General features: G+C 45.8%; 2 protein-coding genes across 4 annotated transcripts; both read left to right on the top strand.

The window, feature by feature from the left end:
* Window positions 1-34370: 34370 nt before the first annotated feature.
* On the top strand, window positions 34371-59710 carry MTMR9 (myotubularin related protein 9). Its single transcript, XM_033145156.1, has 11 exons — window positions 34371-34437; window positions 35438-35802; window positions 42378-42486; window positions 44098-44223; window positions 44965-45138; window positions 46578-46795; window positions 51652-51813; window positions 53207-53348; window positions 55753-55973; window positions 57466-57617; window positions 59437-59710. Exons 2-11 carry the CDS (start codon window positions 35618-35620, stop codon window positions 59613-59615), a joined length of 1668 nt encoding a protein of 555 aa, XP_033001047.1. The 5' UTR covers window positions 34371-34437; window positions 35438-35617; the 3' UTR covers window positions 59616-59710.
* An 18717-nt stretch (window positions 59711-78427) lies between these two features.
* On the top strand, window positions 78428-99491 carry LOC117044412 (L-threonine 3-dehydrogenase, mitochondrial-like). Of its 3 annotated transcripts, none has more exons than XM_033145155.1 (9): window positions 78428-78476; window positions 89122-89317; window positions 89954-89996; window positions 90411-90481; window positions 93324-93473; window positions 93578-93750; window positions 95835-95925; window positions 97077-97346; window positions 98737-99491. In XM_033145155.1, exons 2-9 carry the CDS (start codon window positions 89134-89136, stop codon window positions 98883-98885), a joined length of 1131 nt encoding a protein of 376 aa, XP_033001046.1. In that variant the 5' UTR covers window positions 78428-78476; window positions 89122-89133; the 3' UTR covers window positions 98886-99491. The 3 variants fall into 3 exon arrangements, with proteins under 3 accessions (XP_033001046.1, XP_033001044.1, XP_033001045.1); XM_033145153.1 differs by having other exon boundaries at window positions 78465-78487; window positions 89125-89317; XM_033145154.1 differs by lacking the exon at window positions 78428-78476 and adding an exon at window positions 85789-85839 and having other exon boundaries at window positions 89125-89317.
* Window positions 99492-143879: the final 44388 nt, after the last annotated feature.

Genomic DNA, 143879 nt, shown 5'->3' with positions numbered 1-143879 from the left:
GCTCCTGCAGGAGGAAGAGAAAGCCAGTGCGGTATAGGGGTTAGGACGTTGGACTAAGCCCTGGGAGACCAGAGTGCAAACCCCTGGTCAGCCCTGAAACTCTCTGGGTGTTGTGGTGCTTAAATGAGGAAGGGGAGACCCTCAGCCTTGGGTGCTCAATGCAGCCCTACAAATCTCTCTGCCAGGCTCAAGCCACAGACCCCTTCCTAGGCCACACCTCCCACTGCCCTGCTCCACACACCCCTCTTGTGGTTTTCCCTGGCTGGAATGTGCTCTTGAGATGCAATGTTGCCTCTTGCTTGCCTCTGGCCAGAGGATGGAGAAATGTCTGCATGGGGTTGTGGACAGAGAAACCTCTGACCAAAAGCAGCCTGTTTGCTTTCTCCATGCTACACATGATTTTAGGCACCCCTTTCATGCCTCCTCTTAGCAGCCTTTTCTCTAGCTGGAGAACTCCTGCATGTTGTACCTTTCCCTCCTGGGGGAGTTGCTTCCGCCCTTGGTCATTTTGTTTGTCCTTTGCTGAACTTTTGCCTGGAACACAATATCCTTTTTGAGGGGAGGTGACCTGTTCTCCTTGCTGTGCTACCACTAAGCTGTGGCTTTTCCTTAGAAATGCCTCCCAGACCATAATGCTCTTTGAAGCCCAAATGGGGCTCCAATTTCGACCCAAGACCAACTGCTCTATGCCATCGCTTTCCCATGGGGCCCACATCACTCCCTTGAGCTCTGTCTTCACCATAAGGATGTAAGAAGAGGCTACTGGATCAGGCCAATGCCCCAACTTGTCTAGGATGCTTTTGTGTCAGTGGCTGACCAGATACATGTGGGAACCCCGCAAGGAGGATGCAAGCACAAGGGCCCTCTTCCCTACTGGAGTATTCAGAAGCATCTACTGCCTCCACCCATGGAGATGGAGCACAGCTAACATGGCCAGTAGCCACTGATAGCCCTCTCCTCCATGAATTTCTATAATCCTCTTTGAAGGTCATCTAGGCTGGTGGCTGGTACTGCCTTTCCTATAAAACCCATACCTCTCCCTTGAATTCAGGCCAAGGCAGAAGCCCCTTCAGTCTGTCTTATCAAACACAACCCATTCTTCCCACCCTGTAGAAGTTTGGTTCATACCTGCAACAGCCATGTCAGTGACAACCAACAGCACAATGGCCAAGGCAAGGTAGAGAGCTCTCATGGTGGAGTTCTGGTTGGGTTCTCTGGATGAACACAGAAGGACAGTGGATGAGCTGAGGACTCGGTGGTGCTTCCAGTCAGGGGCTCTGCTCTTTTATAGAGGGAATATCTGGTAGAGATGACATGTGGACATTAATGCAGCTTACGCAGCTTCTGCCCTTTTGGTGCATACTTTTCTTATCTTCCCTTGCCCAGAACAATGCATACTGATGCAGTATTTTCAATGGCCATTGTTCTTTGCGTTAATCCACTTTCTCCTTTTTTGTGATAGCCATGATCAGCTGACCCCCAACCTGCAAGCGTTCCAATGGGAGAACAGCCTTTACCAAAAGTGTCATGGTTATAGGCAACTATGCAAAAAAGCTGGGAAAGAAAATGTAGTTGAAATTGAAGAATTTCTGAAAAAAGAGAGTGTGCAAAATATCCCAAAAGAGAGAGAGAGAGAGAGAAAAGATTGACTGTATGAACCAACTGATGTAGAAGAGATCTGATCTGCAATAAAAGACTTAAAAATTGGGAAGGCACCAGGGCCGGATGGATTTACAGCAAAGTATTATAAAAAAAATTAGTCAAACCCTGATGGCACCATTGAAAGAACTTGTGAATAGTATCTTAATAAAAGGAGATATTCCTGGAACATGGAAAGAAGCATTTATTACATTGATTCCAAAACAATATGCAGATCTATTACAAGTTAAAAACTATAGGCAATTTCATTATTAAAAAATGACTATAAACTGTTTGTGAGTATTTTGGCAGATAGATTGAAAAGAGTATTAAAAGATATAATACATGAAGATCAAGTAGGCAGGCAGGATTTATACCAGGTAGACAAATCTCAAATAATATAAGGAACATAATAGATATTTTAGAATATTTAGAGTTTAAAATAGATAAAAAAGCAGCATTGCTGCTTTTGGATGCCGAAAAGGCATTTGACAATGTCTCCTGGGAGTTTATGAAAAGACACATGGAAAAAATTGGATTGAAAGATAATATGAGGAGGGCTATAGAGGCAATCTACAACCAGCAGAGAGCAAGGTTAATCATAAATGGGAGCGTAACGAATAGCTTCCAAATATCCAAAGGAACCAGGCAAGGGTGTCCTCTTTCACCCTTGTTGTTTGTAATGGTATTAGAGGTCCTGCTAAATAATATTAGAAAAGAAAGAAAATTAAAAGGAATTGTAGTGGGAAAGAATACCTATAAGGTGAGAGCATTCGCCGATGATTTAATAATTACGACACAAGAACCCAAAGAGAACATACCGATAGCATTAGATATAATCAAGGAATACGGAAAGGTGGCGGGGCTTAAAATAAATTATCAAAAAACTACCCTGATGACCAAAAATCTGAACAAAATTGAAAAAGAAGAACTACACAAATTAACAGGATTGGAAATCAAAAATAAGGCTAAGTATTTAGGAATAAATATAACACCTAAAAGTATCAATCTTTTTGATGATAATTATAAAAAAACATGGAGAGAAGTAAAGGCAAACATGGAGACATGGAACAAACTAAACCTTTCATTGTGGGGAAGAATATCGGTGGCTAAGATGAGTATCCTCCCAAAAATGCTATTTCTATTTCAAGCAATACCAATATTGGGGGGCATGAAAGTCTTTAAAGAATGGAAAAAGGATCTAGCCAAATTTATATGGAACGGGAAAAGACCTAGGATCAAGTTTGAATTACTGACTGACAGGAAAGAAAGGGGAGGGTTTGCCATGCCAAACTTGGAGTTATACCATGCAGCCGCAGCACTAAATTGGATAAGAGATTGGATAACTTTAAAAGATTATGAATTATTAGATCTAGAAGGTGTGGAAAACAGATATGGTTGGCACTCCTACCTACTATATGATAAGGTAAAAGTCCACAAGGGTTTTTTGAACCATTTAATTAGGAAATCACTGTATTTAACATGGATAAAATATAAGGGAATCCTAGAACCCAAAATCCCCCTGTGGACATCACCAATAGACGTGATAACAATTAAAAAGATAAATATGGAGGGAGGAAGGGCCACCTATCGAATGTTATTGGAAGAAAAAGAGAACGATCTGCATTTGAAAAAATATGAAGAAATTAAAGAACAATTAAATGATTGGCTACAGTATTTCCAAATTTATCAAAGATTTATAATAGACAAAAAAAGTGGTTTGGCAAAAGAAAAATCAAGATTCGAGAAAGAGGTAATCCAAAGCAAGGGGAAGTATATTTCAAATATTTACAACATACTGTTAGAATGGGATCTAAAAGAGGAAGAGGTAAAATCTGTTATGGTGAAGTGGGCCCAGGATTTCGGGTATAATATATTAATGGAGCAGTGGGAAAGGTTGTGGCGGGTAGATATAAAATTTACCGCCTGCTACAACTTAAGGGAGCACATATTGAAAATGATATATAGGTGGCACCTCACCCCGGAAAAAATAGTAAGGATGTACAGGAATGGATCCCCATTGTGTTGGAGGTGTGGAAATGAAATTGGGTCTTATAAGCATATGTGGTGGACGTGTCCAGAAGTAAACAACTACTGGAACCAGATCTATGAAGAATTGAAAAAGCTGATAAAAACCAACTTTAAAAAAAGACCAGAAACATTCCTATTGAGTATTCTACCAGATGAAATTAAAAAAGAGAAAAGAGTTCTATGTATGTATGGTACCACAGCAGCGAGAATGCTAGTGGCTAGAAACTGGAAAAGCAAGGTTATACCATCTATAGCCGATTGGCAAAACTTAATGATAGAATACTTACAGTTAGCCAAAACAACGGGCAAAATAAGAGGACAGATGATTCAGGAGGTTTGGAAGGAATGGAGGGTATTTAAAGAATATCTAACAGAGAGTGGTTTAACTGAAATCCTAAAAGCAGATCTAGATTGAACCTTAAAAATCAAGTGGAGAGTATGAAAAGACAGTAAGAATAGGAACAAGAATTACAACTGTATGTTTTGTTGATGAAGTTAATTAAGAAATACAAAAAGGATAATTGGAAGTTTTGAGACCGAGTGTTATGAAGTGTTGTAAGAATAATTGTGGATATCTGTAAGATGACTGAAAGTATGAATGTAATGTATGTATGTATGTATGTAATGTATGTAATGTATGTTTATTTTTTAGCTGTGATGATTTTAAACAATAAAGAGATTGAGTGTCGAAAAAAAAAAAAAAAAAAAAAAGAAGATCAAGTAGGCTTTTTTCCAGGTTGACAAATGTAAGATAACATAAGGAATATAATAGATATAATTGAATATTTGATGGCCAGGAATGAAAAGCAAGCAGCGTTAATATTTGTTGATGCAGAAAAGGCCTTTGACAATATTTCCTGGGAATTTATGATAAAGAATTTGGAATTAATGGAAATGGGACAATCTTTTATAAATGGGACAATCTTTTATAAAGCCATATAGTCAGATCAAAAAGTTAAATTGATTGTAAATAATGTATTAACTGAAAAAATTGAAATTCTGAAAGGTACCAGACAGGGTTGTCCATTATGCCCATTATTATTCATTACGGTCCTTGAATTCCTCCTAAGGAATGTGAGAAATGCGGGAAAAAATTAAGGGAATAAGGGTTGGTCGGAAAGAATATAAATTAAAAGCCTTTGTGGATTACCTGATTGTAACAGTGGAAGAACCATTAACTAGTGCCAGAGAAGCACTAGAAAGAATTGAACAATTTGGACAAGTAGCATATTCCAAATTAAATAAAAAGAAAACAAAAATGTTAGTTAAGAATATGAATCAGGATCTAACAGACAATTTGCAACAACAGAGCAGAGAAGAAGAAGAAGAAGAAGAAGAAGAAGAAGAAGAAGAAGAAGAAGAAGAAGAGGAGGAGGAGGAGGAGGAGGAGGAGGAGGAGGAGGAGGAGGAGGAGTTTGGATTTGATATCCCGCTTTTCACTACCCGAAGGAGTCTCAAAGCGGCTAACATTCTCCTTTCCCTTCCTCCCCCACAACAAACACTCTGTGAGGTGAATGGGGCTGAGAGACTTCAGAGAAGTGTGACTAGCCCAAGGTCACCCAGCAGCTGCATGTGGAGGAGTGGAGACACGAACCCGGTTCCCCAGATTACGAGTCTACCGCTCTTAACCACTACACCACACTGGCTCTCGAGGTGGATATAAAATGTGAAATATTTAGGAATTTGGTTAACATCCAAAAATATAAATCTATTTAAAGATAACTACACATCAGTGTGGAATAGTATAAAAAAGGACTTAGAGGTATGGGGAAGAATGAAACTATCCCTATGGGGTAGAATTTCGGTTATTAAAATGAACATGCTACCGAAGATGTTATTTTTATTTCAATCAATCCCAATACTCAATGGTGTAGGCATTTTTAGAGAATGGCAAAAAATAATTTCAAGATATATATGGCAAGGGAAGAAACCAAGAATCAAATTCAAATTACTTACAGATATAAAAGAGAGAGGTGGCTTCTCCCTGCCTGACTTGAAATTGTATTATGAAGCTTCTTGCCTTCGTTGGTTAAGGGATTGGATTTTGTTGGAAAACACAGATCTATTAGATCTGGAGGATCTGATAACAGATTCAGATGGCACACATATTTATGGTATGGGAAGATAAAAGTTCACAAAGGATTTGGGAACCACATATTTCAAAAGTCATTGTATGAGGTGAGGTGTGGGATAGATATAAGAACTTATTAGAATGTAAAACACCATGGTGGCTGTCACCATTAGAGGCAATAAGTATAAAAAGATAAATATGAGTAACAATTGGGTCACCTATGAACAATTGGTGATAGAGATGGATAACCAATGGAAATTAAGACTGTATGAGGAGGTTAAAGGTTTTGTGAATGATTGGTTGCATTATGATCAAATAAATGAAATGTTTAAAGAGGATAAAAAGAAAAATGGATTTGGATATACAAAATCGAGATTTGAATTAGAATGATTAAAAAACAAAGTTAAAATATTATCTAAAATGTATAAATTACTTTTGGAAGTGCATCTGAAAGACGAAGAAGTTAAATCAGTTATGATACACTGGGCTAAGGATATTGGTCACAATATACAATTAGCGGTTTGGGGAAAATTATGGAAAGAGGGAATAAATTTCACAGCTTGCAGTGCTTTAAAAGAAAATATACTGAAAATGATGTACAAATGAAATTAGCTAAAATGTATAAAACAAATAACAAATGTTGCAAATGTAAAGAAAAAGAAGGTACATTTTACCATATGTGGTGGGAATGTAAGAAAGTGAAGGACTTCTGGGAAATGATTTATAATGAGATTTGAAAATGTTGAAATATACATTTATTTAAAAAATCCAGAAGCCCTTTTACTTGGTATTGTAGGTATGGATGTACATAAGCAAGATAAAGATCTGTTTTTATATGCGAAACCTGCAGCAAGAATATTATTAGCCCAACAATGGAAGCAAGAGGAGATACCAACAAAAGAAGAGTGGCAGATGAAATTGATGGAGTATGCTGAGTTGGTGGAACAAACTGGGAAAATTCAGAACCAGCAAGACCAGACTTTCCTAAAAGACTGGAATAAATTTATGATGTATCTGAAAGACAATTGTAATCAATTGACATCGCTTGTAGGGTTACAAGAAGTTTTGTAACGATAACTTTATCAATTATTGTGAAATGAGACTTATAAGTTTTTGATTTATGATAAGGATTTGATGGTAATAATTATAACAAAAAATGCAAGATTAGAAAGGAAGTAGGAAAACCATCAGTCGAGGATGATGGAAGTCTCAGGGTGTGATAGCCCAATGTTTGTTTTGTTATGTATAAGTTGGATGTGGTGTTTTGTTTGGAAAATATGTAAAAACATATATATATATATATATATATATATATATATATATATATATATATATATATATATATATATATATATGAGAAAGGTGTCATGGGCTTTGAAGACGCTCAAACTCAGGACGAAAGGGAGAAAAATGCTAACAGAAAGGCACGCTTGGCAAACCCTCACCGTGATCAACTACCACCCGGAAGGACATGTGGATCCAGAATTGGCCTCCACAGTCACGTACAGACTCACTGTTAAAAGCGTGTACATGGAGGACAACCTTACTCTGCTATGAGTGATCGCCAATGAAGAAGAAGAAGACAGCTCCTTTGCCTCTTAGTACCCCCTAAGTAGTTCCCCCATCTCTCCAAGGGGCAGTACCACCAAACTTTGGGGACAACTGCTCTAAAGAATCAGTTGCCTTATTGCTCCCTTTTCATTTCCACCAGGTCCTTCAGACCCATTGCTGCTCCCCTACCCAAATGCCTTGCTCCATTGGGCTCCCTAATCTTGAGAAACCATCAACACCCAAATGGATGTTGATTTTGGCTGCCGTGACTATGACATAACAGCGAGTCATACATTTCACAGCAGATTATAAAGGCATAGAGTTCCTCCTTTGGAGTCCGGCAGGTTGGTGGTCAGCTGAGCATGGCTATCACAAAAAGAAGAAAGTGGATGAACCCAATGAACAATGACCATTGAAAATACTGCGTCAATGTGCATTGTACTGGGCAAGGGAAGATAAGAAAAGCATGCACCAAAAGGGCAGAAGCTGCGTAAGCTGCATTAATGTCCACATGTCATCTCTACCAGATATTCCCTCTATAAAAGAGCAGAGCCCCTGACTGGAAGCACCACCGAGTCCTCAGCTCATCCACTGTCCTTCTGTGTTCATCCAGAGAACCCAACCAGAACTCCACCATGAGAGCTCTCTACCTTGCCTTGGCCATTGTGCTGTTGGTTGTCACTGACATGGCTGTTGCAGGTATGAACCAAACTTCTACAGGGTGGGAAGAAGGGGCTGTGTTTGATAAGACAGACTGAAGGGGCTTCTGCCTTGGCCTGAATTCAAGGGAGAGGTATGGGTTTTATAGGAAAGGCAGTAATAGCCACCAGCCTAGATGACCTTCAAAGAGGATTATAGAAATTCATGGAGGAGAGGGCTATCAGTGGCTACTGACCATGTTAGCTGTGCTCCATCTCCATGGGTGGAGGCAGTAGATGCTTCTGAATACCCCAGGAAGGAAGAGGGCCCTTGTGCTTGCATCCTCCTTGCGGGATTCCCACATGTATCTGGTCAGCCACTGACACAAGAGCATCCTAGACAAGTTGGGGCATTGGCCTGATCCAGTAGCCTCTTCTTACATCCTTATGGTGAAGACAGAGCTCAAGGGGGTGATGTGGGCCCCATGGGAAAGCGATGGCATAGAGCAGTTGGTCTTGGGTCGAAACTGGAGCCCCATTTGGGCTTCAAAGAGCATTATGGTCTGGGAGGCATTTCTAAGGAGAAACCACAGCTTAGTGGTAGCACAGCAAGGAGAACAGGAGGTCACCTCCCCTCAAAAAGGATATTGTGTTCCAGGCAAAAGTTCAGCAAAGGACAAACAAAATGACCAAGGGCGGAAGCAACTCCCCCAGGAGGGGAAGGTACAACATTTAGGACTTCTCCAGCTAGAGAAAAGGCTGCTAAGAGGAGGCATGAAAGGGGTGCCTAAAATCATGTGTAGCATGGAGAAAGCGAACAGGCTGCTTTTGGCCAGAGGTTTCTGTCCACAACCCCATGCAGACATTTCTCCATCCTCTGGCCAGAGGCAAGCAAGAGGCAACATTGCATCTCAAGAGCACATTGCAGCCAGGGAAAACCACAAGAGGAGTGTGTGGAGCAGGGCAGTGGGAGGTGTGGCCTAGGAAGGGGTCTGTGGCTTGAGCCTGGCAGAGAGATTTGTAGGGCTGCTTTGAGCACCTAAGGCTGAGGGTCTCCCCTTCCTCATTTGAGCACCACAACACCCAGTGAGTTTCACGGCTGACCAGGGGTTTGCACTCTGGTCTCCCAGGGCTTAGTCCAACGTCCTAACCCCTATACCGCACTGGCTTTCTCTTCCTCCTGCAGGAGCCTGTAAGGGGCAGACCCCCTGCCACAAATATGGAGGCACCTGTGGCACACACTGCCTGAAGTCTGGGCACTACTACACCACTTGCGACTGCAATCCTGCTGTCTGCTGTGTGCCTCCCAGGAAAGGCTGATCAGGAGACAGGCCGCCTCATGAGGAGGAGCCGGAGACCCTGTCTTCACCACTCAGCTGTGTAGAGGGGCCCATCATGGATGCTTCTCCTCAATAAATTGACATGAATGTCGTTGGCGAGTTCTGTGTGCTTCTTTCATAGGGCAGGCAGGGAGGGTGAATTGAAGGGCTTTGGGGAAAACATATTCATTTCAGATGCTATAATAATAATAATAATAATAATAATAATAATAATAATAATAATTTATACTCCGCCCACCTGGCTGGGTTTCCCCAGCCACTCTGGGCGGCTTCCAACAGAATATTAAAATGCAACAATCTATTAAACATTGAAAGCTTCCCTAAAAGGGCTGCTTTTAGATTTCTTCTAAAAGTCTGGTAGTTGTTTTTCTCTTTGACATCTGGTGGGAGGGCGTTCCACAGGGCGGGTGCCACTACTGAGAAAGGACAAACAAAATGACCAAGGGCGGAAGCAACTCCCCCAGGAGGGAAAGGTACAACATGCAGGACTTCTCCAGCTAGAGAAAAGGCTGCTAAGAGGAGGCATGAAAGGGGTGCCTAAAATCATGTGTAGCATGGAGAAAGTATCTGGTATCTGAAGAAGTGTGCATGCACACGAAAGCTCATACCAGGAACAAACTCAGTTGGTCTCTAAGGTGCTACTAGAAAGAATTTTCGATTTTGTTTTGACTATGGCAGACCAACACGGCTACCCACCTGTAAATGGAGAAAGTGAACAGGCTGCTTTTGGTCAGAGGTTTCTCTGTCCACAACCCCATGTAGACATTTCTCCATCTTCTGGCCAGAGGCAAGCAAGAGGCAACACTGCATCTCAAGAGCACATTCCAGCCAGAGTAAAACCACAGGAGTTGTGGGGGGGGGCATGGCAGTGGGAGTTGTGGCCTTGGAAGGGGTCTGTGGCTTGAGTCAGACATAAGATCTGAAGGGTTACATTGAGAACCCAAGGCTGAGGTTCCCCACCTCCAACCTCTAACATAACTGTTTGTTGTGAAGCTGCTTCCAGAGAGAGACCATAGCTCAGTGGTGGAGCATGTGATTTGTCTTGCATGCAACAGGGCATTCCCTTTCTGCAGATCCTTGGGGGGAGCTCCATCCACGGGGAGGTGCTCTCGCTTTGCCTCAATATATATTATTTGTTCATTTATTCCATTTACTGTATATGCCACCTTTTCCCCATGTCATGTACGTGGTTCTCCCCCTCCTCATTTAAGCACCACAACACCCAGTGAGTTTCAGGGCTGACCAGGGGTTTGCACACTGGTCTCCCAGGGCTTAGTCCAATTTTCTAACCACTATACCGCACTGGCTTTCTCTTCCTCCTGCAGGAACCTGTGAGGGGAAGCGCTCCTGCAAGAACTATGGAGGAACCTGTGGCACGCACTGCCTGAAGACCAGGCACTAATACTCCACCTGTGACTGCTGTCCTGCCATCTGCTGTTTGCCTTACAAGATGTCAGGGTTGAGCTAGATGAGGAGGAGTGGTGGCAAGCCCCCCCTGGTGAGGCTGCACCCACGGAAGAACCTGGGGAAATGGAGGAGTTCGTACCTGGAGAAGACTGGTGGCGGCACTCCTCGGAAGAGGAAGAGTCAGATGGAGAGGGGGAAAGACCAGAACAGGAGGAGGAGGAAGTCGAGCCAGAATCAGGCCCTTGTGAGGAGAGAAACAGCCCTTCCCCTCCTCCCTTCTCAGCTGTAGAGCGTAGAGCTGAGAGACGCAGGGAACAATTAGAGGCAGCTGCAACTCGTAAGAGACGTGGTTGCAGGCCAACTACTTAAGAAAGGCTGGCTGCTCCCTTCACTAGCACCTGCAACTGGTATGCTGAGTGCGTGGTTGCTCTTGCTCGTTCTGTTCCTGATTCCTGGCTTGTTCCTGACTCCTGGCTTGTTCCTGACCCTTGGCTTGTTCCTGACTCCTGGCTTGTTCCTGACCCTCGGCTTGTTCCTGACCCTTGGCTTGTTCCTGGCTCCTGGCTTTTCCCTGACTGACTAGGCTGGTTTCTGACTTGGACTGTTCTGACTTCGGCTTCTCCTGAACCCATACTGATATCTGACTTCGGCTGGCTTCTGACCCGGACTGTTTGACCTTGGCTTATCTGACTGACTGCTGCACTTCAGCACGCTGATTTGTTGACGCCCTAACACAAGAAAGGCTGATCAGGAGGCAGGCCACCTCACGAGGAAGAGCCGGAGACCCTGTCTTCACCACTCAGCTGTGTAGAGGGGCCCATCATGGATGCTTCTCCTCAATAAATTGACATGAACGTCCTTGGCGAGTTCTGTGTGCTTCCTTCAGAGGGCAGGCAGGGAGGGAGAATTGTAGGGCTTTGGGGAAAACATATTCATTTCAGATACTTGGTGTTACCAGAGTTGTTTCCCAGTGTACAAATTCCTTTACAATTCCTACTGCAATTAGCCTCATGCAGCAGGACTGCCTGAACAGGGGCTCAGCCAGAATCTGTGATGATTTCTGCAAATGTTTTCACCTGCAAAGGGAAAAGGAAAGTAAACAGGGTTCTACTCTTGTGACATTGAGGCTGAAAGCAACATCTGTGTCCCTCCACATAGCACCTGTCCAGGTAGGCTATCCCAGCCTTCCTCCTCCAGCTCCTCCTTAGCTCATGAGACACTCCTACCATAATGTCATAGACCAGCTGAGTGCAGAGGTCTGGTGAGGGGCACCAGCTGGGGAACCCCAGCTAGTCACGATAACCTTATATTATCTGCAGGATCATAGGCCACCCCTGAATGCTGGTCACCAGGTCAGAACACCTGGAAAGGGCTTTTGTGTCAATCAAAACAGGTGATTCTGAGCCCCTGAACCCCCCACCCACCCACCCACCCCACAAAAAAGGCCAGGAATGTTTATCACTTCCATGAGCACAGACAAAAATGTATCCTGGAAACTGGCCCCCAACTCTTCCCCTGCCCAAAAACAGGAGGTGGAGTTGTGCTCCAGGCACTGGTAGAGGAACAGGGGTGGGATGGGGGAGTGCACTGTCCCCGGCACCCTTGGGGAGGGGGTACCATCATGGCCACCACCCCGGACACCCCGGTTTGTCATTGCTTTTCTCCCAAGAAGCAGGCGTCTTTTAATTTCGTGGCTGCTGTCACCATCTGTAGTGATCATGGAACCCAAGAAAGTAAAATCTCTCACTGCCTCCATTTCTTCCCCTTCTATTTGCCAGGAGGTGATGGGACCAGTGGCCAAGATCTTAGTTTTTTTGATGTTGAGTTTCAGACCATAATTAGCACTCTCCTCTATCACCCTCATTAAAGGGTTCTTTAATTCCTCCTCACTTTCTGCCATCAAGGTTGTGTCATCAGCATATCTGAGGTTGTTGATATTTTTTCCAGCAATCTTAATTCCGATTTGGGATTCATCCAGTCCAGCCTTTCGCATGATGAATTCTGCATATAAGTTAAATAAGTGGGAGACAATATACAGCTTTGTCGTACTCCTTTCCCAATTTTGAACCAATCAGTTATTCCAGTTCTAACTGTAGCTTCTTGTCCCACATAGAGATTTCTCAGGAGACAGATGAGGTGATCAGGCACTCCCATTTCTTTAAGAACTTGCCATAGTTTGCTGTGGTCGACACAGTCAAATGCTTTTGCGTAGTCAATGAAGCAGAAGTAGATATTTTTCTGTAACTCTCTAGCTTTCTCCATAATCCAGCTCATGTTCACAATTTGGTCTCTGGTTCCTCTGCCCTTTCGAAATGCAGCTTGCACTTCTGGGAGTTCTCGGTCCACATACTGCTTAAGCCTGCCTTGTAGAATTTTAAGCATAACCTTGCTAGCGTGTGAAATGAGTGCAATTGTGCGATAGTTGGAGCATTCTTTGGCACTGCCCTTCTTTGGGATTGGTATGTAGACTGATCTTCTCCAATCCTCTGGCCACTGCTGAGTTTTCCAAACTTGCTGGCATATTGAGTGTAGCACCTTAACAGCATCATCTTTTAAAATTTTAAATAGTTCAGCTGGAATATCATCATTTCCACTGGCCTTGTTGTTAGTAAGGCTTTCTAAGGCCCATTTGACTTCACTCTCCAGGATGTCTGGCTCGAGGTCAGCAACCACACTACCTATTTTATTAATTTTATTAATTATTTCAATCAAATTCCCGATAACCTTCAAATCTTGACACACACAACCCTCTCCAGCCTGCTCTTCTGTCACTGGTACTGGACTGCTCCCTGCCACTAAACCACATTACAGTGGACACTCTGGATACGAATGTAATTCGTTCCAGGAGTCCGTACGTACCCCGAAAAATCCACAAGTAGAGGTGCTGCTTCTGCGCACTCACGTGGCGAAACCCGGAAAAATACACTTCCAGGTTTGCCATGTTTGCAACCTGAAAGTTACGTTACCCGAAGGTAATGTAACCCGAGGGTCCACTGTACATTATTATTATTATTATTATTATTATTATTATTATTATTATTATTATTATTATTATTATTATTATTATTATTATTTGTACCCTGCCCATCTGGCTAGGTCCCCCAAGTCACTCTGGGCGTCTTCCAACAAATATTAAAATACATTAAAATGACACAGATTAAAACTTCCCTAAACAGGGCTGCCTTCAGGTATTTTCTGAATGTCAAGTAGTTGCTTATCTCTTTGACCTGATGGGAGGGCGTTCCACAGGACGGGTGCCACTACCGAGAAGGCCCTCTGCCTGGTTCCCTGTAGCTTTGCTTCTCGCAGTGAGGGAACCGCCAGAAGGCCCTCGGCATTGGATCTCAGTGTCCGGGCAGAACGATGGGGGGTGGAGACTCTCCTTCAGGTATACATCTTCAGTTTCCAACAGCTCCTCCTCCCAGTCTGATGCCTCTTCTCCCTCTGACCACTCATCGTCATTCCCACCACCGATCCCCTGGCTCTGAACCTTCTTCTCTTGGAGATTCCGAAGCTGGTTCCTCCCACTACTCCTCTGAATCCAGCCCGTCCATGACATTTGGTTGTATTAATCGGGAGGGGGAATAGTTTTTTGGACACCTCAGTGCCCTCAAAAACTCCACCTCCTCTCTTTTGTTTGCATTGGAAGGGGTTGGGGGCCTGTTTTGGGGAGACATTGCCTGCCTTTTTTGTCTGTGTCCTATTTGTTCATGGAGGTGATAAAGATTCTTTGTCTGTTTTTCCGTGGAGGAATGTTTAGGGGTCTCAGCTTCACCTTTCTCCTGTGAAATGGGCATTTTGCAGTGGCCATGACAGCTCCTTAAATTTCCAGATGTGCCCTGGGGCCCTAAATGTTTGATGCAAAAGCCTTCTCCTGCTATTGTTACCTGGCGACTGGCATTCAGGGGTGGCCTCTGAACCTAGAGGTAATCTACAATCATCATTACTAGTTGGGGTTCCCTAGCTGGTGCCCCTCACCAGACCTCTGCACTCAGCTGGTCCATGACATTATGGTAGGAGTGTCTCATGAGCTAGGGAGGAGCTAGAGGAGGAAGCCTGGGATAGGCTACCTGGACAGGTGCTATGCGGAGGGACACAGATGTAGCTTTCAGCCTCAATGTCACAAGAGTAGAACCCTTTTTACTTTCCTTTTTATTTTTGCAGGTGAAAACATTTGTAGAAATCATCACAGGCTTTGGCTTAGTTCCTGTGTGGACAGTCTAGCCACATGAGGCTAACAGCAGTAGGAATTGTAAAGGAATTTGTACACTGGGAAACAACTCTGGTAACACCAAGTATCTGAAATGAATATGTTTTTCCCCAAAGCCCTTCAATTCTCGCTCCCTGCCTGCCCTCTGAAAGAAGCACACAGAACTCGCCAAGGACATTCATGTCAATTTATTGAGGAGAAGCATCCATGATGGGCCCCTCTACACAGCTGAGTGGTGAAGACAGGGTCTCCGGCTCCTCCTCATGAGGCGGCCTGTCTCCTGATCAGCCTTTCCTGGGAGGCAAACAGCAGACAGCAGGATTGCAGTCGCAAGTGGAGTGGTAGTAACCAGACTTCAGGCAGTGTGTGCCACAGGTGCCTCCATATTTGTGGCAGGGGGTCTGCCCCTTACAGGCGCCTGCAGGAGGAAGAGAAAGCCAGTGCGGTATAGGGGTTAGGACGTTGGACTAAGCCCTGGGAGACCAGAGTGCAAACCCCTGGTCAGCCCCGAAACTCACTGGGTGTTGTGGTGCTCAAATGAGGAAGGGGAGACCCTCAGCCTTGGGTGCTCCATGCAGCCCTACAAATCTCTCTACCTGACTCAAGCCACAGACCCCTTCCTAGGCCACACCTCACACTGCCCCGCTCCACACACTCTTCTTGTGGTTTTCCCTGGCTGCAATGTGCTCTTGAGATGCAATGTTGCCTCTTGCTTGCCTCTGGCCAGAGGATGGAGAAATGTCTGCATGGGGTTGTGGACAGAGAAACCTCTGACTGAAAGCAGCCTGTTTGCTTTCTCCATGCTACACATGATTTTAGGTTCCCCTTTCATGTCTCCTCTTAGCAGCCTTTTCTCTAGCTGAAGAATGTTGTACCTTTCCCTCCAGGGGGAGTTGCTTCCACCCTTTGGTCAATTTGTTTGTCCTTTTCTGAACTTTTGCCTTCAACACATCGTCCTTTTTGAGGGGAGGTGACCTCCTGTTCTCCTTGCTGTGCTACCGCTAAGCTGTGGCTTCTCCTTAGAAATGCCTCCCAGACCATAATGCTCTTTGAAGCCCAAATGGGGCTCCAGTTTCGACCCAAGACCAACTGCTCTATGCCATCGCTTTCCCATGGGGCCCACATCACCCCCTTGAACTCCGTCTTCACCATAAGGACGTAAGAAGAGTCTTCTGGATCAGGCCAATGCCCCAACTTGTCCAGGATCCTCTTGTGTCAGTGGCTGACCAGATACATGTGGGAACCCCGCAAGGAGGATCCAAGCACAAGGGCCCTCTTCCCTCCTGGATTATTCAGAAGCATCTACTGCCTCCACCCATGGAGATGGAGCACAGCTAACATGGTCAGTAGCCACTGATAGCCCTCTCCTCCATGAATTTCTATAATCCTCTTTGAAGGTCATCTAGGCTGGTGGCTGTTACTGCCTTTCCTATAAAACCCATACCTCTCCCTTGAATTCAGGCCAAGGCAGAAGCCCCTTCAGTCTGTCTTATCAAACACAGCCCCTTCTCCGCACCCTGTAGAAGTTTGGTTCATACCTGCAACAGCCATGTCAGTGACAACCAACAGCACGATGGCCAAGGCAAGGTAGAGAGCTCTCATGGTGGAGTTCTGGTTGGGTTCTCTGGATGAACACAGAAGGACAGTGGATGAGCTGAGGACTCGGTGGTGCTTCCAGTCAGGGGCTCTGCTCTTTTATAGAGGGAATATCTGGTAGAGATGACATGTGGACATTAATGCAGCTTACGCAGCTTCTGCCCTTTGGGTGCATGCTTTTCTTATCTTACCTTGCCCAGTACAATGCACATTGACGCAGTATTTTCAATGGCCATTGTTCATTGGGTTCATCCACTTTCTTCTTTTTGTGATAGCCATGCTCAGCTGACCCCCAACCTGCCAGACTCCAATGGAGGAACTCTATGTCTTTATGATCTGCTGTGAAATGTATGACTCGCTGTTAAGTCATAGACAAGGCAGCCAAATTCAACAACCATTTGGGTGTTGATGGTATCTCAAGATTAGAGAGCCCAACGGAGCAAGGCATTTGGGTAGGGGAGCAGCAATGGGTCTGAAGGACCTGGTGGATATGAAAAGGGAGCTATAAGGCAACTGATTCTTTTTAATACTGGTCCACAAGGTTTGGTTGTATTGCCCCTTGGGGGATGGGGGGACTACTTAGCGGGTACTAAGAGGCAGCAGGGGTAGCTGGAACTGTAAATGATTACATGCCAAGGCTCTGTGACTTCCCTGCCCTTGATATAGTAAAATAAGCAGTCAGGACAGTGAGTGTAAGAAAGGGTCAAATAGGCCACAACTTTATTGTTCATATATGTGAAGGTTTGGCATTGCCATTGGGTATACCTGTCAGGGTTGAGCCTGGTGAGGAGGAGTGGTGGCAAGCCCCCCCCCCCCCGGCAAGGCTGCACCCATGGAAGAACCTGGGGAAATGGAGGAGTTCATACCTGGAGAAGACTGGTGGTGGCATTCCTCGGAAGAGGAAGAGTCAGATGGATAAGGGGAAAGACCAGAACAGGAGGAGGAAGAAGTCGAGCCAGAATCAGGCCCTTGTGAGGAGAGAAACAGCCCTTCCCCTCTTCCCTTCACAGCTGTAGAGTGTAGAGCTGAGAGACGCAGGGAACAATTAGAGGCAGCTGCAATTCGTAAGAGATGTGGTTACAGGCCAGCTACTTAAGAAAGGCTGGCTGCTCCCTTCGCTAGCACCTGCAACTGCTGTGCTGAGTGTGTGGTTGCTCTTGCTCGTTCTGTTCCTGTCTCCTGGCTTGTTTCTGACTGACTTGGCTGGTTCCTGACTTGGACTGTTCCTGACTTCGGCTTCTCCTGACCCTGTGCTGATACCTGACTTCAGCTGGCTTCTGACCCGGACTGTTTGACCTCGGCTTATCTGACTGACTGCTGCACTTCAGCACGCCAACTTGTTGGCGCCCTAACAATACCATTTTCAATCCGGCCCATCTGCTGGGAGTATATTCCAGCATTAACCCAACCTAAGGTGTGGGTCCCTATGACCTACATCAAATAGGGGCATCCCCTAGGGGTCCTGTTGTTGGAGTGCTATGGCTCTAACTCCTGCCTGGGCATCCGGACAGAAGCATTTCCTCACAGATACCCTTTCCTAGGGTGGGGCAGGCAGAGGCTACAACCTCCCTTCCATTCAAGACTAAGGCTTACCCAGTGCCTAGCCACACAAAGTTGTGACAATTGTTAAGAGGTAGGCAAAAACCACAGTGCCAGAGCCAATTTGCCAAGTGGGAAAATTCCTGCCCGGCCCTGAATATTGAAGAACCAGCAAATTGCCAATATTAGACCTCCAAAGCTTGCTCGTTATTTTGTGACATTTTTTTGTTGCTCCTAGCAAACAAAGCACACAGGGGTAGGGAGGGGCCAAACGTTAGATTCAGTTCTCATTGAAAGGTGACTCCACCCAATTCACTTTCTTAAAATGAGGAACTGAATTGGGGAGATTCATCGATCCCTACTCAATGGTCAGTTTTTTGGGGGGGATGTTTCTTATGGACCAACATGACTTCCTTTGTATTTTCATGTATCAGACGTTGTGACCTTGCTATGCATCTGAAGTAACTCCTGTATGTTTGCTGCTTGTTTTTAAGGTTAATATTGGTGGACTGGTGCTCCCTCACTTTGATAGTTGCTGGATGTACCTTTCTCCCTAACTGGAGACTCCTCATGTGAGAACTCTCATGGTGTTCTGGTTGGATTCTCTGGATGCACACAGAAGGAAGGACAGAAGATTGGCTGGAGAATCAATAGTGCTTACAGTTACAGGTAGGTAGCTGTGTTGGTCTGCCATAGTCAAAACAAAATAAAAAATAATAATAAATCCTTCCAGTAGCACCTTAGAGACCAACTAAGTTTGTTCTTGGTATGAGCTTTTCGTGTGTATCTGAAGAAGTGTGCATGCACATGAAAGCTCATATCAAGAACAAACTTAGGTGCTACTGGAAGGAATTTTTTAAAAATTTTGTTTTTGTTTTGTAGTGCTTATAGTCAGGGTTTCAGCTGTTTAATAGAGGAGAGGCCTGGAATAGATGCCAATTCAAGTATCAGCAAGCTGCTTGTATAGGTTCTGACATTTTGTAGATGTTGTTTTTCTAGTCCCCAAAATGGTGAACATAGAACATAGAATATGTGCCTTGCTATGAATTTGCAACCAATGAAGGTTCAAACTAAAATCCATTTGACTTTGATGGTTCATCAAGGTTAGAGATAGCCGGTGATAGAAGTTGGGTGGGAATCAGTGCCACAGAAGGATGTGTTAGGCAGGTAAAAACAAAGGAATAAAGTGACCTGTTCTTCTGAAAAACATGTATGGAATGATGCACCTCTCACACTCCATATTGTTCTGGTATAAGCTTTTGTGTGCATGCACACTTCTTCAGAAGAAGTGTCTGAAGGATCTGAAGAAGCGTGCATGCACACGAAAGCTTATACCAGAACAAACTTGTTGTTGTTGTTCAGTCGTTCAGTCGTGTCCGACTCTTCGTGACCCCATGGACCAGAGCATGCCAGGCACCCCTATCCTCCACTGCCTCCCGCAGTTTGGCCAAACGCATGCTAGTCGCTTCAAGAACACTGTCCAACCATCTCATCCTCTGTCTTCCCCTTCTCCTTGTGCCCTCCATCTTTCCCAACATCAGGGTCTTTTCTATGGAGTCTTCTCCTCTCATGAGGTGGCCAAAGTATTGGAGCCTCAACTTCAGGATCTGTCCTTCCAGTGAGCACTCGGGGCTGATTTCTTTAAGGGTGGATAAGTTTGATCTTTTTGCAGTCCATGGGACTCTCAAGAGTCTCCTCCAGCACCATAATTCAAAAGCATCAATTCTTTGGCAATCAGTCTTCTTTATGGTCCAGCTCTCACTTCCATACATCACTACTGGGAAAACCATAGCTTTAACGAACGGACCTTTGTTTTTATTTTGACTGCATCAGACCAACACGGCTACCTACCTGAATCCAAATTTATCTATGTTTAGCTCAACAGTTGCCCTCCAGATGTTTCCTGCCTACAAATTCCATTAAGAAGAGTCCTGATGGATAAGTCTGAAGGCACATCAGGGCCAGCATCCTGTTCTCACAATAGCCAACCAGGTCCTTATATGGGAAGCTCGCAAGCGGCATCTCAGTCCTGACAACCTGACCATTTCGCCATTTTATCTGGGCCTGATGGGAGTTGAAGTCAAGCAACATCTGGACCTTCACAATCTCCCTATCCCTGGTTTAACACAATCAATGTCCATGGTGGTACAGAGGGAAGGCTGACCCTCCTGGAGATTTCACAGTCTAAAATTCAGCACATTGTAGAACTCTACAATTCTATGAAATCTGAAAATTAAGTTGACTAAGTCCTTGAGAATAAAATGTGCAAGGACCCCAGGCCTAGAACGGATCCTTGTGGCACCTCGGAACCAAAACCTTCCTCCTTGTTCTCTCTCCAAGCTGGATCTTAAGGAAGGGAAGCGTCTTTGTGCAATCAGCTGAGTCATGGTTGAACTAGCAGGGAGAATGTCCCATAAACAGTGGGAGGAGGCAATGAACAATAAGCATTGGAAATGTGGCAACTGGGAGGAAAATTCCTGTGGGCAATTTCCGTGGGCGAGCATGACAGTTTGGAAGAGCAGGCGTGGAAAACCTACTGACCCGCAATCACCGGTCTTCCCGAACTACTCGGCTTCTCATTACTTTGCCAACTCACCCTGTAATGGATCTGTTCCACGTTCTGTCCATTAGAAATGGATTTTCCCTATTACTCCCACCAGCACTACTAAGAAGACCCCCATTCCCTCAATAAGGAAACTTCTTTTCTCCCTCTCTCATAATGCTAGAACTGGAGGGTAGCCAACGAACCTGAGTGTTGAAGGACTCAGTACAGACAAAAGAAAGGATTTCTTCAGGCAGTGCATAGGGCAACTATGGGACTCACTGCTGCTGGAGGCAATGGCGGCCGCCAGTTCAGGTGACTTTAAAAGAGGATTGGATAAATTCATGAAGAGAGGGCTATCAATGGCTGCTAGGTGCAATGGCTATCTCCTGCTTGGACTACTGCCATGCGCTCTACGTGGGGCTACCTTTGAAGGTGACCTGGAAACTACAATTACTTCAGAATGCAACAGCTAGACTGGTGACTGGGAGCGGCCGCCAAGACCAAATAACACCGGCCTTGAAAGACCTACATTGGCTCCCAGGACGTTTCCGAGCACAATTCAAATTGTTGGTGCTGTCCTTCGAAGCCCTAAACGGCCTCGGCCCAGTATACCTGAAGGAGCGTCTCCACCCCCATCGTTCAGCCCAGACACTGAGGTCCTCCTCCGAGGGCCTTCTAGCGGTTCCCTCACTACAAGAAGCCAAGTTACAGGGAACCAGGCAGAGGGCCTTCTCGGTAGTGGCACCCGCCCTGTAGAACACCTCCCATCAGATGTCAAGGAAATAAACAACTATCTGACTTTTAGAGGACATCTGAAGGCAGCCCTGTTTAGGGAAGTTTTTAATGTTTGATGTTTTATTCCGTTTTCAGTGTTCTGTTGGGAGCTGCCCTGAGTGGCTGGGGAAATCCAGCCAGATGGACGGGGTATAAATAATAAAATTATTGCCTGAATTGTCAGTATGCCCCTGAATATCAGTTGTTGGGACTCACAGGCAGGGAGAGCGTTGTAGTGCTCCGGTCTTGCTTGCTATCTTCCCTTTGAGGCATCTGTTTGGAAACTGTGAGAAATCGGGTTCTACCTTTAGCTAGAGCACGTGTTGCGGTGGGGCCTGGCAAGCCACCTCCCTGGTTAGCTGGGCGGGGTTGCTAGCTGGCCATAGCTTCAATAGGACCCTGGGGTGTTGCTGTGGAAAAATAAATGTTTCAATCTGTGATGGACAGCCCAGCGTCCTTTATATTGCTCTGCACGCAGGGTGATCCTCCTCTTGGCTGTTTGCTTCAGATCACCCTCCCTCCCTCCCTTTATTTAGGCCTCTGCATTGACCTTGCAACTGCCTGTCATGGGGTCGTCTGCTTTTGGGGCAGGGGCCCAGTAGGAATTTTTCCATTTGGCCGATTGGCTGTTGCCATTTGGTTTTCGCCTACAGCTATAGCAACTAGTCACAACTTGTAAGGTTGGCGGTTAGGCACTGGTTATTGTGTTGGTTACTGGAAGGGTGGTGCCCACCTCCAGAATGATGATGGTGTGCAGGGAATTCCGTTAAAGGAATCCAGGGGCTCGACATGCTTTTGTTTGAACCCCCGGTAGGGGGCCAGGGCCACGCAAGAGCCCCTGGGACCTCTGGGGAGAGGGAGGCTCTGACCCCAGCCTCCTTAACTCTCCCCAGATGGCATTCTCCTGTCGCTGACTGAAAGTCAGCTCTGTCCCGGCGGACAGCTAGTCTGAACCAATGCCTACGCAACCACTCACATGATTTGTATTTGAATAAAGTTGTGGCCGAAATTATTGCCAAAAACCCAAACAAAATTATGTCTGAAGTGTGAATTTCTTGGGGGGTGGCTTGAGGACCTCAACACGCAACAGGGTTCTGGATTAGATATTCTGGACTTATCAAACCATAGGACTCTTCTTGGGTTATTGAAGAGATTTTCACAGTGTTATAATCAAGTGTTCATGCACAGGGCTAACCTGCCCGAGGAAGTGGGGCATGCAGAGAGAAAAATGCACTTTGCTGTACATCACCCACCCCTACCCCCCTTACAACAAACAGTCTGATTTTGGGGGAAGCAGGTTCATTAGGTGAGAACACCAGCTCTGCCTTAATTGGTGAGCCTGAATTTGCTATTACGCGCTTGAATCCCACCTGTCTAGAAGCAGCTGCAGACACATTCCAGATCACCTGGGATGATCAATTCCCAGTGTACACCTATAGAGCTCACGTTGCATCAGCGGGTGTTGGTCTTTGCCTGCCTCAGACTCCTCCTTAAGGTGCAGCTGGGCTTCCCACAGACTTGCCTGATGCTGAGTGAGCCTCTAAAGGAACTCTTGGTTCCTTTGGGACCCCAGTCGTATGCAACACTGCTTGCGCCCCGATTAACCTCTCTGAGGAAGTGAAGTGAGGCGGGAGGAGTTGGGGGGAGGGGGAGAAGGAGGCTGGTTTGGCAGCTGCCTTCTGCTCCGGAGGGAATGGTTGGAGCAAGGCACTTTCCTGCCTTGCTCCAGTGAAGCTGAAAGAGCCATTCGTGGCTGAGAGAGAGCTTCCTCAGAGGAGAGGAATCCTGGGCCACTGAGTTTTTCAGTGATCATGCCTTACAGGAGGGCAGATCTCTGATGAGATGGAGAAGTCACTGTGGAGATCAAAACTGTTCCCATGCTTAATAGGAACAAATGGGAATCTTCTTTTTTTAAAAAAAACCCTTTACCTAGAGCATGTCTGTCTGTCGGAATATCTATCTATCCATCTATCTATCTACCTATCTATCTATCTATCTATCTATCTATCTATCTATTTCTACATCCATCTATCTAGAACAGGGGTCCCCAAACTAAGGCCAGGGGGCCGGATGTGGCCCAATCGCCTTCTAAATCCGGCCCGCGGACAGTCCAGGAATCAGCGTGTTTTTACTTGAGTAGAATGTGTCCTTTCATTTAAAACACATCTCTGGGTTCTTTGTGGGGCCTGCCTGGTGTTTTTACATGAGTAGAATGTGTGCTTTTATTTAAAATGCATCTCTGGGTTATTTCTGGGGAATAGGAATTTGTTCATATTTTTTAAAAAAATATAGTCCGGCCCTCCACAAGGTCTGAGGGACTGGCCCCCTGCTGAAAAAGTTTGCTGACTCCTGATCTAGAAACTCAGCAAAAAATATAACAAGGTGTGACCGGACCATTCTGTGAATGATCACAGAAATCGGGCAGCGATAAATACTTGAACATACAACCATACAGGCCTTCAAAGTATGCCCCCTCTGATACAATGCACAATTGACAACATTCGTAGAACTGTTGGAAACTTCTGGAGAAGTCCTCTTTCCATACTGCTTTCAGTTCCCTGGTCACAGCAGCTTGGACATGTGAAATGTTGGAAAATCTGAGCCCTTTCAGTGCAGATTTCAGTTTTGGAAAATGGAAGAAATCTGATGGGGCCAGATCCGGAGAATATGGAGGGTGGGACAACTCAGTAACCTCAGTGACAATTTCATGAGGAATATGCAATTCTTCCACCATTGTTCGGATGGACAAACGCCGATCCTGCTTCAATAACTTACAAACTCTGTCGACATTTGCCACTGTTCTGCTCCTCGATGGTCTGTCAGGCCGAGGGTCATCTTCGACGGTTTGCCGCCCTTCACGGAAATGCTTAAACCACTCATACACTGTCTTTCAAGTGACAGCTTCATCTCCGTGCACAATAGTTACCCAGCCTGAGCTGGGAGTTCCACAGCTGTATGACTCCTTGCAAACACCCTCTTGGGATTAGAATCATAGAGTTGGAAGGGACCCCATGGTTCATCTACTCCAACCCTTTGCAATGCTGGAATACACACCCATACGGGAATCAAACCTGTGAGATTGTCATTATCGGCACCACACTCTAACCAACTAAGGATGTTGGCACGGGGAAGGTGGAATAACCTGGGAAGGGGGATTTGGAGCAGAGAATCCGCTCTCTAATTCTGAGTGGCATAATACAAGGTGTGACCGGAAAACTCACATATACATGTACAATACTCACATATACATACATTAGTAATAGATATGACCTCCACTATTTTTAAGCAGCATTTGAACACGGTTTGTCATGCAGTCTACTAGTTTTGAACAGTCACTGTTGATTTTCGGATCCCTGTACCACACCTGAAGGAGCTTCTCCATAGTCGTACAGTCTAGAGCACAGAGGCGACTTTTGCATATAGCCCACAAATTCTCAATGGGATTTACATCCGGGGAATTCCCTGGCCAATCAAGTACCTGTATTTGCTGCTCTGTCATGAATTTCTTCACCGCTTTCGATGTGTGACAGGGGGCTAGGTCCTGCTGCAATATCCCAGTACCATCAGGATACCTCTTTTCCAGCTCTGGAATAACTCTCTTTCGTAGAACCTCAATATATTGTGGCGAGCGCATCATTCCTTCTGTTGGCTGCAGGCTTCCGACACCATAATGATCAACTCACTTTTCGTGTTTGTTTTGAGTACAGGATTACGAGTAAGATAGAAAACATGCTTTGTTTCAATTAATTTGCACAAGGGTGTAGCTTCACCCTCACCCTCCAGGCTCCGTCCCGCCTTTGCCTGCCCTGCTTCTGATCACTGTCTCCAGTATGTTTGAAGTCAGAGGTTGGCTGCCCTGAATTTGAGCAATGCTACAAGAGCCTTAGACATCAATCAGGGCGCCCATCATTCTCCGAGCTGGTGCACTGGGGTGGAGCGACACTCGAGCATGGAGGAGGAAGAGTTGGGAGGCCGGTGACTCTGTGTTCCTTCACACACACCCTCCACTTTCTTAGACACATCTTTTTCGTCCACGCACCTTCCTCTGGTTCGGGAGCTTCCAGGCCTCTCACATCCTATCAACTCGCACCCATGAAGCGTTCTGTAGTTCTTTTCCCTCTCTTCCTTTTGTTCTCCATTGCTCAGGCAGGTAAGAACAGCATTGTGTGTGTGTGTGTGTGTGTGTGTGTGTGTGTGTGTGTGTGTGTTGGGGAGTTCCTCTTACAGCCTTGCTTTGTCTACGAAGGGCTTATGCATACGTCCATTTCCCCACCTCTACCCCCTGGGAAAACCTGTAGTTTAGTTTTCCTTGGATTGTTCCAATTTAGCGCTAAAGAGCAGGTTTTCCAGGGGGGAAATGGTGCAGCAGTGGCAAAACCACTCGCCCGCCCGCCTAGGAAGTGCAGGACACGCAGGAAAGTTCTCAGACCCATGTTTTCTAGCCACAGGACAAGCAGAAGTGTGGATGTACTCAGAGGCACAGCTAACTGCTCCGGCACCTGGAATGACGCACATGCTGTGCACCCAGGGGTGGGGCCATGGGGGGAGGGTGAGCATCCCAGGGAGCAAACCGCCCATGGGGGTGGAGCGAGCCGCCCATGGCAGGCTGCTTCCTGGGCGGGGGGGAGGGGGCCAGGCAAACATCTTGGGCAGCCAAGGGGCTAGAAACACCCCTGCCTGAAACTGATGCCGAGAACCATTTTTCTGGTCCAGGACGCAGAAGGCAAACAGATACGCAGACCTGCATCCTACGTGAAGGCTACTGCAGGAGCAAATGCAACGAGACCACCTGGGCCATCCCGGAACTAGATCTTGGGACCTGCGCCAATGGGAAGCAGAGGTGTTGCCGACCTGAGGAGCTGGTAAGGCAGTCGGTAGCAGTGACACCAGCAGTGTTGTGGCAAATTCAGAACTGCAGGGTCTCTTCATAGGGTTGCTTGTGGAGGAGCATCCCAGATCCCTAGATTTAAGGCCCAAAGCTGTTGACCTAGGGGTGGCCCCCCTGATAGTGTCACAGCCCCTCCAAGTGTCCCTATTTTGCAGGGACAGTCCCAGATTTACAGAGTCCATCCCGGTTTCTGATTTGATCCCGGAATGTCCCGCTTTTCCTTAGGACGTCCCTATTTTCATCTGATAAAATGTTGGAGGGTATGAAGTTATGCGACTCTTGAGCCAAGGAGATAAGTAACTATACAACCTTTAGAAGACATCTGAAGGCAGCCCTGTGTAGGGGAGTTTTTTGTGTGGTGTTTTTTTTTACTATTTAATGTTTTATTATGTTTTACATATGTTGGAAGCCTCCCAGAGTGCCTGGGGCAACCCAGTCAGATGGGCAGGGTATAAGAACAATAACAACAATAATAAATTTATTATTTATACTCCGCTCATCAGACTGGGTTGCCCCAGGCACTCTGGGAGGCTTCCAACAGAACGTTAAAAATATGATAAAACATCAAACATAAATAATAATAATTGAATAGGACGTCCCTATTTTCATCAGAGAAATGTTGGGTGGTATGGTATCATGGGGGAGACCCCTGCTGATGTCACTGGGCAGGCCCTGGAGACGGAGGTTCATTGGGAAAGGGGAGCAGAAGAGGGCAGACTCCCCTCCCTGAGAGTCTATGATATAATTTGCATCCAGCTGAAGCTTGCAAGCTACATGCACACTTCTTCTTCTTCCTCCTCCTCCTCCTCCTCCTCCTCCTCCTCCTCCTCTTCTTCTTCTTCTTCTTCTTCTTCTTCTTCTTCTTCTTCTTCTTCTTCTTCTTCTTCTTCTTCCTCCTCCTCCTCCTCCTCCTCCTCCTCCTCCTCCTCCTCCTCCTCTTCTTCTTCTTCCTCTTCCTCTTCCTCTTCCTCTTCCTCTTCCTCCTCCTCCTCCTCCTTCTCTTCTTCCTTTGCCTGCTTGGAGGTTCAAGCCCTCCACTTGCCACCTGGAGGGGGCCAGGCAAACATCTCTCTTCATGATAGTCACAGCCATGCCCCACTCACATCCACAACCCCTCTAAGATTATACTGCCTTCTAAGACTATACAATAATAGGGATGCATTGCAACAATCAGTGCAGATCTCCTTGTGTTGCCCTTCAGCTATAGCTACTATTTTCTATGCACATACCCAGGCAAACGATTTGGAGTGCCCCAACATCTTAACTTAATTGGTGTTTCGCGCGAATTTCATCGTACTTGATGAAACCTTCGCCCCATTCCCTTGAATCTGAAGGATCTTGGGTTTTGGGGGGTTCCTAAATCCTTCGCGGGTGGGACGCAGGTGGCGCTGTGGGTTAAACCACAGAGCCTAGGGCTTGCTGATCAGAAGGTCGGCGGTTCGAATCCCCACGATGGGGTGAGCTCCCGTTGCTTTGTCCCAGCTCCTGCCCACCTAGCAGTAGAAAAGCACGTCAAAGTGCAAGTAGATAAATAGGTACCGCTCCGGTGGGAAGGTAAACGGCGTTTCCGTACGCTGCTCTGGTTCGCCAGAAGCGGCTTAGTCATGCTGGCCACATGACCCGGAAGCTGTATGCCGGCTCCCTCGGCCAGTAATGCGAAATGAGCGCTGCAACCCCAGAGTCGGACACGACTGGACCTAATGGTCAGGGGTCCCTTTACCTTACCTAAATCCTTTGCTCTGGAGCATATCTGTCAGGAATGCTTTGATGGTGTTTCCTGCTTGGCAGGGGGTTGGACTAGATGGCCATTGTGGTCTCTTCCAACTCTATGATTCTATATAGTGGCTAAAAGGCTATCCTTTTATGTTGACTGTGCGCTCATCCACACATTTGCTTGTGCAGTGCTAAGAAAGCACACAGTTGGGTGGTTTAGCTTGCCCTATGCTTTTTAGGCACGGGTCTGAGTGGTTTAGCACTAAATCAGAACAAATGACAACCCATGAGAAACCTGCTTGCCCATTGTTCCAATTCAGGGCTAAACTTTAGGTTTCTCGGCCGGGGGGGAGGGGAGTGTGGAGCGACAGGGAAAACATGACTCTGCATGACTCTAAGAAACTATAGACAGAGACCCTGCTATGGAAATAGTGATAGGTCATGTGTCGCCGAAGAATTGATGCTTTTGAATTATGGTGCTGGAGGAGACTCTTGAGAGTCCCATGGACTGCAAAAAGATCAAACCTATCAATTCTTAAGGAAATCAGCCCTGAGTGCTCACTGGAAGGACAGATCCTGAAGTTGAGGCCACAGTACTTTGGCCACCTCATGAGAAGAGAAGACTCCCTGGAAAAGACCCTGGTGTTGGGAAAGATGGAGGGCACAAGGAGAAGGGGATGACAGAGCATGAGATGGTTGGACAGTGTTCTTGAAGCTACTAACATGAGTTTGGCCAAACTGCGGGAGGCAGTGAAGGATAGGCGTGCCTGGCGTGCTCTGGTCCATGGGGTCACGAAGAGTCGGACACGACTGAACGACTGAACAACATGTGTTGCTTACTCTTCTTCTCTGCCTGGCCCTATCAGTCCCTACAGTTGCCATATGTCCCAGACATAGCCAGAATACTGCAGTCGGAAACAGTGTCTGGCCTGAGATCGCTTTAAAGTCCCAGAAAATCTGGACGTATGACTTCTGTCGGAAGTGTAGATTTTGGTGGTTTTTTATAATAATAATAATAATAATAATAATAATAATAATAATAATAATAATACTTTATTATTTATAGCCCACCCATCTGGCTGGGTTTCCCCAGCCACTCTGGGCGACTCCCAACAGAATATTAAAAACACGCGAAAGCATCAAACATTAAAAAAACTTCCCTAAACAGGGCTGCCTTCAGGTGTCTTCTAAAAGTCAGACAGCTGTTTATTTCCTTGACATCTGGTGGGAGGGCATTCCACAGGGCAGGTGCCACCACCGAGAAGGCCCTCTGAGATTTTGCAAAGAAAGCACAACAACTTTTGTGTCCGGGGTTTTCCCTTTTGGAAACATGCCAACCCTATCAGCCCCCCACTCCACCCAGGGCTCAGGACAACTACGTGGGGGGTGGGGGAAACACAACACCCCTTCCTACTCCCTACAGGTGGGAAATGACTACAGAGCTGCAAAAGGAGAATCGTTCTGGTTTCGTGGTCTGACTGCAAACGTTCTCCCTTAGCTTCCCAGCCACCAGGAGATCTCAGATGGGCTCCAGCCATGACAAACGCCTTCCTTTCTTTGCTGTGTTCTTCATTCGTGCCATGTCACTACGACAGGTGAGAAGGTGCCTTAGTGCCTTGGCTTTGCACACAGACGGTTGCATGACAGGACTGGGGAGGTCTCTTCCCTGAAACCCCGCAGAGCCACCGCCAGAGTCCCTCCAGACGTGCTTTTTTATTGTGGCATTCATGATGGCCTCATGGCAGCACAAGGGGGTGTTGTACGCACCCCTTGCTTTCAGTACTGTTTGAGCTTGCCAAGTTTTTGCAGAGGGCATGCCGCTTTGCTTCCAATCTGCGCACGTTAAAACCATTGGCAATCAGAAGAAATCTCTATCTCGGGCACGTCTTTAGCATGCGGTGGCAGCCTTGCATGATGTGGTTTGGGTAAGGCAATGTTCTACAGCAAGCAGCCTGGCATCAGCCCTTGGAATCTGGGGCAGCTAATGCCAAGGTAGGGCACACCAGCGCTGGCACCTGTCCCAGGCCTTCCACTCAGCTTCCATTTTAAGTTCCTCCAATCATACAGAGTTGGAAGGGACCCCGAGGGTCATCTAGGCCAACCCCTTGCAATGCAGGAATCTCAGCTAAAGCATCCATGACAAATGGCCACCCAACCTCCAAGGAAGGAGTCCGTAACCTCCTAAGGGAGTCCGTTCCACTGTCAAACAGCTCCTACTGTCAGAAAGTGTTTCCTGATGTTTAGTCGGAATCTCCTTTCTTGTAACGTGAATCCATTGTTTCGAATCCTGCCCTTGAGCCGAAGAAAACAAGCTTGCTTCCCCCCCTCCATGTGACTGTCCCTGAGATATCTGAAGACGGCTCTCATATCTCCCCTGAGTCTCCTCTTTTCCAGGCTCTTTTCCATACACAGCTTCTTCAAGCGCTCCTCATAAGGCTTAGTTTCCAGACCATTGATCATCTTAAATGGTGATGTCCAGAAATGGACATGGCATTCCAGGTGTGGTCTGACTAAGATGGAATAGAGAAAAATCTATTACTTCCCTTGATCTGGACAATATGCTTCTGCTGATGAACCTGGAGTGATACTACAGTGGCTGCCCCAAGGCATTGTGGGTAATTAAAATGACTTCTGGCAACTAAGTCTGCAGATGCGTAACGGCAAAGCCCCATGGGACCATGAAACTCACGGGGGGACCTCGGGGTGGTCACCATCACTCAGCATAGCCTGCCTCACAGGGTTGTTGTGAGGATAAATGGGAGGGGAATGGGGGGGGGAGACCCATGGGTATCACACTGAGCTCCTTGAATGGTGGGTTGCAAGCTGCAGAAATGGCTGCCAGGATTCCCCTAGGGCTGGAGGAAACAAGCTTGGCCTTCATATCACCTCTCAGTCTCCTCTTTTCCAGGCTAAACATACCCAAGTCCCTCAACTGCTCCTCATATGGCTTGGTTTCCAGCCCCTGGATCATCTTGGTTGACCTCCTCTGCACATCTTCCAGCTTGTCAACATCCTTCATAAATTGTGGTGCCCAGAATTGGACCCAATATTCCGGGTGGGGCTTGACCAAGGCAGAACGCAGCAGGACTACCACTTCCCTTGATCGGGACACTATATGTTGATGCAGCCTAGAATCATATCAGCTCCTTTTGCTGCTGTATCACGCTGTTGACACGTGTTAAGCTTGTGGTCTACTAAGACCCCCCAGATCTTTTTCAACTGGCAAGCCCACATCCTGAAGTTGTGCTTCTGATTATTCCTGCCTAAGGGCAGAACCTTTTCTTTGTCTGTTGTGAGACTGGTTTTTTAAAGTTTTACAGTTTTGGCCTAGTTCTCCAATCTGTTAAAGCCCTCTTGAACCCTGATTCTATATTCTGAGGTATTAGCTACCCCCCCCCCCCCAGTTTGGCACCATCTCCTCTATTCCTTTATCCCCCCCCCAATAAATAAAATTGTCCAGCAGCACTTTAGAGACCAACTAAGTTTGTTCTTGGTATGAGCTTTCGTGTGTATGCACACTTCTTCAGATACACTGAAACAGAAGTCACCAGACCCTTATATATAGTGAGAGGGTGGGGAGGGGTATTACTCAGAAGGGTGGTGGGAATGGGTGATTGGCTGATAGGTGTGGAAAGCCTGTTGACGACTGTTAACGACTGCAATTGGTCTTACAGGAAAAAGCAAGGGATGAGATGGCCAAAAATAGCTTTATCATGTATAATGAGATAAGAATCCAATGTCTCTAATCAGACCAGGTCTCTCCATGGCTTTAAGTTTGGTAAAAAGGTAAAGGGACCCCTGAACATTAGGTCCAGTCGTGGACGACTCTGGAGTTGCAGCGCTCATCTCGCTTTACTGGCTGAGGGAGCCGGCGTACAGCTTCCGGGTCATGTGGTCAACATGACTAAGCCGCTTCTGGCGAACCAGAGCAGTGCACGGAAACGCCGCTTCCTGCCAGAGCGGTACCTATTTATCTACTTGCACTTTGATGTGCTTTCGAACTGCTAGGTTGGCAGGAGCAGGGACCGAGCAACGGGAGCTCACCCCGTTGCGGGGATTCGAACTGCTGACCTTCTCATCGGCAAGCCCTGGGCTCAGTGGTTTAACCCACAGTGCCACCTGCATCCCTTAAGTTTGGTAATAAGTTGTAATTCAGCAACTTCTCTTTCCAGTCTACTTTTTGGACATTTTTTTTTAAAAAAAATTATATATCTACTGTGTCAGACCAACATGGCTACCTACCTGAACCTTTATCCCAAGTTACTGAGGATGATATAGCTTATGATACCAATACAATATTGTTGAATGGAAGGGAATGGACTTGTGTGTTCTGTTTGACCAACACTGGAACAGCAAACTGCTTCCCTCTAGTGTCCAGATCCACAAAAAACCACAAAACCTTGTTATTTGCTTTAACAGCATTCCCATTCCCAATTTTGAAGCACCTCATGTATGGGGCTAGTCCTTAAGACAGAGAGCACCCTACCCACTAATCTTTCACGACTGGGACATGTGAAAACAAAAGACACAAGACGGCCATTTGTTTTGTTTTATCAAATAGGATTTGCATTCCGCTGTTGTGTCGAGCAAATGTTATCGCAAACTTTCCAGTGCCCTGTCACCTTCCTTCCACAAAAGAACCACAAGAAACCTCTGGGCTGTTGTTGGCATCATTCTGTCTTGAGAGACAACTGAGTGCACCTCTGGGGGTGAAGTCAAACCACCGTGTTGGAAGCACCAAAGTGACCCCGGGACATAAGTCTGGGCAGTGTGTCTGGAGGTCCTGGGCTCCCTAGATGAAATGCCTCTCTGATGTGATCCAAAGGAAAGCAGAGCAAGATGTCTGGCACCAGCTTGGCTGCCGGAAGGAAGTGTACAAGGCACCATCCAACCGCCTTAGGGACTCCACTCTGGATTTGTGTAGCGTTTACACCTCAGCCTTTCCTCTCCTGTAGATGCTGTGCAAGGCAGTGGAGATTTAGGACCAGACTTTTCCTTCTCCTAGATGGGCTCCCTTCCTAGTTTGATGAGCCTCACCTGCCCCTCTCTTCCCTATACAGCATGTGCAGAAATCGCCTTCTTGACCGTTGGGACTCATTATTGCTCTTGCTTGTTCAATCCGCCGGAGCTTGTCTTCACATATCTTCACATCTGTCTATCTATCTATCTATCTATCTATACATACATACATATATGTTGCTGTTGTTTAGTCGTGTCCGACTCTTCGTGACCCCATGGACCAGAGCACGCCAGGCACTCCTGTCTTCCACTGCCTCCCGAAGTTTGGTCAAACTCAAGTTGATAGCTTCAAGAACACTGTCCAACCATCTCGTCCTCTGTCGTCCCCTTCTCCTTGTGCCCTCCATCTTTCCCAACCAACATCAGGGTCTTTTCCAGGGAGTCTTCTCTTCTCATGAGGTGGCTAAAGTATATACATATATATATATATATATACACACACACACACACACACACACACACACACATAATATACATATATATATACACACACACAACACAACACAACACAACACAACACAACACAACACAACACAACACAACTGTATTGTTGTTTTTTAGTCGTTTAGTCGTGTGGGTGCCAGTAACGTATATGTATATGTATATGTATATTACACCCACCCACACCAATATACACGCACATTAGCACAGTCACATTCACACGTACAACGGCCAATAAAAGCAAACCCTCGCCTTGCCTCGCCCGATTATGACGCGGCAGGATTTGATACCGGAACCGCCGCGCTGCGGAGCCGAGTTTCCAGCCGGCACCTTTCGTCCCGCGGCCTATTTCCGGTAAGGGCAAAAAGAGAGAGCGAGAGCACCACACTAAAGAGAGGGGGAATGAGAAAAGCGAAGGACCCGGAGGCAACTTCCCCCACTCTCAGCTGCGTCCCCTCATTCGCCGCCGGGAGGAAGCCCGGCGAAGGCGGATTGGTCGCCGGGGAGCGTCACGTGGGGAGCCCCCTCCCGCCACTCCGCCTCCGGGCAGCGCCGGCCCCGCCTCCCGGCTGCAGCGGGGCCTTTTTCGTGTGTATTATCATTATCATTATCATTATTATTATCGCTATTATTAATATCACTATTGCTCTCCTCATTCCTCACCTCATTTCCTCTCCCCCCTCCCTCCCCCCAAAATAACGGCCAACCGCCTCAACATCCGGGTACCGGCGGGGAGCTCTTCCTGTCTCCTGGAGCCTCTATAGGGGAGGCAGAGGAAGGAGGGAAGGAGGGTTGCTTGGGGGCAAAGGAAAAGGGGTCCCCCCCCCTCTCTAGACTGGGAGAAAGGCGGGGTGGGTGTGTCTCTACAATATTGCATACATTGTGTGTGCCATCCAGACTTCTTACTTTTTTAAACCAGCCTTTTGTTGCCAGACACCCCCCCCCCAAAAAATATTCCTCCACTATGGAGTCCAAGACCCCCCTCTGACAGCTGGGGGCCCAGCCCCCCCAAAAAACTCCATCCCCTCTGCAAAAGGTGGGTATTGATTCTTTAATTCTCTCTCTCTTTCTCCCCCCCCCCAATTTCCTCACCTCACCTCACCAAGTCCTTCTGAGATTAGGGGGTTCCCTACAGATTTGTAAGAAAAGGGGGGGGGTTGGTCGGTTATTGGTTTGTTTTTATTGTACTTTTGGCGTTCTCGTTTTTGCGTGTCGCGGGCGAAGGGCGGCATGCAGTTTTTAATAAACAGTAATAGAGTAATAATTGCTCCCATTTCTGATTCCATGAACTGGGCAGGGGTGGGTGGGGTGTTAACTCCCCATCTTGAAGTCATGGTGGGTGGGCGGGAGGCAGTTACCCTTTTCTGTTGTTAGGAGCAGGGAGTTAAGCTGCCTCTCCCTCTTCTGGGTGTGCGGGGGTATATGAATTGGGATCTCTGCCCTGCGCAAGGTCTTCCCTGGCTTTTGTGTTAGGGGAGCCTGGGTTTATTCTGCACCTGTTATCCATGCCTAGGAGCTGGAAATGGATCCACTCCTAACTCCCAGCTGCCCCATTTCTGGTGGTTTGTGGATGGGAGGGTCCGAGTGGGTGGGTTTGAGGTGTTCTGACCACACCAAGTGCTGTGATTTTAGTCCTTAGGGGTGGGAGGGCAGGACCTTTGAATTCTCTCCAAAAGTCCTTAAGGCCCTTAATATTATTATTATTATTATTATTATTATTATTATTATTATTATTATTTTATTTGTACCCCACCTATCTGACTTCTGCTTTACATCCTTTCGCACATTTGCACCTGACCCTTTCCCTGCACCTGGAGAGGGTTGTGATTGTGACATCCCCAGATACCTGCCTTTTCATTAGCACATTGGATTGTGACATCTTCCCCACCCCCCACTCCCTAGAGAGCTTTCCTCTTTCCTAAAACTTCTCCCATACCTGTAAGTTATTCTGCCCCTTCCTCAAAACACCCTTAATATTTGTTATCCTTTTCGAAGCTAGAAATGGTTCATGATTTCTCATGTCTTCCCCCAACCAGTAAGAAATTGGATCCTGCAGCAATGACCTCTGCTGGGCTGCTAACTCTCAGCTAGTGCCGTGATCTTGAAGCTTGTGGCCTCCTGTGGAAGCTCCCAAGAATTTTGGGTTATATCTTGCTGGAAGATTCGAGTTGGCACCGGTTTGCTTACAGGAACCTTGTGCTGGAGCTGAGGGAAACATGGAGTTTGCTGAGCTTATCAAGACGCCACGGGCTGACAACGTGGTCCTTCACCGCCCCTTCTACCCGGCAGTGGAGGGGACGCTGTGCTTGACAGGGCATCACCTCATCTTCTCCTCACGGCGGCAAGACAATGTTGAGGAGCTGTGGCTTCTGCATTCCAACATTGATTCCATTGAAAAACGGTGAGGGAGCTTTTATCTTTGCGTTGCAGGCAGTAAATGGAGGAGGAAAATGAGCTACGTACTGCAGAAGAAACATGTAATTTTCATTCAATACCAACATTTGAATGTGCAAGAAAATAGCATTTGGAGACAGCATGGTGGGCAAGGAAAGCATATACACTCAGGTCATTATAGTGTGCTTCCCAAAGGCATCTGGTTGGCCACTGCGAGAACAGTATGCTGGACTAGAGGGGCCATTGGCCTGATCCAGCAGCACGTTCTTCTTATGTCCTTATGAGTTTGTCCCACAAAGCCCTACATAAACTGCCCCCAAGTGACCTGAAAGACTGTCCTCCCATTCCATACTGCCTGAGTTTTGAGATCTGGGAGATGCTGTCCTTCTGTCCTGCCGTCATCTGTAGCCTGTTTGGCTGGAACTCAAGACAAGAAAGGGCCTTCTCAGTGGCTCCTCTCAAGTTCTGGATCTTCTTAAGAACATAAGAGCCCCACTGGATCAGGCCAAAGGCCCAGCTAGTTCAGCATCCTGTTCTCACAGCAGCCAGAAACCTGCAGCTTGCCAACTCCTTCTCATAGAATCAAGTTTTTTAGGGTTCTTGCAGGCAATCCTCTATGCAGGAAGTCTTGGACTAGAGTGTCCTTGGCAGAAGGCTGCCCAGCCACTGCTTAGGGACCTCTAGTGAAGGTGACCCCATCACCTCACTAGCCAATTTCTGGCCACTGCTTAGGGACCTCTAGTGAAGGTGACCCCATCACCTCACTAGCCAATTTCTGCTCTATAATTACTTTCTGCTGGCTCGATTATTCAGACAGGTCTTCAGTCTCATAAGCTGTTTTTTATCGCCATTGTAAAGTTTTATTAATGTGTTCCAGCCTCCCTTGTTTTTTTCTATTGTGTATATTTTCTTTTTCTGTTGCCTTCAACACTGTTTCCTGGGATAATAATTTTTACTGAACCCTGAAGAAATGTATCTGTGTACTCAACACCATTCCAAACAATCCAGTTTAATTATTCTCCATTTTACTGAGAGAGTGGGGGTTTCCAGGGCTGACCACCTAAGTGAATATATCACTGAGCTGACATTTAAACATAAGGAATGTACAGATCTTATTGGACAGCGACAGTGGTTACATGCCAGTGTCCTGCTATCCCATGGAAATGAACGTGGGTGTAAACATGCCTAGTTTTGTGCTGGGTCTTAACCAAAGATGGAATCATAGAATTATACTGTAGAGTTGGAAGAGACCCTGAGGATTGTCTCATCCAACCCCTAGCAATGCAGGAATATTTATTGTATGTCCTGCATGGGGATCAAACCTGTGACTTTGGCATTATCAGCACCATGCTCTAACCAACTGAGCTATCCTGGCCAAAGGAACATAGAAAGCTGTCTAGTACAGAGTCGGACCACTGGTCCATCTTGCTCAGTATTGTGTACGGTGACTGTGGCTCTCCTGGATTTTGAAAGGGCAGCCTTTCAGCCCTATCGAGATGCCGGGGATTGAGGCTGACACATTCTGTGTGCAAAACAGATGCACTACCACTGAGCTGCAGCCCTTCTGCAAGAAAGATTAATGGCATGACGTGGCGTGCTTGTAACATTTCCCTTAACCGAGTGGGCAGATTCCCTGCCCTGCCAACGCATATGCCTCAGGACTGGATTTTTTTCCCCAGTTGTGGTCAGGAGGAACTCTTGCCCTACTCAGATTAGCTAAGGATCTGTTTTATCCTTTTGACTTTTCCCGCTGGTTAGAAGTGGGGAACCTGCCAACCTTCAGCTGTTGTTGGACTCCCAACTCCCATCTGCCCCAGCCAGCACAGCCGATGTTGAGGGATGATGGGAATTGTAGTCCTGCATTGTTGTCTGGAAGGCCACAGGTTCCCCACCTCTGCTACAGTTCGTGATTCTGGGAAAGACTCAGCCTCTGCCTTTAAACAAGGGAAAGGTCTGCTCATACTCAGCTGAATTTCACTTTATGGCTGTCAGTTTTTATATTTGCAGCCTGGAGGGCAGGACTCTGGGGATTAATGATCATATCTAAACTGCTGGGTCAGACTAAAAGGTGCATCTTGTTCAGCAACTTGCTTCCTGGAGCAGCCAGCCAAATACCCACAGGGAGCCCACAAGTAGGGCTTGAAGGCAGTGGGCCTGTCTGTTTGCATTGCCCCACTCCCCAGCAACTGTTATTTCGAGGTATACTCCCCCTGAGCATGGAGGCTCTACTTAGCACCCTTAACTTGTAGGCACTAGAAGACCTAATTGACCATCGTGAATGTGCTTGATCTTTCTTTCAAACGCCCTTTCCGTAAGGCTCGTAGGCACATTTGGCTTTATAAGTGAGCGCCTTTGGATTTTTAAGTTGGTGCCTTAGGCACCGTACTTCTGGTAGCTTAACGCTTCCCCTGCCTCAGATTGATTCCCACCCCCAAATGAGAGACAGACAGAATGGGCGTGTGGACACACTTCACTTTCCAAGGGATCTGGATAAAAGTCGGATCAAGTAGTATTAATCTGAGCCTTGAGAAGCACATAAGAGGAAGTGGGGAAGAGCGTCAATCTTCCAACTTCCTAGTTCAACTGTAGGCACTTCCCAAAGGAGGCGGGGGTGACCGCCCCTCACCACCTCGTGGCCAAGAGGGGCAACAAGTGGCAGTGTTGGGGGAGGTCAGAGGCTTTGTGGGCATCAGGAGAAGCCTGCAAGGGGTATCATTGCACCCACGGGCACCACATTAGCAACCCCTGCCGTAAGGTAATTTTTGCAGAAGAAATACCTTTTGTTTGTCCTGAGCCCGCTGCTACTCAGAATGGGACTGTAAGCTAGATGGGGGTGGGTGGACCGTACTTTGGGAAAGGCATTGAAGTTTATACGGTTTGGGTCCCTCCTCTGCCTTTGTCTCCATGACTTCTCCCCTGCCGTTTTCAAAATCCCGAGCGAGCGAGAGGCAATTTCCTTGCAAGGGTTCAGTGTTGCTTTTCTCCCGGCAGCCTGGTAGAGAAAGATGAACTGTAATCTGCGGAGCCTTCATTTTTGTTCTTGCATCCTACTCTCTGGCACGCGTTCCTTTCTTCCGAACTAAAGAGCAGCGAGCAGTTTGGAACAGTGTTGAAATGGGACAATAAACCTGCTTACCCTCCTGCCAGGCTCTTTTGCAATTTCCTTGAATGCGAGTAAATGGGGAACTGGCGCAGCGGAGCTTCTCCTTGTAAGGGCAGCAGTGGCTGGTTGATCTGTTTAGAAATATTACCAGGGCAGTTTGGCAGTTCACAGGATTACTTGGAAGGGCGTTGCTGTCCCGTAGTGGCTGGCTAGTCACTTCCATGGGGTTGTGCGGCCTTGCTGAAGGCGGAGAGGAGCGCATCTGCTCTGCATTCACAAGGTTTAATCCTGGCATAGGCAAACTCAGCCTGCCAGGTGTTTTGGGACTACAGCTCCCATCATCCCTGACCACTGGTCCTGTTAGCTAGGGGTGATGGGAGTTGTAGTCCCAAAACATCTGGAGGGCCGAGTTTGCCTATGCCTGGTTTAATCCCCAGCATCTCCACTTTGGTCTGGGAAATGATCTCCATCTGAGACCCTGGAGAGCTGCTGCTGGTCAGAGTAGAAAACACTGACCAATGGCCTGACTCTGTATAAGGCAGCTTCCTGTGTCCCTTATACAGAGGCTGCACCCACATTGTACATTTAAAGTGTCGCAATTCCACTTTATAAACAGTCACAGTTTTCCCCAAAGAACTCTGGGAGCTGTAGTTTGTTCAGGTTGCTGGGAGTTGTTCAGGGACCCCTTTCTCCCCCTCGCAGAGTTACATTCCCAGCGTTCCCTGGGAAGAGGGATTCCCACTGTGGCAATTGTAGTCCTGGGAGGGAAGCAGTGTGTTGTGCAGATGTGGCCTGGGTTTGAACTGTACGTATTTCCCTAGAAAAGGTTTAAAAAGAACATTCTGTATGTGTCAATCGTTGCGTTTCCATCTCACGCCTCCCCAAAAGATAACAGTTTTCAGTAAATCAAAATGCATGCTCTAAATGTCATAAGGTAACTGGAATACATCTCCCATGGGCCCATGCGGAAGAGCATTCCTGTTGAGATACGACAGGCGCTCACTATCTGAACCTGGAAACCACTGAAGACATATTTGTTCCAATAGGCGTTCCCAGCTGCATAATCAGGTCCCTGCCATTGATGTCTCCTTTGTATTTTAATATATATTTTTATTAATTAGATCACAAGACTCTTAATCTCAGGGTTGTAGGTTTGAGCCCCATGTTGGGCAAAAAGATTTCTGCCTTACAGGGGTTGGACTAGATGACCCTTGTGGTGCCTTCTAATTCCGCTCCCCCCCCAAAAAAAAATGTTCAACGACCACAGATGCCAATGCCACTTTGTGTACCTGTCTTAGTTGCCTCTGGGTAAATAACTGGAAGGAGGTGGAAGACAGGTGACACAAACACCCTTCCTGTTATCCAAGCTTGGCTAGAACACCAGTAAAACGTTGCTGGGTTTTGTAGTACTAACACATGTTCAGCAGGAAATAAGCAAAAAACTGCCAATGTAAACGCAACACTCCCTTGTTATCAGGTTTCCTCCCTGTCTCCAAGAAGCCTGAAGCAACAGAGAGAGGCTCAGCTGTTTGCAGGAACGGAGAAAGCTGCCTTCTACTGAATTGAACCTTTGGCCCATCTAGCTCAATATTGTCCACACTGGCTGGCAGCAGCTCTCCAGGGTTTCAGGCAGGCCTTACATGGAGATACCCAGGACCCTCTTCATATAAGGCAGATGACACTGAGCAGCGTCCTCCTGGGTGGGGAAACTGTTTCCTATTGAGGAAGCATGTTCCTATTGAGGAAGCATGCCGTGTAGGGTCAGAAGTTTTAAGAATCCTTGCATTAGGCCAAAGGATTGTTTCGACCTGACAGTGCATAATGTAACCCACAAATCCCAGGCTGACCTCATCCACTCCTGCTAATTTGGTGCGTCTGCGCCAATGACTTAGCAGTCTCTTGCCATGGAAACCCTGATCTTTTATGTCTGGCCCTGCTTGTCTGACTCTCCCTAATCCTTGCCGGTTGCTTGATTGAGCTTAACCTGATCACAACTGTGATCCGCTTTCCTGTTTTTAAGTCCACTTCACTTTCTCTGCTTCTAATGCTTCAAACTGACGGGATCGGAGTCCTCCTCATTCCAGTTTTCCATATGAGCAAGAGCTCTTCTATGCATCCCCTGCAGAGCTGCAGAGTTCGGTGTCGTTGCAGTCTCTCTCCTTTCTGCACCACCTTCAAATTATAAATACCAAGCTCCTAGCCCTCATGGTTTGGGAGGGAAATCTATGCGTTAGGTAAGTGAAGGAACCAAAGAGACACGTGGGCAGGCTCTGCAGAGGTGAAGGATGGAGATTCCTATTTATTTATTTGCATACCATTTAATTGTAAAAACCTCTAAGCAGTTTACAGAATGTTTAATGTTTGGGACAGTGGTGGGTGGAATACTTGCAGGAGCAAACCAGCAGGTGTGGGAAAAGCTAAGCACCCCCTTCCCACCTGACAATTCTTCTTTACAAATTGTATCCCACCCCTTGCTAAGATCACTTGCAGTTCTGTTCTTACCATTTTTCAAACCAGCTACTTCTGCGCATTAAATGAAGGGTGTGTTAGCAGCTACAGGTGAAACTCGAAAAATTAGAATATCGTGGAAAGGTTCATTTCTTTCAGTAATTCAACTTAAAAGGTGAAACTAATATATGAGATAGACTCATGACGTGCAAAGCGAGATATGTCAAGCCTTTATTTGTTATAATTGTGATGATTATGGCATACAGCTGATGAGAACCCCAAATTAACAATTTCAACTCTGGGGTTTTCATCAGCTGTGCACCATAACCATCACAATTATAACAAATAAAGGCTTGACATATCTCGTTTTGCATGTCATGAGTCTATCTCATATATTAAACTCCAGTACTAATGAAAACGGTCAAAGGCCTGGAAACGATGCCTTATGAGGAACGGCTTAGGGAGCTGGGTATGTTTAGCCTGGAGAAGAGAAGGTTAAGGGGTGATATGATAGCCATGTTCAAATATATAAAAGGATGTCATATGGAGGAGGGAGAAAGGTTGTTTTCTGCTGCTCCAGAGAAGCGGACACGGGGCAATGGATTCAAACCACAAGAAAGAAGATTCCACCTAAACATTAGGAAGAACTTCCTGACAGTAAGAGCTGTTGGACAGTGGAATTTGCTGATAAGGAGTGTGGTGGAGTCTCCTTCTTTGGAGGTCTTTAAGCGGAGGCTTGACAGCCACCTGTCAGGAATGCTTTGATGGTGTTTCCTGCTTGGCAGGGGGTTGGACCGGATGGCCCTTGTGGTCTCTTCCAACTATGATTCTATGATTCTAAAACAATTGCTTACATAAATGGACTTTTCCACGATATTCTAATTTTTCGAGTTTTACCTGTACATTGTGATGGGTTATAATCTCTTGTTGGTTGCGCTGCTTGCTGTTGAATGTAGCGGGTTTGCTTTGCAGGCTTGCAGAGCATGCTTGCACCCTCCTCTTAAATGCACCTGCCTTTTGTGTTGCTGCAGTTTTGTTGGCACCATCGGCACCATCATCATCAAATGCAAAGACCTGCGGATTATCCAGCTTGACATCCCCGGCATGGAGGAGTCCTTGAACATAGCTGGCTCCATTGAGGTAAACTGATCCGTAGAAGTTGAGAGAAAATGGCAAAAACCTGACCCGGTTTTTCAGGGGTCCTCGTTGGAGGCTAGGGCGGTGCTCGGTTCCACAAGAGCAGTGGGGTTTTTTTTATGATCGTTCAACCTTTGAGAATCAAGAAATAAAAGTGCAAAGAGTGTGTAAAAATAAAAGTGTGTGTAAAAATAGCTAAATACTACATATATCTGACAAGGGACCTAGGTGGCGCTGTGGGTTAAACCACAGAGTCTAGGGCTTGCTGATCAGAAGGTCGGCAGTTCGAATCCCTGCCACGGGGTGAGCTCCCGTTGCTCGGTCCCAGCTCCTGCCAACCTAGCAGTTCGAAAGCACATCAAAGTGCAAATAGATAAATAGGTGGGAAGGTAAACGGCGTTTCCGTGCGCTGCTCTGGTTCACCAGAAGCGGCTTTGTCATGCTGGCCACATGACCCGGAAGCTTTCTGCGGACAAACGGCGGCTCCCTTGGCCTATAGAGCGAGATGAGCGCCGCAACCCCAGAGTCGGACACGACTGGACCTGATGGTCAGGGGTCCCTTTGCCTTTGCCTACATATATCTGAGGAGTTGGAAGATGTTCTGTTTGCTTATTAAAATGCAGGGATCATCTCGTTCCATATTGACAGATATAGTCCCCCATCTCAAAGGGTAGCTTTGATGGGCCGAAACCTCACTCTCAGCTGCAGCCTTAACCATTGGCTAAGCTGCTGTGATGTCATGGAATGTTTGCAAACGTTCCTCTAAGGGGAAAGCTGTCATCAGTGGAATGTTGATAAACGGCGAACCATCAGGAAGGCGAGAGGAAAAGTCAGTCCGGCTGGAAACTCAAGTGTGGACCAGGGAAGGAGAAGAAGGAGGGCTTCATAAGTGTTCAGGACATAACACACCTCCCTTAATCCCCATTATTTAGACTGGGCTGCTCTAAGATGCAGCTTCATTCTCTGTGCACCTCCTACTCGTGATGGCTGCACCACTCCCAGCTACTGCATTTCTCTGTGACATTCTGAATGCAGAATATTGTAAGGCGGCGTGGTGTCCAGGACTAGGATATGGTAGGCACTTCTAGTGACAAAGCAAAAAAAAAGGTGGCAAAGGACAGACCTGTTCCTTCCTGTACCCTGTGCACCATGCAGTGGGATAGCCTGCATGTAGCCAGGTCCATCAGGCCTCCCATCCCCTTGGTGGCAGCCATTCCAGCAGATTTCCTTAGTGGGAGAGATGGGAAGGCAAGCTTACCCCTCTGCCAAAAGTCCAGCTCCGTTGTGCAGCTCCTGCCCCTGGTCATTATAAGAACAACTGTTTGGAAATTGCTGCCTGAGTTTTGATTCTGGTTTTCCTCTTCCCTCCTTGGCCCTTTCCCCTTGTGTGCCGTGCTTTTTCTCTGCTTGTAAGCCGACACCCACCTGTCTTGTTTTACGTGATTGTATGTATCTGGGAGCCTTTTTGGCCGAAGAGCGTCGTACAGATGCTTTCAATAAATAATAAACAGAGGCTGCGGAAGCAACATGCGTCTAAGGGGCCGAGGCCCACTGAATCTTCAGGATTGTTCGATAAAATTCTGTCTCCGCATGTCTGTGTTTTCCATCCCGCAGGCACTGTCCACCTTGGATTCCATCACCCTGATGTATCCTTTCTTTTACCGGCCCATGTTTGAAGTCATCGAGGATGGTTGGCATTCCTTCTTGCCAGAACGGGAATTTGAGCTTCTCAGTTCAGTTGTAAGTCCCTGTTCTTGGAGCGGTGCCTCTCCTGCTGTGCTTAGGGAGAGGGAACTTGCATAAAACGGGAACTTGTAGTGGGGATGGGGAGGGGACATGGTTCTCTATGGAATGAGCACTACCATTTTGAGGGGAAATCACTTCCCACCGACCATTCGGCTCATGAGGTGCAGAGTGAAAACTCCCCCCCCCCCGGCATTTTTAACTGAAGTGCACACAGTGTTTTTTGTTGCCGCCTTGTAAGACTTCTTGCGCCCCCAGGCTGGAAAAGCTTCCCCCAGCCCTGGATTAAATAAATACAGCTTGTGCTTGGCATTGACCTCTGCACTTGGGGGATTGCAGAATCTGCCAGTCTCTCTCCCCGCCCGCCCCCCGCCCCCGTGTGTATGTGTCTTTTTTTACACACCAGCTTTGTTTAAAGCTCCGTAAAGTGGCTGCCTTGTAGGGTGCTAAATTATGTAGCAGCGCTGAGAGGCAGGGAAGGCCCATCGACAAGATGTCTCTTGAAGAGGCAGCTAAGTGGGTGGGTATGTGCACGATTAGGAGGAAAAATGAGTCAGGGAAACCGTGTTGCCAAGAGGCTGCTCTTAGCCGGCTGAGCATCCTTGGGGACTTTTGTCTGCTCCTGAAATCTGATGGCTTAAAGCCACAGTAGTTTACTATTATTTCTGACCCCCCACCTCTGGAAACCATTACATTACCTTCATCCTTAGTTAACCATGATTTCCATCCCCCCCCCAGACAAACGAATGGCGGTTGAGCTACATCAACAAAGATTTCTCCGTCTGCCCCTCTTACCCGCCCATCGTCACTGTCCCCAAATCGATTGACGACGAATCCCTCTGGAAAGTTTCCACCTTCCGCCACGGTGGGCGCTTCCCGGTCCTCAGCTATTACCACAAGAAAAATGGGATGGTGAGTTGGTCGCTGAGATACGTCCTGTGCAAGGTAATGGTTGGGGGAGCTGGGTATCCTTAGCTTGGAGAAGAAAAGACAGAGGTGATAGGATAGTCATCTTCAGACACCTGAAGGGCTGTCCCATGGAAGAGGGAGCAAGCTTGTTTTTTGCCACTCCGGAGGGGAAGACACCTAACCATTGGGTTCAAGTTACAAGAAAGGAGATTGCGACTAAACCTTAGGAAGAACTTTCTGACGGTAAGAGCTGTTCAACGGTGGAACAGACTACTTTGGAAGGTGGCAGACTGTCTTTCATTGGAGGTTTTAAAAGAGGGGGGCGACCGTATGTTAGTGATTGTTTAGCTGTGATACCTGCATTGCAGGGGTTGGACTAGATGACCGTTGGGGTTCCCTTTCCAGTTCTACAGTTCTGTGAAAGTGGCCTGTACACTTAGCCAGAGCCAACCCAAGTAGAAAGACAGCAGTACATGTTTAAGTATTTGTACTCTCCCTGTCTGGTGAGGCAGACCTCTGCAAAGCAGCTTCTTGTATATATTTTGACTGATTGATTGTACCCCAACAATCTGACTAGGTTGTCCCGGCCACTCTGTGCATCTTCCGACAGGGTATATGTAAAGTAAAAGCCATAAAAACAGAAGCTCAGAAACTTTTTTTTAAAAGAACATAATGAATTCAGCCTCACCAAGCCTACCAATCATCCTGCACCAAGCTTAGCCACTCCAGATATTTTTGGACTGCAGTTCCCATCATCACACCATGCTGGCTGTGGATGATGGGTGTTGTAGTCCAGAACATCAGGATGGCAGCAGTTTGGCGTGAGCTGCTGTAAATCATGTAATCAAATAGAACACAGAGCCTTGCTTGCAAAGCCATGGTTCTTGCACCCGATGGACAGTGAGTGGTGCGTTGAGAGGAGAGGAGATTGCTCTGTCTGAAAAGCAGAAATGTTTCAGCTGATGGAATAATCACCTTGGTGTGATGCTGGTTTCTGCCCAGGGGGCAGCAGTGAGTCCAGGTGGATGAGTTTCAACTTCAAACGTAGACTTGTATCCTGGACGTGCATATTCTCAGATCTTGACCTTGAGGGCAAATATTAAATCCTTCTTCCCCATCCCTTTGAAAACGAGCGCATAGTTTGCACTACATTTTTGGCGTTCTAACCTAAAATTGCGCCTTGAGTGTGCATGCCAACTTTCATCCCGCTGCCTTTGTGTTAAGGGGAGATGGGGGGCGCGTTTGCAGAATAACTTCTGCCAAGCAGATGGGTTGGCAAGATAAATGGAAGTCCTTGCTTTCCCATGCCAAGGATTCCTAACGGCTGTTTCGCCTTTGGGCTGAGCGGACGTTTTTCTTCAAGTGAGGTGTCAGATCTGTGGGGCGGTGGAAGACCCAGCTGAGGCGTCGCCTGCTCACTGGACCCCGTTTGCCCTTCCTAGGTGATGATGCGCAGCAGCCAGCCGCTCACGGGTACCAACGGGAGGCGCTGCAAGGAGGACGAGAAGCTGATCAACGCCACGCTGAGAGCCGGCAAGCGGGGCTACATCATTGACACGCGCTCTCTGAACGTCGCTCAGCAAGCCCGGGCCAAAGGGGGAGGCTTTGAGCAGGAAGCCCACTATCCCCAATGGCGAAGGATCCACAAGTCCATTGAGAGGTGAGTAATAATAATAATAATAATAAATTTTTATTTATACCCCGCCCTTCCCAGCCAAAAACCAGGCTCAGGGCGGCTAACACTAATTAAAATCACAGCAAAAACATAAAAACAATCAATTTAAAATACAGATTAAAATACAAATTTAAAAATTCAAAATTAAAACTGCAGTCTCATTTCCAAATAGCCCACCAATAAAAGAATGAAGCATAACTATCAAACAGAAACCAACCCAAAGGCCAGGTGGAACAGCTCCATCTTGCAGGCCCTGCGGAAAGATGCCAAATCCCGCAGGGCCCTGGTCTCTTGTGATAGACTGTTCCACCAAGTCGGTGCCAATACCGAGAAAGCCCTGGCCCTAGTTGAGGCCAACCTAGCATCTTTGTTGCTCGGGACCTCCAAAATATTATTATTTGAGGACCTTAAGGTCCTACACGGGACATACCAGGAGAGGCGGTCCCTTAGGTACGAGTTGATGAGTGAGGCATGGTATGAATGACCTTCTGAGGTTGTTGCTAAGCTCTAAGACAGGGATGGGGAGCCTGTGGCCTCCCAGATGTTAAACAGAAGAGCCTCCTGGATCAGGTCAGTGACTTATCTAGTTCAGCATCCTCCCGTCACAGAAATGTCTACCTACCCAGATACCTCTTATGGGAACCTGCCTGCTGGGAAGGCCTGTTGGAACAAAAATGTCTCCAGTCGTTTCCAGAAAGTGCAGGCAGTGGGCGTGTGCTGTATTTCAACAGGGATGCTATTCCACACAGAAAGCCCTGCTCCTTGAGTTACCACAGAGCTGGCTTCTGATTTCTTTGGAACTTGCAGGAGAAATTCTCCTACAGACCTGGAGCCCATTGCAGAATGACTGCAGGTAAAAGGTATATGACGCGGGTGGCGCTGTGGTCTAAACCACACAGCCTCTTGGGCTTGCCGATCAGAAGGTTGGTGGTTCGAATCCCTGTGACAGGTTGAGCTCCGTTGCTCTGTCCCAGCTCCTGCCAACCTATTAATAGCATTCTGGGTACATATAGAAATTACACAATTCTTGGTTTTTATCTTTTTAAAAAAAGATTGCCCATGCTTAATGGCAACATTTTCTTTTCTATTTAAAGAAAGGAACTATCCCTGTTAGGTTTCCTCAAGTGTGTGGGTAGAGGGGAGAGAATTAGCATCTTTTGTGTTTGGATTGCGAACAGCCGTCTGGGTTTGGGGTTTTCTTGGTTATAGTTTTAGGTGAATCACCTCCATCGGCTCCTTTTTTAATTGGTTTCATCCTAGTAAGTATGTCCAGTAAAGGAGAGACCCCAAATCCATTGCCAGGGGAGGATCCTGTCAGCTTCCTTTAAAATCCTGCCCTGTAAGCCTTTGTGCCTTACAGTTCATTGCCCCTGTTTCCTGCAGCTGACAAACCTTGAATTCACCAAGGTTTGCTTCTCTCAATTAAGATCCTTCCTGCTCTGCTTTCTTGTCCTCTCCTCCATCTCCCCTTTCCGCCCTGTGGGCATCCAATCAAAGGACATTAAGTCTCCCAATTCATAACCAATTAAACGTCCTGTGACCAGTCCCTGGACGTAGGAGATAGGAGGTGACTTTAGACCTCCGGGCAGAAGTTACAAACCCGTGCTCAGCCATGGAACTTGCTGGGTGGACCTGGATGCAGTGGTCTCTCTGTCTAAACCACAGGCCATTGGCTTAAGGGGGGATGTCACCCACAAAAGCCAAAAGTCTGTGGTTTTCATTATTGTTTTTATTTATTAAATTTGTATACAGTGGTGCCCCGCTAGACGAAAAGAATTCGTTCTACGAATCCTTTCGTCTAGTGGTTTTTTCGTCTAGCGAAGCGGCAATGTAAACCGCGGTTTTCGCTAGACGGAAAAAAAAAGAAAGACGAAAAAAATTCGTCTTGCGAGGCAGCCCCATAGACTTTTTCGTCTTGCGGGGCATCCTCCCGCTAGACGAATGCATTCGTCTAGCGAGTTTTTCGTCTAGCGAGGCATTCGTCTAGCGGGGCACCACTGTACTGTCTTTGTAGATCTCAGGGCGTCGCACAACATAAAATTGCAATATCAAGTAGACGAAATGCAGAATAAAAATATGGACAAAAACAAACCAGTAATTCCCCCTCCCCCTTCCACAACACATTTAAAAGGGCATCGGACGTCAGTCAGCCAAAGGCCTGGCTGAATGGGAACGTTTTCGCCTAGCACCCCAAAGGTGTACAGTGGTACCTCCAGTTACGAAAGGGATCCGTTCCGGAGGCCCGGCCGCATCCTGAAAATTTTGTAACCGGAGGACCGCTTCTGCGCACGCACGAAGCGCACAGAACGGTTCTGCGCGTATGGGAAGCGGCAAACCCACTTCCGGGTTTTCCGCGGCCGTAACCCAAAGATTCCGTAACATGGAGGTTACGCAACACGAGTTACCACTGTATAATGAAGGTGCCAGTTGAACGGCCCTGGGGAGAGCATTCCACAAACAGGGAGCCACCACAGAAAAGGCCCGTTATTGTTTTGCTACCCTCTGGGTGATTTGTATCAGTTACACAAAATGAAGTGTAATTGCATGCTTCTGCTTGTCTTTGCATAATACAAGCTGCTGCCAGTCAAGGACCGGGGGGGGGGGTGTACTGTGCCTTCTGTCCATTAGAAATCCCCCTTACGCGGAGCACCTTGAGGACTAGTAGCTGAGATTGTTAGGGTAATAAGTCTGCTGCCCAGTCCCCAATTTGTCTGCATGTGTGATACGAATGTGAACCTAGCCAACGCTCGGCCTCAAGGATTTTCACAGCATTCATGCTCACTGCCATGAAACACTTTTTAGAATGTTCCGTTATAAAGAAAATAGAAAATTCTTTCCAGTAGCACCTTAGAGACCAACTGAGTTTGTTCTTGGTATGAGATTTCGTGTGCATGCACACTTCTTCAGATACACTGAAACAGAAGTCACCAGATCCTTAAATATAGTGAGGGAGTGGGGAGGGGTATTACTCAGAAGGGTGGTGGGAATGGGTGATCAGCTGATAGGTGTGGAAAACCTGTTGATGACTCTTAATGGCTGCAATTAGTCTTGCAGGGAAAGGCAAGGGGTGAGATGGCTAAAGATAGCTTTGTTATGTATAATGAGATAAGAATCCAATGTCTTTGTTCAGACCAGGTTTCTCCATGGTTTTAAGTTTGGTGATTAGTTGCAATTCAGCCACTTCTCTTTCCAGTCTAATTCTGAAATTTCTCTGTATTAAGACAGCTACTTTGAGATCTTTTATAGAATGTCCTAGCTGATCACCCATTCCCACCACCCTTCTGAGTAATACCCCTCCCCACTCCCTCACTATATTTAAGGATCTGGTGACTTCTGTTTCAGTGTATCTGAAGAAGTGTGCAGGCACACGAAAGCTCATATCAAGAACAAACTCAGTTGGTCTCTAAGGTGCTACTGGAAAGAATTTTCTATTTTGTTTCGACTATGGCAGACCAATACGGCTACCCACCTGTAACCGTTATAAAGACCTAGTGGTTCTGCAAAGAGGGTATCGTAACTCTAATCCCAGGCCGTTGCACATCTTCCTTCCCCGAAATCCCTCCTTGACCACCCCTTTCCTGTGAAGCCTTTGACCCCCGGCTCCAAGTCCACGTACCCTCTAGCCAATAAGAATAAGTGCATGCAACAAATAATTGCATCTTTGTAGTTTCGTAGTGCACGCCACACCTCAAATGCCCTCTTCCAAGCTTCTTGCCTTCCCATTGCTGGGGTGGGGGTCAGGGTGGGGGGTGTATTGGGAAGGAGGACCCATTGCGACCGCCAGGATCCCACCTGGTTTGCTGTGTTTCCATGTGGGCGTTGGAGACTGGTGCCCCTTGGAACTGGTAGGGCAGAAGGCAAGGGAGACTTGCAGCTGATGAAGCCAGAGCTCACTAAGACTTGTTGTGTCCCCATCCTCCTCCTCTTCCTTGCCCAGCTCTGCAAAGGCAATACTGAGGCAGGGGAAGAGGAAGCTGCCAGGCAGTTCCACCCTCTAGACTGGTTGTCAGTGAGAAGGCAGGCTGAGATTAGTTGGGCAGCACCCCATTCGTCCTAATGGGAGCCAGTGTGGTGTTGTGGTTAAGAGTGGTGGACTCGTAATCTGGTGAACCGGATTCGCGTCCCCGCTCCTCCACATGCAGCTGCTGGGTGACCTTGGGCTAGTCACACTTCTCTGAAGTCTCTCAGCCCCACTCACCTCACAGAGTGTTTGTTGTGGTGGAGGAAGGGAAAGGAGAATGTTAGCCGCTTTGAGACTCCTTCGGGTAGTGATAAAGCGGGATATCAAATCCAAACTCTTCTAATGGACGAACCACTGATGTATATTATATATTTGCATTCACACGCAGCATCAAAGGTAAGCATAGTCCCCATACACAAACAGCAATGCTGTGCGTCTTGCCATGCTTTGACTGATGCCATGGCACAATTAAATGTTAGCTCCATCCAGCCTATCTCCAGCTCTTGTCCTGCTTGCAAGGGCAGAGAGCAATGCAAATGTACTGTCCCCCCACATACCTTCTTTCTTTCTGTAAATTCATTGTGTAGTTAAGATAGTATTGCCTGGAGTTAGTGGACCAGTGACCAAAGCCAGGTGGTATAGATCAGGGTGTACTTGGAAAACACAAAGTTGCCACAGAGTCACTCCCTGGGCTCTTACTGCTCCACCTGATGTCAGCCCTGCAGGTCAGAGGGAGCAGGTCTTGAACCAAAGCTGTTTTGCTATAACAAGGAAGGCCAGAGATCCCTGGGGCATTTCAGCACTCTAGGTACAACCAAATCCCTCTGCGGCTCATTGTGCTCCTTCTTGTTCCTTCACCCGGTACAACATTCCCCCACAGGTACAACATTCTGCAAGAGAGCCTCATCAAGCTTGTGGAAGCCTGCAATGACCAGTCGCATAACATGGACCGCTGGCTGAGCAAACTGGAGGCTTCCAACTGGCTGACTCACATCAAGGAGATCCTGACCACTGCCTGCTTGGCTGCTCAGTGCATTGACAGGTGGGGCCCACCTTCCGGTTATCTATTTATTTGCAGGTTTATAAGCAGCGTCACCGTCACCAAAGCGGTATGCAATAAGATAAGATAAAAGAGGTCGCAGACCCATTAAACATAAAAATCAAACATGCTTCTACAATTGCAAAATTATTATCCCGTAAAATGATTGGGTCACACTTAGAGGAGAGAGTGTTTTCAAACAAAAAGGGGCTTCAGTGGTTGCCTGAATATCAAAATGCTAGGTGCTTGTCTAACTTAGTTTGCAACTGATTCCAGAGGGCTGGAGATGCGACACTAAAAGCCCCATTTCTGGTGCATACTCTAAAAACGCACATGGGGAGCATTTCGTACTCTAAGCAGTGCCCCATTTGAGGAGTGCAGTTGCTGGGCAGGTCTTCAGGTCTGAAGTTGTTTGGGGCTTTCGAGATGAACTGCAGTTTTAACGGAATGAGCTGCTCCAAACAGCTTTGCTTGTTTAGAACATTGGATAAGAAGAGGATTGCTGCTGGATCTGATCAAAGGTCCATGTGGTCCTCTTACTGCGTTCATAGCAGATTTTTCCAGGAAACTCGCTGGCGGTCACGGCCCCTGTTGTTTTTCTCCAAGAAACTGATATCCAGAGGTACACTCGAATGTGGAGGCTCTTGTCCCCCTATTGTGGCCAACAGCCCTTGAGAAACCAAAACATCTCATCAATAGATTTGGCTAACAACCTTTGGGACTTGTTATTCTGTTCTGGGGCAGCCGGTAAGATCTTGCCCACCTCTGGCCTCCAGTAGGTTTCCTGCCAGAGAACATGGACCTTGGGGTGAAAACGTTTTCCCGCTCCTAGAATCATATAATCATAGAATCATAGAGTTGGAAGAGACCACAAGGGCCATCCAGTCCAACCCCCTGCCAAGCAGGAAACACCATCAAAGCATTCCTGACAGATGGCTGTCAAGCCTCTGCTTCAAGACCTCCAAAGAAGGAGACTCCACCACACTCCTTGGCAGCAAATTCCACTGTCAAACAGCTCTTACTGTCAGGAAGTTCTTCCTCATGTTTAGGTGGAATCTTCTTTCTTGTAGTTTGAATCCATTGCCCCGTGTCCGCTTCTCTGGAGCAGCAGAAAACAACCTTTCACCCTCCTCTACATGACATCCTTTTATATATTTGAACATGGCTATCAGATCACCCCTTAACCTTCTCTTCTCCAGGCTAAACATACCCAGCTCCCTAAGCCGTTCCTCATAAAGCATCGTTTCCAGGCCTTTGACCATTTTGGTTGCCCTCCTCTGGACACGTTCCAGCTTGTCAGTATCCTTCTTGAACTGTGGTGCAATATGTTGCCTATGCATGTGCCAGCTGAGTGTGTTTGCCTCCGTTTCTAAATGTTCCTCTGGCCCTTTCCTAGGGAGGGAGCATCTGTCCTGGTTCATGGGACTGAAGGCACAGATTCGACACTACAAGTGACCTCGCTGGCTCAGATCATCCTAGATCCCAGATGCAGGACCATCCGCGGTTTTGAAGCTCTGGTTGAGAGGGAGTGGCTGCAGGTAAGAGCTGATGAACTGCTAGTTCCTGGATGCGGTGAGGAGCCCACAGTAAGAAGTACTCTGCCCAGAAACAAAAGGGTAAATTGATAGAGAGGTCTGCCAGTGGCTATTGGTCGGGACAGCTGCCGCCCCCTTCCCTCTTACCAACCCTAAGTTGATTCCTGATCAGGGTGGATTTGATTTAGATCAAATCGATTTAAACCACGGTTTAAATCACTAGTCAGTAAGACTTGATTTTAATCATCTTTTTACAGAAAGACTCGTTCTTGCTGGGATAGTATTAATGTTTACAACCGGAGGAATGTTTCATTTTTGGAATAATAAATTTTCAGAGCAGTTTTCACAGTTATATAAAAAATTACTGATTTGGTTATACTATTAAAAATACACACCCACCTGACCCTGATGCCCCCCAGGGAATGGTGCCACCCACTTTAGGAACCACTGCTTCCGATTATTTATGAGAAAGGTAAAAGACACAAGTGTCAACACCGATCCTTCGGGGACTCCACTTTCTACACCCATCCTGCCAATCAGGAGAAGAGTCCCATTTATCCCCATGCTGTGCTTCCTGCTTCTTAAGCAGTCCCTGATCAAGAAGAGTTACTGGCGTTTGAATTCAACATGCCACAGTCGCCTCCCTCCTGCCCGCTTGGCAGCTTTGCGCTTGACTGTACCCCTCTGGTGCATTCACTCGTGGTGCGATGTGCTGCGACGTTTCTTGCAAAGCAATCGCTGGCTGGAAAACCGCGGCCTGCATCCCTGCGCTGGCCCTCCTTTCCGAGCAACTGCCGACTCGCGGCAGTCAGCTCGAAGCGCCTCGCTTTTGCCCCTTGTAACAAAACATTAAGCGACCCGCACGAGACGCATCCACGCACGTCTGGGTTGAAGTTTTAATCTGTCAAAACGGAGGCTTGTAAGGGGAAACGACTCGGATACATCTAAGTGCACGTTTAGCTAGCAAGTGCACGACCTGCTCCAGAAAATTGAAAAGACGTGGGGGGGGGGGCACAGCGGGGAGCTACTAGTGTGTGGACAGGAAGCGCTAACTACAGAAGACTGGCAAGAAAAGCCCGATGGCTGGATCAGATCAAAGGTTCAGCTAGTCCAGCATCCCATCGCCACCCAGTGGCCAATCAGATGCCCTGGTGAAAGCCTGACCACAACAGGACTCTTCCCCGCTTGGGACTCCTAGTAGTTGGCATTCAGGGGCATACTGCCCCCAACAGAGGAGGCAGAACACATCCATTGTGGCTAGTAGCCATTGAGATCCTTTTACATCCATGAATTTGCCTAATCCTTCTTCCAAAGCCATCCTAGTTGTTGGCCATGACTGCATCAGGTTGGAGCGAGTTCCACTGTTTTAAGTAGCTCCAGCTGTCAGCTGCCTCTAGGATGTTTACAAAGGGGTGGGGTGAGGTTGGGACTAAGAGCCCTTCCTGTTTGATCCCCAGTAGTTGGTATTCTGTGGTACACTGCTTCTTGCTCTGGAGGTTCCACTTAGCTGTCACCATCCCTTATGACTTTGAAGAAAAAGAGTTTGGATTTGATACCCCGTTTTATCACTACCCGAAGGAGTCTCAAAGCGGCTCACATTCTCCTTTCCCTTCCTCCCCCACAACAAACACTCTGTGAGGTGAGTGGGGCTGAGAGACCTCAAAGAAGTATGACTAGCCCAAGGTCACCCAGCAGCTGCATGTGAAGGAGCGGGGACACGAACCCGGTTCCCCAGATTACGAGTCTACCACTCTTAGACTCGTAATCTGAATAAACCTTACCGATATTTCCACTTCTGGGGCATTTTTCCATCAAGGGTGATATCCAATGAAATCGTTCTACTAGCAGAAGGACTTCTGGCCGCAGCATCAAACTCCTCCACTCCTTTCCACACATGCACCTCTTAAATCTATTCTAGTTGTTCACCCAGTTCTGCAGAGCAGATCTGCGGAGGGTGCATGGAGAGAGGGAAGAGAAGTTCCATGATGGAAGCAGAAATCTTTGCACTTATAGCAGAATGACTGTGGCCACTTTAATGATCAACCATCACATAACCCCTTAGTCCCCGTATCCTACTATAACTAAGCCTGCAATTGAAATAAATGTACAGTCTTCCTCCAGTTACTCATGACTCCATCCCTTGCCTCTGTTTGCTCCCCAGAGCTAAATTGTAAGCTCCTTGTGGGCAGGGACCTAACCCATTACTGTGACTTGGAAAGTGCCATGCACTTTTCTGCTTATGCGTAGAATTTCCTGTCTGCAACCCAGGAAAAAACTTACTTTCCATCAGAATTCTTTGGGGGTTTTTTTGGCTTTCCGTGTTACAGATTTTTAAAGAACTCTTTCCCAGCTGTGCCCTTTGCTCTGCCTAACGGAAGACCCCCCCTTTTTTTTTTTGCCCCTGCAGGCCGGCCACCCATTCCAGCAGCGCTGCGCCCAGTCCGCCTACTCCAACAGCAAGCAGAAGTTGGAGGCCCCCGTCTTCCTTCTCTTCCTGGACTGCGTCTGGCAGATCCTCCGCCAGTTCCCTTGCTCCTTCGAGTTCAACTACCACTTCCTGATCATGCTCTTTGAGCATTCGTACGCCTCCCAGTTTGGCACTTTCTTGGGCAACAATGAAAACGAAAGGTAGGTGAGCTTTCTGCTTCTGGGGTTCCCTGAGGCAAAGAGGGAGGGCTGTCGGCATCCTAGGCAGTCTCAGTTGTGCTCTGCATCATGGATGAGAAAACACGAAGGGCTGTCGGCATCCTAGGCAGTCTCAGTTGTGCTCTGCATCATGGATGAGAAAACACGAAGGGATGTAGGGGTCTAGGCAGTCTCAGTTGCACTGTGCAATATGGATGAGGCGCATAATGAGGAATCTACAAGCCTCTTGGCAGTGGCATAAAAGGTAATCAATCAATAATTATGATCATCACTGATTTATTAATCAATTGCTTACATCCAGTAATCTTCCTTTAAAAAAAAAAACTGAGCTGAGCTAGTTTAGAGTTTTGCTTTCTAGGATATCAGGTGACTAGCAGGTAGTGAACCGCTGAGTGGTATACAAATGAAATAAATAATTGTAACAGTGTGTGCGCCTGGATTTTTGTGCAAACCCTCCGTGTTTATATCTCGGAGGTGACCTTGAACTGTACTGTATAATAACAACCCGCTAATCCACCTGCACTTCTGTTTCCCACCACAAGGGGTAAGCCGTGCATCATGTTGCTGGGCAGTGTGGCTGAAGCATCACTTTTATCTGCACAGAGTAGCAAAGAGGCACATTTTCTAAATTTCTACATTTGCAAAAAGGGCGTTACTGGCTTGCTCTTCACTGGCGCCTACGAGAGTTCCCTCACACCTGCCTTTGGCATATTCAGGAGTACGTGATCTACTGTTTTCCCTGGGGTCAGTGTTGGTATCCAGAGTTTCATAGAACCATAGAGTTGGAAGAGACCCCAAGGGCCATCCAGTCCAACCCCCTGCCAAGCAGGAAACACCATCAAAGCATTCCTGACAGATGGCTGTCAAGCCTCCGCTTCAAGACCTCCAAAGAAGGAGACTCCACCACACTCCTTGGCAGCAAATTCCACTGTCCAACAGCTCTCACTGTCAGGAAGTTCTTCCTCATGTTTAGGTGGAATCTTCTTTCTTGTAGTTTGAATCCATTGCCCCGTGTCCGCTTCTCTGGAGCAGCAGAAAACAACCTTTCTCCCTCCTCTATATGACATCCTTTTATATATTTGAACATGGCTATCATATCACCCCTTAACCTTCTCTTCTCCAGGCTAACTTGGTGCCCCCTTGATTCTGTGTGCCCCTACCTCATCTGCTGCTCAGTTAGATAATGCTGGGAAGAGACAGGATCAGTTGTTAGTTTCCATGGGAAGTTAGGCAAAGGCAGCATGAAGGTCTCTTGTTTCTGCCTTCTCACATGCCCTGTACAGAGAGTGCGTGTGAGAAAGAGATCCATCTTCCTCTAGGTTGTTTGCAAATTTGCAGAGAAATCAGGGGAAAGATTTGGCAACAAGCAGGTGACTCCCATGCTTTCTGAACCCTTAGGCTTGACTTAGTGAGCGGAGTTGGTGTTTTATATGCTCAAAAGAGACATGTGGCTGACGGCTGGTCTCTTTGCCAGGTGTAAGCTCAAGCTGCCCCAGAAGACGATGTCCCTGTGGTCCTGGGTGAATCGGCCGGAAGAGCTCAACAGATTCAAGAACCCCCTCTTTGAGGCCAACAGCCTGGTCATCTGGCCTTCTGTGGCACCGCAGAGCCTGCAGCTCTGGGAAGGTAGGTCGTTCCCAAGGTGGCTTAGAGAGGTTCTTTGATCTGGTGCAATTCCCGGATGCCCAGGTGGTGGCGGTGGCTGGCAGCAACTTCTGCCTGCTTAGGCTGGCGTGATAGTTGCCCACTTTCTTTGGGAAAGGAAGATATTCCTGGCCATAGTCAGGCACCCGTGCCTTAGCACCATCACAGAAACATCTGCCTTTGGTCATTCCCTGAGTTGATGAGGCTCGTTTGACAACAGCGAGAGACCAAGTATTTTGAGTCATCGGCCCAGTCCTCTGGAACTCTCTGCCACTAGATATTCAGCTGGTGCCTTCTATTCCTGCTTTTAAACAACTGCTGAAAACTTGTTTATCCCGCCAGTTAATAATACACAACGGTTAGTTGATGTCTATTTTAAGCTTTTTATGGTTTTATTGTTTGCTTTTATTGCTTTAAACTGCTCCAATATGTGTGGGGGGGTTTTAATGACACAGTAGTATACAAATATTTTTAAAATAAATGTAAATAAATAAGATGCCAGCATGTTGCCCCTGGGCACTATTGTGCCTCCTGCCTTTTCCCCGCAGAGGATCTCGGTAACTATCCTCTCAAAAATCCACAATGCATGAGAAACCTTTTAATCTTCCTGCTCAGTTCCTGTTTGCACTCACTCAGCCTCTCCTGCATTGAACACTCGCCCACCCAGTCAACATGGTCACATTTCATTGGAAGCCAGGATTAGATGCCCACCCAGCCTTCTATTCCGAACGGTGTAGAGGTGAAAAGCGCTTCTCACTTCAAGGACTGCCTCCTCTTGGAGTCACCTTCCCATACATTCACCACCAGAGGTCCTGCTTTATTTCCTCCTCGCATCACAGGTTTGGCAACAGGGCACAGCATGTTTCAACGATTACGTGGCCTTTCTTTTCTTGGGACTGCGGAAGAAAAGTTGCCTGACCTTTTCACCCTCTGCTAGTGGGGAAACCAGCTGTGCAAAGGGGATTTTGAGCAGATCAAGTGCCTGGGAGGACATTATGGTTAGAGTGTTCAGACTATGACCTGGGGGACCCGAGTTCAAATCCTCAATCAGCCATAACGTTCGCTGGGTGACTTTGCACCAGTCACTGTCTCTCACCCTTTACAGGGTTATTGTTAAAGGCGAAATGTGGACGAAAGGTGATTTATATGTCACCCTTTGCACAGGTGGTTTACGATAAAAACTGGTCAAGAAGAATACATTTAAAAAGCCACAATCCATTAAAACACATACAAAAATCGCTACAAAATAAAATAAAAAATTCCTTCCAGTAGCAGCTTAGAGACCAACTAAGTTTGTTCTTGGTATGAGCTTTCGTGTGCATGCACACGAAAGCTCATACCAAGAACAAACTTAGTTGGTCTCTAAGCTGCTACTGGAAGGAATTTTTTATATTATTTTGTTTTGACTATGGCAGACCAACATGGCTACCTACCTGGAACAAAAATCACTAAATGCCATTTGTTAATAGCAGTAGCAATCTGGTCTCCTGAAATAAAATTACTTTCCCAAGTACAGGAAACTGAGCCTACCATAGTCTCCAACCTTTTTTTCCTTTTTCCTGGTTTTTTTTTTTTTTGTCTTCATCTTAAAAACCACCCCCTTTTGGGCTTCCAGATTGCTGTTTCTACATCTTACCTATTTTTTGTGTCCTCCAGTTGCTTCCATTCCCTCACCCCTGTGCCCCAAGACACCGTACAAAGACTTTAAGCTCACAGTCAAAAGTTTCGGCGCGTTACATTTTGTGTGCTATTCCCTATCTCTCACTTGTCTGAGAAAAAATAAAAATCTCTGCCGCACCAGGTGTCTTCCTCCGCTGGAACCGGTCGTCCAAATTCCTGGATGAATCCTACGAAGAAATGATCAACATCATCAAGTACAACAAGGAGCTGCAGGTGAAAGTCAACCTGCTGAGGCGGCAGCTGGCCGAGCTGGAGACGGACGACACCACGCAGGAAGATGGGGTGCCGGAGAGCCCCTGAGGCTGCGCCGGGCTCCCTGCCGCGGGCCAGATTGTCCCCCTTTCTCTGTCGGGCAAGTCGCCCGCACACACTATAAAGCACTAAACCCTCCGAGACTTGCATGCGCTCGAGCTCCTTTCTGGTGCAGTCGAGTCGAACATTCCCCCCTCCCCCTTCCATTGTCTTTCCTATTATTTTTGCATCTCAGTTCCTCACTTGACACTATTTGCTCCCCCCCCCCCATCTCTCTCTCACACACCCCTTTCCTTTTGGAATGGCGGCATTTCTCTTGTTTACAGGAGCAGACTCTTGATTTAATTCGGCTGACTGTCCTTTCCCAGCAGCTCTTGCCACCTCTAATAAATGGTGTGTACAGTTCCAGTGTCAGCGCTAGCCGTTCCCGAACCTCATTCCCCGCGTGGCATTCAGCAGGGGGTGCCTTTTGGTCTTTCGGCTTGAGAGAGGTTTCATTCATTCATGACTTTGCAGGTGTCTTGCTCTATTTGCGTGGCCTGAGAAAGGCTGCCTTGATGACGCGTCTACCCTGCTTCTCCCAAACGCATGGGTTTTGATTTTTGATTTTGTTCCTGGGTTAGACAGCGTGCTTCAGCTTAATCCCAAATCCAAATAGCATCTTTCCGTGCTTGTCATCGAGGCACGCAGACGGTAAACGTGGAGAGCATCCCTTGCAAAAGTCTGGGACTCTTTTCTACCACTTTCTTGGGTGCCTCCTTGCTAGACTACACCACATCTTAGTTTGGATATCTGAATGGACGCAAGATAAAGCGTACGGTAGAGCCCTTTAAGGACCACACCACTTCACGCTGTGGGGGGGGGTGTTGGAAGGTTGCCCATTGTGTTTGTGGGAAAGTTTGTCCTTAAGCCCTGCATGTGGAAAGTGAGAATGGCTTGCCAGCTTTGCGTAAGTTCATGAGTGGAGAAGACCAAAAACTCACCTAGTCCAACATCCTGTTTTCTCACAGCCTGATGCCTCTGGGAAGCCCCCATGTAGGAGGTGAGGCCAAGTGACATTCAGAATCCTGCTTGCTGGCTTCCCACGGGCACCTGGGTGGTCACTGAGAACAGCAGGCTCTTAAATTCTTCCAGGATAGGTGCTAAGAAAATCATTCCTCGAGTTCAGCTTTGGATTTCAGCCAACGTTACAGAACTCCCCTGCATGCCCCCTGGATCTTTCCTAGGGGTTCCCCCAAGCCTTGGGATCCGATTTAGGGAGGGCTCGGGGAGAGCAGTTCCTGTTGCACAAGCAGGAAACCTTGCTTGGAAGGGACAGGGCGGCTGAACAAGAGAATGTTTCTGCTGCGGAGGAAACATCCAAACTGATGGTCCTCTCGCTTGCTCCCAGGAGCGGCGCGTTATTGGGAGGGTTGTACTCTGCGCTGACCTACCTGCCTCAAACCAGCCATCACCAACCTGGGGCGCTCCAGATGTTTTGGACTCCCATCATACCCTCAAGGAATTGTAGTTCTGGAGGGCGCACTGGGTTTGTGAATGCTGGTGAGGATCAGCAGACGTCCCATGTGGGAAGAAGCATGCCATGGCTCCATAATCTCCCGCACTTGAATGTTGCATATGTTATTTAATAGGCAGGAAGAAAATGGAGGTCAAGCCATGATGGCAAGTGTGCTTTGCAAAGCCTTATTATCCTAACGCCAGGAAATCTTAAGACTTGCTCTGTGGGCGATGAAGCCCACGATTTAAAAGCTTCCAAGTGGAATGACGGAATTCCAGCCCACCAAACTGAACAAGGCGGCCCCTGTGTTTGCTGTCTGGGTTAGATTCCGAATAGGATAGATTCTGAATATCTGCTAGGCTTTGCCGTTCCCAGCTGGCCGTCTGCATTCAGCTTAGCTCGCAAGTGCAATCAGTTTGGTGTGGGTTGAGCTCTCTTCTCTGATCCTGTGGATCTAAGGCCTGCTCATGGAATCGGGATCTCCAGATAACCATCTCCTCTGCTGTGTGTGTCTTTGCACCTGCTCATCCTTTGGCAATGGGTGACTAATGCTTGGTGTGGCCGCTGCCATCGCTGCCTTTTCGGGTGGCTGTGGCCTAGATGTTTTTTTTTTCTGACTACCATCTATGCAGCTGTTTTTCCTCATAGTATTGAAATGCTTTCATGCCTGCTTTCACCCCACTTCCTGCAGACTCCCTATCTCTTAACCCTCTCCTCCTCTCATACGGCCCCTCCTCATCTGAAGCGGTGTGAAATTCCTCAAGTCCCCTCTCTGGATAGCTGCCTCCTCTTGTGATGGGTCCCTGCCAAACTGACAGCTCTCACTTCCCTCACAGAACCAGGACACCAAAGGTTTGCTGGGCAGCTGAACACATCGCTGCAAATTGCTGTCAGGGCCTCCCTCCCGCCCCAAACAGATGCAAAAGATGATTGGTTCTAACACGAGGCACTTTTGCGAAACCGGTGGTTCATTGCAAACCAATATTTTTATGGTGCTGAAATACAGGTTCCGCTGTCGCTTACTGAGGTTAGCAAAATGCTTCCCGGAGAGGTTACAACTTGTTCCTCTTTAGAACTTGCCGTTGCCCTGGGGGGGGGGTATTCTAAATCTGGAATAGGCAATCGACGGTTGTTACCTGACTTGCATATTTCCCCCATTCTGTCTCTCTCCTTTTGTTGGGGGGGGGGGGGGAGAAGGAATCCCTGCACTTTGGGAGTGGTCTTCAGGGACAGTGTCATTGCCATTCCCAATAGCACACGTTTCTGTCCCTGTTGGAGAGGGCAAGCACATCCTGGGCTAACCAGCTACAGCCCCGTCGGTGTTTGCAATGAACACTCCATCCCAGGTCTTTTGGCAGGGACAGAGCGTTGGGCGGAGAGGCAGGGATTTCTCTTATTTGGGTTGGTGCAAGGAGAAGGCAGTCCTACCTTCCCCAAGCCGCGCGGGGGGGGGGGGGAAGCTTAGAGCTGCTGGGCACCCTCCCAAGTCTTTGCCAAGTAGGTCTGTGGACACCTTCCCTCGGCTTTGCATCACATTGCAGTGTAAAAGGGACAGAGGTGGTTGAAAATGTGCCGTTTTAGTGGTTCGCTTCCTTCTCTGCATTTCCAGGGGAAAGAGTAAAATCTCAGGGTAAAAGGATGCTCGGTTTGAGTGCATTTGCTGTTAGCTTCACCTTGTGTTCTCTTCTGTTAGACACCCCCCCCCAAAGGATGGGCGTTCCTGTGACTTTCCAGGGGGACTCCTCAAGCCCCATTAGCCCTATCCAGCATGCCCAGTGGTCGGGTGAAGGGGGCTGTAGCCCAACAACCTTTGGAGGGCCATAGGCTCCTTGTCCTTGCCCTAGATTCATCCTAGCTCTGTCCCCACTCAGCTTCAGCCCTGATCTATGGGGCATCATCCTTATGCTCCCAGTCTCTCAAGTTTTGGGCAATAAACCGGAGGGGAATTAGAAGCCTGCATAGACACAGTTCAGTTTCTGGAGGCCTAAGAAACTGGTTTCAGTTTCAGTTCCTTCTCAAATTTGCCTAGTTTTGAAATAGTTCTTCTTTCTTCTTACTCCTCCTCCTCCTCCTCCTCCTCCTTCTTCCTTACTCTTAAAGGATTTTTTAAAAGCTCATTCATAATCTTTGAAGGCTGGCACTGTGGTTCTTAATCTCGATTGCACTGTTTGAAAACAGCTAATCTTTTGGTGCTTTTAATTTTTTTTAAAGTATCTGGTTAAAAGGAGTTGTACATACAGTCTGTAATATTATTATTATTTTATTATTATTATGATTTCATGTTTGCTTGGTTTTGAAACTGTTTGATGAACGTTGCCAGCCAAAGCATTAATCATGTTGATTCCAGTTGTTAGAGGCCCATGTGAGTTTCATTGGGGCAAAGGATCTTGGGATTGCCTGGGACTCCCCTGAAGGCATCTTTTCCAAGTGCATTTCTACACTACAAAGAATTCTGGGAATTGTAGTCCTGGGAGATGGTTGGGAATTCTTCCAGGTGTATTCTAAAAAGCCTTCATAGAATCACAATTCCTAATGATTGGACCTGTCGTAAATCCCCTCTCCCCTGTATATATATACATAGGTGTTGGTTAAAAATTGGTGTGAGGACACCAAAATCTGCTTGGCTAATTGTTTTTGGAAGTGATTTTTTCCTACCCAGCTAAAGCAGTAAAGCTGCATTTTCTTTCTTTCTTTCTTTCTTTCTTTCTTTCTTTCTTTCTTTCTTTCTTTCTTTTCATGCTGTTGCAACGGGTGACATAAAATTATGCTACTGATATTTTTTTCTCTCAAGTTCACTACTGTACAAAGAATGATATTCAGCTATGTTTGCTCAGAGTAGGCCCACTGAAATGAATGAGCACGGCCAAGTTAAGACCATTAATTTCAATAGGTCTGCTCTTGAGTAAAGCTTAGCTGAATACCACCCCAAATCTTCAACCTATTTCTGATGGATGCAAATGAGTTATGGGCTCAGTGAGTTACTGTGAAAACAGAGAAAAGCTATTTTTGAGTAGTCGAATTCCTGTCTAGCTGTACATCTCCCTCCTTGAATGCTTGCATTTGAAGAAATTGGTGAGCTTGCTGTGATTGATAGGTGTCAGATTCTCGTCACGTTGCAGATGTGTTCCTGTTCTGATTTTCACTTTGTCGCCCCTCTTTAAATGTTTTGGCTTCATCCTGGGCATTCAAGAAGACTGCTACCTTGATTTTTTAAATTAGCACACTCGTTCCCTTGTTGGATCAATCCATATTCTTCTAGTATGTGGTTCTCTGTACCTCTGCTGTTCCACAGTAAGAGGCCTGGGTAGCTGCTTACTTCTCAATTACTTGGCATTGTGATGTGCCCTTGCAGGACATATAATCCTCCACCATAATTAATGTGCTTAGCAGAAATGCTCGAGAGCTTTAAATTTGGCCCACGTTGTTTTGCTATGGTTGTATCAGCTGGATACATCCCTGCTGGTGTGGCTGAAATTGTTTGAGGTTGCGCAAATGCCCAGACCTCCTGAATGTTGATGGAGAACTCACCAAACTCACTGCGTCACCAACTGTACTTTGCCAGAGGAAGATCAGGCTAGCAGAGGGGGAAGGCAAGCTCTCACGTTGGGTTCCTGGGACCAGGGAAGAAGGAACGACTTGGGCAATGATGGAGCCAAGCACTTCTTTCACTTGTGTCCGTGTTTCCATCTGTCCCCAGTAGGGGATGGCTCCTGACGGTTTTGCCCGAGGCTTCCCAAACTCCTGGTGCCAGCCCTCCTCTTAAATTTGGGAGCTTGTGCAACCTTCAGAACGCAAAGCCTTTTAAGTAATCCTACTCGCCAGAGCTTGAGCCAGGTAGAAACCTATAGCTACCCCTGCTACCCATACTTCCAGCCAATTATCTCCCATATCTTAATTGCTCTGTGGTTAATGTTGGATACTCTTGAGAAAGGTAGAATGTAGGAAGCCATGGTCGACCTTCCAAAGGGAAACACTTTCGTTGTAGATTGTTTGCATCGGACACTGAGCATTTCTGATTGTACCCAAGCTTCACTGTTTCCCGTGCGGCTTGGGGTGCCTGAGTATAGTGACCCTGCCCTTCAGCGGCACATAGGACACTCCCCATCCAGCCCCACAAGCGTGTACACAGTTTGCCAAAAATGACTTGATTTTGCACGTTGGGAGTTGAATGCAGTAGTGGGCATTCAACGTTTACGGGGAGCGCTGCCGTTTGATTGTATTTGGGACTGAGCATTTTCTTGAATGTGGCAATCTTGTTTTCAAGTGCACTACTGTCTGTTGTCTCCTCCATCTCTGATATTTAATGGCATATTGGCGCCTTGATGCTTACTTAAGCCTTGCAAAAGAAAAAAGCAGTGCTTTTCTTTATAAAACAGGAAAACTCCAATATATTAGCAGATCTTTGTGCAGCAGAGTAGAACCATTGTAGCCTACTGTACCACACCGTGTCTGTTAACTATTTACAAACTAACTTGTAACTGCATCTCAGTCCTAAACGTGGGCCTTCGGCTGCTTCCAGGTTTTCATTTTTCAAGCGAACCAAACCTTGGAGCATCTGGGGGAAATGGGCGCTCACGTGCTGGAGAATGTTTGCCGTTTTCTGTACAGAATCTGGAAACGCTGTTACACGACCTTTTGTCAGAGAGGGGAATAAATTTTTAAAAGAGAGTGGGGAAGGGGTTGGAGTTTATTTGTCTGTTTTAGGAAAGCTGCAGTGGAAAAATAGCTGTCAACTTTGCTTTTAGATTTGTGGGTGTAGCGTAAATGATCTCAATTAAAATATTTAAAGACTTTTTTTGCTACACTTGTATCTTTCTTGTCTGCCTTTCCAGTGTCATTTATTTTATGAAATTTGTGAGGAATTCGCACTCAAACTGATTTACGCATGCAGATCAGATCATTGTGTTACAAACTCCAGGAGATCCACTCCCTCCCTCCCTGCACTTTCTAAATACAGTGGTACCTCGACTTACGAAATTAATCCATTCCGAAGGCGCACTCGTAAGTCGAAATCTTCGTAAGTCGAAGGCGCCATCTTGGAACGGGGAAAAAAATTGGAAGTCGAAAAAAGCGCATTCAAATTTTCGTAAGTCGAGATATCGTGCCGCCGCTTTCCCTTCGCAAGTCTAAAATTTTGGAAGCGGCGGCCATTTTTTCGCTTCCGGAGGTCATTCGGAAGTTGAAAAATACGGAAGTCGAGTTGCTTGTAAGTCGAGGTACCACTGTATATCCTGCCTTCTGTGGGAAACCCATTTGGATCAGTATTTTTATACTGCTTTTCAGCCATAACTGTCTCTAAGCGGTTCACATCAACAAGGCCAGAAGTGAAGGTATGGTTGCCATATTTCAGAAAGGTAAAACCAGGACACCCTGAAAGTTGTTGAGCTTCTTTCCCCCTAGGAAAACCACAAAATTGTTGTGCTTTTTTTTTAAAGGAAATCAATGGGAAATCCAAACATATGTCAACCCATGTAATATTGCCCCGAACAGTAATGGATCCAGAATATCAGGCGCTGGTGCTGGTATTCAACAATGGTACCTTTTGGCTCCTGCCTCTGCACCCCTGAAAGGTGGTGGTAACAAAAGCCAATATTGGGGGCAGGTGATGCTCAGAGTCCTCTCCTAAGCCCAGCAAATGTTCCTCAAGCTGCTATGAGCAAGAGAGAGAAAGAGCTATGAATCAGGAAGTCCCTGTTTCCAAATCTCAGTACAACCATGAACCCAGTAGTGGTGTGGGAGAGCTGAAAAAAACCATCATTGGCAACCAATGCACTCCTTTGGTTTCGGATAGTACATGGGTAGACGACGTCTAAGAAGTCCTGGACACAAATTTCCATGGCCGCCTTGAGCTATGGCGGCTCATTCCCCCTAAGTAATTTATTAACTTAATGTACTAACTGTAGCATTAACTCTGGAAGTGTACACTCGATTCTATCCAAAACTAAGCCTGCTAGAGTGTAATATAAATCAGGAGGCTGTGCCATGGGACAGATGAATAGGGGAAACAAACCTGGGCTTGATCTTAAGTGGTGCCCAGGACCTGATGCAAGATGCTGAACCAATTGGGTATGGTGAATACAGTGCTATCATGTTCAGAGCAGCATGATGGACTGTGTACTTACTCTTTGACCTGCATAGCAATATACCTCCGACATGCCCTTCTCTGTCTTTCCTCTAGGATTTGTATCCGGAAATAAACATACCCCACCAAGTCTCTCCATTCCATCAGGTTTCTGTTATATCACCAAAATCTCCCTTGAAACCTAGCATTCCACCTCACTCATTTTGGCTTATAAGTTCCTAGTATTTGCACAGTAGAACCTATAGGTGATGTGTTGTTTCCCAATGTCTCTACCACCTCCTGGACATAAGTATCTGGGTAGTGTGGCCTTTACCAAAGACAAATCTCCATCTTGGTGGAAGGAAATATGGGAGAAACGAAAGCAAGCGTTCAAAACAAATGCAGCGATAGTGCAAGAGCAGACCCCAAACATCTGTGTTGGGAAATGCAGCGGCGTCCCTTTATGATACTGGCTTGGTTTCAAGCTGAACTTTCTTCCCCCACCCCCAAAAGAGAAATGTCTGTGCAAATAAGGAAGTTGGTAGACCTGCTGACTCCCACTTCAAAAGTGACAACTGACTAAATGATCATTCCATTCTTGGTAACATGGTTGTAATAGTAGAGTCCTTTAAGTTCCTGGGCTCTATAATTTCTTATAACTTAAATTGGTCAAGCAACTTCAATAGTATTATTAAAAAGGTCCACCAGAGGCTGTATTTCCTGCGTCAACTAAGGAAATTTAAATTGTCCCAGGAAGTGTTGATCCAATTCTACAGAGGCATCATTGAAACTGTTCTCTGTAATTCTATAACAGCTTGGTACGGTACAGCCTCCAAGAGAGACAAGAAAAAGCTCCAACGAGCTGTAAGAATTGCAGAAAGGGTAATTGGTGTTAGCTTGCCTTCAATAGAGACAATTTATGCTACCCAAGTTAGGAAGAGAGCAGAGGGAATTGTAGCAGATCCTTTACATCCCGGTCATCATCTGCTTGATTTACTTCCATCTGGACGTCGCTACAGGACTTCATATACAAAGTCGGCCAGGCACAAGAATAGTTTTTTCCCTTGTGCCATTAAATTGTTAAATTCGTAGTTGTATAGCTTAAGGGGAGGTAAAATATGGGTGGGGTTTCTTTGCTGCTTTGTATTGTGAGAGGAACAGTGTCTGTATGTTTACAATGCAATGTAGCTGAAACAAATTCCAAGTATGTTGGAAAATGTACTTGGCCAATAATAAATTATTCCTATCCCTATCATCATCATCATCATCTTTCTTGGGCTCCATGATCACTGCAGAGGAATTAAAGAACCTTTAATGAGAGTGAAAGAGAAGAGCGCAAAATATGGTCTGAAGCTCAACATAAAAAAAACTAAGATCATGGCCACTGGTCCCATCACCTCCTGGCAAATAGAAGGGGAAGAAATGGAGGCAGTGAGAGATTTCACTTTCTTGGGCTCCATGATCACTGCAGATGGTGACAGCAGTCACGAAACTAAAAGACGCCTGCTTCTTGGGAGGAAAGCAATGGCAAACCTAGACAGCATCTTAAAAAGCAGAGACATCACCTTGCCGACAAAGGTCCGTATAGTTAAAGCTATGGTTTTCCCAGTAGTAATGCATGGAAGTGAGAGCTGGATCATAAAGAAGGCTGATCGCTGAAGAATTGATGCTTTTGAATTATGGTGCTGGAGGAGACTATTGAGAGTCCCATGGACTACAAAAAGATCAAATTACAGGTGGGTAGCCGTGTTGGTCTGCCATAGTCAAAACAAAATTGAAAATTCTTTCTAGTAGCACCTTAGAGACCAACTGAGTTTGTTCCTGGTATGAGCTTTCGTGTGCATGCACACTTCTTCAGATATCTGAAGAAGTGTGCATGCACACGAAAGCTCATACCAGGAACAAACTCAGTTGGTCTCTAAGGTGCTACTAGAAAGAATTTTCAAAAAGATCAAACTTATCCATCCTTAAAGAAATCAGCCCTGAGTGCTCACTGGAAGGACAGATCCTGAAGTTGAGGCTCCAGTACTTTGGCCACCTCATGAGAAGACTCTCTAGAAAGGACCCTGATGCTGGGAAAGATGGAGGGCACAAGGAGAAGGGGGCGACTGAGGATGAGATTGTTGGACAGTGTTCTCGAAGCAACTAGCATGAGTTTGGCCAAACTGCAGGAGGCAGTGAAAGATAGGCATGCCTGGCGTGCTCTGGTCCATGGGGTCACGAAGAGTTGGACACGACTGAACAACAACAAATTATTTATAACCCCCCCATCTGGCTGGGTCTCCCCAGCCACTCTGCAGCTTCCAACAAATATTAAAATACATTAAAATATCACAGATTAAAAACTTTTATAAATGTCAGGTATTTTATAAATGTCAGGTAGTTGTTTATCTCTTTGACCTCTGATGGGAGGGCGTTCCACAGGGCAGGTGCCACTACCGAGAAGGCCCTCTGCCTGGTTCCCTGTAGCTTTGCTTCTCACAGTGAGGAACCGCCAGAAGGCCCTCGGCGCTGGATCTCAGTGTTGGGGCTGAACGATGGGGATGGAGATGCTCCTTCAGGTATACAGGACCAAGGCCGTTTAGGGCTTTCAAGGTCAGCACCAACACTTTGAATTGTGCTCGGAAATGTCCTGGGAGCCAATGTAGATCTCTCAGGACTGGTGTTATGTGGTCCCGGCGGCCACTCCCAGTCACCAGTCTAGCTGCCACATTCTGGATTAATAGCAGTTACCGGGTCACCTTCAAAGGTAGCCCCACATAGAGCGCATTGCAGTAGTCCAAGTGGGAGATAACCAGAGCATGCACCACTCTGGCGAGACAGTCCACGGGCAGGTAGGGTCTCAGCCTGCGTACCAGATGGAGCATGTAAACAGCTACCCTGGACACAGAATTAACCTGCGCCTCCATGGACAGCTGTGAGTCCACAATGACTCCCAGGCTGCGCACCTGGTCCTTCTGGGGCACAGTTACCCCATTCAGGACCAGGGAGTCCCCCACACCTGCCCGCCCCCCATCCCCCAAAAACAGTACTTCTGTCTTGTCAGGATTCAACCTCAATCTGTTAGCCACCATCCATCCTCCAACCGCCTCCAGGCACTCACACAGACTAGACAACTGACTAGATCAGTAAGGTAGGTTATGTAAAAAGGTAAAAGAGTCCTGGGAAATGATTCATAATGAATTGGGGGGGGGGGGTGTTTAAAATTACTTTCTCAAAAAATAAAAAAAATAAACCCAGAGTCCTTTCTGTTGGGGATAACTTGGACTGAAATCTCCAGGTGTCAGAAAAGGTTATTTATGTATCCAACAACTGTGGCCTGTGTTTTGTTAGCCCAGAAATGAAAAGTGAGTGCGATCCCAACTAAAGAAGATTGGCAACTTAAGTTGACAGAATATGCACAACTTGCAGACTTAACATATAGAATAAGAGAGCAAGAAGAACATACGTTTAAAGAAGATTGGAAAACATTTATTGAGTATATGGAAAATAACTACAGCTGAAAACTCTGGCAGCATTAAGTGAAATTCAACAGCGTAAGTAATCTTTGACAGATGTAATAACGGCAAACCGATTGGAATAGTTTTTGTAAAATAGGGATGGAAGAGATGCAAAATGAACTATGGAAAGAGAAGAAGGAAAGTCATTGATACGTATGTAAAATGTTTATTTGAAATCGTAAAACAAAATTTAATAATAAATTTTATATATATATTCCTCGCAGTGAGGGAACTACCAGAAGGCCCTCAGCGCTGGACCTCAGTGTCCTGGCTGAACGATGGGGGTGGAGACGCTCCTTCAGATATACTGAACCGAGGCCGTTTAGGGCTTTCAAGGTCAGCACCAACACTTTGAATTGTGCTCGGAAATGTATTGGGAGCCAATGTAGATCTCTCAGGACCGGTGTTCTGTTGTCTCGGCAGCTGCTCCCAGTCACCAGTCTAGCTGCCGCATTCTGGATTAGTTGTAGTTTCCGGGTCACCTTCAAAGGTAGCCCCACATAGAGCGCATTGCAGTAGTCCAAGCGGGAGACAACTAGAGCATGCACCACTCTGGCGAGACAGTCTGCGGGCAGGTAGGGTCTCAGCCTGCGTACCAGATGGAGCTGGTAGACAGCCGCCCTGGACACAGAATTAACCTGTGCCTCCATGGACAGCTGTGAGTCCAAAATGACTCCCAGGCTGCGCATGTGCTCCTTCAGGGTCACAGTTACCCCATTCAGGACCAGGGAGTCCCCCACACCCGCCCATCAGCCCTTGTCTTTGTAAGAACCCAAGCCTGTGTCTGGAGCATAGGAAGCAGCCTCCTACCTAGTCATGCCACTGGCCCACCGAGGTTAGTATTGTTTACACTGACCTGCAGCAGCTCTCTGTGATTCGGGTAGGGGTCTTTTCCAGCCTTGCATGGAGTTGCCCAGGATTGAGCCAAGGAGCTTTAAGCATGGGAAGCGGATGATTTGCCACTGGGCTATGGCACTCCCCTGAGCTGTGAACATTTTCTGCATTTTCTTGGGGGGGGGAGGAATGATATTCAGAGGTAACCATGAGAGCAGGTTTTAAGGTACTCGGGAAAAGTGTGCCTTTTAAACACATACCTTCCACACTTCTCTGGGTGAGAGGAGGTTGCATTTGATTTATCATAGCACCAGTATTCTCTGCATCCAGGACACTGCTATTCCTCCATGTCATCAACAAACCATTAGGTCCAAGAAATTTGGAAAATACTACTTGGCATACAATTGTATTATCTACTGTTTTGTTGCCCGTGCAAAGTCAGTCCCAGACAGGCAGAGGCGTAGGAAGGTCAGGTGGTACCCGGTGCAGAAAATTTGTCACCCCCTCATTCATCCCCCCCCCCTGCAAAAATGGTTTAATGTTTCATATTTTCTTACAAAGGAATAATAACAAGTAATAACTTTTATTTATATCCTGCCCTCCCCGGCCGAAGTCGGGCTCAGGGTAGCTAACATCAGATACATAACATTGGTATAAAATCAAACAATAATTAAATTGCCTCCTAAAAACATCTCAAAATCAAATTAAAGTCTAATTAGATGGCTTTCCACAGGGTTAGGGTTGGGAACAGTAAATGCTCCACTGAATGAAATTTCAGTTTTCACGACATAGGTAAACAGCCAACAGATATTTTGGTGGAGGAGGGTCAAGATATTAACCAATACGCATGAAATTTCATATATAGCTATATAATCCCTAGTATAGTAAGATAAGACCTTTGGAGCAGGCATTTAAAAAAAAAAATTATGAACCACCCTAGTAGGGCAGTAATTGTTCCTTGATAATTTGCCACCCCCTCTATTGTGGAAATTGGGTTGGACCGCCCCCTACGCCCCCCTTGCTACGCCCCTGCAGACAGATCTGAAATAAAAATGGGTAGAGGAGAGAATTAATTAGCTGTGTGAAAAGGTTTTTAATTACTCCCCTAAAACAAGGAGAGATATGTAGCAGCAAGCCTAGGGAAGGCGTAAAGCGACTGCTTTCTGGAACGATTCTGTCTAATTCAAAAGGCTCATTAAGATAATTCCTGTTTTTGCTTCTGGCTCTCAGACTTGATTTTTCTCCTAGCCAATGCAAGTCAAGGGACTCTTGCACCGCCTTAAATTGCAGGAGCATCTGTTATCGGACAAATCTAGTTTGCATTGCCCTTTTTGGGTGAAGAGGGTGGCAACGCCCAACATCTTCCCATAGGGTGTGTGAGAACCTCAGAGCTTGTGAAGGCTTCTTTTACAAAGACTTTTATTTATTACTCATTTACAGCAACTTCCCAGGGTGGTAGCAGTGTTGGACCACACCAGCACCATATATTTAAAGTATTATGACACCACTTTAAACAGTCATGGCTTCCCCCAGAGAATTCTGGGAGCCGTGGCGTGTTAAGGGTGCAGAGAGTTGCTAGGAGGACCCCTGAATTCCCCTCATTGAGCTATAATTCCCTAGCGTTTAATGAGGGTGAAAGAGGAGAGTGCAAAATATGGTCTGAAGCTCAACATCAAAAAAACTAAGATCATGGCCACTGGTCCCATCACCTCCTGGCAAATAGAAGGGGAAGAAATGGAGACAGTGAGAGATTTCACTTTCTTGGGTTCCATGATCACTGCAGACGGTGACAGCAGTCACGAAACTAAAAGACGCCTGCTTCTTGGGAGAAAAGCAATGACAAACCTAGACAGCATCTTAAAAAGCAAAGACATCACCTTGCCGACAAAGGTCCATATAGTTAAAGCTATGGTTTTCCCAGTAGTAATGTACGGAAGTGAGAGCTGGACCATAAAGAAGGCTGATCGCCGAAGAATTGATGCTTTTGAATTATGGTGCTGGAGGAGACTCTTGAGAGTCCCATGGACTGCAAGAAGATCAAACCTATCCATTCTCAAAGAAATCAGCCCTGAGTGCTCACTAGAAGGACAGATCCTGAAGTTGAGGCTCCAGTACTTTGGCCACCTCATGAGAAGAGAAGACTCCCTAGAAAAGACCCTGATGTTGGGAAAGATGGAGGGCACAAGGAGAAGGGGACGACAGAGGATGAGATGGTTGGACAGTGTTCTCGAAGCTACTAACATGAGTTTGGCCAAACTACGAGAGGCAGTGAAGGATAGGCGTGCCTGGCGTGCTCTGGTCCATGGGGTCACGAAGAGTCGGACACGACTGAACGATTGAACAACAACAACAACAACAATCCAAATAATACAATTGGGGAGTCATCTGGAATCTCTCACACACATAGAGACTAAAGTTGATATCTTCTAGTGATTGAGATTGCTTTTTGCAGTGAAAAGCAGGTTGTGTGTGTATGTGCCTTTATTTCATAAAAGAAAATCAATGCAGTTTATGACAAAAATACATAAAACCATACAAAAAATTAAGGACACGTCAATGATCCTTTGTGGCAATATGGTATTCTTAATTACATATATAGGCCTGGCTGAATAGATAACCGTTTTCAGGCGGTTAAAAGGAGGAACAGAAGGTGGCTGTTGAACTACCAGTGGCAGAGAGTTCCACAAGACTTGCCTGATGACACCAAAGGCTTTGTTTCGTGTTGTGAAATGACCTTCACCAACTTGGAGAATGACCAGAGGCGCTCTTGCAGATAATCTCTTTTAAGAAAGACCGCACCTGCTATGATGCACAATCCTTTCCGCCCCCGATCTTACTATATACTCAAAGCATTTCTAAACTGCATGCATATTTAAAATATCAAAGCAGCATACAAAAGCACAAACATAAAACAGTGTGATAAAAGCAGAGATCTTGTATCAACAGATATTTCTGCAATCTGCATGCAAACGTGCATAATTAGGCAGCATTCCTAGCCCCACTTTCCCAAGAGTAGGCTAAGTACCAAACACTGGGATTTACGGTAATTGTGAGCAGACATGGTCAGGACTGCACTTGTTAATCAGTTTCAACTAATCAGATGGATTTAAGATTTCTTTAATTGGGTGTCAGCTCTGCCAAGACCTCACCCTCTGTTACATGAGGGTGATGCCTCATGCTTCTAATGAAACGCTTGTCTCTGAAAGCCTCTTGCCACAATAAATCTGCTATTTCATTATTAATACAGATTTTGCTGTAGTCGTAGGTACAGACATTGAAAAGAATGATATTAGACTTTTCCAGTACGCAGTGACTGCAGCTAGAATTCTTCTAGCGCAAAAATGGAAACAAGAAGAATTACCGACGAAAGAAGAATGGACAGTGAAATTGACGGAATATGCAGAATTGGACAAAATGACGGGAAGAATCCGGGAACAGCGGGACCAGAAATTCATCAAAGACTGGTTAAAGTTTACGAACTATTTAAAAGACAATTTACAATTGAACACGCTAATAGGATTTCAAGAAGTTTTGTAGTTAATGTGTAGAATTATTATTTTAAGTATGATAGTAAAAATAAGAAGGAATTTTTCGATAACGTAAGCAATGGTTGATTTAAGAAATATAATATCAAGATATAATTTTGAAAGCCATGTGGAGGGATTGAGGGAAGTCATGGCTTTGTAAGCCAAAATGGAAAATGTACGAAAATGTTTGATTCTGGACAATACTGCTTTTTTTCTTCTTCTATTGCTCAGGAAGTGTTTTAACAGCTCAGTCCTGTGGATGTCTGCTTAGAAGGCAGTGCGACAGGCTAACATTTGGCCTCTCCCTCTCCATGTTTCCACACTTTTGCAATAGGGGGTTAATCATACTGTTCTGTGTCACAGGATCTCTGTACAGTACGGCTTACAACAATATTTGTGAAGCAATCCCGGAGCTCTGAACTGCTGCATCAGTGTGAAGTATTGTATGCATCCCTGATGCAAAAGTCAAAAGGAAAATGTGCTGAGATAAGAAGCGGCTGGCTCTCTCTACTGGTTTCCCTTTTGTGTGTGTGTGTCTTTTGTATTGAATAATGCTAGTGTTGTTTCTGATGTAGGGTGTTTGAGTGCGTGGTCTGGCAAAATACGCTGCTTTCTTCCCATTTGCTTTCTTCCCATTTGCATCGCCGAAGAATTGATGCTTTTGAATTATGGTGCTGGAGGAGACTCTTGAGAGTCCCATGGACTGCAAGAAGATCAAACCTATCCATTCTCAAGGAAATCAGCCCTGAGTGCTCACTAGAAGGACAGATCCTGAAGTTGAGGCTCCAGTACTTTGGCCACCTCAGGAGAAGAGAAGACTCCCTGGAAAAGACCCTGGTGTTGGGAAAGATGGAGGGCACAAGGAGAAGGGGATGACAGAGGATGAGATGGTTGGACAGTGTTCTCAAAGCTACTAACATGAGTTTGGCCAAACTACGAGAGGCAGTGAAGGATAGGGGTGCCTGGCGTGCTCTGGTCCATGGGGTCATGAAGAGTCGGACACGACTGAACGACTGAACAACAACAAAGACAGGCATAGGCAAACCCGGCCATCCAGCTGTTCTGGGACTACAACTCCCATCATCCCTAGCTAACAGGACCAGTGGTCAGGGATGATGGGAGTTGTAGTCCCAAAACATCTGGAGGGCCGAGTTTGCCTATGCCTGCACTAAGATGTCTAAACTGTAGGACAATACAGAAATGTTAATCTGAGAGGGGAAAGGAAGAGTAGGAGGAGAAGGCTGCTGGATCAGGTCCAAAGCCCATCTCGTCCACCACCCTATGCGGCTCAGGACCCTAATTCCCTGAGGACCGCCTGCAGTAGGGTAGTGTGGGGTTGCCAGTGGCCAGGGCAAGGCAAGTATTACACCCCGAACCGAAGCGTCTGCTGCTGCTGGACAGAGCTGTGGAGCAGCGGTGGGGCACATCATGTGTGCATCTCCTCGGGCTGGGGCGCTACCATGCCTGAAGTCCTAGCTTTCTTTAAGGGCCCAACATAGTGTAAGGAGCTCCAATTTCAACACTGGTAGAAGTTTTGCTTTCAGTATGAAAATTCTTGTATCCAGGTTTTTTTTTCTTCCTGTTGCTCAAGTTGTACATTACGGGTACTTGGATATTTCCTGTCTCTTTTGAGGCAATCAAATACCTGCATGATGAAGCCATTGCAGATCCTAATAGCTAAACAAACAGGATAGCTCTGATTCTTTGCTTTCTCTTTCAACATAAAAACTGTTATGCCTCTCTTTCAACCTTCAACTAAAAATAAACAATTGCACAAGGTTCCTGTTTCCAAGAAATGGGTGCTTTCTGGGAAAGTTGTCCGCACTGTGGATTCCTGTTCTTCTGGGTTCCTTTTGGTTTCTGTTCTTTGCAAACTCCCCCACCTGCTTATCAAAAAGTAGGCCCAGATCCAGCATCAGCACCCAGCTCCTCAACTGTTCACAAAAGTTCACCAATCCTATATTTATATTAGCATGCTATTTATATGGTTTGTGACATTTCAGTGGCTTGCAACAGTATGGTTTGTAACATCTGCAGAAGCATTAAATTGGTAGCAGCAGCACTCATCTCAGTCAATAAAGCATGAGAATCCATCTCAGGGGCGTGGGTTCGATTCCCATGTGGGGTGAAAGATTCCTGCACTGCAGGGGGTTGGACTAGATGGCCCCTGTGGTCCCTTCCAACTCTACAAATCTGTGATTCTGTGATCTGCGCTGGCCCAGAAAGACTGTCTTGCAGAAAGGTGCAGACAATCTGATTGTGGCAGCTGCTCTCAAAAGGAGTGGCCTCAGAGATCATTCTAAACCAGTGCCACAGAGTTCTGTCCTGGTTGTTCAAAGTCTTTATAAATAACTTGGATGAAGGAATTGAAGCGATGCTCATCAAATCTGCAGATGACAACAAACTGGGAGGGGTAGCTAAGGAAGGCAAAATCCGGATTTAATATGACCTCTAAGGGCTGGAGAACTGGGAGCAAGCTAACAAAATGTATTTCAATAGGGACAAATGTAAAGTTCTGCACTTAGGCAGGAAGAACTAGCTGTACAAATATAAGATGAGGTACACCTGGCTTGGCAATATTACTTGCGAAAAGGATCTAGGCGCCTTAGTAGATCGCAAGCTCAACATGAGTCAACAGCGTGATGCAGCAGCAAAAAGGGCTAATGCTACTGTAGATGTTCAAGGGTCTGGAAACCAAGCCTTATGAGGAACAGTTGAGGGAGTTGGGGGTGGGAAGGAGGAGACGACAGAGGAGATATGAAAGCCATCCTCAAATATTGCAAGGGCTGCTTAAGGGAAGATGCAGCAAGCTTGTTTCACTCCTGCTCTAGAGGGTAGGACCAGAAGCAATGGTTTCAAGTTACAAGGAAGGAGATTCCAAACTGTCAGGACTTTTCCATCATTGCCAGGGGGTCGACTAGATGACCCTTTGTGTGTGTGTGGGGGGGTGTCCTTCCTAAATGCTGAGCTTCTGCGTTGTAAGAAATGCTAAAACTGGATCCGCTTCCCTTTTTACTCTTTGTCTGCCACCCACCCAAGCAGCACCCCTTTTCCTTTCCAGGTGGCCCTGCCTTTATAAACCTTCAAAAATGACGTCAGGAGGAGAAGGCGCTGACGGCGGCAGGTGTGGGGTTGACGTCACTCCCGATCCGGCCTTCTCTTTATAGCAGCGCAGCCTCTGCCAGGCCGCCGCCAAGCGGTTTCCATAGTAACCCCGCGCGGCTCGGCAGTTGCCGGCGCAGCGCCCCCTCATTGGCCAAGTCCGCTTTCCCTCCGCTACGTCGAGGGAGGCGCGGCGGGGGAGGGAGGCGGCGGCCCGACATCAGCCTATCAGGAGGCAGGAGCCGGAGGGCGGGGCGCCTCGAGCCGGCGCTAGGCTATATAAGGGCAGGTGCCGGAGCCGTTGCGTCAGGTGGGTCGTGAGGCGGCGGAGAAGGAGCGGGAAGGATTTGGTCGCGTGTGAGGGGAGGCAAATAAAAAGAAAGAAAGAAAGAAAGCAGGTGAGTGAGGGAGCACGTATTTATTTCCTCTCTTCAGAACCGTCCTTTGTTCCTTTCTCTCCTTTTATTTTATTTTGTTATGGCGGTTCGCAACAGAAAAAAATACAAAACGGGAACACAATACAACAAAAACCGAATACTCGACTTTTCAAAATACCATATTTTCTTAACCAGTGACGTGGTGCGACCCCCAGAGGCTCCACCTCAATTTAAGAGGGTTTTTTTTTCTTGGGGGGGGGGTTAGGAGAGGGTCTCTGCACATGCTCAGAGGTAAGCCTCGTCATCCCTTCCACCCGCTGCTCTGACTTCCATGAAGCCTCCACTGTCTCCTGGGCATTTATTGGATACAATTATGTATTTTTCTTTAAACGTGCACACACACAGAGAGAGAACAAGAATGCATTTTGAATGTAATACGTTATACTTGACTTTCTTCTGTAATGTTTTATCCTGGGTTGTTTTATTAGGTGCTTTAATGTAGGTTGTAAACTGCTTTGATGCTGGGTTGTTGTTTTTTAATTAAAAGTGGTATAGACACGAAATTAATAATAATTTTGAAGTATTTATAGGGTGGCTAACAACAAAGATCAGAATAAAATGGTAAGTTTCAAAAAGGAAAGAACAAAGGGTTTTTGTTTTCTTGGCTGGCTTTTTTGTGGTGTAATCTTATTGAACTCTTTGTTTTCCCCTCCCAATGGAATGACTAAGATTTTTCAGCAATCTCAATCTCTCTGTCTCAGCAGCAAATGTACTGAAATTACATTTTCTTTAAATTTATTATCTATGCTGTTTTGTTTTGGTTGAAAAATCTTAGCGCTCCCTTTAAAAAAAAACAACAACAACAACCAGCAAACCCCTTTCTTCCCTGATGTATGTCTCCAGGTGGCATTTTATTTTATCTTCTATGCGGCTTTATTTTGGTTATTGTTTTGAAGGAGTCCTACCTTGCTTGCTGAATAGCACCCCCAGTCCTTCATGTTGCAATCTTTCTTATTCCTGGTGCTTTGCAGCGCAGAGGCAAAAAGTGTGGGTCCCTGCCCTGAGGTGCTCACAGTCTTGAAAATTTAATATGTTGGGAGCTGGAGGTGGCAGAAGGCATGTGTGTTCCATTAACATTTAAAACACTTTCCCCCAAAGAATATTGGGGAGCTGTAGTTTCCCTCTCAGAGCTGCAATTCCCAGCACCCTTAAACTAAAGTTCCCAGAACTCATGTGCTTTAAATTTATGTTGTGGATCTGCTTTTAGGCTCCGTTTCAGTAGGGGATGAGGCTTAAGACAGAGGCTTAGAAGATTATTCATACCAAATCAACAGCAAGATATCTGTAAAGTGCAGAAAGGATGTACTGTACAAGTGCATGCACTTCTCTAGCCCTTATTTTCTGTGCCCCATGATAGACCCTCACAGACAGGAGATTCTCTCTGTCCTCTAATACCTGTCACTGAAAGTCCTTCTGCCACCCGTCTGCCACTTTTGCAGGGCCACAGTCCTTGTTCCCTAATGGAGTCCTAGAAGGGGAGACACCAAATGGATACATTTGAGGTGACCTCCACAGACACCAGTGCATCACTGGTGTTTGCAGCGTGCTCAGCTTCTCTCTTCCCATCCTGAAACACACTCTTGGGATGAGTAGAGTCTGTTTGCCTGCCCCATGCACCAGATTGCTGTTAAATTAGTGCAAAAAGTTAAAAGGTCTCAGAGAGTAGCTTAAAGGGCAAAGGGTAACCTGCTTGCAGTTCACTTCCTTTTTCTCAATAACCTGGCTGCCAAGATGTTAATAATAATAATAACAAAACTTTATTACAGTCATAGACCAGCAAGCCAAGATGTTTTGTTATCACCTCCTGCATCATGCCTGACTTTATCTCTCCCCATCCTGAAACGCAACCCTCTTGAGGTCCAGCTGGTCCACCTCTGCACAGGGGCAGCTAAGTAGCACCATCCCATGTGGTCAAATTGCTGGTATGCTTCTACAGAGAAAAAGTCTTAAAAGTCTTACACATTGGCTGCAGATGTGAAGGGCAGCAAGTAAGATGTGTGAAGCTCATCTCCCTTTGAAACCTTTGGCTAATTTATTTCCCTTGCTGCTGTGGGTCCTGCCTTCCTAGCTGGATGCATGGACTATTCCTTGCTCACATTCTCCTCCTCCTCCATAGCAGCCAGCTCTTGAAAGATGAGGCTGCAGGAAAGCTAGTGTTGTCTTTGCTGGGGAGGGAATTGGTCCAGGAATGTGGGAGTACATTTGAAGGCAAGCTTCCCCAAAAGCTTTTCTCACCTCCAAGAGCCTTTTAAACTGATGTGTGTGTGCAAGTGTGTGTGTAAGTGCGCATGTGTGTGTGGGTCCCCTTGGAGCTTTAAGAATCCAATGGAGTCAGGGGCTTGGGCACAGGTCTCATACTTTCCCCTCAGCTGGACTCTTCTCCTGTACTGCCCCAGGCTGAAGGCAGGCAAGCAGTAGGCAACTTCTTTCCCTATTTTGTTGTTGTTGTTCAGTCGTGTCCGACTCTTCGTGACCCCATGGACCAGAGCACGCCAGGCACCCCTATCCTCCACTGCCTCCCACAGTTTGGCCAAGCTCATGTTAGTAGCTTCGAGAACACTGCCCAACCATCTCATCCTCTGTCGTCCCCTTCTCCTTGTGCCCTCCATCTTTCCCAACATCAGGGTCTTTTCTAGGGAGTCTTCTCTTCTCATCTTTCCCTATACAGTAGTCTAAACTTGGTCAATAATAAGTTGCCTGCATGGTGCTTTATGGTGCTTTCTGCTGCTGAGGCAGCGTGGTCACAGGAGAGCAGTGTACATGTGTAGCCTGTAGTCTGTTTGGGCATTTTGGGAAAGCTATTGCTTTTTCTCTTCATGTTTTTATTTTTAAGAAAGTAAGGAAACCACCTTTATTTCTCCCTGTCCTATTTGGGCACCCAGTGTAGAAAGAGGATTATTTCTGTAATACTATTCCGTTTACACAATACTTTACAATTTTCATCTCGTGTCCTCAAGGTGAGGTGAGGCAATGACTTAACAAGGCCATGAGTTCACTCCTCATGTTGGTGAAACTTTTGTTTTCAGAGGGAGTTGCATAATGCTAATACCAACTTTCCTCATATTCCCCCCTCCCCTAACTGCAAACATATGCCTTAAGAATCTAGGGCAAATTGTAGCTTCCCAATGAGAATATTTATATTGCAGGTGCAGAGGAGAGGGAGTTTTCCTCTTATATTCCAGAGTTTGCCATTAAAATGTGCAATAGATATGTGTATACTGTAGTTAATTGTGTCGAATTCCCACTTTATCAAGTTGCTAGTTAATAATTTAAGTTACACTCATTTTAATGGGATGAGAGCACAACCACTTTCTCTGGATTGCATTCAACGTGGCATCCTGTTGTGCTGTAGGAGGCCTATGCCATTAATGGAAATGTGAGGTGGCAACTGTCTGTCCCAAGAGACAAGGAAGAGTGCACCAATGGGGGTGAAGTCAAACTGTTGGAAGGGAGAGACATGTTTTGTTGCAGCTGGGGCAGATCAAGGTATCCAGTTGTGCTGCTGCATATCATCCCTGCAGTCACTTCTCCTGGTCCCTGATTCCGTCTCCAGGCACTGTGGTTGTCTTCAAGGGATTCCCACACGGCAGGGTTGATCATGCCAGCCTTCATGTCATGTTTGCATACATCTTTGTAACACAGAGTTGGTCTGCCAACAGGCCTACTCCCTGAAGCCAGCTCCCTGCAGAGAATGTCCTTGGGGATCCTGCCACTTTCTGTTCTGTGTACATGACTAAGCCAGTGAAGACGTTGTTGAGATAGAAGTGCGAACATGCTCGCAATGTGGGCTTAAAAAGAGAAAACAAACTATGCTTGATTTTGCACTTTGCAAAAGTCCTGCAAAGTTCAGGTATCAAATTGCATGGAAATTAATGGCACAGGTGCTGCCTGCCGCCTTCCAGAAATAAAACGCGTCGTGGTCTGGATTTCATTTCAGTGCCACTTAATGTAGAATTCCAACGTTTGTCTTTCACTTTCCTCTGAACTTCTATTTCGTCAGCATTAAAAAAAAAAAAGTCCTTGCACGTGTTGCTGCAGCAGCCCTTCATTCCTGCAGTAGCTGAAGAGGCAATGGGAGACCCATAAATCGTCCACTAACTGTGCTGCAGGCAGTGCGTAGTAACTGCTGCAGAAGCTATATTGCTCAATGCAGTGTGTGAGCCAGAGGTTAAGCTTGCACTTGGCTGTCATGAGCTAAGAGTTATGGGTTGTAATTTAAGAGTGCCTTGAAATCCAAATGGAAATTGCAGTGTTAAAAGCAATTCCAGGAAAGGAACTTGCTGTAATAGACCTAGAGACATGAAAGTGAGAATCTGTGTAAACATGGGGGTGACGTTGCACACTGTTCAGTGCTGCCAAGAAGTTAAAAATGAAATCCTATTAAATGGATAATACGTCTAGTCTAAAATTGCCTTGCAAGAATAATGACATGGGTAAAAGGTAAAGGACCACTGGACAGTTAGGTCCAGTCAAAGGCGACTATGTGGTGCGGCACTCATCTCAATTCAGGCCGAGGAAGCCGGTGTTTGTCCAGAGCTTTCCAGGTCATGTGGCCAGCATGACTAAACCTCTTCTGGCGCAACGGGACATGATGACGAATGTCAGAGAACATGGAAACGCTGTTTACCTTCCCACCACAGCAATACATATATATCTTTGCACTGGTATGCTTTCAAACTGCTAGGTTGGCAGGAGCTGCCTGGGAAAGAGCAATGGGAGCTCACCCCGTTGTGCAGATTTGAACTGCCAACCTTCCGATTGGCAAACCCAAGAGGCTCAGTGGTTAGACCACAGCGCCACCCACTCCCCCGAATAATGACATAATAAATATGTATTCAGCCCAAGTAAGTACTTTTGAATCTCATTGATTGCAGTTGGGAAGAGTTAATTTGTAGTATTTTTTATAAAGAAATCCCCACACTGTCCCATGCAGGCTTTGTTTGCAAAAAAAATAATGCACAAAATATTTTATTTTGGTTGAGGAAAAAGCCATTGAACAACGTTCTTGCATTCTCTGATCATTTACAGCATGTTGGGTGGGGTGAGTTTTGCGACACTTCTCCATCAATTAAGGAGAAAAGAAATTGCATTTGGAAATGATTTTTCCCTTGTGAAAAAACATAGAAGAGAAGGTTGGCTGAATGCGGCTTTCTCACTTCTTCTGCCATCCCTATCTCTCTGCAAGTGGAATGAAATGCGTCCTGTCAGTTCCTCTCCACTCCTCCTCCTCCTCCTAAATTTTTTGATCCCCAGGAAGTGCAAAATATGGAGCTTCCAAGGACTACTAGAAAATGGAAAAGGACAGTAAAGCAGAGGGGGAAACAGCAGCTCTTTAAGGTCCCAGGGATTCCTGTTGCCTGGTATGAATACAACTCGTCAATCACTGCATTGGCTTCACACATTGGCTAAAATCGTGGATAGGTGGGAGCAGCCAGGCTGGGTCATTTCACAATTTTTTAATTTTTATTTTTTAGAAAAATGCTTGCACCATTTGCTTAATTTTCTTTCTAGGAGGGTTATGATTTTTTTTTTAAAGATAGCTCAGAGTTTGGATTCCCTTCCTTGTGTGCCTTTGTGGACACTGGCACCTGCAGGTGCAGTGTTGGTGACCTCTGCTCAGTAGTAGAGTCTGCACTAATTGCGAATGTCTTCCTGACTGCTAATCCATTCGTAGCAGAAATGGCACCGTCCAGGCACCAGAGGGAGGTATTGGCATGTTCAGGGGAGCCCCGATGTTTGCAGAAATAGCAAGCGGAATGGGAAAAGGTAGAAATCCCTAACAGGAGAGAACTCCCAAAACAACTCAGTGAGCACTGAGCAAATTGTGTGTGAGAGGAGGTTTTTTTGGGGGGGGGGGATGCCAGGTGGGGAGTTGGATATCTGGAACCCTAAAAAGGAGAACAGTGGTACCTTGGGTTAAGAACTTAATTTGTTCTGGAGGTCCGTTCTTAACCTGAAGCAAAGTTCTTAACCTGACGTACTATTTCTGGGTTAGCAGAGTCTGTAACCCGAAGCGTCTTTAACCCGAGGTACCACTGTACTCCACACTGCAACATTTTGTTGCAGGACTAACTTGCAGTTTTCTAATGCTGAAAACTTTGGGTGTGAATATTGTCCCATTGGATGGCTTCTGCAAATTGCAGTGTGTTTAACTTCAATTGGACAGCTATTAGGTACATCAGAGAAAGAATTACAGTTTATAGATATAACACGATCTCTAGTTTTCCCCATTTTTTTCACTGGAATCTACAGCTCTTAAAAGCTTCAATTCAGCTTACCTACCTAAGGACCAAACTACGTGGTCCTTTAAGTTACCCTTCATAAAAGCATGCTTATTGCTACCAGTTTTCTTCTGTAGAAAACCAGCTGGTGGGTCATAGTCCAGTTCCTCAGGTTTCTTTAGAGGCCTTCTGTTGATTTCATGCTTCAAATTGCTACCCTCTCCCCTAAATTTGTTAATTACAGCAGAAGAAGACCTTCAGGGTCCCTAACTCTCTCTGAATAGCCTTATTGTTGCTGAATGAACCTGAGGGCTGCCAATTTATGCAAAATGTTCTCGATTTCTGTGTGCATAGCAGGTGCCTAGGTTACATTATCACTCTGGAGATCTGTCACGCTGCAGCCAGAGAGTATTAATTCTATTACCTATCTGCCAGCCGTAAGGCTTACATAACTTTGTTTTTAGAACACAGGAAACTGCCTGGTACTGATGAGTCACACCATTGGTCCATCAAGTTTGCGTTAATAAATTTAAGTATAAAGTGTAAAAAAAAATTGCCTCCCCATTCATACTTTGTGATCCATCTTACCGGTATATTCATTGCAGACTAAACCTTAGAGGCTTTTTAGTTTACCAGTTGTGTAAATTGAAGTACTATTGAGAGTTTTTATCTTCTTCTTTTTTTTAAGCCAAACAAATCCAGTTTATAGTACCATTACTTCAGGTTGCCACTGTGGATGGTTTCCATTAAAACAATAGTCTGCAGGTGTTAATTTAGGATAAAGTATTAATCCAGTGAACCAGGCAAGCAGGCCCTGTATTATTAGAAAAGCTGCATTGCTGCTGCTTCTTGTCTTCAAAGCTCTGTACCCATTGTGTGGTGACGCTATTTTTAAATCAAACAACCTAGGTTATGATGTGTGTTTTGTGCTGATATCATGTGCTCTCTCACACACCCTTTTTCTGTGTAATGGACAACTCCCACCCTTTCGAGAACTCCAATTGGCTTGACGGAGAGAGGCTGTGCCCTATAAATGTCTCTCGCCTCTTCTTTTCCTTCTTGCTTTGCAAAGCCACTGGCAAAGAAGGGAAGGTAAGCTGAGAAAAAAATTTTTTTTACTTTTATTGGGAGGAAGGAAGACATTGTTTAAAGATTTGCTTTTTAGATTTTTTTTCCCAGTTGCATTTAGAATAAATGAATTATCTCTAGTTTGATGGCTTCTCTTAGATGCTAAATGGGACCCAGTCATTGTGTAGCAGTCAGCAGAGTTTTAGTAACCAGACACAGGTATCATTTTTTCCTTCAAGTGCTAAGGCTTAGCACTATTATCTACATGAAAAGTAGTAGTTTCCGTCAGTTGGCGATGTGAGGATTTATGTAAGTTCTGAGAGTATAATGTGTGTTCTTGTATTCACGTATATCAACTTTAGAAGGTGTGTAGCTTTTAACCTTATCGAAGCACTTTAATGCCCTTTTCTATTATTCTAATCTTTTAATACCCCAATATAACGTAATCAATTATGAACTGTGTGAGTGTGAAGAATGGATTTCTTACTGGATGCTGAGAGAGTGAAATAGCCATCATTAGCTCTCGTCCTCTCCAGTGTCCCAGGGCAGCTTACAACAATTAAAACAATGTTAAAAACAGTTTAAACAGCACAGAAACAAAGCAAGTCCAAAAAATATGAAGCTCAAGTATCAAAAGCTAGAGTAAAGAGGTGTGTAGGATCTTAGGTGAGTAGGGCATTAGAACTCTGCCTTTTACAACAAAGAAAAACATGGGATAAGAGCAACTTTTCTTGAAAGTCACATTCGGTATTGGGAAACTCCAGAGGCATAATGGATGGAAATTAGACTTCCAGGACACCTGCGGTGCACAGTCTCCCCAAAAGACGAGCAACATCCTGATAAGGCTGGAAAACCTGCAGTCGTGGTGCAAGAGCTTTGCCTATACAGAAAAAAAACAACAACTTCAGTATGCATTTGCAAACAGATGAAAGAGGTCAAATGATCAATTTCTTTTAACAGCTGGGGGTACTAAGGTATTAAGAACTCCAGACTGACAGCCATCATGGGGCAAGAATTTGGCACCCCAAGATGACTGTGAAGCTTTCACCCTAGCCTGACTTCAGCTGTCAATTACCCTTTACTTCTAGACTGGCCATCTAGCTAGATGGAACACCTGTTGACTAGGTAAAAAGGTAAAGGACCCCTAGACAGCTATATTCTTGCAGTGTGAACATGAGGTGGGGGGACTCTTTATTATTTATTATTTTTAAAATGTGTCGATAAGTTTGATGCCTGGCCTTCTACCTCCCCACCCCCACAACGTATGCGCTTCACTAATTTATTTCTGTCTGAGCTTTATTAACAGTAAGCTTTGAGCACTTATTAAAGCGAAATTAGGCTGAGCAAGATTCCATTTTGTGGGGGGGGTGTACAAGAAAATGGTATATATTATGTAATAGGTGTGTTCTCTCTAATCCAATCCCTGATTCTTTGCGCGGTTGTGAGGAAAGGTACTGCAAATTTAACGAATTGCATGAGCCTGCAGTCAGACTTCTTAACCCCTCTGCACTAGATTTATAGACAACAGGTGTAGCTAGGATCTTGCTGATTCTGGCTGCCTTCAAGGAGCTGCAAGCCAGCAGGCATGGTACTTAATACTGTGTTGTACGTGCGTTTATTTGTTACTTAGAAGTTTCAAAAATATGCCTCATACTTGAACAGGAATTTATGATAGAAATATTATTAGTATGCCATATGATTTCTATTTTTACTGCAGTAATGTATTGTGATTTTTATTTTAAGTATCTATGCTATTATATTACACCAGTGAAGATTTATTATTGGTCTTCATTCTGGTCTTAACATTATACAGGGTTCTCTTACGATCGAAGTTAATCTTAACTGATTCATAAAATCATAGAATTGTAGATATGGAAGGGACCACAAGGGTCATCTAGTCTAACCCCTGCAATGCACGGATCTTTTCCCCAACATGGAGCTCAAACCCACAATCCTGAGATTAAATGTCTCATGCTCTACTGTGTGCAGAACTTGATGGCTGCGGAAAAGCAGGGTAGAGATTTAATGTAGTCCCTGAAATAATACGTTCTTCTCTAGCATCTGTTCATTTCAATGGGCCTTGTGCAAGAGATGTTCTGGATTGCATGCTGTGTTGTTAATATAGCGTAGGCCAGAGCTTTCCAAACTGTGTGTCACGACACATTAGTGTGCTGGCTGCAGTGTTGTAGGTTAGTTGCGCAAATGCTCCCCGTGCTCCTCCCGGGGCTGGAAAGGGGTTCGTTTAACCTCTGGTTTGCTAGTAAAACTGAATTAGTATGTAGCAAAATGATGCATATGTAGAAAGTGCATCACTCACATGAAAAATATAAACAGTTATAACAAGGGAGCCCCCTCAAGCACATTGCCATATTGGGATAGCAATTTTTTTTGCTGGCGCTGTGTTGATTCAGGCACTTCCCTTTCTGACAGTGGCATGCCAGTGTTCTGAGCGCATAGTAAACTGTGTTGCAGAGTCGAACTGTTCCAACTACATGAGTACAGTGGTGCCCCGCTAGACGAAAAACTCGCTAGACGAAGGCATTCGTCTAGCGGGAGGCTGCCCCGCAAGACGAAAAAGTCTATGGGGCTGCCTCGCAAGACGATTTTTTGGGGTTTTTTTTTTTCCGTCTAGCGAAAACCGCAGTTTACATTGCCGCTTCGCTAGACGAAAAAACCGCTAGACGAAAAAAACCGCTAGATGAAAAGATTCTTAGAATGAATTATTTTCGTCTAGCGGGGCACCACTGTATTGTCTGTGACTGGCAGCATTTTCCTATGGTTTCCTGGAAAGACTCCTATGGGAAGATGCAAAGCACATGCTAAGAACATAAGAGTTGCCATCTTGGATCAGAACCAAAAGCCCATCTAGTTCTGCAGTCTGTTCCCACGGGAAGTCAACAAGCAGGACCTGAATGCAATAACGCTCTCCCTAACAGCTGGTATCCAAAGACATGCTGCCTCCAATACAGGACATAGATCAGGCACCCCCAACCTGCGGCCCTCTAGATGTTTTGGCCTACAACTCCCATGATCCCTAGCTAACAGGACCAGTGGTCAGGGATGATGGGAATTGTAGTCCAAAACATCTGGATGGCCGAAGGTTGGGGGTAACCTGACATAGATACTAGCCATGACTGCTGTGTACTATCGACCAGCAGCTCTACCATTGAGAGTATATGAGTACTTCCATTGTAGCTAATGAATCGTTGGGTAATTCAGACAGAGCTGGTTTTTCTGAAGCGCTTATGAAAAATGACTGCTGGTGGAACCTCTTATTAGTGACCGTAAAATTTCCTTTTCTTCCAACAGCCTTGAAAAATGCCAGCCATGAGGAGCTTGAGCCGAGCTGTCAAGCAGGTGCTGCAGAAACCTGGCTGTGGCTGTCAAGTTGCTGTTGTGCCGGTTAGGTGTCTTGGTTTCTCACCACGGCAGGTAGCTTCCGACGCCAGCTTTCACTCAGTGTCGTTCTCGGAATCCGACCATCCGCGGGTGTTAATTACAGGTCAGCCTGCTGTTAAGCTTCTTTGTATCAGGGCACATGTATTGATATTCATCTGATTATATGCAAATGCTGGTTTAGAGGAACACTGTGAACCATCTTGGAGCCCTTATCCCTTTGTACACATTGGCCTGTCCATTCTACCTCACTCCAGGCCACTGAGCCAAAGTAGAGAACAGGAGCATTGCTCCAAATGTAGTCCTGAAAAAAGAGGGTTCAGCCTCCATCTGATTATTGTAGATGATGGATCATCTGCCACTTTTTTCTCGAGCCAAAGCTCTCTTGAGATGCCAATGTTTCGTGAGGTAGTAATTCTGAGGTCTGAGGATTTGTATGCTACAGGTCATTCTTGTGCATGTCAAAGTCACTCAAGTAAATAACCCATCCGTAGCTTCCTCTGATGGCTGCTGTTAATTATGTCTGAAGTTCTGAGTCTCTGCATCCAGAACATAAAGTATTTTTATTTATGTTGTTATAAGGCATAACATTTCAGGTGTTCAAAACAAAATCGAAAATTCTTTCCAGTAGCACCTTAGAGACCAACTGAGTTTGTTCCTGGTATGAGCTTTCGTGTGCATGCACACTTCTTCAGATACCCACCTATTTCAGGTGTTGTAAACATTTAATCTTGCTTTTTAGGGGGACTTGGCCAGCTTGGAGTAGGACTTGCTAAGCTCTTGAGGTAAGCTGTAATTTCTATTTACAATTAGAAGTTCTGGTGCCCTTTTTGAAGATACAGGTTAAGATTTCCCATGAATGATCACATTTACTTGCAGTTAGAAGGTGAAAATCAGGTACATACATCTCACTCACAATTCTAAAGTTGCACCCGGGGGGGAAAGCAGGGAGGCAACGGAGATTGCATTGTACATTGATCTGGGTTGATCACAAAACTGAATCCATATGTCGTCGGCTGATGTTTTCTAATGCTGGAGGGTTGTCAATGCTGCTATTTCAGAGAGCAGGAACTTTGGACTAGAATGCCCATCACCTAGCAAAACTAGTTCTGTTCAAAGAGTCTTGTCCAGAACCTATTATGCTAATTAAAATGAATTCAGAAGAGCTGTTCTGAGTCTAATCTTTCTGTCTTCTCTAGAAAACGCTTTGGAAAGAACAATGTAATCCTATCGGATATTAGGAAGCCCCCTGATAATGTCTTTCATAGCGGTAAGTGACCAGATTATGATGAGAGAGCCACACTGAGCCACACTATGATTACATTCCAGCAGCAGTGATCCTCTTTGGCAAAGGATCTTGAAAACTTAGTTATATATGCTATATCTCACCTTCCTGTTTCTTCCAGTTCACCTGAATTTGCTGACCTAAACTGCAGTGTTAATAAAAAAATAGGCATTTGGCATATTAAAATAATGGTATATGTGTGTTGAAAGAATATTTGCTCAACAGTTTTCATATTTTCCATAAAACAAAGCCAACATGTATGCAGTATAGCTAGAAAGGGTTTGTGTTGATGCTAGTGCAACAGCAATTGAACTGACTCGCTTATTTCTGTGTGAACATAAATGGTAAACAAACCAAAGGACACCTGTACATTAAATTTATGTCATATCTTTATATCCATTTTCTGGGGTGAGAGCCCAGGAATGATGGGGGAAAGATTTGTATATCTACGATTAGAAGATGAACGGAATTTTGAAGCGGAGATGCTGGAAGGTGATGATTCGTGTACCCTGATGCTCCCTGTAAGGACTGTTATAGGCTGCGTCTGGAACTGTGGACTTATAAGGAAAGAGGACATTCTGAAAAATGGTTTTGGTGTAAGATGGAGGAATGTCTGGGGGGAGACCCCGAGATGGCGAAAGAAAATGGTTAGAAAAGGGATAGGGTGAAATATCTAAAATATAATTAGGATGGTTTATTATGGTACCCTGAAGCCGGTGTGTTAAGATTTTAAGTTTTTGAACTAGAGAAGAGATATCTGAATTCTTTTATTTGCAGCAGTTTAAGTGAAATAAGATGTAAGATGTTAGTTAAGAAGTAATAGGTTAGTTTGAACTAGAATTAAGTATTGAAAAGTATGTTTAGATTTCTTTTTTGGATGATTTGAATTTCAGAGATGAGAAGTTATTAAAGTAAATGGAAATTGGAACCAAAGGAGAGAAAATGGGGGAAGTCACCCAGTATTGATTCGAACAAGAATTTTTTTTTTTTTGTTTTAAACAAGAAAAAGAATTATTGGTGTTTTACTGGGGTTATATTTGTTTTTTATTATGTTTTGATTGTTATGTTTGTGTGTTGTACGTGTTTTGTCGTTCTTTGTTCTGAAAAAAAGCCAATAAAATTCTTATAAAAAAATAAAAATAAAAAATAAATAAATTTATGTCATATCTAATCATGCTGAACAGGCAACAGTGTGATGTCCTGGTTTGAAGAGAGGCTATAGAGTTGAAAAGTGGAATGAAGAGACATCCTAATTTGTGGTGTACTCACTCATTCCACTGCTGCTTTTGGTTCACAGGGTTTTGCAGTACTTCAGAACCTTGTAAATCCTGTTTGACAGTAGCCAAGGGCAGGAAAAATAAATGAGTGTGTATTCCAGTGGAAAACAATGGTTTTTATCACCCTTTTAAATTTCTTAAAAGCTATTGTCTGCTTCCAGCTTAGGGTATATTGTTAACCTTTATCATAGTGACCCCAGGCATGTAAGAAATTCCTGGTATTCCATGCAGGCAGCTCTATATTTTAACCATCTCTTCAGTGGTTATGCATGTGGTATTGACAGGCCAGCTTAGTGGTTTCCCCAGCTATAGATCCCTTGCATGCTTATCACAGCACACAAAAAGTGAAGTAACCAGTTTAACCAAGCTACTAATTTTGTAAATGGTGTGGTGGGAAACTTTTTCCTCATATGCCTGAAACATTGCGGCTTAGGACCCTCGTACCTAAGGGACCGCCTCTCCTGGTATGTCCCGTGTAGGACCTTAAGGTCCTCAAATAATAATATTTTGGAGGTCCCGAGCCACAAGGATGCTAGGTTGGCCTCAACTAGAGTCAGGGCTTTCTCGGTATTGGCACCGACTTGGTGGAACAGTCTATCACAAGAGACCAGGGCCCTGCGGGATTTGGCATCTTTCCGCAGGGCCTGCAAGACGGAGCTGTTCCACCTGGCCTTGGGGTTGGTTTCTGTTTGATATTTATGCTTCATTCTTTTATTGGTGGGCTATTTGGAAATGAGACTGCAGTTTTAATTTTGAATTTTTAAATTTGTATTTTAATCTGTATTTTAAATTGATTGTTTTTATGTTTTTGCTGTGATTTTAATTAGTGTTAGCCGCCCTGAGCCCGGTTTTTGGCTGGGAAGGGCGGGGTATAAATAAAAATTTATTATTATTATTATTATTATTATTATTATTATTATTATTATTATTATTCTCAAAATCTTGCCATGCAGTTTGCCTTGTCAATGGCATTTTCCTGGTACAGAAGGAAACTGATCAAAGCGAAAAGATCCTCCAAGTGGGCGCTCAAACGAAGCAAAACGTTTGCATCAAATGAGATCTGGCTCTGTGAACACTGCATAGTGTTTCAAGAGCTGGAGATGCTGTAGCTAAGCTGTCCTTGGCTTTGTTGCGCATGCACTCATCTTTTTATACTTTGAAGGTCTCTGGCGAGATCAGTTTTGCAGTTCTTGTGGTGTTTCAAACAGTGTCTCGGTCAACTGTGAAATGAGTGTCAAACTTGGCCTAGCTGCTATGCAGTAGATGTATGTATGTTTGGGGGTGACCGCCATGGACATCTGCTGATTTACATGTGCGACTGATGTTGCATAACATCATGGTCGGAACAGTTTTGCACCTGTTTGTAATGGATCATTCTGAAAGGATGCACACACTTGTGTATGAAGTTGGTTACACATGCAGTGTTCCGCAAGGAACATGAGAATGCAATTCCTTGAGATTCTGTTTACCGTCAACATGCTTTTGTCTCCAGTTTGTAGGTTCTTACAGTGCCTCTTACCTTCATGCTTTCACCTTCCTCCTCCTCTTAGGTCCTTTCATCTACTCTGACATTTTGGACTACAAGAACCTTCGTGAGATAGTGGTGAACAACCGGATTACGTGGCTGTTTCATTACAGTGCTTTGCTCAGCGCTGTTGGAGAAGCCAACGTCCCTTTGGCAAGATCTGTGAATATCACTGGTAGATGTCAGCTTGCTTCATATTGTTTGTTTAGCTGTTCCTGCCTCCCTCTGGGAGTGTTAACGCTTGGTTTCAAGCCTGATAACTCTGTTTGCTGTTCCCAGGATTGCACAACATTCTTGATATTGCTGCTGAGCACAGCTTGAGACTCTTTGTCCCCAGCACAATTGGAGCATTTGGACCCACGTCCCCTAGGAACCCAACTCCCGATCTCTGCATCCAGAGGCCAAGGACAATCTACGGTGTTTCCAAAGTTCATGCTGAGCTCATGGGAGAAGTAAGAGTTGCCCTTTCCTTATGCAGACGCCTCCAGCCCCCTTCAATATCTGGAGGTGGTTCCCCTTTCATGAACATTTGTCTGTGGTGTTGTGGATGGACAGCGAATGCTACTAAAAGCAGTACGTTGCTGAATGGAAGTGCTTAAAGTTGCTTAAATGAATTTCTTGTGTTTTGTTTCTAAATTACCTGTACCAATGGCATCTTAATCCAAGAGAATTCATCAAATCCCAGTACAGTGGTGCCTCGCAAGACGAAATTAATTCGTTCTGCGAGTGCTGTCGTATAGCGAAAATTACGTCATGTGAAGCACCAATGGGGGAAGAGTGGTTTGACGGGGGGGGGGGAATCGCGAAAATTTTTCATTTTGCGAGGCAAGCCCATAGGAAAATTCGTCTAGCGAGGTACCACTGTACAGTCGAACCTTGGATCTCAAATGCCTTGGCTCCCCAATGATCGAATCCCGGAAGTGAGTGTTCCGGTTTTCAGAAGCCGCACATCCTCCACGGTTTTCGATTGGCTGCAGGAGCTTCCTGCAGCCAATCGGAAGCCATGCTTTGGTTTCCGAATGTTTTGGAAATCGAACAGACTTTCGGAACGGATTCCATTCGACTTCCATGGTACGACTGTATGAAAATGTGACATGCACTGTGCAACATTCCCTCTCTCCTCCCACTCCATGAAATCTGGACTGACATTCTTAACTTTTCAGGCCTTTTTTCCATTCTGAGAGAGATAATGTAAACAACAAACTCCTGTATTACCAATGACACTAGCTACGTTTATGAAGGTACACGAGGCCACCACCTTGCTGAAGTTAAGCAGGTCTGGCTCTGGTTGGTTTGTGGATGGGCTGATTGCCTGAGAACTGCATGTACATGCAAGTCCCCCTTTCTGGACACAATGCATCCCTAGGAAAGAGTTTGTTAGGCAAGTGTTTGCATAGCAAGCTGACAATTTCCAATATTTCCTATGGGAACATTTCTAATCCGTGATTTGTCCAGTGTCTCTCCCTGCTCCCTCCATGGTTTCTTCCTGAAATGGCTGCAGCCAAACAGCAAAGAAGAGACAAGGGGAAAAACTGGTTTGTCCAATCTCCTTGCATGGTTGCTCCCCCCCCCCCATATGGCTGCCACAATTTAGCATAACATAAACAAGTAAGAAAGTGAGAAAACTCCATCTGCTCTGATAGCTGAATCTGTGATGTGCATAGCGAGGTTTAGGTACCAGTTCCTCACGTTGGATAATTGCTTTTTCACATCATGAGCATTCGGAAAGTGGGACCTGCATGTACACTGTTTTGGGTTCCTTGGTGGAAGAAAGGCAGGGATATAAATTTAAATAATTAAACAAAAATAGCTGATAGGTTGTGAAATGCTATCCTCAGCCACAATTAATCTTAGTTTTGAAGGTTCCACAAGACTTAGTTGCAGCAAATGTCCCTTTTTTGCTCCTAAAATCAGTCTGTTTCCCTAATTTCCTCTATAAACATTTTAAGAAGCTGCTAACACCAGGTAGCCAGAGTTGCCAGAATTTGTTGTTGTTGTTTAGTTGTGTCCGACTCTTCGTGACCCCATGGACTAGAGCACGCCAGGCACCCCTATCCTCCACTGCCTCCCGCAGTTTGGCCAAACTCATGTCAGTCGCTTCGAGAACACTGTCCAACCATCTCGTCCTCTGTTGTCCCCTTCTCCTTGTGCCCTCCATCTTTCCCAACATCAGGGTCTTTTCCAGGGAGTCTTCTCTTCTCATGAGGTGGCCAAAGTACTGGAGCCTCAGCTTCAGGATCTGTCCTTCCAGTGAGCACTCAGGCCTGATTTCCTTCAGAATGGATAGGTTTGATCTTCTTGCAGTCCATGGGACTCTCAAGAGTCTCCAACAGCACCATAATTCAAAAGCATCAATTCTTTGGCGATCAGCCTTCTTTATGGTCCAGCTCTCACTTCCTTACATCACTACTGGGGAAACCATAGCTTTAACTATACGGACCTTTGTCGGCAAGGTGATGTCTCTGCTTTTAAAGATGCTGTCTAAGTTTGTCATTGCTTTTCTGTAGCTAATTGTATATTTTCTTTCCTTGTTCAGTATTACCATTACAGGTATGGACTAGACTTCCGGTGCCTAAGATACCCTGGTATTATCTCAGCTGATTCCCAGCCTGGTGGGGGAACAACTGGTAAGGGAGCCAGTGCTGCTTGGACAGATTAAGTTAGCCTATAAAATACAATAGTGATACTAAGGGTGGGGGAAATGGGGGTCTTGCTTTCGATCATGGCAGAACATTTAATGTGCCATAGGAGAAGGGAACGATGGAGGGAATAGGTATCTCTCACACATAAACACTCCAGCCGTTGCTTATCATCCTATATTTATTTCTCTAGTGCAGGACTAGCCGATGTGATACCTTCTGTGGATTCCAACTCCCCTTGACCCCAGCCAGCATGGTCAGTGGCCAGAGTTAATGGGAGGTGTAGTCCACAATATCTGGAGGTCCTCATGTTAATAACTGTAGATATTATTATTAATAATAATTAATTTATTACTTATGCCCCACCCATCTAGCTGTACCTCCTCAGCCACTCTGGGCGGCTCCCAACAGAATATTAAAAACACAATAAAAGATCAAACATTAAAAACTTCCCTATACAGGGCTGCCTTCAGATGTCTTCTAAAAGTCAGATAGTTGTTTATTTCCTTGACATCTGGTGGGAAGGCGTTCCACAGGGGCGGGTGCCACTGCCAAGAAGGCCCTCTGCCTGGTTATCCTTAGAATCCTAGAGTTGGAAGAGACCACAAGGGCCATCCAGTCCAACCCCCTGCCAAGCAGGAAACACTATCAAAGCATTCCTGACAGATGGCTGCCAAGCCTCCGCTTAAAGACCTCCAAAGAAGGAGACTCCATCCTTGCCCTAGTTGGTAATTTTACTTGTTCTTCTCAACTGTTAGGGGAGACTGGTATGTAAGGGAAGATGAACAACAAGGAGAGAGAGGCATTCAGCAGCTCCTTCATTGTGTGTGACAGAGATGGCCATCTGCTTGGATGGCTTTACAGGAGGAGTAGACAAATTAATGCAGGTGACTGCTGTCAGTGGCTACGCTCTGCTTCCACTGTTGGAGGCAGAATGCATCCGAATACCAGTTATTGGAAACAGCAGGAAGAAATAGTGATCTTATTGCTTGGGCTCTGCTTGCCGGCTTCCTGTAGGTATCTGGCCGGCTATTGTAAGAACAGGGCACTGGACTAGATGGGCCATTGGCCTCATCGGAAAGGCTCTTCTTACAGCTGCATTATCTGTTAGCATTGTGTTTAACTTTCCTCGTCTCCAGATTACGCCGTCCAAATCTTCCACGATGCGATGAAGACGGGCAAGTTCCAGTGCAACCTCAAACCAGACACCCGCCTCCCCATGATGTACATCGATGACTGCCTGAGAGCTACCTTGGAGATCATGGAAGCCCCTGCTGAAGGGCTGAGCATGAGGACATACAACATCAGCGCTATGAGTTTTACTCCCGAGGAGCTGGTTCAAGAGGTCCAGAAGCATATTCCAGAACTTGAAGTTGCCTACAAAGTAGATGCTGTCAGACAAGCCATAGGTCAGTACTGGGCTCTGATCTTTCGCTGCAATGTGTGTTCATCTTGTTGCTGGGTCTTAAAATAGGCTAGGTGCAGTTGGGTCTGGGTGTTCGTCTTGGCTCTATCCCATTGTACCTTTTCAAATGAATGGCACTGGCACTTTGGGTCAAGGCATGATGGATGTAACTAGGCTTCACCAACCTGGTGTCTTCCAGAACTTTTGGACTATAGCTTCCATTGGCCCCAGCCAACATGGCTGTAACCCACAACTTCTGAAGGCCGTCAGGTTGGTTAAAGCTGATCTAAGTAGTACTTAAAAGTTGCTAAGTGAAGGTGGGAACCTTAGATAGCAAGGATGTGCCTTGAAAAACACTTTTCAGCTGGTGGTCTCCTGTCAACTGGCATACAGTGGGCTCAGCAGATCCAAAGGTCTGACTTTGTAAGTTATCTTGAAAACAAGACAGGAGTCTTACAGGTGGATCATGTCATATTTTATCCGTAGTGAGCAATGTAAGAGTCAGATCAATCAGAGGAGCGTTCGTTCACCTGCTAAGAAGAGTTGGTGTGTGGTGTTCTGCAGAGGTCTGGTGCTATATAGGCAATGGGGATGCTCAAATCTTGGGAGACAGGAAAGCATTAAAAGATGTACTAGGATGTGGGAAGCAGAGCCTCAAAATGGTACAGCAACCACTGGATTTTACAAAATAGTAAAACGTCATCATAAAATGTGCAACGCATTCCAGTGAAAACCTTCAGGGCCACAAGAATCTTGTCTTCCTCCCCGCACCCCAAAGGCAACATCCTCAGTTAATGCCAAGTGAACATTGCTTTACTTTGGGCCAAGTGGGAAAATGTGTGCTTTTGAACCCAGGCAGAAGCTTTTTCCACTTCATGAAGGAGGTGACTTTCAAATGAAGGAGGGGGCTGGGTTCCAGAGACATATTTACCATCACAAACAGACCTACAAATACCTTGTATATAATATAGATCCCAGTGAAAGAAGGAAACTCCTCCCTTTGGAACAGGCACCCCCAAACTCAGCCCTCCAGATGTTTTGTGACTACAACTCCCATCATCCCTAGCTAACAGAACCAGTTGCCAGGGATGATGGGAATTGTAGTCCCAAAACATCTGGAGGGCCGAGTTTGGGGATGCCTGCTTTGGAACATTATTTTTTGGTAAAGAGATGAGAGAAGATTTGTGCCCTCTCCCCTCCCTGATGCTTTCCTGTTTCAAAACTTCTCCCTCTTGAAACTGCTGTTCCTTTTTTTTTTTTCTTTTAGAAGGAGAAATGCAAACCTGGGTTTTTTGGGGGGGTGGGGAGAGCCATTGAAGTTATTGAATTAAGCATAAAGCGAGGAGGAATTTCCTTATGACACAATTCTGTTTTGTCTTTTTCCAATGCTATAGCTGACAGTTGGCCGATGATTTTTGACGACAGCAATGCTCGCCAAGATTGGGGATGGAAACACGATTATGATCTACCAGACCTGGTGAACACCATGTTCAACTTCCTTGACTCAGCCCGCTCCATTTCCAGGGTTGCCCAGGTCAACTGACTCTCCAGGTGTGGTGCAGCCTCAAGTGATCAGCTGGCAAGACCTGGGCAGAGCCATACTGAGTGTTCATCTGTTTTGAAGTCTTGAAGCAGCACAGCATCAGAACATCATCTTCTAGGAAGGCTTGCTCATCTCTCCATTCATTTTTCTTCCTGTTTGCCCCCCATCTCCTGTGCGCACACACACCGTATACATAGATAATTTCAAAAGCACTTCTGAATGCTGTGTAGCTCCTGGGTTTCACAGAAAAAACACCATTCCTGTCTCATAATGTGCAACTTGTTTGCCTCAGGCTCCAGCAGATGTTCACAGGGACATTCATTCTCCCTCTTGAGTATCTCTTCCATGTCATAAAATATTTGGCTTAGTTACTGGATGATATTCTGTGGAATTGTATTCACATAGAGATATTACAGGCTCTCACTGTCCGCACTTTCTGGAAACAATTGGGGATATTTCTGTTCCGATAGTCTTTCCCAGCTGGATAAATGAGTCTTTACTTCATCCTGTTTTCACCTTGTTTTAAATGTGTTTGCGTTCTTGACTTTTAAATTATTTTATGTGCAAATCTCCTTGAGTCTTTATTCCAGGTTGCAGTTGATACATTGATGAGGGTGCTGAGGATGATTTATACATTGTGGTCTTAACCCTGAAGCTGCTACGATAATGGGAATAGACAGCGGGTGATCATTATGGGGAGAATGGAATCAATCTATGGGGTGAACAGGTCATCTGTGGGGCTCACCTTAAGCACACATTGCCAGTCAACTGAGCGTTCATTTGTGTTGATCATGGGGTGCAATCTTAAAAATCAACATTAGATCTGCCCTTGCAAAATAAGAACAATGTTTATTCATCTTTTGGATAACATGGCTGCGGGTATAGGATGGTATACAAATTTAATTGGTAGTAGTAATAATAATAATAATAATGGCTGATGCCAACTCCAGATGTTCTAGGCTGTTGCAGATTATTTTGGCCATTTAGGGACGAAAATTTCCTTGAGAGTTAGAAATATAGTTATATTAGCATCTTTCACTTGGCAATCCTTTTGGACCATGTCTGTAGGCTTGATATTTTAGACACTCAAAATATGGGGTGGGGAGAAGCTGGCATGGGAGAGGCATTTTTAACCAAACTGCATGCATTATCTTTCTCTCTTGCCCCTGGCACTGGTTCAGGGATGATGTATTTCTGAATACAAGTTGCCAGGAGGCAGCAGCAACAGCAGCAGCAGCAGGAAAGGGCTATGTCTCACTTGTAGACTTTGGGGTCATCTGCTTGACCTCTGTGGAAAGTAAGATGCTGGACCACACAGATGTGTTTGGCCTGATCCAGTAGGCTTCTTGCATTCAGCATCTTCATTCATAATAAGAAATACATATTGACATGTGGGATATCTACTGCAGCCCCCTCCCCCTTTATCAGTAGGTACAAGGATGCACTTCTTTCATTCGTTTCTTACCCAAAGTACTTTCATCTGAAAAAGCTATGTGTTGTCAGGTTCAGATTTTTCCCTAATATTTACAGTTCCAAGAGAAATTTGAACTTCTGGTCAATTCTCTGTTGCCAGACAATTCAAATTTATATGATTTGGCCCAGTGGGTCTACAAAGTTGATCTTGATCAAATATGTTTTAGGGTTTCTCAAGTTCTCAAGGAGTAACCCGCCATTCTTGTTTTGTTATAAATAAGCAGTAATTCACAAGCAAAATGTTTTCCAGTGTCCTTTATTTTGTGATGGTGAGAGGGAGGTGTCAAGAAGTCAAATATACCATCATCATCTATGTTAAGATTTGGGCTGTAGGTGCAGTTACTATTAATATGAGGACACATTTAAGAGGGTGCCGTCATTTGGGGTTTGCCCCCAATGTGCAGTGCAACTAAATCCTGCTGGTTTACAGCTTGATGTGTTGGAAGTAAGCAAACCACCTTATTCTGCATCTTTCTAAGTTCTGCAGTTTTGTTTTAACAACAATAAATTCCTATTTCTGAGAAGAGCTTTGCTACTTGGCTTCTGTATCTCTTACGTGCCAGTTTTTAGGATTTTGTCTTCTCTCTCCACCGGCCCCCCCCCCCAATCTATTGTAAGACATCAATAATGGTTACTTGAATAAAATCCTAAATGCAAAGGTGTCTGTGTTGGCTTCTATTCACCCTGCAACCCAGATGTTAACTAGAGTCACCTGCCACCAATGCTGTCTGCATTATTTAATTTCTATAGCTGCCCATAGGTGAATATTCTTTTGGTGGCTTATGGGCAGAACAACGCTAAGTTACAATGTATTGAAATCAAAAGAGGAATTGCTTCCTGATAGGAAGAGCTGCCCAACATGGAGAGGACTCCCTCTGAAGATATTGGACTCTACTTGGAGGCTTTTAAACAGGTTAGATAGCCATCTGTCAGGGGCTCTTCAGCTGTGATTGCAGGGGGTCAGACTAGATGACCCTTTGTGTCCCTTGCATCACATCTAGGATATTCATGACTACAAACAAACTTTACGTATAGATCCTCATCAAATCCAGTTTGTGACCGCCTGCTTGGAAGGGCTTACCTGGGTCAGGTGTTCAGGCAGAGTAATAATAATATTTTTTTATTTATACTCCACCAATTTGGCTGGGTTTCCCCAGCCACTCTGGGCAGCTCCCAACAGAATATTAAAAGCACAATAAAACGTCAAACATTAAAAACTTCCCTAAACAGGGCTGCCTTCAGATGTCTTCTAAAAGTCAGGTAGCTGTTTATTTCCTTGACATCTGTTCCACAGGGTGGGCGCCACCACCGAGAAGGCCCTCTGCCTGGTTCCCTGTGACCTTACTTCTTGCAGGGAGGGACCCTCCAGAAGGCATTCGGAGCTGGAGATCAGTATCTGGGCTGAACGATGGGTTTGGAGACACTCCTTCCAGTATACTTGGCCAAGGCCGTTTAGGGCTTTAAAGGTCAGCACCAACACTTTGAATTGTGCTCAGAAACATACTGGAAGTGCATTCCATGCTCCCATACTATATAGAAGGTCACACTTGAGTTCTTATTTGAAGCATTCCTTTTTTGCAGTTTTTTTATAGTCCATCCGTAATTTTAGGGAAACAACAAAAGGAACAGCACTTTAAAGGCTAAAAGGTTTGTTGCAGTTGCATCATTTTTTTTTATTCAATCAGTTTTTCGATACAAACATCAACTGCAAAAGACACATACAACAAAAGCCATAACAACAGTAATAACACAATTTGACAATTCAGATTTGGATACACTGATACACATACCTATGACTACACGGTTTTAAAAAATATTTTCCCAGCTCCTCCCTCTACTTCCCACCACTATCCACCTTCTCGCTTAAATATTCATTCCAGATTTCTTCATATTTATCCATTCTTATTTTGCGTCGACATGCAATTTGTTAGTATGTAGTTAATCTGTCCATTATCAATCCATGTGCTCAATGGAATCTTTCTGCAGCTCTTCCAATTCCAAGTTTTTTTTCCCTTTGCTTCTAATATTGCACAGTACATCCATTTTATTATTTTTTGACCCCCTTGAAATCTCCCACGTTTCCGGAATATAATTTAGAATTAAATTCAGTTCCCCTAAATACCAATTCCTTTTTATTACTCTTGCTATAAATATGCTCACCTCGCACCAGAATGATCTTATCATCGGGCAGTTAATCAACATATGTATTAAGTTCACCTTTTTGCTCCCACATCTCCAGCAATTGTCTGCCATTGTTATTTTCTTCTGGTATAGTTTTGCTGGAGTCCAGTGGACTCTGAATATTATTTTTTGTTGAATAAGTCTTAGTCTTAGATCCATAGAGGCTATTTCTGCTGATTTTACACTTGACAGTTGCGTCATTTGTGGCAATTCACCAAAATTTAGGTGGTAATACATTTGGTAGCCTTTAGAGTAAGGTAAAGGTAAAGGAACCCCTGACCATCAGGTCCAGTCGTGTCTGACTCTGGGGTTGCGGCGCTCATCTCGCTTTATAGGCCAAGGGAGCCGGCGTTTGTCCGCAGACAGCTTCCGGGTCATGTGGCCAGCATGACAAAGCCGCTTCTGGTGAACCAGAGCAGCGCACGGAAACGCCGTTTACCTTCCCGCTGAAGCGGTCCCTATTTATCTACTTGCACTTTGATGTGCTTTCGAACTGCTAGGTGGGCAGGAGCTGGGACCGAGCAATGGGAGCTCACCCCGTGGCAGGGATTCGAACCGCCGACCTTCTGATCAACAAGCCCTAGACTCTGTGGTTTAACCCACAGCGCCACCTGGGTCCCTTTAGAGTACTACTGGACTATTGCCCCATTCCTGCTACTCATTTGACACGGTACCAGGAGTAATTTACCAAATTTACCCGATACCATAAGGTGAGCTTGTGGCAGAAAGGAGGAATTTTAAGTTAGCTTTCTAGATCTAGGAGGCTGACTTAGGTATGAAAAGAAATAGTGAGCCCCAGAAATAAAATGACATGAGCATGCACAGAGTGCACCTGTTGGACCAAATCCCAGTATTTATTAGGATGATACCACAACATCCATGGCTGGCCAAAAAAGAAATAGCTTTGAGGACTGTAATGTAAGACCAAAATCCTTGGTTCCGAAAGCAAGGTATTCTGGGACTCAGGAGGGGGGGGCTGCTTGAGGAATGACCGAGGACTGCCCTCGGCCAAGAATTCAAAGCGTTACCTTTAAGACTTTTTACAACTGGCAATTCCGTTAGGGAGTGTGAGATTCACAACTGAGTCTCATGACCCTGATGCCTTGATAGGGAAATTGGGGCCAGCTGGACATAGTTAGTGCTGGGAGAGTTTAAGGAGGGAACATCAAAGAAGCTACAGCTGCCCCTTCTTCCTGACAGGTGAAGAAAAATGATCAAAAGGTGTGGACTGGCTAACTAGGGTAATGGGATTGTTTCCCATTGGAGAAAAATCGGAACTCCACGTGGGGGTAAATGCTATAATTATCTGGCCCTTTTGTAGAGAAGGGGGCTAAGCTTAGAGCCGAGAACTTAGGGGGAGCCAGGAATGGGCTTCAAGGGAGATACGTATTTGTCATCATGCTGAAGCCTCGAGGGCGAAAGCCTGAGAGAGAATTATCTGCCTTTATGATGTAGATGTCACCTTGCCGACAAAGGTCCGTATAGTTAAAGCTATGGTTTTCCCAGTAGTAATGTACGGAAGTGAGAGCTGGACCATAAAGAAGGCTGATCGCCGTAGAATTGATGCTTTTGAATTATGGAGCTGGAGGAGACTCTTGAGAGTCCCATGGACTGCAAGAAGATCAAACCTATCCATTCTCAAAGAAATCAGCCCTGAGTGCTCACTAGAAGGACAGATCCTGAAGTTGAGGCTCCAGTACTTTGGCCACCTCATGAGAAGAGAAGACTCCCTAGAAAAGACCCTGATGTTGGGAAAGATGGAGGGCACAAGGAGAAGGGGACGTCAGAGGATGAGATGGTTGGACAGTGTTCTCGAAGCTACTAACATGAGTTTGGCCAAACTGCGAGAGGCAGTGAAAGATAGGCGTGCCTGGCGTGCTCTGGTCCATGGGGTCACGAAGAGTCGGACACGACTGAATGACTGAACAACAACAAAATGATGTAGATTCCGGCTAAGAATCAGATCCTTGCCGCTTAAAGGAAAGGGATTAAGTAAGTCTTTAAAGTTAGTGTACAGTATTTGGATGTTTTTATTTTCTTTGTCTGTAGCTGTTATTGGGAACTATGCTTAATGTACCTTTTAGTATTCTTTTAATAAATGTTTAAAAGAACTGTTGTTCTGTGTTTTGTTCATCTCTAAGTCGTTGCTTGGCTAAATCCACGTCTGCCGCAAGTCCATGCTATTGTTAGGGGAAAGTAATTATCTGTAGCTCCGTTTTGAGCAAGGCAGCTGCGTTGCCAGCACAGGTGGAGATTGCCCTCTTGTCTCTGTCCTGGGTTCGCAGCTGAGTGGGACCAAAAAGAGGGTGGTGGCAGCGAAATAGAGCGTTTTGGCGTCAGCTTGGAGTGGCTGGGTCAAAACGGATACGAGTGGTGCGTGCAACCCGGGCACCAACAGTGGGAAACTGTTGGGCAAGGGGGGCATGGCCACTACAAGGACATTGTTGGGGATCTAACCCCCTTTACTTTTCTGGGGGTTCCCTGACCCTCCAGAGCAGATTTGGGGGGCTAGGCCAGGGGGAAGCCCCACTGTGCTAGCAGGAGTCCTTGTGCTGGTTTTTGCTGGTGGAATGTGGTAGCTGAATCTGGCCCATCAAGATTAATGGACACTACCACCGCCAGAGCTGGTGGCGCTGTAGTCTAGACCACTGAGCCTAGGGCTTGCCGATTGGAAGGTCGGCAGTTTGAATCCCCGCGATGGGGTGAGCTCCCGTTGCTCGGCCCCAGCTCCTGCCCACCTAGCAGTTCGAAAGCATGTCAAAGTGCAAGTAGATAAATAGGTACCACTCTGGCGGGAAGGTAAACGGCATTTCCGTGCGCTGCTCTGGTTCCGCCAGAAGTGGCTATAGTCATGCTGGCCACATGACCCGGAAGCTGTCTGCGGACAAACGCTGGCTCCCTCGGCCTATAGAGCGAGATGAGCACCGCAACCCCAGAGTCGTCTGTGACTGGACCCAACAGTCAGGGGTTCCTTTACCTTTACCACTGTAATTGATTTCAGTGGGTCTGCTCTGAGTAACAGCTAGTGTTCAACCTCTGTGGCTAGGCAATAAATTTATTTCCAAGTAACTCAGACAAGAATATCTCTTGTTGGTTGTGTAGTCTGGATAAGAGCAGCACTACAGGGTCAGACTGAACGTCCATCTAAACCTATTTTCTGATACCCAGTGTGGTCAGCCATTCCTGAAGCCACAAGATGGTTTCCTTTCCAAATGAGTATTGCGTTGCTATGGAGCTGTGTGACCGTTGGTGGTGGTGAGACATTTGTTTGCTCAGAATTCCAGTCCTGTAGTTAGTTGCACCATCAGTTCAGAAGAACTGGAGTCTGAGAACGTTTCTGTGTCCAGAGTTTGGGAACGGCGAAAGCCAGGTGGTTTCTGGTAAGTTCTTGTTATGTAGGACTGGTGTTTTCTAATAGCTGAAAACATGCCAGTGACACTGTCTTCAATAAGGACCAGGGATGCGGAGAAACTGCAAGATTCACCTTTTATCTGTATCTGTAGCATTTGGAAGCAGCCAAATCTGTTTTGGATCTGCTGTGTGTATCTCCAGTTCATTATTCAGATCCGAATTTGATCTGTTAAACCCAAAACCCTGTTTTGACCACATTGACTACAACGGGGAATCTAAAAATGGCTATATATTCCCCCCTCTTTTTACATAAGTGGGTGAAATTTGCAGGCAAAATTGCCCATTCAGAGTGGATCAAGACTGCCAAATTTGAGGCAGAATCCAAGGGAGTTTGGTTAAGTAACTTTTGGTTATTATTATTTTTAAATAAAAAACAGCAACAAACAGGAATGTATTTATTTTCTGCCAGAATGGGCTGCCACTTCTGAGGGGATAACGCAGAAACCGATAGTTTTGGGAAGGCCAAATCCAGGGAAGTCCTTGTTAAGATGAGATGTTTAAAATATGATGTTTAAAATATGAACTGAACTGAATTTTCCCCTGTCCCTTATAGATACACTGTGCCTATGTCCCAAGTCACTTTTTGCCACCTTAAAACTGGAGGTCCATATTCCTTAGCCACCCAATGAGGGTAGCTCCAAAAGCAGGTTTTAACAAAATCATTAGGTTAATGTGCAGCTTGGGACCAAAGGAGGTGCAAGGAACCCAGCCAGTATAGTGCTATCTTTTCTGTGTTTAGACAATGGCAGAAGACAACCTTCTGCAGGAGAGCATTTCCCAGCTGCAGAGAGACTGGGACTGGTGAGTGTGCACCCTTTCTGATGTGCGTGTTATTGAGCAGGGGATACAATATAAAGGTGGGTTCTAGACTTCTGAGCAGTGGAATTGGCCACACATAATACTGTTTGAAGGTGTGCCCGTTGCACAGATGCTCCAAATCCCCCTGTTGATGTTCTGATGGACTTTCAGACTAAGTCTATACTGAACTCGTTTGGGATTAGAGGGCATGGAAGTTCCGTTTCATCTTTGTGTCTTTGGTGTTCACTCTTAGCCGAGTAAGATTGTCTTCCATAAACACGGTTTTAACAATGAGTCCGTAAGTGACTAGAGGCCAATTCTTGATCCACACGTCCTTCCACAGTGGGGACATAAGTTTCCGGGTGGGAGTTGATCATGGTGAGGATTTGCCAAGCCTGCCTTCCTCTTAGAATCATAGATTCCTAGAGTTGGAAGAGACCCCAAGGGCCATCCAGTCCAACCCCCTGCCAAGCAGGAAACACCATCAAAGCATTCCAGACAGATGGCTGCCAAGCCTCCGCTTAAAGACCTCCAAAGAAGGAGACTCCACCACACTCCTTGGCAGGAAGTTCTTCCTAATGTTTAGGTGGAATCTTCTTTCTTGTAGTTTGAATCCATTGCCCCGTGTCCGCTTCTCTGGAGCAGCAGAAAACAACCTTTCCCCCTCCTCTATATGACATCCTTTGATATATTTGAACATGGCTATCATATCACCCCTTAACCTTCTCTTCTCCAGGCTAAACATATCCAGCTCCCTAAGCCGTTCTTAGTGTGTTTCTCCCTTTTGTCCTGACTTTGAGTGTCTTCAAAGACCAGACAAAATAAAAAATAAAAAAATTCCTTCCAGTAGCACCTTAGAGATGAACTAAGTTTGTTCTTGTTCATACCAAGAACAAACTTAGTTGGTTTCTAAGGTGCTACTGGAAGGATTTTTTTATTTTTTATTTTGTTTTGACTATGGCAGACCAACATGGCTACATACCTGTATCTTCAAAAACCAGGACACCTTTGGTAAAGGGTGTTCTCCAACTGGAGCGCTCGCAAGCCAGTGTTTACCATTTTTCGGTGTTTATACTACTTTTTTTTTATTTGCCTTGAAAGAGTCTTTAAACCTCTTTTGTTGACCACCAGCATTACGCTTTCCATTTTTTAGTTGGGAATAGAGTAGTCGCTTTGGAAGACAATAATCAGGCATCTGCACAACATGACCAGTCCATCAAACTTGACATTGAAGAAACATTGCTTCAACACTGGTGATCTTTGCTTCTTCCAGTACACTGGTATTAGTTCACCTGTCTTCCCAAGTGACATGAAAAATTTTGGGGGGGAAGGCACCGTTGATGAAATCTTTCGAGGACAAGGAGATGGCATTTATAAGTTTAAAAATGGCATTTAAAATCCTATGAGGGTTGTAACATCTCTTATTTGTTCTTATCTTCCCTTCTCCAGTCAGCTACTTGAAAAAATGGAAAGCTCAGTGAGTACAGAAATTTCTTGGTGTCTGACCTGGGCTGCAGGGAATTGTTTGAATTGTTAATGCAATGCAGGTTTTGATAAGAACAGGTAGGAGGGAATGCCCAAATTAGAGGAAGATTGGGGGAAGGGGGGAGAATCTGAACTTCATTTGCCAGGCCTTAGGGGCTCCTTGCGATGTCACCAGTCTTGGGCACTCAAGGCAACCTTCTCTGTTTCTTCTCCTTTCACCCCAGAACTGACCCTACTAAACATCTTCCAAGATAATAATGCCCACTGTCATCACAGAGAGCTCATAACCCTCTCAGCAACTAGAAACACCATAGCCAGAGAGACCTGTCAGGAGTAAGCATGAGACAGTGGTACCAAATAGTATGGGAAACAGCCAATAAACTGAAACTGACATGGGGACAAATGGAAGAAGACGCCTTCACCCTGGCATGGTTCCCCTTTATCACATAGGAATAATAATAGGAATAATAATAATAATAATAATAATAATAATAATAATAATAATAGGAATTATTTATTGGCCAAATACATTTTCCAACATACTTGGAATTTTGCTTCAACACTGGTGATCTTTGCTTCTTCCAGTACACTGGTATTAGTTCACCTGTCTTCCCAAGTGACATGTAAATTTTTTTGGGGGGAAGGCACCGTAAACATACAGTACCTTATACAAACACTGTTCCACTCACAATACAATGACACAGCAAATAAACCCCACCCATAACTGGCCTCCCCTTCCGCTACACAACTACAAGTTTAACAATTTAATGGCACAAGGGAAAAGAACTGTTCCTGTGCCTAGCCTTTTTTGTGTATAAAGTCCTGTAGCGATGTCCAGATGGAAGTAAGTCAAACAGATGATGACCGGGATGCAAAGGATCTGCGACAATTCCCTCTGCTCTCTTCCTAACTCGGGTAGCATAGAGTGTCTCTATGGAAGGCAAGCTGGCACCAGTTACCCTTTCTGCAATTCTTACTGCTCGTTGGAGCCTTTTCTTGTCCATCTTGGAGGCTGTGCCGTACCAAGCAGTAATAGAATTACAGAGAACAGTTTCAATGATGCCTCTGTAAAATTGGATCAACACTTCCTGGGGCAATTTAAATTTCCTTAGTTGATGCAGGAAATACAACCTCTGGTGGACCTTTTAAATAATACTATTGATTGTTGCCTGACCAATTTAAGTTTTGAGACCAATTTGCACAGCCCAACAAGACAATGAGAAAAATTCGGCACCAGCATACAATTCAATCTGGCTAACCTGATTTGTAAACACTCACTCGCCCCAGTCACACATGAAAACAAAGTTTCCTTTCCTTTCTAAATCAATATTCTGTTTCCTGGCAGGCACTTTTTTTTTTGGGGGGGGGGGGTGAAATCTTACACTTTATTCATGTGAGATAAATGACTGCAGCTTTCAAAATGGTAAACTGTGCTGGGGGAAAAAAAATACTAATCTAGCAAAACCCACTCTCAGGTTTCCAGCTCTCCCTCATCTCCTGTTTAGGCTACAATTTGCTTCTAAAAAGCATTACAGATATAGAATACTGAATCATGCAGAGTCCACCTTTTAAGGGTTGGGTGTTTTGTTTTGCAATTTTGACTGCTGAATAATGTATTTCTTATGAATCTAGGATTGATGGTGACTTACTCATGTGGCTCATTGTCCCTCTCTCCCCGCCTCCTCCTCCAAATCCAGTTGCTTGAATTCAACCATTTGAAGGTTGAATTGGAAAATGCTCCACCAACTTTCCAGGCAAGTTTCTTGCCCTTTCTGGGGATTTAAAAATATATATATATTGAAATGCAGAAAGATGATTTAATAGCTGCAATCTCTTGCTCACCCCCATCTGGACAAATCTTAGAATCATCTGGTCCAACCCCCTGCAATGCAGGAATCTCAGCTAAAGCATTCATGACAGACGTCCATTCAACCTCTGCTTAGAAACCTTCATTGAAGGAGAGTTCACCACCTCCCAAGGGAGACTAGTTCCACTGTCAAACAGCTCTTACCCCCAGAAAGTTTTTCCCGCATGTTTAGTCGGAATCTCGTTTCTTGTAACTTGAAGCCATTGGTTCGAGTCCTATCCTCAGAAGCAGCAGAATACAACCTTGTTTCCTCTTCCATTTGACAGCCCTTGAGATCTGTGAAGACGGCTATCTCCACTCAGTCTCCTCTTTCCCAGGCTAAACATACTCAACTCCTCCAACTGATCCTCATAAGGCTTGGTTCCCAGGTCTCTTTTAACTTCCAGACATTTTTTAACACTTTCCAAGCGTAATTTGCTACAAATTCAAGCTACAAGAAAGAAGATTCCACCTAAACATTAGGAAGAACTTCCTGACAGTGAGAGCTGTTCGACAGTGGAATTTGCTGCCAAGGAGTGTGGTGGAGTCTCCTTCTTTGGAGGTCTTTAAGCGGAGGCTTGACAGCCATCTGTCAGGAATGCTTTGATGGTGTTTCCTGCTTGGCAGGGGGTTGGACTGGATGGCCCTTGTGGTCTCTTCCAACTCTAGGATTCTATGATTCTAATTCAAAGGTCCTTTAAAGCCCTAAACGGCCTTGGCCCAGTATACCTGAAAGAGCATCTCTACCCCCATTGTTCAGTCTGGACACTGAGGTCCAGCTCCGAGGGCCTTCTGGCAGTTCTGGCGTGAAGTGAGGTTACAGGGAACCAGGCAGAGGGCTTTCTTGGTAGTGGCGTCTGCCCTGTGGAACGCCCTCCCATCAGATGTCAAGGAAATAAACAACTATCTGATGCTCAGAAGACATCTGAAGGCAGCCCTGTTTAGGGAAGCTTTTAATATTTGATGTTTTATTGTGTTTTTAATATTCTGTTGGAAGCTGCCCAGAGTGGCTGGGGAAACCCAGTCAGATGGGCAGGGTATAAATAATAAATTATTATTATTATTATTATTATTATTATTATTATTATTATTATTATTATTATCTAGTGAGGCCCAGACACACTTTACCAGGGGTTGCCAAGATGCTGCCAGTATCCCTTTTGGCCTCCATTAAAGGTCTCACTGAATACCCACTCAAAAATCCACGGTACATGAGACACTGTTTGCTCTTCCCATTCAGTTCCTGTTTACACTGACTTGGCATCTCTTAAACCAGGCATAGGCAAACCTGGCCCTCCAGATGTTTTGGGACTACAACTCCCATCATCCCTGACCACTGGTCCTGTTAGCTAGGGATGATGGGAGTTGTAGTCCCAAAACATCTGGAGGGCCGAGTTTGCCTATGCCTGTCTTACACTGAACACCCCCCCTTCCAAGTCCCCACATTTTCTTTGAATCCAGGATTGGACATCCATGTTCTTCTTGTGAACAGAGGAGGGGTACAAAGAGGTTCTCCCTGTTAGCAAATGAAGCAGTGGCTGAATGCAGGGAAACCCAGCCAGATGGGCAGGGTAGAAATAACAACAACACTGGAGAGCCAGTGTGGTGTAGTGGTTAAGAGCGGTAGTCTTGTAATCTGGGGAACCGGGTTCGCGTCTCCGCTCCTCCACATGCAGCTGCTGGGTGACCTTGGGCTAGTCACACTTCTCTGAAGTCTCTCAGCCCCACTCACCTCACAGAGTGTTTGTTGTGGGGGAGGAAGGGAAAGGAGAATGTTAGCCGCTTTGAGACTCCTTCGGGTAGTGAAAAGCGGGATATCAAATCCAAATCCAAACAACAACAACAACAACAACATTTGTTGTTGTTGTTGTTGTTGTTGTTGTTATTATTTATTTGTTATAGCATGCACTCATGGTATCCGTATCAGGACTGTCCCCCACAGTGCTTTCACAAAATTTCACATCTATCCAGTGAGCTGCACACAAAGTTTACCAAACCCCTGCTCCGGGTGGAATTTGGTGGTGCGGAAGAATAAAGCCTACAGACACTAGGGGTCATGTGTCAAACAGGAAAGCAATATTTGCTGTGAAAGATTCTTGTTTTTGGATTTTTCTCCCCTAGAACCTTCAAGGTGCCAGACCCGAGGAAGGAGCTGCTGAAGATAGAGAGGCAAAAGGCAACCGAGACAGTTGAGTGGACACTGAACGCTGCCTTTCTTTTATCAGAGCAGGGAATGAAGGGCTCTCGGCGATGCCTTAGCAAACGCAGGCAGCTGTTTTCTTGAAATTTAAATTCATTGTGGCAGATTGCTATTAAAGGGGAGTGCTTTTTTTGTTTCCATTGTGCCGCCTTTTCTTTAAAAAACTGTGTGTATTACAGAATCCCGTCCCTGGGGCTGATATCTTGAGACAGAACAAAATAAAATAAAAAATTCCCAGTAGCACCTTAGTAGTAGTAGTAAAATTTATTACTACGGCCATTGGCCCATATCAAGAACAAATCAGACAAGCGAACGAAACATAGAATTTAAAACAACTTGACGTAAGACAATTAAAAAAAAAAACACGAGTCAGCAACGCTGCAATTTAAACAATAACAAATCTAGCAACCCATCAAGAACAACATTTTACCTCAATTTAGTTAATACATATACAGCATAGGGATTCAGCTAAAACTTAATTTAAGAGTTGATTAATAACTTAATTTCCTCTTAATGATACTTAGTATTAGTTAAAGTATCGAAACTATGCAGTGACCCATTTCTCTGTTTCTGGGATAGGACATTTATCAAAAATCTAGCGACTGTAAGAGATTCCTCATCATTCAATAAATGAATTAATTTAGCCTCCTGGGTTCTGTCAGCCTGTCCTATCAGAAGTGGGGACAGAAATCTAGACTGCCGGGCTGCCGAATAAGCTGGGCAGGAAAAAAGTATATGCTGTAATGTTTCTACGGAACCACTATTACAGTTGCATAGCAATGAGATCTGGCCATTTGAGAGTCTATTGCCCATGACATTAGAAGGAAAGGCATTGAATCTGGCCTTGATAAAGGCATACCTATGTAGCACCTTAGAGTTTAGGTGGAATCTTCTTTCTTGTAGTTTGAATCCATTGCCCCGTGTCCGCTTCTCTGGAGCAGCAGAAAACAACCTTTCTCCCTCCTCTATATGACATCCTTTGATATATTTGAACATGGCTATCATATCACCCCTTAAGCTTCTCTTCTCCAGGCTAAACATATCCAGCTCCCTAAGCTGTTCTTAGTGTGTTTCTCCCTTTTGTCCTGAGTTCGAGTGTCTTCAAAGACCAGACAAAATAAAAAATAAAAAATTCCTTCCAGTAGCACCTTAGAGACGAACTAAGTTTGTTCTTGGTATGAGCTTTCGTGTGCATGCACACTTCTTCAGATGTAGGTGTGCGTGCTTTCTGTTTTTAAGAGCGTTCCTTCTCTTGCCAGGTGGGATTTAATGGAGTACCTTATGTACCGGTACTTGCTCCTGAGATCCCAAATTGGCTGCTTCTTTTTGCTTACCCCACAGTAAGGGGAGCACATTTTAGATAGGTCCAGAGTCTCTCTAATATGTTCATGGCTGCCTCCAAATACTTTTTGCAGTAAAATGCACTGGAAAGGGTGGGAACATAGGAGCAAACTCCCCTCCCCCCAAATTACTGGGTATCACCATTCAAATGGTGTGTGCATGCTTTGTCATGTGAATCAATTATGTGGGGTGGGGCTTACCTGGACTGGTGGGGTAGTTTGCAAAGAACAGAAACCAAAAGGAACCCAGAAGAACCGGAACCCACAGTGCAGACAACTTTCCCAGAAAGCACCCATTTCTTGCGCAATTGTTTATTTTTAGTTGAAGGTTGAAAGAGAGGCATAACAGTTTTTATGTTGAAAGAGAGAAAGCGAAAATCAGAGCTATCCTGTTTGTTTAGCTATTAGGATCTGCAATGCCTTCATCAAACATCATGCTGGTATTTGATTGCCTCAAAAGAGACAGGAAATATCCAAGGACCCGTAATGTACAACATGAGCAACAGGAAGAAAAAAAACCTGGATACAACTGAAAGCAAAACTTCTACCAGTGTTGGGCCCTTAAAGAAAGCTAAGACTTCAGGCATGGTAGCACAGGTCCAAGAGCATTTTGCCATGCACGGCTTTCTAAATATTCTTCCTGGTTAGCATACTCTGCTGCTTTGAAAAAAAGGTCCTGTATATTGTTACTGCATCCCTTCCAACTCTGCAATTCTATAATTCTATGAAAATGCAGTAGGCACTGTGATGATGGGTGCCAGTCTGAAATTTATGCATAGTTTATTTCTAAGGATTGTGACCTTAGAACAGCTGGCGTAAGTTCAATATAAAATATTCCCTTCGTGAACTATCTGTGAGCCTCGTGAACTATCTGTGACCTGGGTAAAAGCTCCAATCTCATACATGACCTAGATGGAGCAGAGTTACCCTACAGTTGCAGAAAAGGTTGGAGCACCAATTGGTGTATTTGCCAACAGAGCTGGTTTATTAACCTCCAGGAAGCAAGAACCATAACATTATAAAACCATAAAATACAGAACAAATATCCAGTCCTGAATCAAATTAACTATGTACAAAACTTGGCAAAACATAAAAAAGGGCCCAGCAGGTCTCTATGTTCTTAAAGGTCTTTAGCAAGCCACAAAATATCAGCATTGCAGGACCCTGTTTGGTTTTACTGGGAACAGCAGACCCTCCCAGTGCCCCAATTTTCCAGGGACAGTCCTGGATTTACAGAAGCCGTTCCTGTTTCTGATTTGATCCCAAAATGTCCTGCTTTTCCTTAAAGGTAAAAGGACCCCTGACCGTTAGGTCCTGTCGTGTCCGACTCTGGGGTTGCGGTGCTCATCTCGCATTACTGGCTGAGGGAGCCGGCGTACAGCTTCCGGGTCATGTGACCGGCATGACTAAGCCGCTTCTGGTGAACCAGAGCAGCACACGGAAATGCCGTTTACCTTCCCGCCGGAGCGGTACCTATTTATCTACTTGCACTTTTGACGTGCTTTCAAACTGCTAGGTGGGCAGGAGCTGGAACCGAGCAACGGGAACTCACCCCGTCGTGGGGATTCGAACCGCCGGCTTTTCCTTAGGACATCCCTATTTTCATGGGAGAAATTTTGGAGGGTATGAAGTTATGCGACTCCAGTTCTGAGCCAAGGAGATAAGTAACTTATACAACCTTTAGAAGACAGCTGAAGGCGGGCCTGTATAGGGAAGGTTTTTAACGTTTAATATTTCATTATGTTTTTATATATGTCGAAAGCCACTCAGAGTGGCTGGGGCACGCCAGTCAGATGAGTGGGATATCATTATCATTATCATTATTATTTGAATAGGATGTCCCTATCTGATCACCGAAGAATTGATGCTTTTGAATTATGGTGCTAGAGGAGACTCTTGAGAGTCCCATGGACTGCAAGAAGATCAAGGAAGGAAATCAGCCCTGAATGCTCACTGGAAGGATAGATCCTGAAGTTGTGGCTCCCATACTTTGGCCATCTCACGAGAAGAGAAGACTCCCTGGAAAAGACCCTGATTCTGGGAAAGATGGAGGGCACAAGGAGAAGGGGACGACAGAGGATGAGGTGGTTGGACAGTGTTCTCGAAGCGACTAGCATGAGTTTGGTCAAACTGCAAGAAGCAGTGAAAGATAGGTGTGCCTGGCGTGCTCTGGTCCATGGGGTCACGAAGAGTCGGTCACGACTGAACGACTGAACAACAACAAATCTTCACCGGAGAAATTACTTAGGGTATGGAACAGTCTTCCAAAGTACTGATGCCACTCTAAAAGACTTCATTTGCTTTTCTTCAGGCACAAGAGTCCTTTCTTCCCATCTCTTCAGCCTTTGTATCCTTCCAGTGCATAATTTCCCTCTCCTCCAACTCTCTTTCCCAATCCAGCTCTCACCCCTGCCTGGACGGGATTTCTCCGGCAGGGCTGGGTTTCTGGGACTCAGATTACACCAGTTCCCGACAGGGGCACAGCTGCATGGCAGGCTGAGCTAGTAAATAACCATCCCGGGAGTCTCTGCTTGACAGGCCACGCGCTGTGTCTTTGCAGGCAGCCCAAGCGCAGGTCATGCAAGAGTCGTGGCTCTTCTCCTTGCCGGCTTGGATATATCGTGTCGGGGTTCCTTCCCGTTTCTTTGGAAGGAATGCTTCCACGAAGTCCTGAGCAAGGCGGGGCAGCTGGCCCACCCAAAACCACACTGGCCTAGCTGGAATCGGAGATAAGAAGAAATTTGGGCCTGCAACCAGACCTGGAGGATGCAAGGCCAGGGGGAATCGCCCAGCTGAGTCACTGAGCATGCCTTTAAATACCCAAGAGAAATAGAAAATGAAGCACATCATGGAAAACAGTGGCGGATCTGCATTTTTGTAGGTCCTGAAGCCTGAACTGTCAATAACCCTCCAAGTGTCCCAGAATCAGTGCTGGATTTACGTATAAGCTAAAGAAGCTATAGCTTAGGGCCCCACTATCTTGTCATTGTTTTTCTCCCAAGAAGCAGGCGTCTTTTAATTTCGTGATTGCTGTCACCATCTGACAGCATCCTTCCTTGGAGGTCTTTAAGCGGAGGCTTGACAGCCATCTGTCAGGAATGCTTTGATGGTGTTTCCTGCTTGGTAGGGGGTTGGACTGGATGGTCCTTGTGGTCTCTTCCAACTCTAGGATTCTATGAATCTGCAGTGATCTGCAGTGATCATGGATCCCAAGAACTAAATCCATACAAGTTGGTCATTCATGACAAAGACCCATTTATCCAGCTGCGAAAGCCTGTCGGATTTTTTTTTAATGCAGATGTTTGGCACCTGTCGTATTGTATCTCAAGGGGAATGTGATTCCACAGAATAGAGGCAGCCACACGGAAGGCCCTGCTCTGAGCTACTGTGGATCATTGGAACTTGCAGGAGAAACCCTCCCAACCACAGTGATCTACTGTGTGGATAAGGGATAAATAATCTGGTCTTGAGTTGGATAGGCCTTTATATGTTAGTAAAAAGGTAAAGGGACCCCTGACTGTTAAGTCCAGTCGTGAACGACTCTGGGGTTGCGGCGCTCATCTCGCTTTACTGGCCGAGGGAGCTGGCGTTTATCCACAGACAGTTTTTCCTGGTCATGTGGCCAGCATGACTAAGCCGCTTCTGGAGAAACCAGAGCAGCGCATGGAAACGTCGTTTACCTTCCCATCAGAGCGGTACCTATTTATCTACTTGCATTTTGATGTGCTTTCGAACTGCTAGGTTGGCAGGAGCAGGGACCGAGCAATGGGACCTCACCCTGTCGCAACACCTTGAACTTGGCCCAGTAGCAGATTGGTGGCCCATGTGAATCCTGCAAGCAGGGTGTTATATGCTGAGGATAGTCTCCAGAGCACATCTTGTTTGGGAGGGCGAAGGCTGAATTATGATGTTGTGCGCTTGAGAGGGGTGGTTTTGTGAAATATACTCAGAGTCAAGTGTGAATTTCATGCTCTTTATTCAGCTCATAGTAGTGAGGAATGCAGTTCCCCCAAAACGTTTGCTTTATATACACTATTTACACAATGGGCCCCACGTGATTGGCTAATTCCGGGATACTCCTGTATGCCAATCGGAGTGTGGATTCACTTCCACCTGGAGCTGGATTGGGTGGCTCCTGCGGACCAATCAGACTGCTACAATCTCAATCCTATTGTTCTGAGACCAGTCAGACTGCTGCAATCTCAATCCTATTGTTCTGGGACCAGTCAGACTGCTGCAATCTCAATCCTATTGTTCTGGGACCAGTCAGACTGCCGCAATCTCAATCCTATTGTTCTGGGACCAGTCAGACTGCTGCATTTTGGATCCTATTCAACTCAGTACATAACATTTTGGTTTTTTCTTTTGTTTATTTGTATAAGGCTGCAGTTCTTGGAGGTTGTGGGCATTTGTACACTTCAGTGCTGTGAGAATTCTTTGTGGGTAGAAAATGCATGTTTCAAAGGCCAAGATATTGAATCGGTCAGGCTGTTTGGATGGTGCTGTGTGGAAGGGATTGGAAATAAACATTCCTGCATTGCAGGGGGTTGGACTAGATGACCCTTGGGTACCATGCAGCTGTACGATTCTGTGATTCTAAGCAACCCAGCATTTTGAAGTGGTGCCGTCTGCTGAATTAACAGGTCTGTTCAGAAAATCTCAATTCAACACCCCCCCCCCCCGATTGAAACAGATCATGGTGGCTAGTTTTGCAAGCAGATTTTGCCATGTCTGTGAAGAAATGTCCTCCACCCGCGCTCATTACGGGCATTGCTAACCCACATTGACTCTTTGTCCCGGGTGACCGAGACTGGGCTCTGTTATTTTGCAATTGTGGGCATTACCCTTCTCGAGTTTCGCAACACTTTCTCCAAATACTGCAATGACAAAATCACAGAATCGATGAGCTCTGGAGCTGGGGCTAGCTGTTGCAGCCAGAAATCAAGGTTGCTATTTGTTCCGCCTCCCGTGTCCCACCCCTGCCACCTTTTCGGAAGCACCGTAGCTCATTGGTAGAGAATCAGCTTTGCGTACATGAGGCCCCTGGTTTAATCTCTGATAGGGATGGGAACCTTCCTGGTCTGAAACTCTGGAGAGCTTGCTGCCAGACAAAACTGAGATAGGTGGACTTACAAGGCATCTTCCTGTGTTTTTAAACTCTAACGTGCTCTGGCAAGAAAATGACTTCCAGGCAGGGTGGATAAAAATCAATGTTTTGGTTTTTTTAAAATGGATTAAAAAAATTTAAATCAGATTTTTTAAATTTAAATTTAGAAAATCTTTCTAAAGATGGTTTTCTACTTAAGTTACATTATAGTTGTATGGTTGGAGAAATGTGCCACAAAATTCAGAGAACTGTGAATTTTGAAAGATGGCTGTGTTTTTCTCCGCATGTTTGTTTCAGGAAGTGCCAATTAGGTTGGTTCACCTTTGAAACTAAATTGAATTTCTTCTAAATCCCTCCCTCCCTCCCTCCCTCCCTCCCATAGAAGCCAACTCCTGGGGACTGAGTTCCCTTTGCCCCTCCCCCCAATAAAATATTTTAGGGGCCCACCCCCAAGTTGATGTGCATTGCCATTCAAATGGCATTAGGAAGAACTTCCTGACAGTAAGAGCTGTTCGGCAGTGGAATTTGCTGCCAAGGAGTATGGTGGAGTCTCCTTCTTTGGAGGTCTTTAAGCAGAGGCTTGACAGCCACCTGTCAGGAATGCTTTGATGGTGTTTCCTGCTTGGCAGGGGGTTGGACTGGATGGCCCTTGTGGTCTCTTCCAACTCTAGGATTCTATGATTCTATGAAATGGGGTGTGTATGTGCTGCGTATTGTGATGTTACCTGCCTCCCCCATATATTATTCAGGCTGCCCCCCCTGCTCCCTCACATTACTTTCTTCTCGTTTTCTCTTTCCTTATCCTAACTCAGGCTTCCTCAACCTCGGCCCTCCAGATGTTTTTGGCCTACAACTCCCATGATCCCTAGCTAGCAGGACCAGTGGTCAGGGATGATGGGAATTGTAGTCTCAAAACATCTGGAGGGCCGAGGTTGAGGAAGCCTGTCCTAACTGCTGCTCAGCCTTCCTCATTGGGCTGTTTCGGGGCCACTCTCCCCCTTTTAGGCTCCCCCCCCTAATTACATTTTGGACTTCCACACAGCCATGCCTGCTAACACCTCCTTCTCATGGCTATATGGTGGCATTTGGGCTAGATAACCAAGAAAATCAGCCCTGAATGCTCCCTGGAAGGACAGATCCTGAAGCTGAGGCTCAAGTACTTTGGCCACCTCATGAGAAGAGAAGACTCCCTTGAAAAGACCCTGATGTTGGGAAAGATGGAGGGCACAAGGAGAAGGGGACGACAGAGGACGAGATGGTTGGACAGTGTTCTCGAAGCTACTAACATGAGTTTGACCAAACTGCGGGAGGCAGTGGAGGATAGGGGTGCCTGGCATGCTCTGGTCCATGGGGTCACGAAGAGTCGGACACGACTGAACGACTGAACAACAACAACAATCAACAGCACTCAGGCCTGAAAACTGGAAACAGAGGAGACAAATCTCTTGAATTTGCTTTTATTGCAAGGGAACAAGCTCATATTCTCATTGTAAATGTTGCAGAAGCTCCTTCATTTTGAGCCAGATTCTGTGGTGAATAAACAGAAGGGATCTCCACCTGGGGGGTGATGCAAGATCCAGTAGATCCCAAAGTTGAGGGAACACCTCCCATTTTTCAAAGGATCCTGGGTCAGCAGGCAGCAATTAGTCTTCTATCCCATTGAGCTTAAAAGCAAACAACGATAATTATTTCACAATTTCATTGCCAAGTCACAATGTTTGAGACACGGAAAAGCAAAGGAAGCAATGTTGGCCCATCAGAAACATACCCAAACCCCACTGGGTAACTCTGTCAATCTCAGTTTCTCACTTTCACCATTTTAAGTTCAGTTCTCGCCATCAGTGTGCAATTTTCGTTTTCAAAAAGTTCCCCGTGAACTTTCGCAAGCCTTGTGACGTTAACTGGGCCACCAATTGCGCAATTAAAATACTACACATGTAGTGCAATGTGACTTTCATACTCTGAGCAGTTAACAAGTTACGTACGTGATACCCTGTGTTTAACTAATGGGATATGCAAATAGGGCTCATTGCCCCATTAAACTGAAATTGCATGTACTTTGTAAGCTGTCTTAGTTATACTTAGCACAACCACTGCCTGTTCAATTAACACATTACATAATTAAGATAATTATAAATCTAACAAGCTGCATAATCAGTAATTCCCTTCAAGAACAACAATGAAAGTGCACACGCTTCTACATTATTATTTTTGTCTAGATTTGGGAAGAAATAGAATGATTGTTACATTCACCTGGGCCAAAACAACAACAATATGCTCATCCCTGGAAACTTGTATGACCTTCCCTTTGGCGAGCTGAAGTTACCTTTTGCAGCATTTTCTCAGGATTCCGCATTTTCCGAACTGAACCATGGGAGAGGGACACTTGAAAAGTTTGCAAACACCGTTGGCTTCATAGCATTGCCGTCTGCTATGTGGTTTGAAAAGGGCAAATCCTGTGGAAAGTGGGGAGGTGGGGGGGGAGAGAGAGAGATCACTGTCCACTGCAGAGAGCAAAGTAAATTAGGAAGAGGAAGAAAAGGAGGCACAAGTTCTCGGGCTTTATGAGAGGAGTTGGGAACCCCAGAACCGTCTGGATACTGCTCCATCCCAACTTTCTGGAGAGCCACTGCTGTTCAGTTTCCAGTCTTTCCCAACCTTGTGCCCCCAGAAGTTGTTGGACTACGATTCCCATCATCCCTGATCACTGGACCTAGCTACCTAGGAGACCTTGGAGGTTTCTAAGCAGAGGATCCCTGCATTTCAAGAGGGTTGGACTAGATGACCCTTGGATCCCTTCCAACTCTACCTTCTGCGGTAGAAAAACTAGAGAGAAATGCTCCTTTCCTTTGCGAGGAGATAGAACATCTCAATACCTTTCTCCCTTCCACTCGGCTATTGGCTGAGCAGCCTCTCTCTCCCTTCTTTATTCTCCACCTCTTACCTGAGGAAGCCAGGAGCAGCACAGACAAAACAGCCCAGCACAGGTGAAGGATCTTCATGGCTAAGTTGGGATGGACTGATGCAGCGAAGCTGAATGCAGCGTTACAAGCCAGACGGGGTGCCCAACGTTTACTGGAGGAGGGCTGGGCTGCCCGTATTTGTAGGCTCCTTGGGAAGTGGTTTCCTCCTCCTGCCTTGGAAAGTCCAGCATGGCATCACCATGACCTGAAACAAGGTGGGGCCGCTGTCCAAGCCACAAGCACACTGGCATAACCAGGCAGAGATGCCGGGATAAGTGGCTTTGTCCTGTTGCAAGACCTGAAGGATGCAAAACCCAGATCAATCACTGAAGGTGAGTCTCCCTCTGAATACCAGAGAGAGGCAAGAGAGAGAATGATGGAGTTCCTGGAAAATAAGGGTATCGGTGATTACTAAACCATAATTACTGCTGTTTTTGCTATTGCATGCAAATCAATCTCTGTGTGCTAAGAGGTTCCAACGTTTACCCAGGGTTCAGTTTCCCTGGAATGAAGACCGAAGGAGACTGTGGTGTCATTAGGATCCATGGTTTTATTATCACATACTGCATGTGCTTCGACACAGCAGCCAGCAGCAGCTCCACGCCAGCAGCAGCAGCAGCAGCAGCAGCAGCAGCAGCAGCAGCAGCAGCAGCAGCCACACCTCCGGGACAGGCGCCAAGGAGGGAAACTGCTGCTGTCTGCTGCTGCGCCTGCGCTGGCAGAAACGAGGCCCGACGCATGAGCAGAGCAGCACAGCAGCAGCGCCCTCAGCCTCTGGAGGGCGGGCCGCCGGCCAGCTGAAGGGCGGCTGCTGCCGCCGGCCAGCTGGAGAAGTGGACGGGCGCAGGCGGGCCACAGGCACGGCACGGCACGGCACGGCACGGCGCAGCGCGGCGCCCCCCACCATTTCCCCGCCCTAGGCGGCCACCTAGTTGGCCTAAGTGACAGCACCGGCCCTGTGTGCAACATGATGTGAGCATATGATGGAGGGGCTTTGGGTTTCAGCACACAGCAAGACCAGCCTCTGTGTCTCCAGCTTCCAGAATTGGCCAGATCTCTCTCTCTCTCTCTCTCTCTCTCTCTCTCTCTCTCCCTCTCCCTCTCCCTCTCCCTCTCCCTCTCCCTCTCCCTCTCCCTCTCCCTCTCCCTCTCCCTCCCCACCTCTCTCTGACAAACAGAGCCCCCCCCCACAAATATGGTTCTTCCTCTTAAAATAGCATGGCTTCCAGCCAGGTGATTTGGGGAAGGCCCCCCCCTTTGTCTCTATGACAACAGGGGAACCTCTTCAGACATGAAAATGATAGTACTTATTTGGCCAGCTATCTGACCATTTCACTGACCTCTTCTTATAGCAGGCCTAGGCAAACTTGGCCCTCCAGATGTTTTGGGACTACAATTCCCACCATCCTCAACCACTGGTCCTGTTAGCTAAGGATCATGGGAGTTGTAGTCCCAAAACATCTGGGTTGGAAAGGACCATCCAGACTCACCCCCACCCAAACTATAACACCCCCATTACCATTACCACCAACATCATTAATTTATTGATTTGCTTCTAGACAATAATCTCAAAGCGGTCTACAAGGAAAGAAACAAAACAGTAATCCCCCACACAGATACATATACATAAACCAAAATGAAAACTGTACTGTACAGCTACTCATGGAAAAGACTGATTTTTTTACCAGCTGGAAAGCCTGTTGGAAAAGCAGCAACAAAAAGTATTCGATGGTTTCTAGAAAGTGCCATATCTCAAGAGGAATGCTGTTCCACAGAACAGAACCAGCCACACTAAAAGCCCTGCTCTGAGTTACCACAGAGCTGGCTTCTGATATCTTTGGAATTTGCAGGAAAAGCTCTCTTGTGGGCTGCAGCAATCTGTTGTTGTTGTTCAGTCGTGTCCGACTCTTCGTGACCCCATGGACCAGAGCACGCCAGGCACCCCTATTCTCCACTGCCTTCCGCAGTTTGGCCAAACTACTGAGCAATCCTTCCTTCCTTCCCTAAAGTCTTCTTCTTCTTCTGAAAGTGAGCATGTGATGCCACCACCTGGAAGGAAGGCAAAACTACAAAATACTACTAGGGCAATTTGAATTGAGACCAGCAGCATCCCCATGCCCCAATTTCATAGAATTATAGACTTGGAAGAGGTCCTGAGGATCATCTAGTCCAAACCCCTGCAAAGCAGGAATATATATCTGTCCCAAACGAGGATCAAACCTGCAACCTTGGCATTATCAGCACCATGCTCTGGTCAGACCTCACCTGGAATACTGTGTCCAGTTCTGGGCACCACAGTTCAAGAAGCATACTGACAACCTGGAACGTGTCCAGAGGAGGGCAACCAAAATGGTCCAAGGCCTGGAAACGATGCCTTATGAGGAACAGCTTAGGGAGCTGGGTATGTTTAGCCTGGAGAAGAGAAGGTTAAGGGGTGATATGATAGCCATATTCAAATATATAAAAGGATGTCATATAGAGGAGGGAGAAAGGTTGTTTTCTGCTGCTCCAGAGAAGCGGACACGGAGCAATGGATTCAAACTACAAGAAAGAAGATTCCACCTAAACATTAGGAAGAACTTCCTGACAGTAAGAGCTGTTGGACAGTGGGATTTGCTGCCAAGGAGTGTGGTGGAGTCTCCTCCTTTGGAGGTCTTTAAGCGGAGGCTTGACAGCCATCTGTCAGGAATGCTTTGATGGTGTTTCCTGCTTGGCAGGAGGTTGGACTGGATGGCCCTTGTGGTCTCTTCCAACTCTAGGATTCTATGATTCTATCCTCTACCCAACTGAGCTGTCCAGGCTGTCATCCTCACAACAACCTTATGAGAGAGGCCACTTATCTATTGCTTTTGCAGCCTACCTTTCCCCCATTGTGCTCTAGGCAGGGCACATGTTTTAAGCCCCAATTGCTTGACTCACAACAGCCCAGTAAATTAGGTGAGGTTGAGAGATGGTGACTGGCCCAAGGTCACCCCAGCAAAAAGGAGAGGTGATCCCATCTCCATCCAAAGCACTCTGCACATGGCAAGGGACTTGGGAGAGGGGAGTGTGTTGCTTAAGAAGTCAAGGCAGCTTTTGCAGACCCCTGTATGTTCTCATACACGTAGCGGTTGGTAGAATTGTGCATTTTCAAAGGAGAGACCCCCGATAAAGTTGAATCTGATTTAGTGACCCACGAAAGGAGCGGATCTGAATTTCATAACTAAAATAAATAATATAACGTCATTGTGTGGAGGTTCTTTTGTTCTCTGCTCCAGCTATCTAGAACCCTCGATTTCATTCCTCCTTGTGAGGGTAGCAGAATCCATCAGTTTATCCTTCTTCCATCTGTAAATTCCGTTCTCAAATCAATTTTAAAACTCTATTTTGAAAAATGTAGCATTTTAGTCTGAATTTTTCCTGATATGCACATTCTTTTTTTGCAAAGCAATGTTCCCTGATATAACACATTTTTGAATATTGTTTTCTACAATATTTCCAGATACAAGCACACTTCCCACAAGTGTATGCACATTTTTTAAATTGATTGTATTGTTGGAGAGTGAATGTTTTTCATAGGTCTGTTTTGTTGGGATTCCCCCCTCCCATTTAATATTTTTTCCTCCGTAATAAAAAGATCTTGTGCTTCTGCACAATCATGCCTGCTAAAAAAACCTTTCATCTCATAGGTGTAAGGTGACATTTTGGCTTCATAATCAATGGTACTCATGCCTCAAACTTGGAAATAGATTTTATCACATGTGGTGGTCATGCAAAATAGCTAAGGATTATTGGGAAATGATTTAAAATGAGAGGAATGGTGCAGACAGAGGTTCTCAGAGGCCATTAAAAATTATTTATGTACACAACTACAGCAGTTCTGATTTTGTTAGCCCAAAAATGAAGGGTGAGGGATATCCAAAAGAAGGAGAAATGGCAGCTTAAAATGATGGAGTATGCAGAATTAGCAGATCTAACCAGCAGAATAAGAGAACAAGAAGATAATAGGAATGGAAAATATTTGTCGAATATCTGGAAAATAACTGTAAACAAGTGAAAACGCTACCATGATTAAGGTAGATCAAACAGTATAAACCAGGCTGAGGTAATATGAAAAAGAGGGAAAGATTGTTGGAATAGAATATGGTAGTCGTAATGTGAAAATTTAAAGAACCAGGGGAGAAGAAGAAGAAGGGAAGCCAACAAATGTATTATTTTATTGGTGGCTATTCCACAGTGGAAAATGTATAACTGAACAATTTAATAAATTGTTTAATAAATTTAATAAAATTTAATAAAAGGTATTTAAGAAAGAAACTTGGAAATAGAGGGAACCGGGCTTTTTAATATGCTTTTATTGCAAAGGAGAAACTCGTGTACTCATTAAAAATGATGGAAGAGCTTCCTTTTTTTTGGTTCAGATGGTCTGGTCAATAAGCAGAAGATGTCTCCAGTCAGGGATGAAACAGGATCCAGTGGCTCTCTAAAGGAGGAAGCATCTCTTGTTTTTCACAGGTTCCTGGGTAAGCAGGCACTCAATGGCATGCGTGCTTACTTAAAAACGAAGAAAAAGAAAACCCAAGGGTTAGTTAATAGCAAAGAGCTTCACAGCAAAGCCACAATGGTTGACACGTGGAAAAACAAAGGAAGCCATGTTGGTGCATAAGGTAAGGTGAAGGTAAAGGTAAAGGACCCCTGGACGGTTAAGTCCAGTCAGAGGCGACTTATGGGGTTGCGACGCTCATCTTGCTTTCAGACTGAGGGAGCCGGCGTTTGTCCACAGACAGTTTTCTGGGTCTTGCGGCCAGCAGGACTAAACCGCTTTCGGTGCAACGGGGCACCGTGACGGAAACCAGAACACACAGAAGCACCGTTTACCCTCCCGCCGCAGCGGTACCTCTTTAGCTACTTGCACTGGCGTGGTTTTGAACTGCTAAAAAGGTAAAGGTAAAGGGACCCCTGACCATTAGATCCAGTCTCGGATGACTATGGGGTTGCGGCGCTCACCTTGCTCTACAGCTTCCGGGTCATGTGGCCGGCATGACTAAGCCGCTTCTGGCGAACCAGAGCAGCGCACGGAAACGCCGTTTACCTTCCCGCCGGAGCGGTACCTATTTATCTACTTGCACTTTGACGTGCTTTCGAACTGCTAGGTGGGCAGGAGCTGGGACTGAGCAACGGGAGCTCACCCCGCCGCGGGGATTCGAACCGCCGACCTTCTGATTGGCAAGCCCTAGGTTCTGTGGTTTAACCCACAGCGCCGCCCGTGTCCTTCTTTGAACTGCTGGGTTGGCATAAGAAACATCCCCAAACCCATCATTGGTATGGATGGGTGGCTGTCAATTTCAGCTCCTCATTTCCCCAATGTTAAGTTCAGTTCTTCACATCAGTTTGCAAATTTTGTTTTTTTTTAAAACGCCTCGAGAAAATTCGTCGGGATTTCAGTGCAAATTTCTCCCACTGTGCTTGCATGCAAGCGTGCCTCTTTGTGTGCACCTCTCCACTCCTGAGCACTTTTGCACGTGTTACTTGATTAGGGAATGGTGCTGCAAAATTCAGAGAAGTGTGAAATTCAAAGGATGGCCTGCATTTCAGTTTGTGTATTGCTTTGGACACTGGGAATTAGGTAGGTTGCACCTTGGGTCTAAAAGAAATGGAAGAGGGAGAATTTAGGAGAGTTTTTAAATAATAAAACTATTTTCCATTATAAACTCATTATAAAGAATTATAAATCCATTATAAATAATGCATGCAAACACACTTACCTTACAAAATATTGTCAGCATGTAAATAAATGTATGGCTAATTCTGGCAAGCATCATAAACCTTTTCCTTCAATTATCCTCCCATGAACATAAGATTATCGGAGTTAGCCACAATAAAACTACTGTACTTTCTTAGTTCAGCAAAATCCAAGATGGCAGAATTGCTGCTCGTGTAAAATCTGCAGTACTATCTTAAAAACACCGAGGAGGCAGAAAGAGGTAATCCTTAACACTGATACTGAACTGATACTGCCTTTCTCATTGACTCGCTTTTAGGAAATATTGTACAAGATTTTATTTAAGCTCTGACCTGGACTTCAGAAATTAGGAATACTGGGTAAAAGAACCAATATGTTTCCTTGGGGAGAAGTGAGGTTACAGGGAACTAGGCAGAGGGCCTTCTTGGTAGTGGCGCCCGCCCTGTGGAACGCTCTCCCATCAGATGTCAAGGAAGTAAACAACTACCAGACTTTTAGAAGACATCTGAAGGCAGCCCTGTTTAGGGAAGCTTTCAATATTTGATGAATTATTGTATTTTAATATTTTGCTGGAAGCTGCCCAGAGTGGCTGGAGAAACCCAGTCAGATGAGCAGGGTATAAATAAATAAACTTATTATTATTATTATTATTATTATTATTATTATTATTATTATTATGTTTAGCGGAAATGACTAGCAAAGGTGATTAAGATGGCAGCCCCATTACCTTCAGTAGCTTAGGGCCTCATCAAACCTAAATGCGGCCCTGCACACCCACACCCACACCCACACCAATCACACCAGTCAGCCTCATTAGACACTGGGTTTATTTTTGGGTGGCGGCGGGCGGTTCCCTGAGGTTTGGCAAACGTTACGTTGCCCCCAAGCCTTGCTAATATGTTATTTGTGTGCATGGATGGTGCTGTTTTGGCCAAAGCACCAGGATTGGGATAATTTCAGGGATGGGCTGGATGAGGACAGTGGCGGAGTAACCCTATCTGGCACCCGGGGTGGGGCGCTGAGGGTGGGGTGAACTGCCCGGCGGCGCATGCACAGTGTCCAACCCTAGAGTCAGACACGACTGGACCTAATGGTCAGGGGTCCCTTTACCTTTAAGTTAAGGGAGGGCAGAAGGAGGTTGACATAAATACTCATACTTCTAGAATTCAGAGTAATGGAAAGAGGAAATGTGTTTCCTTAGGAATATGTTTTATCTTTTTTCGGGGGAGGGGGGGAGCCGACATTACCTTTTGCAACATCCCTTCACATTTCCACAACTTCCAATCTTAACCATTGTGGGTACAACCACCACTCATTCGATAGCAGTCCTTGCTGCCCTCTGGTCTTTCCTGGGCAAGTCCTGTAGAAAGGTGTGGGGGGGGGTGGAGAGAGAAAATCACTGTCCACAGGGAAGCAGAGAGTAAATTCAGAATAGGAGGAAAGAGAGGCAAAGTTTTACAGACTGTGGAACAGGAGAAGGGAGTCTACTATTTGGATCAGGGAGTAAAGGCAGCAAAAAACCAATCTGAAACCCCAAACTGAACCTGATCCCCGATAATTTTCTTTATTTCAGCGAAAAACTTTAGGCAAAATGACAGCCCCAGTGGGCACTCCAGCCACACATGGAAATAAGTAACATTGTCCTTATATCCCCTCCAGCACAAAGGAGAGGAGCTGGAAGCGACACAGAAACCTTGATAGGAGCACAATACCTTGTCAAATGCCTTTTTAAAGCCAATTAATGTGTCTGAACAAATATCGTCTTAAAAGGAGGCACTCTCCTTAGCCCCCCTCCCATTTTCCTTCATTCCATGTAGATTTCAAACTGGTCAAATCTCCAAACTTAATATTGACTAAGGCTTTTTACACAGCTGCTTTAAATTCTTTCCCTGTGGGACTATTTTTAAAAAATACATTCCCACCCTGAGTAAAGGTGTGCTTGGGATGCGTATGGACCATAAAATCATAGAGAATATCCACAACCTGATGAAATTGGAACCACTCAATGGGTATTTCTCGAGTCAACATTTATAGTTATTGGAGGGGCATTTTGAGATTTAAAAAACCCTCATTGTTGGGTTGGTTGTTTTTTTGTGTGTAAACCAATTAGAGGAGAAGTTTTCAACCTTGATGGGCCCATGGCTCCCTTGACCAACTGCCTTCTTTCTGTGGCACCCCTGTGGGGCTCAGGAGCCCAGTTATTTCACCCCTTGCCTGCAGATCTGGCAGCCCCACACCCCTTTTCAAACCCTCCCTTGTGGAGTGTTCCCCCTGCCTCCTCTCTTCTCCCCTCTCCTTGGGAGTGCTCTAGGCAGCCCCAGCTGCTGCCACTGCCCCCAAGAGAAGTGCGTCCTCCCACTGCCCCACAGGGGCCCAGGAAGCAACCTCAGGTCAGCTCCAGAGGCACCATTCAGCTTGTAGCCAGGGCTGCTGCGACAAACAGCTGTGCAAGGCTTTGGGAGGCAGAGACACAAGAGGGCATCAGAGGAGGGAGGGAAGGAAAGAGGGACAGAGGCCAGTGTTGCCTGTGGCACACCTGATCATCCTTCAAGGCACCCCCAATGCTATGGCACACTGGTTGAAAACCACTGAATTACATGATTTACAGTAGCATATGAAGATTGCAAAAGGAAATGAAAGAAATAGAAGGACCGGGGTGGAAACTCCTCTCTAGGAGCTTGTGTGTGTGTAGTCTCAGGAAGCCAAAATCTGGTTTACCGTGAAGTGTGAAGTAGGGCTAGATGCCACAGAATCCCCTTGCTACTTAGATGTGCACAGCTCCAATACTGCAAACTTTGCTGTGAGTTTGCAAAATTCCAGTCTGCCTCTTCTTAAACAGTCTCCTGGTGCTGCTGGGTTAAAATTTGTGAGATTCTCTCAAAACATTTGAATATAAATCCTATGCAGAACCTGAGCGGAACAGAAGTCTCCTTCTCCCTTCTTTCTCTCCATCCCTTACCCGAAAAAGCCAAAACAAAATAAAATAAAAAAATCTTTCCAGTAGCACCTTAGAGACCAACTAAGTTTGTTCTTGGTATGAGCTTTGGTGTGCATGCACACTTCTTCAAATACACTGAGACGGAAGTCACCAAACCCTTAAATACAGTGAGGGAGTGGGGAGGGGTATTACTCAGGGGTATTAATACAGCTACTAATACAAAGAAATTTCAGAAATAGACTGGAAAGAGAAGTGGCTGAATTACAACTAATCACCAAACTTAAAACCATGGAGAAACCTGGTCTGAACAAAGTCATTGGATTCTTATCTCATTATACATGACAAAGCTATCTTTAGCCATCTCACCCCTTGCCTTTCCCTGCAAGACCAATTGCAGCCGTTAAGAGTCGTCAACAGGTTTTCCACACCTATCAGCTGATCACCCATTCCCACCACCCTTCTGAGTAATACCCCTCCCCACTCCCTCACTGTATTTAAGGGTTTGGTGACTTCCGTCTCAGTGTATCTGAAGAAGTGTGCATGCACACCAAAGCTCATACCAAGAACAAACTTAGTTGGTCTCTAAGGTGCTACTGGAAAGAATTTTTTATTTTATTTTGTTTTGACTATGGCAGACCAACACGGCTACCCACCTGTAACTGAAAAAGCCAGCAGCAGCGCACATAGGGCAGCCCAGAACAGCTGAAGTATCTTCATGGCTCAGGGAGGATGGGAGGATGCAGAGAGGCTCAATGCACGGCTACAAGGCGGAATTTTGTCAGGGTTGGGAGGGATGAGCTTTCCGTATTTGTAGCCCCTTGGGGAGTTGTTTCCTCCCACTGCTCTGCAATGTCCAGCAGGGCATCACCATGCCCTAAAGGAAAATGGGGCCCCTAGCCAAGTCACAAGCACAGTGTGCCCCCTAGAATGAAATGGAGAGATTAGAGGTTCGGGCCTGTGGCAAGACCTGGAGGATGCAGAACCAGGAAAAAGCACCCAGCTAAGACACTGAGTACCTGTTGATAGATTTATGGATGATTTGCAATGGTTTGATAAGGCGCTGTCTCCCAATTGTTTAACAGGGCAACAAAAAGTCTCTATCCTCCCTGCTCTGTTGCTCTTTCCGTTCTAGATGTTATGCCTCAGATAACGAAAGCTTGGAAGGTAAACAGGAGTGAGATTTGTGTGGAAGGACAATGAGCCCCATTCACAGTTCTGGCACTGAAAAGAAATCCCTGGGCTTGGGCTACACACACATTAGTGGCCTGAAATGCAGTGAGGTCATCACTGCCCCACCCACAACTGTGAGAAGAAAGAGCCTTCTGGATCAGGCCAGGGCCCCATCCAGTCCAGCATTCAGTTCCCAAAGTGGCCAACCAGATGCCTTTGGCTCACTAGCAATCGGGATTCGAGCACAAGAGCCCTCCCAGCCGCCTGTGGATTCCAGCCACTGGTATCCAGTGTTGGTGTGTGTTTATCGTCCATACTTATTAATCTTGCTCTCTGCGCACCAGGGAAGCTTCAGCAAAGCTGTCTAGCGCTCCAAGACAAAACAGTTGTTGTTTCAAGCAGAGTTGTTTTACTTGGCTCACAGAGAGCAAAAACTCAGCAGAGCACAAGTCTTTTAAGCTCAGAGTTGTGGATTCGAGCCCCGCCTTGGGCAAAAAAGATAGAAAATTCTTTCCAGTAGCACCTTAGAGACCAACTGAGTTTGTTCTTGGTATGAGCTTTCATGTGCATGCCTCGGTCCTGTATACCTGAAGGAGCGTCTCCACCCCCATCATTCAGCCCGGACACTGAGATCCAGCGCCGAGGGCCTTCTGGCGGCTCCCTCACTGCGAGAAGCAAAACTACAGGGAACCAGGCAGAGGGCCTTCTCGGTAGTGGCGCCCGCCCTGTGGAACGCCCTCCCGTCAGAAGTCAAGGGAATAAACAACTACCTGACATTCAGAAAACACCTAAAGGCAGCCCTGTTTAGGGAAGTTTTTAATTTGTGACTCTGTATTTGTGACTCTGTATTTGTTGGAGGCCGCCCAGAGTGGCTGGGGAGACCCGGCCAGATGGGCGGGGTATAAATAATAAATTATTATTATTATTATTATAATTATAAACTCAGTTGGTCTCTAATGTGCTACTGGAAAGAATTTTCTATTTTGTTTTGACTATGGCAGACCAACACGGCTACCCACCTGTAATTGGGCAAAAAAGGTTCCTGAATTGCAGGGGGTTGGACTAGATCAGGCATCCCCAAACTGCGGCCCTCCAGATGTTTTGGCCTACAACTCCCATGATCCCTAGCTAACAGGACCAGTAGTCAGGGATGATGGGAATTGTAGTCCAAAACATTTGGAGGGCCGAAGTTTGGGGATGCCTGGACTAGATGACCATCAGAGTCCCTTCCAACTCTACCATTCTATGATTCTATGAATGCTTTCCACCATTCTTCTGAGGACACACTTGAAGCTAACCAGCCTGTACTTTCCAAGCTCACCCTTGGATAACTCTCCCCTTTTAGACTTCTTTCCTAAAGACATGCTGTTATTCTGCACCACCATGAGTGTGATGTACCATTTTGACTTCATAAGCAATGACACCCAGGCTCGAAATTCAGAAACAGAGGGAAAGGGACTATTTAATTTTCTTTTAGTGCAAGGGAGAAGTTTATCATCATGGAGAATCTTGGAAGGCTTCTTCTTTTGACCTGGAAGATTTGGTGAAGAAGCAGGTGGAGACTCTAGCTGGGACTGAAGTAGGATCCAGTGGCAATCTCACTTTGGTCTGAAAAACAAAAGAAAATGTATATGAGATTTACTTCTGTTTCACCTGGAATCAGATGCCAATGCCGCATTTTCCTTAAAAGGTTTAGAGCAGGGGCCAGCAAACTTTTTCAGCAGGGGGCTGGTCCACTGTCCCTCAGACCTTGTGTGGGGGGCAGACAATATTTTGAAAAAAAGAACAAATTCCTATGCGACACAAGTAACCCAGAAATGCATTTTAAATAAAAGCACACATTCTACTCACGTCAAAACACCAGGCAGGCCCCACAAATAATGGAGAGATGCATTTTAAATAAAAGGACACATTTTACACATGTAAAAACATGCTGATTCCTGGACCATCCGTGGGCCGGATTTAGAAGGTGCAGGACTCGACCCCCAGGCCTTAGTTTGCCTACCCATGGTTTGTTGTTGTTCAGTTGTTCAGTCATGTCTGACTCTTTGTGACCCCATGGACCAGAGCATGCCTATCCTTCACCGCCTCTCGCAGTTTGGCCAAACTCATGTTAGTAGCTTCTAGAACACTGTCCAACCATCTCATCCTCTGTCGTCCCCTTCTCCTTGTGCCCTCCATCTTTCCCAACATCAGGGTCTTTTCCAGGGAGTCTTCTCTTCTCATGAGGTGGCCAAAGTACTGGAGCCTCAACTTCAGGATCTGTCCTTCTAGTGAGCACTCAGGGCCGATTTCTTTGAGAATGGATAGGTTTGATCTTCTTGCAGTCCATGGGACTCTCAAGAGTCTCCTCCAGCACCATAATTCAAAAGCATCAATTGGTTTAGAGTGTTGCAAAAACTAAATGTGCTTCCTTGGGAGTAAGTCCCATTGTGTTTCATAGAAAGGATTCATTAATAAAGGTACTGAGGCTACAGATCAGACAGTCTACAGGGTTTGGGCAGTGGGACAGGGGTTGGGTGAAAGAGAGATGATGCTTATGTCAGCAAGCTTGTCTGATCACTTTTCTTTGGTGAAAAGTCCACAATAGAAAGTGTCCTTTCTTATAGTATCAAAGTGTGGTATGCTGGTTTGACAGCCATGGACAGAAAGTCTCTACAGAGGGTGGTGAATTCAGCACATGATATCATGGGCATTCCCTTGAGTCCGCTAGGTGACATCGCAAGGGATCGTTGCCTTTGGAGAGCGAGAAAAATTCTCAGGGATGACTCACACCCTGGCCATCATCTCTGTAATCTTCTACCCTCAGGCAGGAGATATAGAAGTATAATCAGCCGTACCAACAGGCTAAAAAATAGCTTCTATCCATGGGCTGTTGGCTGTTGAACAGAAAATAACATAGCAAAATTGACTTGTGAGGTGGTGTGTTGCTCGATAACCACACAGAGTGCAATGAGACTGAGTGTTTGGGTGGGGTGGGAGGCTCGTTTAATTTCATTTACACAGGTTGTACAATGACAATAAAGGTATTATTATTATTATTATTATTATTATTATTATTTATTTGAGCTGAGGTTACCTTTTGCAACATTTCTTTTCTTCGTCGCATTTTCCAACCTCAAGCCAGGAATGGGGACATCCAACCCCAACACATTCAGCACCCTCTATTTTCACGCATTCCCTCCCTGTCGTTGGTATGTTCTGCCCGAATCCTGAGCAAAGAGAAAGAAAAAGTTCGTGGACCGATGTGGAGAGCAAAGCAGAATCAGAATGGGGAGAAAGGGGAGCACAAGTTGGTGTGGGGAACCAACGCTCTTGCAACTTATTTCAATCAGATCTAGTCCAGCCCTTTGGAACATGATGGTGGTGGCGCACTTGGAGTGAGATTACTCTTCTCCCTTTGGCTCCTCTGTCTCATGCAACCCCAGCCTCCACACAGTTTCATGGCGAGGGTGAAGCATTTTCTGGTCCACCCCAGGCATCCAAATGTCCAGGGCAAGCACTGCTCCCCGGTGCTGCTGGGTTAAATTACTGCTACAGTGGTACCTCGGGTTAAGAACTTAATTCGTTCTGGACGTCCGTTCTTTTTTTTTATAATTTTTTAATTATTTTTCAGCATAAGGAACAAAAGAAATACACAAATACAGATACACATAAAAACACATAATAAACAATTCAAACAAAAAACACAATAAACAAAAGAAAACATATACCTACCTAGATAAACAAAACCATACATTTATCCTTATCTCATTCTAGTTTCAATCTTCTTTTACCGGGGACCTCCCCCGCACGCTCGGCTGCATTCAATATCAATATACTTTGGTAACTTTATATCTTTTCCCCATAAACATTAACCATACTTCTTAGGATCTTTAGGACATTAATTACTGGACGTCCGTTCTTAACCTGAAACTGTTCTTAACCTGAAGCACCACTTTAGCTAATGGGGCCTCCCGCTGCTGCCGCTGTGCTGCCACTGCCCAATTTCTGTTCTCATCCATAATAATAATAATAATAATAATAATAATAATAATAATAATAATAATAATAATTTATTTGTACCCCGCCCATCTGGCTGGGTCTCCCCAGCCACTCTGGGCAGCTTCCATCAAATATTAAAACACATTTAAAATATCACAGAGTAAAAACTTCCCTAAACAGGGCTGCCTTCAGGTATTTTCTGAATGTCAGGTAGTTGTTTATTCCCTTGACCTCTGATGGGAGGGCGTTCCACAGGGCGGGCTCCACTACCGAGAAGGCCCTCTGCCTGGTTCCCTGTAACCTCACCTCTCGCAGTGAGGGAAACGCCAGAAGGCCCTCGGCGCTGGATCTCAGTGTCTGGGCTGAATGATGGGGGTGGAGACGTTCCTTCAGGTATACTGGACCAAGGCTGTTTAGGGCTTTAAAGGTTAGCACCAACACTTTGAATTGTGCTTGGAAACGTACTGAGAGCCAATGTAGATCTCTCAGGACCGGTGTTATGTGGTCCTGGCGGCCACTCCCAGCAAAGTTCTTAACCCGAGAAGCAAAGTTCTTAACCCGATGTACTATTTCTGGGTTAGTGGAGTTTGTAACCTGAAGCGTCTGTAACCTGAGGTACCACTGTATTATTTCCCCCCATGCAGACCCTGAGTGCAACAGCACTCTCCCTTTCCTTCTTCCCCTCCATCCTTTACCTGAAGTAGCCAGCAGCAGCACAGACAGGACAGCTAAGCTCAGGTGAAGGATCTTCATGACTCAGTCAGAATGGATGGATGCAGAGAGGCTCAATGCAGGGCTGCAAGTCCAAAGGTGGTTAGGTTGGCAAGGCTGAGCTATTTGTAGGGGCTGGGCTATTTGGGGAGCTGCTTCCTCCCCCTTCTTTGTGAAGTCCAGCAGGTTGTCACCATGCCCTGATGGAAGGTGGGGCTGCTGGACTTTGCAGAGCACAGTGTCCTCTCTAGAATGAGACAACGAGATATAGAGACAAGAAGTTTTGGCCTCTTGCAAGACCTGAAGGATGGAACACCAGGAAAAAGCACTCAGCTGTACCACTGAGTACCTATTGGTCTATGCATGGCTGCTTTGCAGTAGCCTGATGAAGGCCACTGAATCTCAATTGTTTAACAGGGCAGCAAAGAGAGCCCACCCTTCCTGCTCTACTGCCCCTTCCATCTTGATAGCTTGAGGGTCACCAGAAGTGAGTTTTTGAGCCGAAGGACCGTGAGCTCCATTTGAAAACAAATTCCTGGACTCAGGCTGCTTACACTTTAATGGACCGAAAAGCAGTGAGGTTGCTCCCCCGCTCCCCCAATGTGCATTCAGAACATAAGGTGAGCTTGCTGGATCAGGCCAATGGCCCATCTACAGGAGCATCCTGTTCTCACAGTGGCCAAACAGATGCCCATGGGGAACCTGCAAGCAGGATTCAAACATTCTCCCCTCCTGTGGTTTCCAGCCACTGGTGTTCAGAAGCTTCTGTGCCTCTGCTTCCGTGCCTCCAAGTGTGGAGAAAGAGCACAGCCATCATGGCTAGTAGCCATCTATAGCTTTCTCCGTGAACTTGTCCAATCCTCTTTTAAAACAATCTAGGTTGGTGGTCATCCATGCCTCCCATAGGAGTACGTTCCATAGCTTAGCAGCACACTGCACGAAAAAGTACTTTCTGTTCTATGTCTTCGATCTTCCAACATTGACCTTCGCTGAATGTTCATGAGTTCAAGCATTATGAGAAAGGGAGACAAGCTTTTCTGTAGCCGCTCTAGGTGGCTACAGTATGCCCTGTACAGGACTTCCAGTTCTTCTTGGCTTAAGGGAGGTAGCTCCCATGTTTGCGGAGATCAGTAGCGGATCATAAACAAGGACTAATGAGGGTAATTGTCCTTGGAAGCCCCCACCCCCCCAGGGTCGGGGGTGTGTGAGCTCCACTTGCAGATCATCTGATACCTGGCTCTCATCCTGACATGAATAACGGGAGGCAGGAGGCACTGAGTGCAAAGCAATTCGCTGACTGGTAACCCTCCGAGGCAGCCATTATCGGCAGAGGTTCTTCTGTTTATTAGAAGGAAATTGGATCTAATTTACAGATTTGTACTGGACTAATAGGGACATGGGTGGCGCTGTGGGTTAAACCACTGAGCCTAGGGCTTGCCGATCAGAAGGTCGGCGGTTCGAATCCCTGCGACGGGGTGAGCTCCTGTTGTTCGGTCCCAGCTCCTGCCAACCTAGCAGTTCGAAAGCACGCCAGTGCAAGTAGATAAATAGGTGGGAAGGTAAACGGTGTATCTGTGTGCTGTTCTGGTTTGCCAGAAGCGGCTTTGTCATGCTGGCCACATGACCTGAAAGCTGTCTGCGGATAAACGACGGCTCCCTCGGCCAGTAAAGCGAGATGAGCACTGCAACCCCAGAGTCGTCCACGACTGGAGCTAATGGTCAGGGGTCTCTTTACCTTTACTGGACTAATGGGGCAAGATAATCTGCTAAATGAATAAACCACTGAGCGGCAATATGTTGATCTGGAGAGAAGAAGATATTCTTTGTAGCGAAGTGCGATATGTTGGGGGAGGGGAACCTTTACCCTTTCTTTATATATACCATGTTTGCTGCTTTTTGTATTTGGCAAACCTCCCCCTGAGAGTTAATGGAGTGATAAAAAGCAAGAGGAAATCAACGAGAACAAGATAATATTTATGGATTTTTACAAAATTATTACTCACCTGGAATACTGTGTCCAGTTCTGGGCACCACAGTTCAAGAAGGATACTGACAAGCTGGAACGTGTCCAGAAGAGGGCAACCAAAATGGTCAAAGGCCTGGAAACGATGCCTTATGAGGAATGGCTTAGGGAGCTGGGTATGTTTAGCCTGGAGAAGAGAAGGTTACGGGGTGATATGATAGCCATGTTCAAATATATAAAAGGATGTCATATAGAGGAGGGTGAAAGGTTGTTTTCTGCTGCTCCAGAGAAGCGGACATGGGGCAATGGATTCAAACTACAAGAAGGAAGATTCCACCTAAACATTAGGAAGAACTTCCTGACAGTAAGAGCTGTTTGACAGTGGAATTTGCTGCCAAGGAGTGTGGTGGAGTCTCCTTCTTTGGAGGTCTTTAAGCAGAGGCTTGACAGCCATCTGTCAGGAATGCTTTGATGGTGTTTCCTGCTTGGCAGTGGGTTGGACTGGATGGCCCTTGGGGTCTCTTCCAACTCTAGGATTCTATGATTCTATGAAATTTATGGAACTGTGCGAGAATACTAATACAGTATGATTTAGAGCACTGAGCTTCCACTGAATTGCAATTAGGGCTATGGCATTTGAAGATCTACTATAACTTTGGTGGGATGCCAGATCGTTAGTCACAGAATGTTGGGGGAGAAAGATAAGTTGGAGAACTGCCCGGGGCTATGGCGGGATGGCAGATCTTTTGTTAGACCTTGACAAACAAGATGGCGTGCGACGCAGTGAAAAATTCAGCCCTTGTGAGAAGACAGACAGCGAAAAAGTGAAGCGTGTTGGATTATAGCAGGAAGAATGAAGAAACAAAGGCGAAACAAACACCTCACACAGGACATAAACTCCTCTTGCAGAAATAAAATTTATTAAATATTCAATTATGAATGAAAGTCATGAAACCAGTGGCTGTTAAATAGAGGATCAAGATCAGAACTAAATACAAAATACAAAAATCATTCCAGTAGCACCTTAGAGACCAACCAAGTTTGTTCTTGGTAAGTGCTTTTGTGTGCATGCACACATCTTCAGATACACTGAAATAGAGGTGTGCATGCACACGAAAGCTCATACCAAGAACAAACTTTTGTTGTTGTTGTTGTTGTTCAGTCGTTCAGTCATGTCCGACTCTTCGTGACCCCATGGACCAGAGCACGCCAGGCACGCCTATCCTTCACTGCCTCTCGCAGTTTGGCCAAACTCATGTTAGTAGCTTCGAGAACACTGTCCAACCATCTCATCCTCTGTCGTCCCCTTCTCCTTGTGCCCTCCATCTTTCCCAACATCAGGGTCTTTTCCAGGGAGTCTTCTCTTCTCATGAGGTGGCCAAAGTACTGGAGCCTCAACTTCAGGATCTGTCCTTCTAGTGAGCACTCAGGGCCGATTTCCTTGAGAATGGATAGGTTTGATCTTCTTGCAGTCCAACTAAGAACAAACTTAGTTGGTCTCTAAGGTCCTACTGGAAGGATTTTTATTTATTTTTTATTTTGTTTTGACTGTGGCAGACCAACACGGCTACCTACCTGTAACAAGATCAGAACTGTTATAATTGAAATAATCAAGATTATAGTGCCAGAAAGAAATAAGAAGTTTGTACCCTGAAATCCAGCACACAGGAAGTCACCCAAAATTGTTTAGTTTGGTGTTTGAATAAATGGCTATTTAATGGTATTGTAATTTGGTATTCTGATAACGTGGCAGCAGCAGCTCAGACAGGACAGCTAAGCTCAGGTGAAGGATCTTCATGGCTCAGTGAGGCTCAAGGCTGGGCTACAAGGCAGAATATTGTCAGGGTTCAGAGGGCTGAGCTTCCCATATTTGTAGGCTGCTAGGGAAGCTGTTTGCTCTTATTTCTCGGCAAAGTCCAGCAAGTTGTCAGCATGCCCTGAGGTCAGGGCTCTAGCCAGGCCATAGGTACAGTGTCCGCCCTCAAATGAGATGAAAAGATGTTGGCCTACGAAGTTTTGGCCTCTTGCAGGAACTGAAGAAAGCAACACCAGGAAAAAGCACCCAGTTGTGTCACCGAGGGCCTCCTGGTCTATCTGTGGCTGATCTGCAGTCGCCTGAAAGCCTCTGAATGTCAATTATTTAGCAGGGCAGCAAAGAGCACCAACCGTGTCCCTCTACCTCTCAGCTTCGTTTGATTCCATTGACCGTGATAGTGTAGTTTGTCTCTTATGCCTAGAAATTCACCTCCCATCAGCGCTATCTGTCTGTTGGGTTTTCTACTCCTCTCACTGTGCAGATGTTATGTCTGTGTTATGCATTCCTTAACAGATTGTTGGAATCACGGGAGCGGATGTTTACAGTACTCTGTTTCCGTTTGTTGTTGTTCTGTTCTTCTTCGGACTTCTCTCTGGCGAGAGGAGACATGCCTTCTTTTGTTCTGCCTTATTCTTAACAAAGTAGCTTTTTAGTGCACAACCTCTGCCTAGCTCAGTCTGCGTTTAACTCTGCTGGACTCTGAATGTGTGCCCAGTGTCTCCAAGACATGGGTCATAATAAATCGTCGCGGAAGGCTGTTGGAACTCCCTAGAGCTGCATGCTTATCGTTGATGGAGGAGATGGGCTGGAAACGTTCCTGTCGTATGCCTGGGGGATCGTCCTTGCCCCCAGCTGACCCAACACTGCCAAAAACTCACCTCTTGGAATGGTTAGCTCAAACACAGGGATCAGCCCTATGTCTTACCAGCCTCTGCAATTTTGAAAGATGCGATAGTAGAGCAGGCCTGCACAAATCCACTTGTTGGCTCACCAGGGGCGAGTGAGCAGGATGCTGAGCAACACACAGCCCGGCACTTCCTGTGAGGCTCATTTGCATGTGGCTTGTAAGTGTAAAGGAACTCAAAGCATCTTACAAATAGTGGGGGAGATTTGACTCTTGGTTCCTTACTCCCTCCATTCACCAGCATAATGACCGCTCCCCGCACCAAACGGGGCGCACATTTTGCGTGGTCGCGAGTAGCCCCCTTGGATCACGGAGCAGCTCCTAGCAGTTGGGATCTGGCACCACCTTCCCAGGTTGGATACCTGTGGTCTCCACCCACTCAAGCAGCCGCCCAGTCCCGGCTGGTGAGGTGTTGTCGGGGAGATTGGCCAGGTAAAAGGAGGGATTAGTCAGTACACACAATAGGAGTTGAGTCATACCTGGGAAGCGGCCGTTGGATTCAGAGCTTCCCCACCCGACATTCCCTCATTTAACATTTACTTTGTAGGTTAGCCATTTTATTTCCACAGGCACGCAGGCGCTGCTATGTCAAGGCTGCTGTTGAAGGGCCGGAAAGGACTTTCCCTACATTGGCAGGTTTCGCCTTTCCCGTAGCAATTTGTCACAACTTTGGCGGTTGCAGGCCTTGGGCGGAAATCTTTTGTCATCTACAAAATGGGGGGGGGACGTGGGGCAGTGACCCCTGCCCCCATTGTAGTGGCGTTAACAGGGTTCCCGTTAAAGGGGTCTCAGGGGGAGGCATTGACCATACGCCCAGGGGTCGTCTTTGCCCTCCCCCTCCAGCGGTGGCGAACAAGGAGGTGGGCTATCTGCTTCAACATATGTTCTCCAGAGCTAGCCCACTCACCACACATGCTGGATAACCCTGAAAGTACCCGGAACCCCGGCTGGGGGCTGGGAAGGATAAACCCCCAATGCCTGAGCCAAGGTCTCCCTACTTCTGAATATTAATAAAGTTGTGGCCAATTTAATCCCATAGAATGTTGTCACGTGTCATTATTTCCCTCAGTGGCTGCCCGGGTTCAGGGGACTCCGCCTGGCTACACGAATACATTTTGCACACTTTCCCAAACTGTAGACGTTTTCTTACTATGCATTCCATGGTTGGAGAACTGCATCACAAGGTTTGGAGAGGTACTGTAAGAGAACAGGGATTCCCTGAAAGGCAAGACAGAAACTGGAACAGTGGAAGAACAGCGAGATTTCCTAAGTGAAGGGGAGGAAGCAGTTAGCCCCAGGAATTCAACCTTTGTAAACACAGAGGAGGGGGGACGGAACGCAGAGGGAAGAAAGGCAGTTGCACAGCACTGAAAGTGAAACAGGCACAGAACGACAGGAAATGATTTCTGCCAAATCTCGTGGAGCTATGAAAGTTCGTGAGAGGCGTGAGAAAGGGCGGAAGAGACGGTGGGGGCTTGTCTGTTGGAGGAAGGGGAGGAGCTCAGACTGGGCAACATCAAACTTGGGGGAAGACTCCGAAAACTGAGCTCCGCAGTGATTTTTGAGTTTGAGCAATAAATCTGAGATAACTCCTGTCGGAGTTGTCTCACTTCTCTGGGGGAGACCCTGTTAGCATTTCACCCCTCCCTTTGTGAGAATCGGATGACTTGTGGTCTGAGAGAAGGGGGAGGGAACTGAGTCTTTGATTTCCCCATTTAACTTCTCTGTGCTGTGTCTTGTTCAGACAGTCAGACAGTCAGTCAGGTCAGACAGACTGTGTTATTCTATCTGTGCTGTAGATAAGATGTGTGGAAGGAACTTAGCCACACAGGCTGTATAATCTGTATATATATTGTAGCTTGTAGAAATAAAGAAGAACTGTTTCAAGTTAATGTAGCCACAGCATTTATTAGACCTCTGAAGTTAGTACAGGCGCTCATAACACACAGTTGAGAGTCCAGTTATCTGGATTGAGCTGAAGGTGTTCCAGTCTTCTAGCCTGGCCCAGTCGGAGCACAAAGAAGGGCACAAGACGTGGATAGATCCTGGCTTAAATTCCACAGACCCAAGCCATTACTGGTACTAATTTTGAAATTAAGGTTTGTTTTGGTTCACATATACTTACAGTAAGTAAGAATAAGGTTGGTTTAGTTTTCAATGTGAACTGAATAGAATTTTTCTCTCCCTCCCTCCCATGCCCCCCTTGCGATTTCTGCCCGTTCCTCCTTCTATTCATTGTGTTCTGAATCCTCCTCACTGGACTGTTTTTAGGCATCCTCACCCCTTTTAGGCCTCATTTCTAAAGATATGCTGTGCTGCTGCAGAACCACGTGTGATGACACCTTCTTCAAGAGCAATGGCACCCATCATTGAAAAGCAGAAGCAGAGGGAAAAGGGCATTTGAATTTGCTTTTATTGTGAGGGAGAAGATCATGCAAGAACGGGCACACGGGCTTTTTCTTTTGATCTTGCAGCTTTGGTGAAGAGGCAGAAGGAGACACCAGCTGGTGCTGAAGTAGGATCCAGTGTCTCTAGAAGTGATGGAACAGTCCCCAATATTCAAAGGATCCTCGGTAATCAGTATCGGAAGGCTTTAAGTTATGGTTTCAATCTAATGAAAAAATATAGAAGTTATTTCTGTATCACCTGGAATCAGCAGTCAAAATCATGAATGTAAACACCCATTCCTGGACACTTAAAAAGGGCACCCTTAAGCAGGGCAAGGTGAAAACCTGCAGAGCAGCCAGTTTGCTTGCAGGAAAAATCCTCCCTGGCCAAAACGATAGTGTCTAAATCTACTATAACAAGGATGCTGCCTCCCCTGTCAGCTCACTTTGCAGCATGACATAAACTGATGGTGGGTGGTGAATCCCACAATGGTCTCCAAATGGTCTCAGGTACAGCTTTTGATTTATAGTGGCACAACGGAACAGGCCCCCAAGTTGTTCCTTGCTTTGCCCACGTGGCCAGAAGGGGAGGAGC

The sequence above is a fragment of the Lacerta agilis genome, chromosome 3 (assembly GCF_009819535.1).
Source record: "Lacerta agilis isolate rLacAgi1 chromosome 3, rLacAgi1.pri, whole genome shotgun sequence".
In the NCBI taxonomy this organism is placed as follows: Eukaryota; Metazoa; Chordata; class Lepidosauria; order Squamata; family Lacertidae; genus Lacerta; species Lacerta agilis.
This window is presented reverse-complemented; position numbering and strand designations above follow the sequence as displayed.

Coding starts and splice junctions, on each gene's coding strand:
- MTMR9 (XM_033145156.1), top strand. CDS start 35,618: ATGGAGTTTGCTGAGCTTATCAAGACGCCACGGGCTGACAACGTGGTC. Junction 44,224..44,964: donor TTGAGCTTCTCAGTTCAGTT/GTAAGTCCCTGT, acceptor TCCCCCCCCCAG/ACAAACGAATGGCGGTTGAG. Junction 51,814..53,206: donor GCTGCTCAGTGCATTGACAG/GTGGGGCCCACC, acceptor GCCCTTTCCTAG/GGAGGGAGCATCTGTCCTGG.
- LOC117044412 (XM_033145155.1), top strand. CDS start 89,134: ATGCCAGCCATGAGGAGCTTGAGCCGAGCTGTCAAGCAGGTGCTGCAG. Junction 90,482..93,323: donor TGATAATGTCTTTCATAGCG/GTAAGTGACCAG, acceptor TCCTCCTCTTAG/GTCCTTTCATCTACTCTGAC. Junction 95,926..97,076: donor GCCTGGTGGGGGAACAACTG/GTAAGGGAGCCA, acceptor CCTCGTCTCCAG/ATTACGCCGTCCAAATCTTC.